This window comes from Macaca fascicularis, chromosome 19 (assembly GCF_037993035.2).
Source record: "Macaca fascicularis isolate 582-1 chromosome 19, T2T-MFA8v1.1".
Classification (NCBI taxonomy): Eukaryota; Metazoa; Chordata; class Mammalia; order Primates; family Cercopithecidae; genus Macaca; species Macaca fascicularis.
The window spans coordinates 54,180,157-54,323,986 of NC_088393.1; the positions used below are offsets into that span (position 1 = coordinate 54,180,157).

The window sequence follows — 143,830 nt, forward strand, 5'->3', positions numbered from 1 at the left end:
TTATGAACAAAGACTTGTGTACAATAATAAATTGTACACTTGTTTATAATAAATTGGCAAACTGTTTCCCAATGTGGTTGTCCCAATTTACATTCCAACCAGTAATTCTAGTGATGTGTAGCAGAATCCCATGTTAGTTTTAATACATTTTTATTTTTAATTGACAAATAATAATTGAACACATTCGTGGGGTACATAGTGATGTTTCAATACACGTAAGTACCTGGTGATCGTAACTGGCATATCCATCATCTCAAACATTTATCATTTCTTTGTGTTGGGAACATTCAGTATCCTCTTTCTACCTATTTGAAACTACATAATATAACTGTTAACTATAGTCATTCTACAGTGTTATAGAATACTAGAATTTATTCCTCCTACCTAGCTGTGTTTGTATTCTTTAAAAATCTCTCTCTATCCCTCTTTCTCCCTACCCTTCCCAGCCTCTAGTAACCACTGGTCCACTTTTCACTTTTATGAGATCAGCATTTTTCAGCTTCCACATATGAGTGAGAAGACGCAGTGTTTAACAGTTCCTGGCTCTATTCACTTAACATAATGTCCTTCAGTTCCATCTATGTTGCTGCAAATGACAAGACTGCATTCTTTCTTATGCTGAATATTATTTCACTTGTATATATAACACATTTTCTTTTACATTCATGTGTTGTTGGACACCGAGATTGATTCCATATCTTAGCTCTTGTGAATAGTGCTATAATAAACATGGGGTGCAGATGTCTTTCTTTCTTTTTTTTTTTTTTTTTGAGACGGAGTCTTGCTCTGTCACCCAGGCTGGAGTGCAGTGGCCGGATCTCAGCTCACTGCAAGCTCCGCCTCCCGGGTTCACGCCATTCTCCTGCCTCAGCCTCCCGAGTAGCTGGGACTACAGGCGCCCGCCACCTCGCCCGGCTAGTGTTTTGTATTTTTTAGTAGAGACGGGGTTTCACCGTATTAGCCAGGATGGTCTCGATCTCCTGACCTCATGATCCGCCCGTCTCGGCCTCCCAAAGTGCTGGGATTACAGGCTTGAGCCACCGCGCCCGGCCGATGTCTTTCTAATATGATTTCCTTTTTAAAAAAATAAACGCCCAGTAGCGGGATTGCTGGATCACATGCTAGTTCCATTTGTATTTTATTGAGGGACCTCCATACTATCCTTTCTAGTGGTTGTACTGGCATTCCCACCAACAGTATATAACATTCCTGCCAACAGCATATAAGAGTTCCTCCTCCACTTTTTTTTTTCGTGGGGTGGGGAGGAGACAGAGTCTCACTCTGTGGCCCAGGCTGGAGTGCAGTAGAGTGATCTCCGCTCACTGCAACCTTTGCCTCCCAGGTTCAAGCGATTCTCCTGTCTCAGTCTCCCGAGTAGCAGGCACCCATCACTATGCCTGGTTAATTTTTTTTATTTTTTATTTTTTTAATTTTTTTAGTAGAGATGTGGTTTTGCCATATGGCCGAGTCCGGTCTCAAACTCCTGACCTCAGGTGATCCACCTCCTTCGGCCTCCCAAAGTGTTGGGATTACAGGCGTGAGCCACTGCACCCGGCCAGAGTTCTCCCTTTTCTGCATTTTTGCCAGCCTTTATTATTTTCTTTTTATCTTTTTGATAATAGCCCTCTTAACTCAGGTGAGATGATGCCTCTTTGTGGTTTTTATTTACATTTCCCTGATTAGTGGTGTTGAGTATTTTTTATATTTGTTGATTATTTGTGTGTATTCTTTTGAAAAATGTCTATTCAGATTATCTGCCCATTTTAAAATCCAATTTTGTTTTTGCTATTGAGATTTTTGCGTTCTTGTCTATTCTGGATATTAATCCCCTGTTGGATGAGTAGTTTGTGAATATTTTCTCCCATTCTTCCCGTTCTGTAGGTTGTCTCTTCAATTTGCTGATGGCTTCCTTTGCTGTACAGAAGTTTTTTTTAGGTATATATAGTCAGATTTGTTTATTTTTAATTTTGTTGGTTGGGCTTTTGAGGTCTTATTCATAAAATCTTTTCTCAGACCAATGTCCTGAAGTGTTTTCCTCATATATTTTTTTCATCTAGTAGTTTTATCATTTTGGGTCCTACATTTAGATTTTTGGTCCATTCTGAGTTGATTTTTGATGTGGTGAGAGGTGGGGATGTAGTTTCTTTATTCTGTATATGGATATCCAGTATTCTCAGCACCATTTATTGAAGAGACTGTCCTTTACCTCTTGAGTGTTCTTGACATCTTTGTCAAAAATCAGTTGGCTGTAGACATGTGGATTAATTTCTGGATTTTTCTATTCTTCTCCATTGGTCTATGTGTCTGTTTTTATGCCAATATCATGCTGATTTGGTTACTACAGCTTTGTAGTATATTTTGAGGTCTGGTAGTGTGATGCCTCCAGCTTTGTTCTTGTTGTTCAGGATTGCTTTGGATATTTTGGGGCCTTTTTTGGCTTCATTCAAAGTTTAGGAATTTTTTTTCTATTTCTGTGAAGAACGTCATTGTTATTTTGGGATTGCACTGAATCTGTAGGTTGTTTTGGATAGTATGGTCATTTTACTTTTTTTTTTTTTTTTTTTTGAGACGGAGTCTCGCTCTGTCGCCCAGACTGGAGTGCAGTGGCGCGATCTCGGCTCACTGCAAGCTCCGCCTCCCGGGTTCACGCCATTCTCCTGCCTCAGCCTCCGGAGTAGCTGGGACTACAGGCACCCGCCACCACGCCCGGCTAATTTCTTTTTGTATTTTTAGTAGAGACGGGGTTTCACCGTGTTAGCCAGGATGGTCTCGATCTCCTGACCTCGTGATCCGCCCGCCTCGGCCTCCCAAAGTGCTGGGATTACAGGCTTGAGCCACCGCGCCCGGCCGGTCATTTTACTTTTTAAATGGTTTTATTTTATGCGCAAATAATGAACAGATGTTGTACCCATAAATTCTACTTCCCCAAAACAGGAGCTCTTTGAAAGAAAACCACATAATAACTTTTAAAAGGGACTGGGATTCCTCTGCTTCTAGATCATTGATAGGCTAGAAAAACAAAGTTTCTTCTACCAGGAATCTCAAGTTAGAACTGAGTATTCTCCAAAGTGGAACTTCTAGAGTGTAGTGTAATTTCAAGCAGAGATTATTCAGTTCTCATCGCCAACATTCACAACTACCTATCAGAAGGGTTAAACTAGGTCAAAACAGTCTAGCATAATTAGGCTTCATCAAACAATGTCACTATGCTCATCTAAGATGCAAAGAAACCAAAACAGGAAATACTAAAATCAAAATAATATTTGACACTGTCATACAAATTGTTAGTTACTTGTTGTATCCCCCTTCTATAACATTAATAAAGAGAATATTTTACTGCAAAAAGTATTTTATTTTATACATCACTAGCCATGAATTTTTGCCATTAGTTATTATACAAATGCTGCCTCGTGCCATTATCCAAATGACATAACCATTTTACGTCCACAATTCACTTCTATAGTTATAAGTGGAATTATCATGATTTACATAAGTACATCTATCAGTGATGATTTAACACTGAGATGCAATCTAACATCCATAATATCTGAAGTTTTGCAGATGGCAATGTAGGAAAGATATATTTTAATCAATTTTCATTTAAATGACCTTATGTAAAAAATAAATGAATAATTTAACAGTTCCAAGTCTCCAAAGGGCACGTTCAAATGTACATAAAAGAAATGGTTACAGAGATTTTTAAGAAGGATCTTCTGTGTCCACATCCTCTTGTAACTGCTGAACCATTTTCTCTTCCACCTGTTTCCCTTTGTCTGCAAGAGGGTCTCGGATAAGATGAATGTTTTGCTTGACTTCTTTGATATTCTGAACTTTCTGTAGCTCTTATTTTTCTTCAATCTGCTCATTATAAATTTAGCTTGGCGTTTCTGTTTGATCTCTTCAACTCTCTTCATTGCATCAGTAGTTTTATTCCATAGCTCTCGCTGGTATTTGATAGGCTCATTTCTACGTTTTTCAAATTCAAATGAATTATCCACTGTAAGCTCTTTACTGGCTGCTTTCCAGAATGCTTTGGTCCACCTAACTTTATGAGGATTGCGCTTCTTTTTAAAGTTTTTATGACATTTAGATTTACAAAATCTGAACACCTTGCAATCGTTGTGGATGAACATCATGCCTTGGCCAGGGTAGATGGGCCCCGAACAGAAATAACACTTCTTGATACACATGTTGAACCCGTGTGGGTCCCCAACGACCAAACGCCAAGCTTGAGAGCAATCATTTTAACAATATTAAATCTAATACATAAGTATGAGATGTCTTTGCATTTGTTTGTAACCTCTTCAGTTTCATTCATCAGTGTTTTGTAGTTTTCCTTTAGAGGTCTTTCATCTCCTTGGTTAAATTTATTCCTACGTCTTTTATTTTCATTTTCTGTAGCTATTGTAAATATGATAACCTTCTTGATTTTGTTTTTGGCTAGTTTATTGTTTATGTATAGAAATGCTACTTTTTTTTGCATTGATTTTGTATCCTGTAACTTTACTGAATTTATTAGTTCTAAGAGTTTTTGGGAGAATCTTTAGGCTTTTTAATATATAAAATCATGTCATCTGCAAACAGGGAAAATTTGACATCCTCCTTTCCTATTGAATGCCTTTTAGTTCTTTTTCTTTTCCAATTGCTCTGGCTAAGACTTCCAGTACCATGCCGAATAAGAGTGCTGAGGGTAGGCATCCTGGTCTTATTTCAGTTCTTAGAGGAAAAACTTTCAGTTTTTCCCCATTCAGTATTATGTTAGCTGTCAGTGGGTTTGTTATATACAGCCTTCATTATGTTGAGGTAATTTCCTTCTCTACTTACTTTATTGAGAATTTTTATCATGAAGCGATGCTGAATTTTATCAAATGCTTTTTCTGCATCTATTGAGATGATTATGTAGTTTTTCATCCTTCATTCTATTGATGTATCAAATTTATTGATTTGCATATATTGAACCATCTTTACATTCCTGGTTTAATCATGGTGTATGATCTTTTAGATGTATCGTTGGATTTGGTTTGGTAGTATTTTATTGAGGATTTTTGCATCTATGTTCATGAGGGATATTAGTCTGTAGATTTTTTGTGGTTTTTGTGTCTTTGTCTGGTTTTGGTACCAGGGTTATGCTGGCCTCATAAAATGAGTAAGGAATAATTCCCTCTGATTCAATTTTTAAAAATAGTTTGAGAAGAATTGCTATTAAATCATCTTTAAAAGTTCGGTAGACTTTAGCAACAAGGCCATCAAGTCCTGGATTTTTGTTGGAAGACTTTTTATTATTGATTCAATCTCATTATTTGCTGTTGTCTATTAGGTTTTGTATTTCTTCTTTCTTTTTTGTTCAGTCTTGGTAGGCTATATGTATACAGACATTTATGTATTTCTTCTAAGTTTCTGAATCCATCGGTGTATAGTAATCTCTAGTTACTATTGTTCATAGTAATCTCTAGTGATCCTTTGTATTTCTGTGGTTTCCATTGTGATGCCACCTTTTTTGTAGCCGCTTTTATTTATTTGAGTCTTCTTTCTTTTTCCTTAGTCTAAGTAATAGGTTATCAATTTTGTTTATCTATTCAAAAAACCAACTTTTTGTTTCATTGATCTTTGTTTTTTTAGTCTCGATTTTGTTTACTTCTGCTCTGATCTTTATCATTTTCCTTCTATAAATTTTGGGTTTGGTTTGTTCTTGTTTTTCTTTTCCTTGAGGTGCATTATGAAGTTGTTTAATTGAAATCTTTCTAGTTTTTTGATGTAGGCATTTATTAATGTAAACTTAGCTCTTAATACGGTTTTTGTTGTGTCCCATAGGTTTTATTTAGTATGTAGTGTTTCTATTTCTGTTTTGTTCAAGGAATTTTAAAACTTCATTCTTATTTCTTTCCTTCACCCATGGGTCATTCAGGAGCATGTTGTTCAATTGTCATGTATTTGTATAGTTTCCAACAATTATAGTTTTGGGATCTACTTCTCCCTTCAGATCTAATAATATTTGCTTTAGATAGGTGTGTGCTGTGGTGTTGGATGCATATATGTTAATACTTAGAATTATATTCTTTTGTTGAATGGATTCCTTTAGTATTATATAATATCTTTGTCTCTGTTTACAGCTTTTGACTTGAAGTCTGTTTTGTCTGATATAAGTACAGCTACTCATGTTCACTTTTGGTTTACATCTGCATGGAATGTCTTTCACTTTCCGTCTATGTGTGTCTCTATAGATGAGATGAATTTCTTGTAGGCAGTACATAGCTGGGTCTTGTTTTATAAAATTCATTCATCTAGTCTATACATTTTCAGTGAGGAATTTAGTCTATTTCTATTCAAGGTTATTTTTAATAGGTGAGAACTGTCATTTTATTGATTATTTTCTATTTTTTTGTATTTCCCTGGCTGGTCTCGAACTCCTGCACTCAAGTGATTCACTTGTCTCATCCTCCCAAAGTGCTGGGATTACAGGCATGAGCCACCAGGCGCAGTCAGCCATTTTGTTCTCAAGCTTAGAGGTTCTTTAATGCTAAATCACTGCCTCCTTTTCAGGTCTAGGTGGAGCCTTAAGCAGAGATTTGCCTCAGCTCTAATAATCTGTGGGAACACTGCCGTTCTGGCATGTGGGAGGTCCCAAAAGGGAATATCTCAGCAGTGTGGAAAGCCTGGCTAGGGGTTCATTCCCAGGGTAGCTGTAGAAGGAAGTTTCTACAGTGTGGTGCTGCTGAGCAGACGCTGATTTGGTGTCTGCTTTGGCTGAGTTACAGAGCAGAGTTTCTAAGGCTGGGGCAGTAGACCCACCTCCCACCTCTGTCCTTAGGGGTATTTCTCCCTTTAAGCACTCTTGGTGCCTCCCGTGGGTTAAGATAGAGGGCAGGGGCCGGGCGCGGTGGCTCACACCTGTAATCCCAGCACTTTGGGAGGCCGAGACGGGCGGATCACGAGGTCAGGAGATCGAGACCATCCTGGCTAACATGGTGAAACCCCGTCTCTACTAAAAAATACAAAAAACTAGCTGGGCGAGGTGGCGGGCGCCTGTAGTCCCAGCTACTCGGGAGGCTGAGGCAGGAGAATGGTGTAAACCCGGGGGGCGGAGCTTGCAGTGAGCTGAGATCCGGCCACTGCACTCCAGCCTGGGTGACAGAGCAAGACTCCGTCTCAAAAAAAAAAAAAAAAAATGGAGGACAGGTCTCCTGCCAGGGAACCCAAGATAGTGGGGAAACTGGTTGTTCACCTTGATCTTTTTTCCTAGTGTAGAAACAGTGGATTGGGGGAAAATATTCCACAAGTTTGGTGCCCTGCAGAATGGAGGGAGGGGAGTCACAAATGTGGAAGTCGGATTTTCTTACCCTCTGCTCAGAGTTCTTTTCACTTCTCTGTGGCCCTGGGAACTGTTCTGTCTTCATATTTGAGTTATCGGATATTTCTGGTGTTAATCTCTGCACTGTATATTTGGTTTTGGTTTTCTGTGGGAGTTGGGGGAGTGAAGCCAGCTTGCTTCTATGACACCATTTTGGAACGGGAAGCTACATTTCCGATTTCTTTGATTTGGAAACATACTGGGTTAAAATTAATGTGGAGTACTGACTGTGTTATCGGGCAACATTGTTTATCATTTAAAAGACCCTTGATCTGGACTACAAGGACGTGAGTAGACACATAGCCTCAGAAAGATTACATAACCTGAACTACAAAACATGGTGTAGGAATTAAGTCTTGGCTGCCATGGGTGGAGTCTTTTGTTACTGAGCATGACAGTTGTGTATGTTGGGAGCTACACTCATAAACTGATATAAGCTATTTTTGCCTGTCCTGTTTGAGGAATGGTCCATACCACCAACCAGATGGTCTTACTCCTTTCAATTGAACTGCCTATTTTGGCGGCTGGAAAGCAACACCTCGATAGTTGTAAGTATTCCCAATAAAGATGAATCTAACTCTTTCATGCTGACATGTTAGATGTCCTTCCTGTTTTTAAAATCCTGGTGCCAAGCTAAAGCTATGTTGTCTTTTGCATGTGAATGTCAATCTGAACTCAGGAAGTATGCTGCTGATCTTACATAGTGGTTGCAAGTAGGAAACAGACATACAATTGAGAAAATCAGCAAAGACACAAATTGATTATTCAAAGAGATTGATACAATTGAAAGTGAAGTTGGGAGTGTCGAGGGGCATTATAACATTTGTTCATGGGAAAGAGAAACCTGTACGTGGGAATAAACTCTGCGTCCATGGCTTGAGGGACAGTAGAGGCACGACAAGCAAAATTTTCAGATAATTATGGGACGAAGACAAATATGGGATTGTCTGATAATCATGAGATTAATTCCAAAATTTATTGACATTAAGCATATCCATCATTCCAGGGGCTCAACTGCAGGAAGTTCCTACCTATGCCAAATGATTGATTTTGCAAATTGATTTTACCAAAGTGTTAGGGTAGCATCCATCAAATAAATCAAATCCACCTCTATGTCCTCCCAACTTTCTCCATCTCAATTCCATTGTAAGCTCTTCCACAATTTTTTTTTCTATCCACTGTTTGCAATATGAATTAAGTACAACTCTCTTCTGCATCAAAATACGACGTTTTCAGAATTCGTCCTACTTTGTGCCTAGACCCATACTGAATGGCATTTTGGGTTTTCAGCTGCATATCCTCGTGCATATTTGATTAAAACCGTCATCATGTAGTGGAAAGGTTCAGGTTATCCAATGCTACATGACAAACCATCCTAGAACTTAATGGCTGAAAGCAACAACAATAACTTTATTATTACCTCTCACAGTTCTGAGGATTGACCCAGCTCAGCCAGATGGTTCTCAGTTAAGGTCTCTTATGTGATTGAAGAGAATTGGTACTGAGACTGGCATCATCTGAAGCTCGTCACTCCCATATCTGGTGACTCCACCGAGCAACGGTGCAGTTTAGCCAAGCAAAAATAATAGCCAATACATGACAGGAACCATGAGCTTCTGTCAGCCTTTAAGTGTAGCTTCCAAAGCATACAAGTGTTATACTCAGGAACAAGAAACTCCACTGTGGAAAACCAAGGCTTATTTTTTAAACTTTTTTTTCTTTTGTAGTCCAGGTTACACAGTCATCTGGGTCTAAGTGTCCAGTCACAGTCCTTTTAAGTACATACTGAGGGACTTTTTAATGGTAAACAATGTTGCCTGATAACACATTCCATATTAATTTAACCCAGGATGGTTCCAACGAATCAGTGTTGGGAGAAGATCACCTGAGGCCAACTTACGAAGCGGCCCTAAGATCTGTTGAGAACTTTTCCTCCCAGGACTTCCATGGACTTGGATTAACAAGTTTAATATAAGACCACCTGGACCTGTATTACCCAGTAGCCTTCACACCCTAACCCATTGGTCTTTTTTGTCAATTAGTTTTTGTAGGGGTTATAATAGCATTCAATTGTGGGGTCAAGGCTCACTGTAAAATGCAGCAAACATAGCAGTGTATCAATTCACAACAGTTGGTCAAAAGGCCTGCGAGGCGCTCTCTCTGGGGGAATTTTAGTCGATATTCCAGTAGCCAACACTAGACGGCAGTAGGAGACTGCTTAGAAACTGGAGAGCGGCGCCCACCTTGCAGTGCGCAGGCGTCGTCAGTAGAGCTCGCGCAGGCGCATGGGTGAGGCGGCCTTGGCCACCAAGTTTCCGTTTCAGTGGCCGCTTTGGTGTCAGTAGGCGTTGCCACTTCCGGCCGTTCTGGACACTTGTGATGCTGCAGAGTTCATGGCTGAGGTCGCTCCTTGCGTGGGACAAGAATCCTCCGCAATGGTTTGTTTTGGCTGCCCAGGAGGGGTGTCAAGTCGCCGCCTCAGAGTTCCCCGCCTCCAAAATGGAGCTCAGCGAGTCGTGCCTGCCACAGTGCACCTGGTTTTGCAGCCTAAGCGGGTCACTTTAGTGCATCCTCCTCGCGGATTGGAACCTGTTTGCACTCCCATAGCCCGAATGAGACCCAGGTCACACAGGGGCTCAGATGTTCTCCGCCGCCCCTGGCCATGATCCCCCAACCAGCCACCGGAGTTTCCAGGCCTCAGGCGCTTTGGAAACATTTATACGTCGTCGGTGAATGGCAGGTACCTATCTGCTTTGGCTACATCATTGTCTGCACCACTCCTGTCAGCTCGGTTGCAGCCTGGATTTGAATCAGAAACTTTGCATGGTGGATAAGGGTTGTAAATATCCAGATGAAATTGCCCTCATCAAAGGAAGCTCAGATGAGAGATTTCTGCCTAGAAGCCAAAAGTCTCCCCTAAAGGAAAGAGTCAGTTTCAAGTATTTGCAACCTCAGGACAGTGTCAATGTTAGATCACCACAATGCTGCCCATCAAGGAAGAACTCTATTGCTCCCTGGCTTCTTTCCTTGAGCTCTAAACACAGTAGATTCAGAAACTAAGTCAGCAAATGGGGGAAGATTCTTAACCGTGCTAGGTCGGAAATCATGAGTCAGAGGGCCTTCCCTTCCTCGAGTTCAGGCTTCCACTTGACTGCAGATCAGAACTGGAAGAGACAGTGAAAATGTAAGTTTAAATCAAGATTGTCGTTTTCACTTTTATATACGTAAGGCCATTTTAAATGAGTCACGGGCAGATATTTATTAAATAAAATCACCAGAAAAATTCATGGGATTTGACCTAACTTTTATCCTGGGGTGGGGGAAGAACTAGCACTACAGAATACATTTAAGCTGCAAGAGGTGGCTCATGCCTGTAATTCCAGCACTTTAGGAGGCCGAGATGGGAGAATCACTTGAGGCCAGGAGTTTGAGACCATTCTCATCAACATAGCGAGTCAACATAGGGAGACTCCATCTCTATTTATTTTTTAAAATAATAAAGAATAAATTTAAAAGGAAAGAGGTGTAAAAACGACAGCTACTTAGTAATTAAATTCTGTGAGTCATGGTTTGTTCGTGGGAATGATTCTATTTGAATGTTATAATAATTTTGTTTCTAATTTCAGAAAGTATTTTGGTCCTTCTGATCAAGTCTTTGTATCTTTGTAAATCACGAGATAAAGAAACACCTTTCCAAAAAAGAAGTTGAGATCTTGTGATTCAGGACTTAAGCATTCTGAGTGTCAAGGGGGTGTGGTGTCAGTGTTGAGATGTGTGGCCCTGTCCCTGTTGGTGTTCTTGGTTTGAGACTTACGTCACGAAAGAGTCAGACAGTGTTGACTAGGTAAAGGAGTTCTGTGGTGTCTATGGTTTGGTCTCTGGTAATTTTGCTGAGCCAGAAAGGGAATTCCAGCCTTGACGTCCACGGCTGACTCTCCAGGCAGGCTGCCCATTGGTGGGTGGGAGCAGTGCCTGCTGTGCTTTCAGGACTGTGTCCATCACTTCCTGTCCAGGTGGACACTCGCGCAGGCTTCCCTTGGTGGATGGGAACCTAGTCTCCCTGTGCATTTACTGCCATGCTCATCATGCACTGGGGATCATCAGCCCACCTTTTAAGCCCAGCCCACAATTGACCAGTTACCTTGTGGGTGATAGTGGAACTGTCTGTGTCGCCAAGCTTCCCACACAACTATCTGCATCTGGTTTGGACTGGCTAAACCAGGCCACACCAAAGGGCAGGGGAGCCTTAGATACAAAACGCTGAAGAGAGAGCCTTAGATACATAACACTTATTTCAGGTGTGAGGGAGCATGTGAAGGCATCCTGATTGCATCGTTAGGAAGTATTCATTATCGTTATTGCGTTTTTATATGCAACATTTAAACTACTGTCTAACTTATTTTAAAATAATTTTAGACTTACAAAGAGGTTGCAATAATAGTATGGTGAATTGGTGTTTTTCATTCAGCTTCCTCTAATGTTGCATAGCCTTAATAAAATTATTGAAACCAGAAAACTAATATTGACATGATGCTGTTAACTGATCTGCAGACCTTATTTGAGTTTCATCAGTTGTCCCACTGCTGTCCACCTTATGGTGCAATCCAGAATCCAGTGTTGCAATTCATTATTGTGTTTTCTTACTCTCCTCCATTCTGGGATAGTTCTTCCTTAAGGCTTACCTCTCTGGTAAGCCTTGGATAGTCTTGTCTGTGCATTGATGCAGCCTCGCCCTCAGCCAGGAATTTGGGGAAGACTCCACAAGGACATCTGGTGCTTACCTCTGCACAGTTCTTCTTTGATACCATACCTCAGAGACTCCACCCTCACCAGCTGCCCTGAATGTCCTCATTGCTGCAGAACTGCTGTCCTGTGCTCAGATCCCAGCTATCTGCACTGCAGTTGGGAAACTGTTCTTTGGCAAATAACTTGTTTATCTAAGGGCTCACCCTGTAAATGTCCATCCCCTCAGGAATTGCAGTCTTGTGCTACCTGTTGTCTGGTACCTAAACACAGTGACTTCATATGTTTTATTCAGTGTGCAGTTTTATAGTTGTTAATGTCAAGAGAGCTAGTCTGGTTTCAGTTAACATGATCATGGCTAGAAATGGGAGAATCCTCACTTTCATCTCGAAGTCTATTTTAGCAGAGTATACACTTCTACATTGGCTGTTTCATTCTTTCACTCTTTAATGAGGAAATTCCTTATTAGTACTATTCATGTCCTTGGTTAGCAGACCAGTCATGCTTTCAGGAGTTCAGTTTTCACACCATCTTCTCTTCGGTTCAAATTACTATTACTTTCTTTTTCTGTTTCCCCATACCTGGCTCCATGAAAATGTATTTATTATCACATTTTAGTGTGAGGAGGCCATTAAGGGGGGATATTTGTGAAAGAATATAGGCAAACTGTTACTTAGAATGTCTTCAGTTCTGTAAGGTGTTTGGCATGTAAGGTGCTTGGTCTACATATTTCTTTGAAATTAGTACACAGTCATAAAACTTTAAATAATCAGTATACAGATTGTTCTGTTAAAAGAAGCACTTGTGTTTTCCATGTTTCTGTTTCTACTTGTGAGTCATATTTCTGTTGCTGAGATAACCTATTATTATATCCTATTTTACTTATAATACGTTTTGTAAGAAAGAAAGACTGATGTCACTCATTGTAGGTGTAAAACAGGCTTACCATGAAATGAAAGCCTTTGTTCAACTTAGAGTCCTATTGTTTCTGTTTTCATACTCTTGTTGCTAATACACAGAAGAAGCAGCTACAAGAGCTGGAAGATGACTCTGTATACTTAATGTCTTTAGTTGAAAGAATTATTCAGCTAAAGAAACACAGTCATTAGCTATGGAATTTGAGAGCCTCAACAGTTTCAATGACAAATACAAAAGTATTTTTAAAAAATGAACTCAAACAGTGTGATAAATTTTTATATAAAAATAAAGTTTCAATTTATGTTTTGTTTTAATGCCTTTCTGAATTACTGGTTAGACTAAAATCTGTAAAAATGCAATGTATTAAGTGCATATACCATAATCAAAAGTTTGAAGTGTCACATTTCTTCTATAATGGGGAGAAATTAAGCACATTTGGTAAACATTTTTTATATTCAAACCTGGATTTTAAGATAAGTTAAATAATTACTTTCAATCACTGTCAAGGCTCTTGATTCACATTTTGGGGTTGTTTCTTTTCTTAACGCAAGACTAACTTTGTGTTGTTGTTTTTTAGAGATTGGGGTCTTGTTCTGTCACCTAGGCTGGCCTGCAGTGGTGTGGTGATGGCTCACTGCACCCTCAAACTCCTGGACTCAAGCGATTCTTCTGCCTCAGTCTCCTGAGTAACTGGGACTATAGGCACGCACCACCACTCCTGACTAATCAAAAAAAAAAAATATTTTTTGGGCCAGGCACGGTGGCTCATACCTGTAATCCCAACATGTAGGGAGGCTGAGACGGGTGGATCACTTGAGGTTGGGAGTTTGAGACCAGCCTGGTCAACATGGTGAAACCCTGCCTTTACCAAAAAATACAAAAATTAGCTGGGCTTGGTGATGTGTGCTGGTAGTCCCAGCTACTCGGGAGGCTAAGGTGGGAGAATCACTTGAACTTGGGCAGCTGAGGCTGCAGTGAGCTGAGATTGCACCACTGTGCTCTAGTACTCCAGCCTGGGTGACAGAGTGAGACCCTGTCTCAAAAAAAACATTTTTTTTTTTGTAGAGATGGGATCTCACTGTGTTGCCTAGGCATTTCTTGAACTCCTGGCCTCAAACTATCCTCCTGCCTCAGCCTCCCAAAGTGCCAGGATTACAGGTGTGAGCCACCATGCCTGTCTGTAATACCTAATTTTTGACCATTTCTTGAAATTGGTATTTTATCAGATAATCTAAGTTATAATGCAGTTGATCTTTTAAAAGGACATACTGTCTCTCTAAGTAGAAATGACTCCAAAATGTTTTTGGGAAGTTTGATACTTTTTTTTTTTTTTGAGACGGAGTCTCACTCTGTTGCCCAGGCTGGAGTGCAGTGGCCGGATCTCAGCTCACTGCAAGCTCCGCCTCCCGGGTTCACGCCATTCTCCTGCCTCAGCCTCCCGAGTAGCTGGGACTACAGGCGCCCGCCGCCTCGCCCGGCTAGTTTTTTGTATTTTTTAGTAGAGACGCAGTTTCACCAGGTTAGCCAGGATGGTCTCGATCTCCTGACCTCGTGATCCGCCCGTCTCGGCCTCCCAAAGTGCTGGGATTACAGGCTTGAGCCACCGCGCCCGGCCTAGTTTGATACTTTTTATGTCTAAGGTAGCCTCAACCAGAAAAGTGACAATTTAAAATTGACAAAATTATATTTTTAAAACTTCAAAATGATAAATAATTTTTAACTAATAAAGTTCGCCTCAAGCTAATAAACTTAAGTCTGTAAGGAAATTAAAATTAAATATTAGTTTAATAACAACTAAATATTTACTAGAAGCTGCCTCTCTTTATTGGTAATTTATTTTTACTTATAAAATTTTCTGAAGAGCTTTGCTTAAAGACCTTGATATTTGAAGCAGTTGGACAATTGATGAGGAAATTGCTTTTATGATTATGAAAACCTCAGGTTTATAAAATGCATCTATTAATAATTTCTGTAATGGTGATCAAAATATAAAACTTAACAAGACATTAATATCTCACTGGAAGTGTATATGGGTTTCTGAGCAATTAAAACATTCATAAGCAGAATAAAATGCATTCTCAGAAAACTAGAAATATCAGGGAACTTGCTTAACTTTGTAAAAGGCATCTACAAAAATCCTACAGCTAACATCATATTTAATGGTAAAGATGGAATGTTTTCCTCCTAAGGTCGGGAACAAGGCAAGGGAGTCTATTTTCACCACTTCTATTCATTTTTGTACGGGAAGTCCTAACTAGTGTAATGAGGCAAAAACGCATACAGATTGGAAAATAAGTGATGAACTGTCTATTCACAGACATTATTGCCGATGTAGAAAATCCCAGGGAATCTATAAAGAATTCATAGGACAAATAAATAAGGTTAGCAAGTTCACAGACTACCAAGTCAATTAATATAAAGTAATAAAATATATTTCTATAGACTATAAACAATCGTCTGTGGAACAATTCACATTTGAATTGTTCACTGTCTGTCTCTTTGAACAATTCAAATTTGAAATTAAAAGCAATTTAAAAGGGTATCAAAAATTAAATATCTATGCCTGAATCAAACAAAATGTGTGTGGTTCTGTATGCGGAAAAGTTCAAAAACTGGGACATAAAGATCTAAATCAATGGAGAGATATACTGTAGCCATGGACTGGAAGACTCATTGTTAGATGTCAGTATTCTTCACCTTGATATGTACATTCAAAGCAAACCTAACAGCCTGGGAGGATTTTTTTTGGGGGGGAGTCATATTGTAAAGCTGATTCTCAAATGTGTAAGGAAAGGCAAAAGAACTAGAACAGCCAAGACAATTTTGTAAAAGAAGAACCAAGTTTAGGGACCTGATTCTGAGGCTTTTATAAAGGTGTAGTAATCAAGATGGTATCTTATTGGTGAATGGAAGAACATACAGATCGATGGAACGTAATGGAATATCCAGAAGTAGACCCACACAAAAATGGCCAATTGAGTTTTCCTTTTTAATCAAAAGTAAGAAAATTTATTTTGCAGAGGGGTTGGTTTAAAAAAAATATTTAGATTGATTTTATTGGATAAGCAGTGTATGAATATATGTGTTCTATTCAAAATGATAGAAGTCTATAGAGCTAAAAGTGAAAGTCTCCATTACCTCACCCCAATCAGTTTTTGTTTTGTTGTAATTTTGTTTTTTTATTTTTCTTTTTTTTCTGTTTTTAAATTTTATTTTAAGTTCTTGGATACATGTGCAGGATGTGCAGGTTTGTTACATAGGTAAACATGTGCCATGGTGGTTTGCTGCACCTATCAACCCATCACCTAGTATTAAGCCCTTCATGCATTAGCTATTTATCCTGATGCTTTCCCTTCCTCTGCCCCCACTGACAGGCCCCAGTGTGTGCTATTCCCCTCTCTGTGTCCATATGTTCTAACTGTTCAGCTCCCACTTATGAGTGAGAACATGCAGTGTTTGGTTTTCTGTTCCTGTGTTAGTTTGCTGAGGATAATGGCTTCCAGCTTCATCTATGTCCCTGCAAAGGACATGATCTCATTCCTTTTTATGGCTGCATAGTATTCCATAGTGTATGTGTGCCGTGTTTTCTTTATCTAGTCTATCATTGATGGACATTTGGGCTGATTCCATGTCTTTGCTATTGTGAATAGTGCTGCAGTAAACATACGTGTGCATGTATCTTTTTAATAGAATAATTTATATTCCTTTGTGTTTATACCCAGTAATGGGAATGCTGGGTCAAATGGTACTTCTAGTTCTAGATCCTTGAGGAATTGCCACTGTTTTCCACAATTGTTGAACTAATTTACATTCCCACCAATAGTATAAAAGCATTCCTGTTTCTCCACAGCCTTGCCAGCAACCGTTGTTTCTTGACTTTTTAAATAATCACCATTTTGACTGGCATGATATGGCATCTTGTGATTTTGATTTGCATTTCTCTAATGATCAGTGATGTTGAGCTTTTTTTTCATATGTTTGTGTGTCACATAAATGTCTTCTTTTGAGAATTGTATGTTCATATCCTTTGCCTACTTTTTGATGGTTTTTTTTTTCTTGTAAATTTGTTTAAGTTCCTTGTAGATTCTGGATATTAGACCTTTGTCAGATGAATAGATTGCAAAAACATTCTCCCATTCTGTAGTTTGTCTGTTCACTCTGATGATAGTTTCTTTTGCTGTGCAGAAGGTCTTTAATTAGGTCCCATTTGTCAATTTTGCTTTTGTTGCAACTGCTTTTGGTGTTTTGGTCATGAAATCTTTTTCCATGCCTATGTCCTGAATGGTGTTGCCTAGATTTTCTTCTAGAGTTTTAATAGAAGTTTTTGGGTTTGGGGTTTTACATTTAAGTCTCTAATCCATCTTGAGTTAATTTTTGTGTAAGATGTAAGGAAGGGGTCCAGTTTCAATTTTATGCATATGGCTAGCCAGTTTTCCCAGCACCATTTATTAAATAGGGAATCCTTTCCCCATTTCTTGTTTGTGTCAGGTTTGTCAAAGATCAGATGGTTATAGATGTGTGGACTTATTTCTGAGATCTCTATTCTGTTCCATTGGTCTGTGTGTCTGTTTTGGTACCAGTACCATGTTGTAGCCTTGTAGTATAGTTTGAAATCAGGTAGAGTTTATATAATGGTTTAGTCAGGATGGCAAAACCAGGTATCCAAAGGAGAAGGTACCTAACCATGCCTAGGAAGGAAAGGAGTTGTTTTGTAGAAGGGGTTGGGGTTTGAGAGATTAGCCAGATACGATCAGCAGGGAGAGCACGTGTGTTTTCATGAAGAAAGATGCCAAGATAGGTAACGGATGAGGAAGAAATTTGGGCTTTAGAGGGTGATACACGATATCCTTTTGAGAACAGATGTTGGAGGAGCAGGAGGGTGTCCTGTTGGGAAGATTTGTAGGATGGGCTATAAAGTAGAGGGTTGTCAAAATATTGAATAAGGTAAGAAGCAGATGGATGGAAAGAAAGTAAATCATGAGAAAGGGCTTGACTGAAGTAATGGGGGCTGTCCCTGAAGCCTTGTGGCAGTACAGCCCAGGTAAGTTGCTAGGACTGATGGGTGTCAGGGTCAGTCCAAGTGAAAGTGAAGAGAGGCTGGGATGAAGGGTGTAAAGGAATAGTAAAGAAAGCATGTTTGAGATCCAGAACAGAATAATGGGTTGTGGAGGGAGGTATTGAGGATAGGAGAGTATATGGGTTTGTCACCACGGGGTGGATAGGCAAGACAATTTGGTTGATAAGATGAAGATCTTGGACCAGCCTGTAAGACTTGTCCGGTTTTTGGACAGGTAGGACAGGAGAGTTGTAAGGAGAGTTTGTAGACTTTTAAGAGGCCATGTTGTAACAGGCTGGTGGTAACAGGCTTTAACCTTTTTAAAGCCTGCTGTGGGATGGGATATTGGCATTGAGCAGGGTAAGGGTGATTAGGTTTTAATGGGATGATAAGGGGTGCATGATTGGTTGCCAAGGAGGGAGTAGAGGTATCCCGTCGATTAAGGTAGGGAGATACAAGGGGAGGATGTGATGGAGGCTTTGAACTGGGGAAAAGGGTGGCAGTGAGGTGTGGTTGTAGCCCAGGAATAGTCAGGGTAGCAGATAATTTAGTGAAAATGTCTTGACCTAATAAGGGAACTGGGCGGGTGCGGATAACTAAAAAGGAACGCATAAAAGAATGTTGTCCAAGTTGGCACCAGAGTGGGGGAGTTTTGAGGGGTCTAGCAGCCTGGCTGTCAATACCCACAACAGTTGTGGAGGTAAGGGAAACAGGCCCTTGGAAAGAAGGTAATGTGGAGTGGGTAGCCTCCATATTGATTAAGAAAGGGATGGACTTACCCTTCACTGTAAGAGTTACCCAAAGCTCTTGATGGTCCAGGAGGTTTCCACGGTGATGAGGCAGCATCAGTCTTCAACCATTAAGCTGAGAAGATCTGGGAAGGAGTCAGTCAGTCTTGGGTCAGAGTTTCAGGGGCTCTGGGAGTGGCTGCTGGGCAAGTTGGACAGTCCGATTTCCAGTGGGGTCCCACACAAATGGGACACAGCTTAGGAGGAATCCCAGGCTGCAGGCATTCCCTGGCCCAGTGGCCAGATTTCCAGCACTTGAAGCAAGATCCTGGGGGAGGAGGTCCTGGAGGAATGCCTGACCGCTGCAATTTAGGTGTTTCAAAGTTCTTGTGTGCTGGAGATGTAGCTGGGCTTTCTCTCACAGTGGAGGCAAGTAATTGCAACTCAGAAATACATTGCCACTTGGCTGCCTCTTTTTTTAATTATTGTACACCTTGAAGGCGAGGTTAATTAAGTCCTGTTGTGGGGTTTGAGGGCTGGAATCTAATTTGTGGAGCTTTTTCTAATGTCGGGAGTGGATTGGGTAATAAAATGCATATTGAGAATAAGACGGCCTTCTGGCCTAAATGCTAACTGATTTGGGAATGATCTGATAGAGAAAAAGGAGCATTAATCTTGACTGTTCCTTTAGCTCCAGCCACCTCTTTAAGAGGAAATTGTTGGGCAGGTGGGGGAGGGCTAGTTATGGTATGAAACTGTAAGCCAGACCAGGTATGAAAAGGGCAGGTGAAAGAAGGATTATAGGGCTGGGGAGCGGAGGCTGAGGAAGAATTGGGACCTGCCTCGGCCTGGCAAGGAGCAGCCTGGGGAGGAGGGGAGAGGTCAGATGAGTCTGTAGAAAAGGAGGATTCAAAGAACTCAGAACTTGAGGTGGAAACTGAAGGAACAGACAGGAGAGAAGGAAGAAAGATTTGGGATGAGTCACATTGGGAGCAGAGACTAGGGAGGGACCAATGTGTAAAAGAATGCCTGGATGTCAGGCACCTGAGACCGTTTGCCCATTTTTCAACAAAAATTATTTAGGTCTTGTAGAATGGAGAAATCAAAAATGCCATTTTCTGGCCATTTAGAGCCATTATCAAGGTTGTATTGGGGCCAAGCAATGTTGTAGAAGAATATAAAATGCTTAGGTTTTAGGTCAGGTGAGAATTGAAGAGGGTTTAAGTTCTTGAGAACACAGGCTAAAGGAGAAGAAGGAGGAATGGAGGGTGAATGTTTGCCCATAGTGAAGGAGGCAAGCCCAGAGAAAAGAGACGGTAGAGACATGGAGGAGGTGGGGTGGTACTTGCCACCAAGGTGAGGGATCAAGGCAGGCATTCCCACAGTGATCAGACACCTCTGAAATGTGGGTTAATAATCAGGCAAGCATCCCCACAGTGATTAAACACCATGGGAAGACTGTCTTCCTGAATGCGTGACCAGCGCCGGAGTTTTGAGTTTATGGATAAAAGATGTGTCCTTTGTCTCTACCAGAAAGGGAAAGGAACTAAAATTAAGGAAAGGGGAGATTGAAGGGTGGAGGGATAGCGAGAGAGATTGGAGAAGATAGTGAAAAGACGACTTACCTGATTTGAAATTGGTGAGATGTTCCTCGGGCTGGTTGGTCTGAGGACCCAAGGTGGTAGGTGGATCTCCTCATGGAGTGAGGGTGAGGACAGGGGACTGATCTCCTGAAGGGTCTTCAGCACCAAATGTCACATGCGTCCATGTGAAGAGACCACCAAACAGGCTTTGTGTGAGCAATAAAGCTTTTTAATCACCTGGTTATGGGCAGGCTGAGCCTGAAAAGAGAGTCAGCAAAGGGTGGTGGGATTATCATTAGTTCTTATAGGTTTGGAATAGGCAATGGAGTTAGGAGCAATTTTTTGTGGGCAGGGGGTGGATCTTACAAAGTACATTCTCAAGGGTGGGGAGAATATTACAAAATACCTTCTTAATGGCAGGGGAGAATATTACAAATTACCTTCCCAAGGATGAGGAGAGTGTATCATACAAAGTATGATTCATAAGGGTGGGGAATATCACAAAGTACATTATCGCAAGGGCAGGGAGGGTATATTGTCACAAAGTCAGTTGATCAGTTAGGGTGGGGCAAGAACAAATCATAATGGTGGCATATCATCAGTTAAGGCAGTAATTGGCTATTGTCACTTCTTTTGTGGATCTTCAGTTGCTTCAGGCCATCTGAATGTATACCTGCGGGTCACAGGAGATATGATGGCTTAGCTTGGGCTCACAGGCCTGACACTAATACCTGTAAGTTTCTGTTTTTCATCTGAGCTGCATAACAAAGGTCACAGGACATGCTCGAGTGATCCTAGATTGTAGCCATCTAGGCACCACAGCAAAGGACATAAGTTTGGGCAAGACTCCTTTAGCAAAAGCTAGATAACAGCCGTAGGGGCCACAGAGCAAGAGACATATATAAACCTGAGTTATGAGCCTGTCACTGTTTGATAAACTGCCTTTGTTCTTCTTCTTTACATTCACTTTTATGCCACTCAGAAGAAGGTATATAAGCAAGACCCTGTCTTTGTTCAGGGCCCAGTTTTTGGACATTAAGTCTGCTGGGTCTGAATGCACTCAATAAAGATCCTCCAATATTTCACCCTGAGGTCTCTCTGATCCTCCTGGTTTCTGCAACAACACAATCACTCACTGCCTTTTTTGGCTGGGGATGGGAGCTCCCCTTGCCCCCTGTGGCTCTCCAGGATTGGTTTTAGGATACATCAAAAACTGTAATGTTACACTTTCATATTCTCATTGCTTATTTCATATCAGTGGCTGAAATTTTCCCAAATAGTTTAGTATACAGTAAAAGTGGCAATGTAGAGTTTACTTAATGGACTTAAGTTATAATTAGGAACTACTTTTATTTACAGAGAATCCATAAAATATAACTTTTTTCCTATTTTATCCTTAGGCTATGCAAAAAGTTGTTCAACCTTTACTGTAGGTGTTTAAGCATGCAAATACAGTTTATAGTGGAGATACCTTCTGACAAGAAGTAAACACCCAGAAGTGATTTTGGTCTTCATTAGAACTCATTATTATTTGTCTATTTTCCAAGATGATATGATATACCATGTTCACTTACATTTTAAACTTCTGTTTATATATGTAATTCAAATAACAATTATTTTACTTCTACAATTAATGTTTCACTCTGTATTTAAATTTCCTGTAAGAAAGACTCCTTGATTTAATAATGAGGAGCTTTATTATTTTTTTTAAATATGGTGACATGTTTCTGTATAATTGTGTGCAATTTTTTTACCTCCAGCAACATAAATACTGAGTCATTTATTCTTTATTGCTCATACCCCAGGGTAGTTGTTGAGTTACCTTACATGATGTAAATACTGTCTTTTGCAGTACTTCATACTCTTCGTTTGTTTTGTTATAGCCAGAACATTATAAAATCCAGTTCTTAGATCAGACATATGTTGAAAGTAACTCTTTTTCCACTTGAATTGTTAAATTGTTTACTCTAGGGTGTTTACTCCTATAACTTGCAGTGCTATTCTTTGTTCCAGCACATTGGATGTCACCTCTATATCAGTTGGTCCTGTCCCAATAGTGGCAGAATGATATCAAAAAGTGAAGGTCTCAGTGTAATATGAAGTCTTCAGTTTTGTTTTGTTTTTTTTTTTTGGTTTTTTTTTTTTTGAGATGGAGTCTTGCGCTGTCGCCCAGGCTGGAGTGCAGTGGTGCAATCTCGGCTCACTGCAAGCTCCGCCTCCCAGGTTCATGCCATTCCCCTGACTCAGCCTCCTGAGTAGCTGGGACTGCAGGCACCCACCACCATGCCCAGCTAATTTTTTGTATTTTTAGTAGAGACGGGGTTTCACCGTGTTAGCCAGGATGGTCTCGATCTCCTGACCTTGTGATCCGCCTGTCTCGGCCTCCCAAAGTGTTGGGATTACAGGCGTGAGCCACCGCGCCCGGCCGAAGCCTTCAGTTTTTAAAAGTAGTATGTATATCTGTTGGATATTCTGGTGGTAGTCTCAAAAGGATGACCTGATAACCTCACAGGCATCTTTAGTTAATGGGACAACACTGAGAAGTATTCATGTGGCAATAAAAAGGAATAGAAGAGTTAAGCAATGAACCACCCACACTGCTCTGTGAGCATAATGGATGTGATCACACCCACATTGCCAAGTGTCTCTGCCAAAACATATGGAAATACATCTTTCTTCTAGCATTCATGCCTCGTTAATGGCTGTGACTCTTTCACAGTCATGGTGTCCGTGTATAAGATGCAAATGGCTATGATCAGATGAGTGACATCTTCATTGAGAAGCTCAACAGGTATTGTTATGAGCATAGATACCAATCAGGTTTACTGCCAGCCCTCTAGCTGAGACTGGTGTTAACATGTGTATCTAATCCTAGATGATCAATTGAGCCACCGACTAACACAAAAACAAGTTTTGCTATTAGAAAAATCTATTAATAGAAACCCAAACCTCACCATTATGAAGTATATCCTTGTAACAAACCTGTAAATGTACACCCCAAGTCTGTACAAATAAAAAATAAAAATAAAAAATATTACATATGATGAAGCAGTGAAACATAAAACTTTGTTACATGGAACTTTTCCTGTTGCATTCAAAACTGCTTCATTAAATAGTCCTCCAGAATAGACTCTACGACTTTCAAAGCTAGGAGAAATTGGAGTGACCAGTTTATTCCTTTTATGAAGATTTATCCCTGAGATGCTGAGCGTCTATGTGTCAGAAGCTCCCATCTAACTTTCAAAAGGCAGTTTAATTTCCAATAATACTAATTCAACAAAACTGAGAGTTTACATTAAGCAATCTAACTAATAGGCAAGTATTCTTTGTTGTGCTTCACATTTATTTTGGAGGTCCAAGATCTGCAATTATGACAAAAACCACCAACACCACCACCTGAGGGTACATTCTGTTTGGCCTTAAATAATTATAGTGGCCCCCACCCCATGTCAGCAATTGGTTTCAGAGTGAACTAGTGACCCTGTTTTTCCAATGAGAAAGGAAAAAAGCTATGGGGCTTCTAGGAAGGTCCCTCCTTCCTAAGAAAAAGACTGAGAATCTCTTTGGATCTCTGGACATTGCTGTGTTTGGATGTGATACCAAAACTGTTGCATCCGTGTGCCAGGAGCCTGGAGGTGAAACCAGTACAGTCACGACCACAAAGCCGAGATGAACACAAGCTGGGACCTTGAGGACATGGATGAGCAGCTGAATCAAGCAGCCCTGAAAGTTGTTTGACCTTAGAACTTCCAAATATATTAGAGAACAGATTTTCTGATAGCTTAAGCCTGGGGAGCAGGAGTGGGAGTAGACAGCCTGTCACTGTGATTGCTGCCAATGGCTGAAAGTGATTTGGAAGAATCATCACATTCTGGATGTAATGTAATGTTTTGGTTTGGTTTTTACAAATCTGCTATCAAATTGATGATGTGGCTCATACTTAGTGATGGTGTCAAGGAAATACAGTACATTAGAGCTGCTGCTCAGAATGGAAAGGTACATTTTAGGGAAGAGGTCAATTCCTTCAAAACACTTGTAAGTTTGTTTTAATACTAATTGAAATACAAATGGAATTTTCTTGGAAAAAAGAAAAAGTCCATTAATAAATTGAGAGAGAATTTCTTTTTGGGTGCACCCATAGGAGAAAAATCCCCATTGCATTCCATCTTTTCATCAGGGCAGCAATAAATATCGTGACTAAAACACAGCAGTCATAGAGTGTGTGAAATACATCTGAGATGAGACCCAGACTGCTGGTCAACACATCATAGAATGATTCTACAGAGGCAAAAAGCATTCCGTCCTCTCTTAGAGGGAGATGAAAAGACATTGGTAGACAAAATGAAGACCTAGCACTCACTACCACTCCTCCAGACAGAATGTGTTCTGCACTTTCCTGGTATGCCGTTTTGTTCAGACTGTTGTTGGATGTATTCAACAATTTCCAAAGCACTAACAAAAATGGGAAAGGATCAATTGTGGGGACATTTGGAAACTTCCATTTTGACTGAACAAATGGATTCCATGTAATCCAGGATTACGACAAAGAAGATAAGCATTGTGGAAGGCATAAAGAGAGAAAACCAAGATTTATCTTTAATGTCAGTTGTCACAGGAAAGATAATGACCCATGGGCACAAGAGAAGCGGGAAATAAGATGGGATAAAGCTTGAAGACTTTTGGCTCCACTGATGTCTATAGAGAGCTTTCTGGGAGCTGTATGAAAACCAACTTTACACCACAAAGCCAAGACTAGCAATAATATTCCATACTTGTTATCTGCCATGCCTAAGAAGGCAATGGTTGTGTAAAGCATGTAAGTTAGAGCCCTGGACTATCCTAATTAAATAGGATGTTCAGCCGTTTTTGCCTTGAGATCATCACTGTCAAAAAGCAGCAACAAATAGATGACAGCAATAATGAAGAAAGCAGTCCCCTGTATTGAAGTTCTGCTCTGTGTTACAAAAAGAGCTTGGTTTATGGCTGTATTTCTCAGAGATGAGGGACAAAATACACAGACAAAATATACAGACAATGGCCAGACCACATATAAAAACAGAACTCTGACTCATGCCCTACAGCTACCTGCCTAGGAAATCAACCCACTTTTCTACAATAAATAGCCCAGGAAGCCACTTGCTGTAAGTCACACTTGTAGGAAGTCAGACTATCTCTAGTAACAATCCAGGAAACTAAACAATAACTCCAGTAACAGTCAGCTCCAAATGGCCAGGACTTGATTAATAACTGACAGCTTCCCAAATTTTTGTTCCTGTTTCTAACTTAGGAGCAACCTAGGAAAGCCAAATATGTACCCTAAACCAATCACATAGGATGCCGTACATGTAGTTAGCTATCCTCAGCTTCCCCATGCCAACAGCCTCGAATCAGGGAACATGTGAAAAAAAGGATGATACCTTTTCCACTGTAAAGCTTTCCTACTGCTCGGCTGGCCTTTGAGTCTCTCCCAAAATGGAAGTGATGGTGGCTGACTTATTTGTTGTAGAATAGATGGCCTTTGCTTTCTCATCTGGTTAGTCTTTATTTTCACAGAAGTTATTGGTGAGCTCCATTTATTAAAGTCATGGGTGCTGATATGGTTTGGCTCTGTTTCCCCACCCAAATCTTACCTTGAATTACCACACGTGTTAGGGAGGGATCTGATGGGAGGTGATTGGATCATGGGGGCAGTTTCCCTCATGCTTTTCTCGTGATAATGAGTGAGTTCTCACGAGATCTGATGGTTAAAAAGTGTGGCACTTTCTCCCTCTCTCTCGCCTGTCACCATGTAAGATATGCCTTGGTTCCCCTTCATCTTCTGCCATGATTGTAAATTTCCAGAGACCTTCCCAGCCAAGCAGAACTGTGAGCCAATTAAACCTCTTTTCTTTATAAATTACCCAGCCTCAGGCAGCTCTTCATAGCACTGTGAAAACTGACTAATACAAGTGCTTTTTGAATATGCAGATTCCTGGACTCCCCACAGATTTACAGAATCAAAATCCCTGGGAGTGAGGCCCAGGAATTTGCATTTTCATCCATAGCCCTAGTGGCTCTCATGCATACTAATAGTGAGGACCAGTGTCCTAGAATATTTGGTGATTGTCTTTCTTTGGCTTTTGTATCACAACTATGTTATGTGTATGAAATACCTAACTATCTCCACTTGTGTGTTTCAAAAGGTCCTTTTGCCTACAGGAGCAGGCTAAATCTCGTGACATTCCCCACATTCAATCCTCACCCAGAATTCCTGAGCTCTGGGGAAGGTGCCATCTCCAGCCTGGTTTGCAAGCCAGAAACACAGGCTCTCTCTTACAGGGAAAATGAAAATACATTTTCAAAATGTGAATAACCCCCAAAATGTCAGGTAAGGCACATAAAACGAAAATCGGGCAGCTTCAGTAGAGAACACAAGACAAAATGAAATGCGACAAATCACTGGAAACGTTGAGGGAAGTAGCAGTTCTGGGTCAGGGGAGGCAGAAACAGCTACAACTTGGGAGCTGTGGCCAGTGTGTTCTCTGAGAGGTAGCTATGCAGACCCAAGCTGTCAATCAACCCCAGAAACCTCTGAGGGGGTGAGTCTGGTAATGCAGCCTGACTCTGGTGACTCAGCCTGAGTGGGAGCAGTTTCACTCCCCAACTCTCTGTGTAATCTAATCTTGTGTTTGCAGCCAATACCTAGCCAATACAGAAAATTAATATCTGGGAGGAGGCCAGCAGCTCTTGACATGCAAAGTTCAGATTATTTTCAAGCTTCAAGAAGGGAACCAGCAACAGGGATGAATGAATGAGTAGAGCCACTCATCAGCAAAAAGTGTTGGAATTTTTTCTAGGTCACTCCAGCTCCTCATTGCAGTGTTGCTGTAGAGAACTGATGTCCCCAGTTCTGCCCATCTCAGGTATACTCCAGGAGGCTCCCTGGCTGACAGCTTCCTTTCTCTGCCACCTGTGTGAAGGAGCTGCCACTCTCTGTTCTCAGGTCTTGGTGACTGAGGATGGGTCCATTTTTCCTTTTGTTGATGTTGTAAGTGGGACTGGTAATTCTATTTTTGGATTGTTCATTTCCCAATCTTTTAAGACATACCAAAGGATTTTCTCTGTGAGTGTGAGCTTACAGAAAAGAGCTCTCATTGTCTTTCTGGCAACAACACCAGATAATATTGATAATGCGTTGCTGGCAATATCTACCTGTGGTTTTCTGTAAAAAGTGCTATGAGTTTGAGGACATTTACATAATAGTCTGGGAAATCCTAGATTTTAGTAATTAAAAAAATACATCATGAGGCGGGGTTGGGTGTCTACTCTGGTGAGTAGAGGGCTGTGGGGCACAGAAGCGCGAAGGCCTGGCTGCAGGGCAGGTGAACTCTGCACGGGGTCTGGGGCCCGCGGAAGGGTTCGGAACCGAGTCAGCGAGCCTTGCGAGCAGGATTCGCACCGCTGAGACCCGGGGGTCCTCGGGGCGAAGCCCTGGCCTAGGCCCCGCGGAAATGCCCAGCTGCGGTGCTTGTACTTCACCTCCTCACTCGCCTCCGGGCAGGGAGGTATTTCTGGTGGTCGCATTCATATATCAGTTTTAGGAAGACTTGGGACATTTGAAACTCAGATTCTGCGAAGAGCTCCTCTTAGATCTTTTACAGAAACACCAGCATACTTTGCCTCAAAAGATGGGATAAGTAAAGATGGTTCTGGAAATGGAAATAAGAAATCAGCAAGTGAGGGAAGTAGTAAGAAATCAGGCCCTGGGAATTCTGGGAAAGGCGGAAACCAGCTGCGCTATCCTAAATGTGGCGAGTGGTGCACACATATAGAGACCTTTGTGTCATCCACCCGTTTTGTCAAGTATGAAAAATGTCATCATTTTTTTGTTGTGCTATCTGAAGCAGACTCAAAGAAAAGCATAATTAAAGAAACTGCATCAGCAGCAGAAGCTGTAAAATTGGCATTCCAACAGAAACCACCACCTCCCCCTGAGAAGATTTATAACTACCTCGACAAGTATGTTGTTGGCCAGTCATTTGCTAAGAAGGTGCTTTCAGTTGCTGTGTACAATCATTATAAGAGAATACATAATAATATCCCAGCTAATCTGAGACAGCAAGCAGAGGTTGAGAAGCAGACATCATTAACACCAAGAGAGTTAGAAGTAAGAAGACGGGAGGATGAGTACAGATTTACAAAATTACTTCAGATTGCTGGAATGAGCCCACATGGTAATGCTTTAGGAGCATCAATGCAGCAACAGGTAAATCAACAGATACCTCAGGAAAAATGAGGAGGTGAAGTATTGGATTCTTCTCATGATGACAGAAAACTTGAAAAAAGTAATATTTTGCTACTTGGACCAACTGGGTCAGGTAAAACTCTGCTGGCACAAACCCTAGCTGAATGCCTTGATGTCCGTTTTGCTGTCTGTGACTGTACAACTATGACTCAGGCTGGATACGTAGGCGAGGATATTGAATCTGTGATTGCCAAACTACTCCAAGATGCCAATTACAGTGTGGAAAAAGCACAACAAGGAATTGATAAAGTCGATAAGATTGGCAGTGTGCCAGGCGTTCATCAGTTACGAAATGTAGGTGGAGAAGGCGTTCAGCAAGGCTTATTAAAACTACTAGAAGGCACAATAGTCAATGTTCCAGAAAAGAATTCCCGAAAGCTCCATGGAGAAACAGTACAGGTTGATACAACAAACATCCTGTTTGTTGCATCTGGTGCTTTCAGTGGTTTAGACAGAATCATCAGCATGAGGAAAAATGAAAAGTATCTTGGATTTGGAACACCATCTAATCTGGGAAAGGGCAGAAGGGCTACAGCTGCTGCAGACCTTGCTAATAAAGTGGGGAATCAAATACTCACGAAGACATTGAAGAAAAAGATCGGTTATTGCGTCATGTGGAAGCCAGAGGTCTGATTGAGTTTGGCATGATTCCTGAGTTTGTGGGACAGTTGCCTGTGGTGGTTCCATTGCATAGCCTGGATGAGAAAACACTTGTACAAGTACTAACTGAGCCACGAAATGCTGTTATTTCTCAGTACCAGGCCTTATTCAGCATGGATAAGTGTGAACTGAATGTTACTGAGGATGCTTTGAAAGCTATAGCCAGATTGGCACTAGAATGAAAAACAGGTGCACAGGGCCTTTGGTCCATAATGGAAAAACTGTTACTAGAACCAATGTTTGAAGTCCCTAATTCTGATATCGTACGTGTGGAGGTTGACAAAGAAGTAGTAGAAGGAAAAAAGGAACCAGGATACATCCGGGCTCCAACGGAAGAATACTCTGAAGAGGAGTATGACTCTGGAGTTGAAGAAGAAGGCTGGCCCCGCCAAGCAGATGCTGCAAATAGCTAAACTGTCATATTGCTGTCCTGTATATACAGCTTTTCCTTCTTTTGTTTAGGATCATAACTGTCTCTACAGTCTGATATTAAAGGCATTGGATCTATCTTGGATATCATACATGGTCAGAGAAGCCTTTAGGATAAGAATCAGATCATGTATATTATTGTAACATCACATTGATTTTACAGAGGATGTTATGTGGACTTTAATGACACAGTGTTTAGAGATAAAATGTACTTTATTTTGATTCAGTTTTTTAAAAAAAACTATGCTTTAACAAAATTCTTAGGAATTCTTTTAAGCAATGCAGGTATTGCAATAACTGTAGATGTTACAATGATGTTACTCCACAAATGGGAAAATAAATTCTTAAAAATTGAATATTGAGGAAAAAAAAATACATCGCTTTGCCTCTAGCAAATAAGAACAATGTCTCTTTGCTGATTCAGCTATACTGAATCTTTCCAAAGCATTTGCTTCAGTTAAAGCAAGTTTCAATTAGTATTATTCTAATTAGAACAATTTTTAAATTTTTACAGATGAGGTTTTACTATGTTGCACAGGCTGGTCTCAAACTTCTGGCCTCAGGGAATCCTCCTACCTCAGCCTCCCGGGTTGTGGGGATTACATGTGCATGCCACCGAAATGGGCCAATTAGTATTTTTTTAATGGACAAATTATAATTGTGTGCATTTATCTGATACAGTGTGATGCTCTAATTCATGTAACGGAGTTCTGGGAAAGGCGTACCAACCCACAGTGGTACCTGTGTGGAAAGATTAAATCAAGCTAATTAACATGCCAATTACCTTGCTTATATTTTTAGTTTTAATAGAGCCAGTAAATCTTTTCACACTCGAATTTAACTTATATTAAATTATTTATATTATATAACTTACACAAATTAAATTAATTAACTTGTTTATCTTACATTAAATTAGGCAATTATAATAACTAGTAAAAATTTTATATACTGGTTTGGCATAAACTTAATTAGTTGGAGTAAAAGTAGGCAAGGATTCGATTTTAAAATGAAGCCTTAAAATCTTGAGCTTTATTTGGACTATTTTTTTCTCGTTATGTAAGGTACTTTATTATTTATTTGAAAAGTAAGTTTAAGCTTTAATTGAGCTAAGCTTATTCAGTAAGTTTTTTCAATATACCTGGAGAATAAAGGTTAATTGAGGCTGCAGTTCAGAAGTTTTCTCTCTTTTTAAATTTTTATATTTTGTAGATATGAGGTGTCGCTGTGTTGCCCAGGCTGGTCTTGAACTCTTGGCCTCAAGTGGTCATTTTACTTTTGTCTCTCAAAGTGCTAGGATTACAGGTGTGAGTCATTGCAGTAGGCCAAGAAGAATTCTCTTAAAAGTCATTTTTTAAAATCTGATTGAATTGGTAGTTTTCAATCCCTTCTTTTTTGTTGTTTTGTTGTTGTTGTTTGTTTGCTTGATTTTTTTAGAGACAGAGTTTGTGCTGTCACCCAGGCAAAAGTGCAGTGGTATAACCATAGCTCACTGCAGCCTCAAACTCCTGGGCCCAAGGGATCCTCCCACCTCAGCCTCTCCAGTAGCTGGGACTACATGCATGTGCCATCATGCCTGGCTAGTGTGTGTATATATATATATAATCGTAGAGACAAGATTCTCACTCTGTTGCTCAGGCTGGTCTCAAACTCAGGGCTCAAGTGATTCTCCATCCCTGGCCTCCCAAAGTGCTGGGATTACGGGCATGCGCCATTGTGCCCGACCCCAATCCCTTCTGTTACCAACTTTAGGTTTATGAATGTGTCCTATTCAGCTATGTGACACACACACACACCCTGTATAGTTTCCAGGTTGTTTTTGTTTTAATAGAGATGGAGTCTCATTATATTGCCCAGGCTGGCCTGGAACTTTTGGGCTCGAGTGATTCTCCCGCCTCAGCCTCCTGAGTAGCTGGGACTACAGGCATGAGCCACAGCACTTGGCTTTCCAGGTATCACATTGACACTAGGAGATCTCCTATCTTCCTTGAGTGGCATAGCCCAGGAAGTTACACCACGCTATTGTTCTCTCACATGGGCAGATTTCTGCAGTCAAGAAAATTAGATCTTCACAGGGACATAGGCAGTGCAAAAATTCTACCACTGATGGACACTGACAATTCCTGCTGCTGGCGTTGGTTCTGAGGTCCAGTTTAGCTCCTAGAACTTCATCTGTCTCCTTATGCCTGTCATTCTCCTGTTAGCAGATTCACCACCCACATCAAACTTCTAACTTTTGCTATCTCCATCCTGGAGCTTGTAATCCCAAGCAAGATTTGTTTTAAAAATGTTTGCATTTTGGGCCAGGCGCGGTGGCTTATGCCTGTAATCCCAGCACTTTGGGAGGCTGAGGCAGGTGGATCACCTGAAGTCACGAGTTCAAGACCAGACTGACTAACATGGTGAAACCCTGTCTCTACTAAAAGTACAAAAATGAGTGGGGTGTGGTGGTGGGTGTCTGTAACCCCAGCTACTTGGGAGGCTGAGGCAGGAGAATCGCTTGAACCTGTGAGGTAGAGGTTGCAGTGAGCCGAGATCACGCCACTGCACTCCAGCCTGGGTGACAAGAATGAAACTCTGTCTCAAAAAAAAAAAAATTTTTTTTCATTTCTAGTCGAGATTTAAAACATTCAGTTTGTGTGGGAGAATTGTGTTACCTTTGATTTTTTGTGGTTTCCTAATTCTGCCTTTAAACAAACACTGTATTATCTAAGAAGCAGAGGCATGTGTAAACATCTTCGTGCATAAGTATTGCATAAGACCTAAAATTAAGGCCCGACATTATATACGTCCTTGATAGTTGGGGACATTGGGAGGGCCTTACAAGTCTGAACCACAAAGTTTCCCCCTCACGCTGCTCCTGTGGATAAGGTCTCTTAGCCCAACAACCCTCCCTATCAAGGAGACCGGTTATAGTTCTTGTTTATTCCTGAATAGCTGGTTTCAGTTCCCTGCCAGACCCTGAAATCACTCAAGCAGCCCAGTCACATTCATTCTGTGAATCCATTCATTCTTTTTTTTTTTTTTTTTTTTGGAGATGGAATCTCATTCTGTCGCCAGGTTGGAGTGCACTGGCACGATCTCGGCTCACTGCAGCCTCCACCTCCCAGATTCAAGTGATTCTTCTGCCTCAGCCTCCCAAGTAGCTGGGACTACGGGCACGTGCCACCATGCCCAGCTATTTTTTTTGTATTTTTAGTAGAGACGGGGTTTCACCACATTGGCCAGGATGGCCTCCATCTCTTGACCTTGTGATCCACCCGCCTCAGCCTCCCAAAGTGCTGAGATCACAGGTGTGCGTCACCGTACCCGGACTACCATCCATTCATTTTTAAAATGAATCTTGCTTGGGACTACAGGCCCCAGAATGGAGATAACACTTCCTCCTGCAGGAACCAGGGACCACCTCACTCTTTTGACACTACAGAGCCTGCCTTCCGTAGCCCCTGCTTGTTGGGTGCTCCTAAATGCAACGTTTGTGGCCATTCTTAGCATGCAGTGTCCTCCCTCAGGCTGTGAGCATAGGTGGGGCTAATAATCTACTGTTGATTTCATCCACCCAGAATTAACGTCCTGTGTTTTGCCATCCCCACAGCCCTAGGGTGGGAATCCTTTTCTTATAAACGAGGTAAACAGGAGGCAATTAAAACAATAAAAAAATTTAAAGGAAAGTTTAGTGTTCATAAATGTGTTTAACATTAAACCACCGATAGTCTAGAAGCAGCCTTTGAAACTTCTGTAATTTGGAAGTTCTGTAATTTGGAATAGACTTTGGAGCAGCCTTTTACACTCCGGAAACAGCCTTTTAAACTTCTGTAATTTGGAAGTTCTGTAGTTTGGAAGTTCTGTAATTTGGAATAGACTTTGGAGATGAATCATAATGGCTGAATAGATGCAGGTAGGTGTCCTCCACAGAGAAAACCAGAATAGCAAGTAGATACTCACATTTCAAACAAATGGTCTAGGAGAGAATGCTGGGGTTCACCAGAGAAGAGATGGAAAGCATCAGAAGTAAGCAGAGGGTCCGAGGCAGCTTGCCCGCCTGGGATTGACCGAGCTGGAAGAGACTCCTGGATGTGGGGGGGCAATAAGAGGGACAGCCCCTGGGCTCCACACTCCCAAACGGGCTTTTATAGTCTTGGCTATGGGAGAAACACCGGACTCACTAGGGCCTCAGGCCTGACATACGAAGCTGCCTAAAGATGTTGCTCCAGAAAGGGAACCCACACGCACTCCCACAGGCATCTGAACCCTAGGCAGCCTCAGATGGGCACCATTTTGAGCCCAGACGTCAGGTATCTACGGACAGCTGCTGCCACTGTGCTGCTGCAAGAAGGCGGAAGGGAGACCAGGCACTCCCACGCACCCCTGGGAGGGTCACTGCCGCCCTGGCGAAGGCTGCAGTTGAGACTTAGACGTGAGCAGACTGCATTCCCCATAGCTTCTTGCCCATGCTGCTTGCGTGGGAGGGACCTCAGCCTCTGTGGTTGCAGGCCCAAGGTGCAGTTTTCATAGTTGAAGTTCAGGCTGTGCCCCACCCTTGGCCTCAGTTAGAGTTGACTTGGCTGCAGCTGTGGCCCGGTTTAGGAGGGACAGGGAGTCCAGGCTCTCCTATACATACTCAGGATAATACTCAACACCCTGCTGTGGGACGATGCTTTTCTAGGAGGGGTCTCTGTCTTGCCTGGTCACAAGCCCACAGCTGGCACCATTTTAAGTGTTTAACACTTGGCTGTGCCCCGCCCTCCAGGTGAGTTTGAGGTGATGTGTTCCACACCCTGCTGGGAGAGGAACAGGGTAGACCAAGCTCTCTTACCAAACAGGATAGTCCAAGCTCTCCAGGGTACACCATACACAGGACAATGACCACTGCAGTGCTACAAGTGACTGTGGGACTGGGGACAAGCCTGCCAACTGATCGTATCTTCTTATAACACCAATATGGAGGGCTTGAGTCCCAGTGAGCTGCTCCCCCACTGCTACTGCTATCTCCCATGCCACACCAGCTGTCCAGGGGCCTGAGAACCTGCCCACACACCAGGATCATCGCTCCCACTGCTAGCTTCTAAGCCAGACATCTGGAGGCCCAAGAATCAGCCCCTAGAACCCACTAACTCGAGCCAGGGTATGCGGCTCTGGGGCCTAAAAACAGTCACTCTCATCCCACTGCTGCCACTACTGGGGCCAAAGACTGGCTCAGTTGACATCCAAGTCTCCAGTTAAACTTTACTACAACCTCAACTAATAGCTGTAGCTTAAGCCACTGAGGAAATCACAGATACCACTGACCCCGAATACTGCCAAAGAAGTCATACAAAGACCACTCTACTGCAGGTCAACCGGGATAATTTCCCTAACCCCTTCATGAGACTTGTGACAGGGGTACTCAAAATACCTGTAGCGCTCAATTGCTCACCAGTGGGTGGGGTGGGGTGGGGGTGGAGCATGCTGGCAAGGGGATACAGGAGCCAGGGCAGGCGTGTTTTGGGCACTGGCAGGAGCACAACTCTGTACTCGCCCTGCGGCAGCATCTGGGGGATCCTCACAACCCATGAAACCTCAGAGGGAGTGTTGCAGTCAGCGCTCTTTTGGCTCTGCCATCCACAAATGGCTTAGGTGTTTAACAGCTCGTTGTGACAGCCCTGTGTATCCTGAGCTCCTGCTCAGTGTCCAGGAAGAATCAGGTTGCATGAACGAATTGAAGATAGTAAATGTGGGGAATTTTATTGCCAATGAAGGTGGTCTCAGTGGAAAGGGGAGCTGGAAAGGGGATGAAACAGGAAGGTATATTTCCCCCGAAGTCTGGCCGTCCCCAGCTGGGCTCCTCTCCAAAGCTATGCCATCAAGCCATCCCTCTGAAGTCAAGTTGCTTCTCTCTGAAGTTCATCTGTAGTCTCCGATGTCCAGCTGCTTCTCCTCTTCTTCCCTTCTCTGCTCTCTGCCAGTGGAGCCTCGGGATTTTATGGGTACAGGACAGGGGCAGGGGTGACGGGGCAGGCCAGGAGTGGTTTTGGAAAAGGCAACATTTGAGCAAGAAAACAGGGATGTAAAGTTCCCCCCATGGGCCGTGGTTCCAGCCTTGAGGGTGGGTCTCTTACCAGGGACCCTGCCCTTTTGTGCCTAGAATTTTCCTGCCTCCTGTTCCTATCACAGTGCCCCAAATCAAAGTGTCTTAACAACGTACATCCTCAGGAAAAAATTATCCCCTACAAAAGCAATTTTAACAAACTGGAACAAGTGACTTGGCTGCTACACCCAATGTGTAGATATCAACAGAAGGACACAGTCACCATGAAAAAGCAGGAAGATATGACACCACATGAAAGATCATAACAATTGTCCAGCAGTAGATCCCAATAACAAAGAATTCCTCAAAATGCCAGATAAAAAATTAAAAATATGGATCTTAAAGAAAATGTGATGCAATAGAAATCTGAAAACCAACACAAAAAAATCAGAAATTCAGTTTGGAATATGAATGAGAAATTTACCAAGAAGATACAGATATCATAAACTTCTATAATTTGGCTATTGCACAGCATGATGCATATAGTAAAAGAAAATGTATATTTCAAAATTATTAAGAGAGTACATTTCAAGTGTTCTTACCACAGAAAAATGTCAAATATTGAAGGTAATAGATATGTTAATTTCCTTGAGTTTAATTATTCCACCTTGAATTCATCAGTCATGCTGCATCCCATAAACACAACTATAATTTGTCAATTTAAAAAATTAAAAAAATAAACTTAAGAGGTTTATTTTTACGCTTTTTAAAATTCACATCCAATTTATAGCCCTTTTAAAATATATTTACATTTCAAGATACACATTTGATGGAACATGTACATTTGTCAGTGCTTAGAAAGTTCCAGTCCTATAGTCCCAAAAAAAGAAAAAAAAAAAAAAAAGTTAGCCAGATGTGGTGGCATGTGCCATGTGCATGTAGTGCCAGCTACTTAGGAGACTGAGGTAGGAGGATCACTTGAGCCCAGGAGGTTGAGGCTGCAGTGAGCTGAGATCATGCCACTGCACTCCAGCTTAGATGACAAAGTGAGATCCTGTCTTGAAAAAAAATAATAATAAATAAGAAGAAAAGAAAATTTCTAAGATTTTCCTCCCATCTGCTCACTCCAACACTCACAGCCTGAGCATCTTCCCAAGATGCATCTCAACAACTCACTGAGATGAGTATTATTTCCTCTCAACTGTGAAGAAAGAAAAATTGAGGAATTATGAGACAAAGACAAGGAGAAGAGAGGAAAGATTTCAGAATTAGCCAGACATAAAACAACAGTGTCTCAGGTGATGACTATCTAGGGTTGGTGTCACATGGGTAGTAAAAAGAATTCACCAAGACAGTTGTAGGTAAAGAAAGGCAGATTTCTTAAGCAAAAGTAGAAAAATATGTTGCAAGAAAGCAAAGGCAAAACAGCAAGTGGGGAGCTGACTGCAAAGAGACAAAGGCTTGCTGGGGATTTTATAGGATGGTGCTTGTGCTGGAGGGAGCTACTTACAGTACTGATAATGGCAAGGTTGCGGTGAGCTGATTTGCATTTTTCTTTTTTTAAATGAAATTTAGGCTGGGCGTGGTGGCTCAAGCCTGTAATCCCAGCACTTTGGGAGGCTGAGATGGGCGGATCACGAGGTCAGGAGATCGAGACCATCCTGGCTAACATGGTGAAACCCCATCTCTACTAAAAAATACACAACACTAGCTGGGCAAGGTGGCGGGTGCCTGTGGTCCCAGCTACTCGGGAGGCTGAGGCAGGAGAATGGTGTGAACCCGGGAGGCGGAGCTTGCAGTGAGCTGAGATCCGGCCACTGCACTCCAGCCTGGGCGACAGAGCGAGACTCTGTCTTAAAAAAAAAAAAAAAAAAATTTAACTTGGCTTTTACTGCATTTTTAAAATGTAAAAATGTAAAAACAAACACAACATAGTATTTCAATGCTGTACCTTTATGCAAATGACTTCATCTATCTTTTTAAAACTTGCTGTGATATAGCTAATGCTAAAACTGACACAGCTTCACTTTCTTCTTTTTCTCTATACTGAAAGCGGCAGAAATACACCTTTAATTTCAAGGCAATTTGGTTGAAGCCCTCAAAATAAAAAGTATACATCCACTTCCACTGCCCTGACTTTCCCCACATTGTTAATTCTGATTCTCTGTGCCATGTTAGTAGATTAGGCAGGCTATATATAATTTGTACAAAACATCTTTAGCCAGGGTAAGGCTTTAAAACTATCTTAAAAAGAAACTTGTCAAAATATTTTTGATATTTAGAACAAATACTAAATATTATAATTTTCTCCCAGCACATCTGTTTACACAGCCCAATTAGCTGGGTGACCTGTTAAAGATCGGCTTATGGAATGAATAGGTGAAGTCATTTCCTGAGCCAAAAGACACAGATAATAAATGTTAATAATAGCAGCAGACTGAAAAATTCCTTTTTGTTGTTTTCTGTAGTCAACGGTTTTAGCAAAAGAACTTTAGAAAATGACAGATTTTTTTGGTAAAGTTAATGCCTGAAAAGAGTTTAATAAAGAACATCCAAGGCCTGATCGCTATTTTTCTGAGTGTAACTTTTAGTTACTTTCCATAAGTTACGTTCAGTTACCGTCAGACATCTTACTGATGCATGGAAAAATGCCCCAGAAACCTACTATGGTTTACATACATTTTACATTACATGTATTACCTCTTAAAACCCCCAACAGAATAAAGTCTTAGCAAACACAAATTTTAATTTCTGAACACCCTTCCAGTAAGATTGTAAAGGTGGGAGGAAGGGGAGGAAGGATTTGTTTTTTGTTTTCCTAGTCTACTTGATTAAAATTTAATCTTCCAAGGGTTTGTTTAGCTCACTATCCAGGCTGCTAGTGTTATGATGAACATTATTACTTCTTTCCAGGGTCAAAAAATGACATTTGAAAGTAACGTAAATGCTATGACATGATTTTCCCAAGCATGACCTCATCTTGAAACATTAGAATATTTAAGAATTCTAAAGATTGGTATACCACCACTGCACCAGATTTTTTAATTATTCCAACAGCTACAGGAATTTTTTATAGTTTTTTAATTTTATGAAATTAAAGCTGAAGAAAATAACTGATTTAGAAACCATAATAAAAGGAGAAGTACTTAGCCAGAGATATCAGTTCTTCCTGAAAAAGGATAGGTTACCTCCTCTCATTGCAGTTTTTGTCAAGGTATCTTAACTGATTTCAGGTAGAATTAAAAATTCAACTTAAAAATAGAAACAAACAAAAGGACTACTTAAACTGACATTAACTAATAAAAATATGCTCAAATTTACTGACAGAATCATGGGCACTTCATACAATATTTAGACTCTACCAGTTGTAAGTAAAATAAGGAAAAAATTACAATTACAAAGCCAGTCTTTTCCCTTGGGGAAACCAAAATCCACTTTTGACCAATTGTTCCCTGCTTATACATATACTGTATATAATTATAAGCTTCTTCAGAGAAGCAAAGCATCTTTGTCTTCCCGACACTGGATTATTTAGCATGGTAGTTTTTTACATCAGGAAGGCAACTGCATGACTTGCATTTTTCTACCAGCTGAGGATCTGGTGATAGCTGGGTGCAAGAAGGTTGTGGTTATTTATACAGGAGGGCTATTTGTCCTGGACCATGAAGAAAGGCAGACTTATAGCTTATCTGCTTCTTCTTTTTGCTTTCCCCTGCTCCCACCAGGCTGACTCTTTTGCCCTTATTAGAACTCCACAAACAGGAGTTCCTCTTCAAGCCCTCTGTATCCCTCATCCCTCCCTCATACCTTTAGTTAAGAGCGAGGTAGGGGCCTTTACCCGATACAGCTCCGGGAGATAGGAGATGAGTGACACTGAGACTTCGTACCCAGAACCTTCAGCTTCACAAGAAACTTCTGCTGGGGGCCAAAGGACTCGGGACAGCAGAGCTCAAAGCAGGGCCAGAAGGTGCAGTTGGAGCCACAGCGACGGGTCTGCTCTAAGGACAAGATGGCATCATCGTAACAGCACTGCTCCAAAGGGTTGTAGATCTTGTTCCCACACCTGGGCACCGGCTGGCACAGCCATGGTCCTGAGTCAACAGGAGCATCTGGGGGCAGACATTGATGGTGTGCATCCAAGGAAGAACAGATACTCAATTCCCGGTCTCTCTTCCCAACGTCACCTCTTCCCTTTTCATTCTTCCCTGTCCTGTCCTTACCTGTAGTTCCTTGTGAACACTGGGAGAGGAAGACTGTTATCCCCCAAACAAGAACTAAGGGAGAAAGAAAAAAGGTTGAACATGGAGCTGAGAATGTGACAAGTACGGAAACAAACAAACAAACAAACAAAAACAGGGGTTAGGGTGGTTTAAAGGTGGAGATTATCACTTGGGGCTAAATCTGTATGGGATCCTGTCCAGGCAGGCTCTGAGCAGCACGCTCGTCACGCTTTGAGATAACTAGGAGGGAACAGGAGGCTGTAATAATGTTAGGGATAAAGGGGAATGAATTGGGTTGAGGTTTGGGAGCTGCACTGGGGATGGGATGAGACGATATTTGGATTTGGGGTCCTACTTACCCAAGATGCAGCATCGTGGCATCATGCTTCCAAAGAGGCTCTCAGAGAACTAAAGGAGAGGGATAAAAGGCTGGAACTTATGGATGCAGGCTAAATGGGCTTGTCTGTTACCCTGGTAAGTTTACTGATTGGACGGTTGCTGATCGTGCCACCTGCAGTCTCCCAAGCACACTCCTTGAAAGTAACTGAAGTCTCCCAAGCACATTCCTTAGTTTCTGTAAGGAGGAGACTGGGTGGCGTAAGGGACCAGAGAGCCGAATATTGCAGACTGACTAATTGCATTCTCTGTATACTGTTCCCAGACCTCAGGGTGAATGAACGTAGGTTGGTCCTACTCCAAGTTAGGCTTCTAAGAGTTTTCGAGCTCTGGCATTGATGAGGAGAGAGTGCCCAACTAAGCTCCAATCAGAGAGAATACTTCAGCCACTTCCCCATCTGGTTTCACATCCTTCCCTTCCTAATGCTTGTTTCTTCTAAATTCCCCAAGCATGATGTCTCTGGAAATGTCAAGGGGATCCTTTCTGAAGCCACTTTGTTTTTTGCTCTGGAGTCATTAGAGTTGTCACCTGCCCTAGCAGATGAGCCATGGCTCTGGAAACTTCAATAAGGGGGGTGGGGGTGGAGAATAGCAATGGCCCAAATCTCCTAGTGTGCTTGGTGCAAGGATTCAGAGACCTCCAGCATCTTAGTTACATGGTCAGGGAAAGTACTAAACACCTGCTTTTCATAATCATACTCTAGTAGTGGCCAATGATATGTGATGTAGTACTTAGATATGTGTAGTACTTAGGCGTGCAGAGGGAAGGGAAGGGCAGGGCAAACTGAGGCCTGCCAGGCAAGTGCCAGCTAAGGAAGGGCTTGGACAAGTTCAAATAATCCCAAAGCTGTGGAAAGGACCTCAGCCTTCATGGGTGTGTGATGATTCCATCAGAAAATGTCTAAGGATTGGCCAGACTTTCCATCCTCCACTTGCTGGCACAGCATAGGGACGAGTTCATCCAGCCTGTACGATAGCCTTTGAAATGGTTCTCCTTTTCTGAGCTTCGTTCTTAGCTTCCTGTACATGTGCTGAGGTGTGGGGTGTGGTTTGGATGCACAAGGCTGCTTTTCCCTACCCCGGAACCTAAGAAGGCCAACAATGTGAAGATTCCTAGTGAGCCCAGGCTATCAGCTTGTTTACTACCAAATGTTAAAAAGAAACGTTCGAGTTTGATTAGGTAAATTACAAAGGACAAATAATAATATCCTTAATATACAATTATCATTCTTCTTCCAGATGAAACTTCAGCTTGACTATTGGGCATTGGGAAGTTAATGTGTACTTAACTTTTCATCTTACAGAAGTGGAGAGGGGCAACTTGAAGGGATAACTTTTAATACATTTTATAATGATAATCATTTAAATAAATTATCCTTAATGTTGTATCTCATTAATACTAAGATGTCATTGAAAGACACACTGTTGTTTTACAACTCTAAGATGCAATCTCATCACTTAGAATGTTTATACTTATTAACAGAGCTTCTTGCTCTGTTGAGACGTAGACTTTTGGAAGGCAAATAGAAAAATAAAAATATGTGGGAAATAAATGTGTTAAAGATTTCTTAAAATGTCTCCACATTTGGAGACTACCTCCTGTGAATCATCTTTCAACCCCAGATTGGTTCCTGTGCTTCCTTACACAACATCGTTCTCAGTTCTACCAACAGCACTGGTCATGCAGAGTTTGGTTTTATTCTAAGCTGCTGACACCCGTGCTGCAAGTTATCATTGAACTGGTGACACTAGCCCCTTCTTTCTTTGAATTTTCTTTCATCTACTCCTAGAGATTTTGACAACTCCTTCTGCCTTTCTTTCTTTTTTTTTAAATTATACTTTATGTTCTAGGGTACATGTGTACAACGTGCAGGTTTGTTACATATGTATACATGGGCCATGTTGTTTTCCTTGTGCTAGGCAATCCTTTTGTGCCTATCTCAGAAACAAAATGTGATACTCTTCATCCCTTTGTCTTCTTGTGTCCCATAAAGCACTTGGTTATTGATTTGCAAGAAAATATGTACCTGGGTTTATTCCTAAAACAATGAGTATGTGCTTCATTAACAGTAAATTTACTTCATGGTCTTCTATTAATGTGTCATTCTGCACACATAACACACGAGCCAAATCATGGTGTTTTCTGATATTTAAAATGACAATTACACTCAACACATGAAACATAAGCAATCCACACAACTTAATTGAAGTGTCAAGAATATTAACCTGAAGACTTAGTTTGTCCCTGTACAAGCGACAGCAGCTATGTCACTCTGCTTGTCTGACAGCTATTGCAAGACCTTATTGATGATAAGTTGCATCACTAGTTCAAGGATATGGGAATGTAGACTATATATGTACATCTCTGAGTGGAGGAGAGTCATTCTAATTTGAAACTGAGTATTTATGAGGATCAGATGAAGTCACACTTGAAAAAGCTCCCAGCACAGTAGCTGGCATGTGTCAAGCTCTTAGTGTTTTCTCTTCTCAACTGTGCTTTCTTAAGAAAGCTGCAAAACAGGCTGGCACAGTGGCTCACACCTGTAATCCTGGCACTTCGGGAGGCTGAGGCAGGAGAATAGCTTAAAGCCAGAAGTCCAAGACCAGCCTGGGCAACAAAGTGAGACCCTGTCTGTGCCAGAAAACAAAAATAAAATTAGTTGGGCATGGTGGCGCATGCCTACATTCCCAGCTACTCGGAAGGCTGAGGTGGGAGGATCACTTCAGCCCAGGAGTTCGGGGCTGCAGTGAGCTGTGATGGCACCACTGTAATCCAGCCTGGGTGACTGAGTGAGATGCTGTTGAAAGGAAAGAAGAAGGAAGGAAGGAGAAGAAGAGAATAAGAAAGAAAGAGCAAAATATACACATCTTGTTCCATGAACTATTGACAATTTAGGTCATAGGCAATCATCCTTAGTCTAAATTTTCTTGAAGGAAGAAATAACTTTCTGGCACTAAGTTTCAACATAATTTAGGTACTGGATAATTTTTGCTAATTTAATGAAAATTATCAATCCTTCTCTCAGAAAATTGTTCTTAAACGGATGTATAGGTAGATAGGTAAGATGTATAGGTAGGTAGGTAGGTAGATAGATAGATAGATAGGTGATGGATGGATGGGTGCTTAGATGACAGATGTTAGATTGATAGACGACAGACAGACTGCATGCAATTTCCTTTTTTAGTCACTAATTTTACTTTTTTTAAACGTTAAAAATTTACTTTTAATTTTTTCATAAGTTATTGGGGTACAGATGGTATTTGGTTACATGAGTAAGTTCTTTAGTGGCGATTTGTGAGATTTTCGTGCACCCATCACCCGAGCAGTATACACTGCACCCTATTTGTAGGCTTTTATCCCTCACCCCTTCCCAACCTTCCCCCTAAGTTCCCAACGTCCATTGTATCATTCTTATGCCTTTGCACCCTCATAGCTTAGCTCCCACATATTGGTGAGAAGATATGATGTTTGGTTTTCCATTCCTGAGTTACTTCACTTAGAACAGTTTTCTCCAATCTCATCTACGTTGTTGCAAATGCTGTTAAATCATTACTTTTTTTTATGGCTGAGCAGTATTCCATTGTATATATATACATGCCACAGTTTCTTTTTTTTTCTGCATTAAACTTTTTAAATGGGTCTCAAAATTCTGTGATAAATTTTTGGTCAAGCTGTTTCCATTAAAAAGTACTGATTTAAAAAACTAGTGACTTAAAACTGCCACATGCAAAAAAGAAAACCAAAGTGGTCCACAAAACATTCTCCTTTCCTTTTGAAGGTTTTATGATGCATTGTTATCCCTAACCAGTCTTTTATTACTAAAGTTAAATGGCCAATTGAAACAAACAGTTCTCAGACTGTTCTTCCACCACTGATTAAGACCGGGGTGGCAGGTATTAGGGATAATATTCATTTACCCTTCTGAGCTTTCTGGGCAGACTTGGTGAGCTTGCCAGCTCCAGCAGCCTTCTTGTCCACTGCTCTGATGACACCCATGGCAACTGTCTGTCTCACATCATGAACAGCAAAGCGACCCAGAAGTGGATAGTCCTAGAAGCTCTCAACACACATGGGTTTGCCAGGAACCACATCAACGATGGCAGCATCACCAGACTTAAAGAATTTAGGGCCATCTTCCAGCTTTTTACCAGAATGGCGATCAATCTTTTCCTTCAGCTCAGCAAACTTGCATGCAGTATGAGCCATGTGGCAATCCAGTACAGGGGCATAGCCAGTGCTGATTTGGCCTGGATGGTTCAGGATAATCACCTGAGTGGTGAAGCCAGCTGCTTCTATTGGTGGGTCGTTTTTGCTGTCACCAGCAACGTTGCCAAGATGAACACCCTTGACAGACGCATTCTTGACATTGAAGCCCACATTGTCCCCAGGAAGAACTTCACTCAAAGCTTCGTGGTGCATTTCGACAGATTTTACTTCAGCTGTAACATTGACTGGGGCAAAGGTGACCACCATACCAGGTTTCAGAACACCAGTCTTCACTCAGCCAACAGGAACAGTACCGGTACCACCAATTTTGTAGACATCCTGGAGAGGCAGGTGCAAGGGCTCGTCAGTTGGATGAGCTGGTGTCAGCTGGATTCGGTGCAGAGCCTCAAGCAGCATGGTTCCACTGGCATTGCCATCCTTACAGATGACTTTCCATCCCTGGAACCAAGGCATGTTAGCACTTGGCTCCAGCATGCTGTCACCATTCCAACCAGAAATTGGCACAAATGCTACTGTGATGGGGTTGTAGCCAATTTTCTTAATATAAGTGCTGACTTCCTTAACAATTTCCTCATATTTCTTCTGGGTGTAGGGTGGCTAGGTAGAATCCATTTTGTTAACACCAACAATTAGTTGTTTCACGCCCAGTGTGTAAGCCAGAAGGACATGCTCTCGGGTCTGCCTATTCTTGGAGATACCAGCTTCAAATTCACCAACACCAACAGCAACAATCAGGACAGCACGGTCAGCCTGAGATGTCCCTGTAATCGTGTTTTTGGTAAAGTCTCTGTGTCCTGAGGCATCAATGTCTAATGACGACAATGTTGATACGAGTCTTTTCCTTTCCCATTTTGGCTTTTAGGGGTGTTCTGGTGGCAAACTCATTGCAAAAAAGTACCACAGTTTCTTTATCCACTCGTTGACTGATGGTTATTTGGGTTGGTTCCACGATTTTGCAATTGGAATTGTGCTGCTATAAACATGCATGTGTGAGTATCTTTTTCGTATAATGACTTCTTTTCCTCTGGGTAGACACCCAGTAGTGGAATTGCTGGGTCAAATGGTAGTTCTACTTTTAGTTCTTTAAGGAATCTCCACACTGTTTTCCATAGTGGCTGTACTAGTTTACATTCTCACCAGCAGTGTAGAAGTGTTCTCTGATCACTGCATCCATGCCAACATCTACTGTTTTTTGATTTTTTGATTATGGCCATTCTTGCAGGAGTAAGGTGGTATCGCATTGTGGTTTTGATTTGCATTTCCCTGATCATTAGTGATGTTGAGCATTTTTTCCTATGTTTGTTGGCCATTTGCATATCTTCTTTGGAGAATTTTCTTTTCATGTCCTTAGCCCACTTTTTGATGGGATCGTTTACTGATTTGTTTGAAATCGACAATCCCCATCAAAATACCACCATGATTCTTCACAGACTTAGAAAAAACAATTCTAAATTTCATATAGAATCCACATAGCCAAAGCAAGACTAAGCAAAAAGAACAAATCTGGAGGCATCACACTACCTGATTTCAAACTATACAATAAGGCCATAATCACCAAAACACCATAGTTCTGATATAAAAATAGGCACATAGACCAATGGAACAGAATACAGAACCCAGAAATAAACCCAAACGCTTACAGCCAACTAATCTTCAACGAAGCAAACCAAACCATAAAGTGGGGAAAGGATACTCTTTTCATCAAATGATGCCGGGATAATTGGCTAGCCACATGTGGGAGAACGAAATAGGATCCTCCTCTCACCTTATACAAAAATCAACTCAAGATGGATTAGAGACTTCCATCCTGAAACTGTACAATTCTAGAAGATAATATTGGAAAAACCCTTCTACACTTTGACTTAGGCAAGGATTTCATGACCAGGAACCCAAAAGCAAATTCAATAAAAACAAAGATAAATAGTTGGGACTTAATTAAACTAAGGAGCTTTTGCACGGCAAAAGGAACAGTCAGCAGAGTAAACAGACAACCCACAGAACGGAGAAAATCTTCACAATCTATACATCTGACAAAGACTACTATCCAGAATCTACAATGAACTTTTTAACTTTTAAGTTCAGGGGTACATTTGCGGGTTTGTTATATAGGTAAATTTGTGTCATGGTGGTTTTTTGTACAGATTTTTTCATCACCCAGGTATTAAACCTAGTACCCATTAATTATTTTTCTTGATCCTCTCCCTCTTCTCATCCTCCACTCTCTGAAAGGCCCCAGTGTGTGTTGTTCCACTCTATGTGTCCATGTTTTCTCATCATTTAGCTCCCACATATAAGTACAAACATGTGATATTTGGTTTTCAGTTCCTATGTTTGCTAAGGATAATGGCCTCCACCTCCATTTATGTTCCTGCAAAGGACATGATCATATTCTTTTTTTATGACTCCATAGTATTCCGTGATATATATGTATCACATTTTCTTTATCCAGTCTACCATTGATGGGCATTTAGGTTGACTCCGTGTCTTTGCTATCATGAATAGTGCTGCAGTGAACATACACGTGCATGTGTCTTTATGATAGAATGATTTATATTTGGCTGGGCGCGGTGGCTCAAGCCTGTAATCCCAACACTTTGGGAGGCCGAGACGGGCGGATCACGAGGTCAGGAGATCGAGCCCATCCTGGCTAACAAGGTGAAACCCCGTCTCTGCTAAAAAATACAAAAAACTAGCCGGGCGAGGTGGTGGGCGTCTGTAGTCCCAGCTACTCAGGAGGCTGAGGCAGGAGAATGGCGTAAACCCGGGAGGTGGAGCTTGCAGTGAGCTGAGATCCAGCCACAGCACTCCAGCCTGGGCGACAGAGGGAGACTCCGTCTCAAAAAAAAAAAAAAAAAAAAAAGAATGATTTCTATTCTTCTGGGTATATACCCAGTAATAGAATTACTAGGACAAATGGTCTTTCTGTTTTTAGGTCTTTGAGGAATCACCACACTGTTTTCCATATGGTTGAACTAATTTATACTCCCACTACAGTGTATAAGTGTTCCTTTGTTCCTTTTTCTCCACAACCTTGCAAGTATCTATTATTATTATGTCTTAAACTTTTTAATAATAACTATTTGGACTGGTGCAAGATGGTATCTCACTGTGGTTTTGACTTGCATTTCTCTAATGATCAGTGATACTGAGCTTTTTTGATACACTTGTTGGCTGCATGTATGTCTTCTTGAAAAGTGTCTGTTCATGTCCTTTGCCCACTTTTTAATGGGGTTGTTTGTTCTTTTTCTTGTAAACTTAAGTTCCTTATAGATGCTGTATATTAGACCTCTGTGAGATGCATAGTTGGCAAAAATTTTCTCCCATTCTGTAGGTTGTCTGTTTACTCTATTGATAGTTTCTTTTGCTGTGCAGCTTTTCAGTTTAATTAGATCGTATTTGTCAATTTTTGCTTTTGTCATGATTGCTTTTGGCATCTTGGCTATGAAATCTGTACTTGTTCCTATGTCCAGAATGGTATCGCCTAGGTTATCTTCCAGGGTTTTTTACAATTTTTGGTTTTACATTTAAGTCTTTAATCCATCTTGAGTTGATTTTTGTATATGATGTAAGGAAAGAGTCCAGTTTCAATCTTCTGTATATTATTTTTATACATATGCAATTATTTTGTATAATATGCAATCTTCTGCTGCCAGTTGTCTCAGCACCACTTCTGAATAGGGAGTCCTTTCCCCATTGCTTGTTTTTATCAGCTTTGTCTCAGATCACATAGTTGTAGGCATGCAGCCTTATTTCTGGGCTCTCTATTCTGTTGCGTTGGTCCATGTGTCTGTTTTTGTGGCAGTACCCTGCTGCCTTGGTTACTGTAGCCCTATAGTATAGTTTGAAGTCAGGTAGGATGATGCCTCCAGCCTTGTTCTTTTTGATTGGGATTGCCTTGGCTATTCGGGCTTTTTTTGGTTTCATGTGAATTTTAAAATAGTTTTTCCTAGTTATGTGAAGAATGTTATTGGTAGCTTAATAGGAATAGTGTTGAATCTATAAATTGCTTTTGATAGCAGCGGCTGACCGTCTGAAGTGGTCACTGCCATCATGCTGGCTGCAGCGGGGAGGTGCACTGCAGTGGTGGCAGGAGTGACTGCAGGAGCAACAGTGGTGGTGGTGGTGGAACCCCTGTGCATCCCCTGTGCCCTGTGTTCCCGAGGCAGCTGACTGCGCCACTCTCACCCTTGCACGGCCTAACAGGACCCACTCTCAGGCCTGGCGCCTCCACTGCAGCCACAACCTTGCTCCTCGCCGCGTCCCAGGAACCCACAAGCACCAGGCAGAAGGCACAGCCAGGACTCCTGGGGCCTGCCCTGAGAGCATCGAATTTGTGCAGGGTTGGTCAGGGCCGCTGTGCTGCCAGCACCTTGCCTGCCATCACTGCAGGGAAAATGTAGAGAAGAGGTGGGCAGTCCCCCGAGCCAGCCCCTGGGAGCCCTGTGGAGCCCACTGCCCTGGGCACCACCACAATGGGGCCGGGCTGAGTCACCCTCCAGCAGGGGAGCAGCCTGGTTGGGCACAGAGGGGCAGGCAGAGAGGAGCCCTGAGGTGGAGCTGCGTACAGGGTGGTACCACACTTCACAGAGCCAGCTGAAACCAGGAGGAGGCAGGTGCCCCACCCTTCTGGATGTGGCTACAGCTGCCCAAGTCAGGGCTGCAGTTTCCCAAGTCGCGGCTGCAGACCGGGGCCTCCCTGTGTTCTTGGGGGCTGGGAGCAGGCAGGAGCCCCACCCTCCCAAGCACAGGGAGGACCTAGGCATCTCGGCACTTTGGGGGGCCGGGAAGGCCCCTCTTTCCATCTGCTGAGGAGTGTTTCGTTCCCATTATGTGGTCGATTTTTCAATGTGTGCCATATGGTGGTGAGAAGAATGTATATTCTGTTGCTTTTGTGTGGAGAGTTCTGTAGAAGTCTGTCAGGCTCATTTGATCCAGTGCTGAGTTCAGGTCCTGAATATCTTTGTTAATTTTCTGACCCGATGATCTGTCTAATACTGTCAGTGAGGTATTGAAGTTTCCCACTATTCTTGTATGGATGTCTAAATCTCTTTGAAGGTCTCTAAGAGCTTGCTCTAGGAATCTGGGTGCTCTTGTGTTGGGTGCATATGTATTTAGGATAGTTAGGCCTTCTTGTTGAATTGAACCCTTTACTATTACGTAATACCCTTCTTTGTCTTTTTTTTTTTTTTCTTTTAATCTTCATTGGTTTAAAGTCTGTCTGAAATTAGGATGGCAACTCCTGCGTTTTTTCTGTTTTCCATGTGCTTGGTAGATTTTCCTCCATCCCTTTATTTTGAGCCTATGGGTGTCATTGCATGTGAGATGGACTGCAAGAGTGGGCCACTCCATACCTCTTTAACTCCTTACTTCCTCAGGAGCTGCTCAGGGCCAGGATCAAGTCCTCATGCTCAGCAACCCTGTGCAGGGCTTTCAGCTTCCTCCCCTTCCAGCTGAGGGCCTGCCTCCCTCACTCCACTCTCAGTGCCTTCCTTTCAAAGATCTGCTTGGTGTATGCTGGGCTTCTTGATGGTCAGTCTCTAGGTGGGAGAAGCTCTTCCTGGCTGCATCTGGTTGGCTGTCTCAGCTCCTCTCGCCAGTCAGAACCAATTTTTTTAAAAAACTAAATCATTCAAATTGAATTCTGAGATTTTAAGTCTGAGTTTAAGAAAGAACCTCTATGCACTTGTAAGAAATATATGTTACATATGAGGTTCCAGAAATGTTAAAAATTAATATGTAGAAAAGATACGTCATGCAAACACTAGCAAAAGAAAATTACTGTAGTATAAGTGAATAGCAAGGTAGGCTTTAATACAAAAGATAAAGCTAGAGATAAAGCAGGACAAGGAATAATGACACAGGGGTCAATCCAAAAGCAATGTATAATAATTATGAATCTGAATATTCCTAATTACTTAGCTTCAAAAAAGTAACTAAAATAAAAGTGGAAATAAGCAACTTCACAACTATGGTGAAAGACGTTAATACACTTTTTGGGATAGCTTATATAATAAGGAGAACAAAAAATCAGAATGGGCTAAAAATTTGAACAACGCAACTAACACACATAACCAAACATATGTGTATATGTCTATATGTATTTATATGTGTGTATATATTTATGTGTGTATGCATATATATGTATATATAGTATAAGACACACACACTATATATATATATATGTATGTATACACACACACACACACAAATATATATATATATATTTTGGGATGGAATTTCATTCTTGTTGCCCAGGCTGGAGTGCAGTGGCATGATCTCAGCTCACTGTAACCTCCACCACCTGGGTTTAAATGATTCTCCTGCCTCAGCCTCCTGAGTAGCTGGGACTACAGGTGTGCACCACTATGCTGGGTCAATTTTTGTATTTTTAGGAGAGACTTGGTTTCACCATGTTGGCCAGGCTGGTCTTGAACTGACCTTAGGTGATCCACCCACCTCAGCCTCCCAAAGTGCTGGAATTACAAGCATGAGCCCCCATGCCCAGCCTATATATATATATCTCAAAATGGTAGAACGTACATGATTTTCAAGTCTATGTAGAAGATTTACGCTAAATTGGTCATATGTTGGCTCATAAGGAAAATCTCAGCTTCCAGAGGATGAACATTATTAAAAATAGGTTTTTGAGCTGGGCACAGTGGCACCTGCCTGTAATGCCAGAAACTTAGGAGGCTAAGGTGGGAGGATCACTTGAGCCAAAGAGTTCAAGTCTAACCTAAACAACATAGTGAGACCTCGTCTCTAAAGAAAATGTTCTCTGGGACTCCCAGTTTCTAGTCAAGCATGTAAGAGGCTTGGAACTCCTCACCACCATCTTAACAGAAAGTAAATACTGAACAAAGTAAAAAATTAACAACTCTTAGATAAGTGGGATCACAGAGCAAACTACTGCCCTAAGATTTGTTGACACAGGCAGGTGGATACAGAGAATCAAAACTACTGCAGTAGAAACCCATCAGCAGAAACGTCTGTGGGAACCAGTACCAGGATAGGAAAACACGAAGTCTAATGAATGAAATCCTGGAGGCTCAGTGTGGACCAATCTGAGAATTAAAAACTCCAGGGCGCCCAGTCTAAGGGGAGCCTCTGCACTTTTCTAAGAGTTTTACCTCCAGGAACCCTATGAGGTTCTCACAGCGAATATGGGAGAAAAACCTCCTTCATGCTCCGGCATGAAGGGGGAAGGGGAAAGTAACCATTGCAAAACACACCAGAGTGTTCTGTTCTTGTTAACAAGCTCTGCCATTAAGAGAAACCATTTTACCAGAGCCTAAATTATTAGGGTTTTATCAGAGCCTAAATGACCTGGAGGAAGAGAGTATCATTATTATACAGGACAGTAAACATCTATTGTTTGCGCTAAAGGGAAACCTTACCTCTGTCTTCCAAGGAGGTTCACTACACAAACATCCTTGAAAAGAGTATGGAACAAAAGGACAGTCAATGCCTCACTGCCAGGCCAGCAAAATTGCAAGCGATCCATGGAGAATTGTCTCTGACACCAACAAACCCATATTTTTGAAAAGTAAATAAACACATGAGCAAGGTGATACTAGTGGGCAGGAAAACGCTACCTTGCTGCCGTGGTGACTGTGATAGTACCAGGTGTCTGGGAAGACACGCCAGGATCACAGAGTGGGGCCTGGTTTTAGAAGAATGCAAATCTGGTCATGAGTTTCACTGCTCAAAATTATTGAACGACTCCCCACCATGTCTAGGATGAAACCCAGGCTCCCCAGCTCATCCCATAAGGCTCTTCACTACCTGGGCCCGCCTTTCCCTCCAGCACCTTCTCCACCTACACCCACAGTGGTCCTCCGTCATCCAGCTGAACAGCCACTCCTAGAAACACCCAAAACTGGCTTCAGCAACATGACTCACCTACCAGCACCTGCTTGAAGCCCTGCTCCCAATAACTTAGTTACCTTCAGTGTTTCTCCTTCTCCCCACCTTCCCACCCTGCTTCCAACTTCCCTCACTGATAGAGAATAAAGGACTCACTCTATGCATCCCATAGGACTCATGCTTACCTCTCTCATTATCTTGTTCTGCCATTGGTCACTCTCCTGGGTATTTGCCCAACCCGAATTCTCCCTAAATTATCAAAGATACACATGCAAAGAACAAAACTTCTAGTACGTGGTTTTTAAAAAGTACAAATAAAGTATCCTTCTCCTTTTACCTCACCCCTCACTTGCTCATTGCTGTTAGCAGATTCTGGCTTCAGTATCTTTGAAGTTTCCTATCATACTCTCATAATTCTCTCTCGTGACTTTAGGGACCCAGGTTCACCATTACCAGTTGTGGAATTTTAACATTTACTTAACCTCTCCGAGCTGCAGTTTCTTCTTTAAGCACAATGAAATAATGACTTATAAGCATCCAATAACATAAATGTGTGTGTAAAGATCATGTAAACTGGGGACCCCACACACACCCCTTATCATGCCAAGTGACTCCACCTTGGGAAGTATGTTGGACAGAAAATTTTCAGAATGTAGAAATTTGCATTCTATTATTTTAATTGTCAAAAATAATAATGTTCCTAGCCCAGTTCATACCACCAGGTAATTTCCTCAAACATTACAAAAATACTCTTAAAAAGCTTTTTAGCAGTCTATCCAGGGTTTCTACATGAAATATAGCATCAAGGGCCAGGCACGGTGGCTCAAGCCTGTAATCCCAGCGCTTTGGGAGGCTGAGATGGGCGGATCACGAGGTCAGGGGATGGAGACCATCCTGGCTAACACGGTGAAACCCCGTCTCTACTAAAAAATACAAAAAAAAAACTAGCCGGGCGAGGTGGCGGGCGCCTGTAGTCACAGCTACTCGGGAGGCTGAGGCAGGAGAATGGCATAAACTCGGGAGGCGGAGCTTGCAGTGAGCTGAGATCCGGCCACTGCACTCCAGCCTGGGCGACAGAGCAAGACTCCATCTCAAAAAAAAAAAAAAAATAAAAAGAAAAGAAATATAGCATCAAAAAGAGTTACTTCTTTGTTAACATTTACTTACTGGTGAGTATGGGTATCTGAAGTAAGAAATATCTGCGTAATATCTGAGTCGACTTATCTATTCCTTCTGCAATGAAAAAACAATGCACTGTGATGTAATATAAATATACAAATATGTTATCTATCTATGTTTAAATTATTATATGAAAGAGACTATTTAAATTGGACTTAAGTAGGTAGCACCGCTTGTTAGATATTATTAACAAGCGGTTGCTGTTAGATATTATTACTGGGACCCATGCTGGGTGAAACCCTCCGGAAAATGGTAGGGAAGATTAGAGATACTGCTCTGTATGTACAAACAAGCCCAGAGAGCTGCTGATATTGGCTAATTGCACTCTGCATCCTCTTGCCTGGACTTCTGTCAATTTAAAAGCTTCCACTGGCTTCTACATGCACATTATAACAGCTTTTGATACAGATAATCTCATTTAGCTTATCACTGTCAAGTCTTCACAGCAAATATTATTATAGCTTAAGTTTATATAATGAAGAACACCTCTACACTACAAAATCCGAAGAATTTTCGTTTAACTCCTATAAATGCACTGGCTTTGTGAGGTTGCTGGGTGGAAATGCAGGGGTTGACTGTTACATGTTACTGCAGTTGATGTTTGAACAACACAGGCTTGAACTATGCAGGTCCATTTGTATTTTTTTCCACCTCTGCCACCCCTGAGACAGCAAGACCAATCCTTCCTCTTCCTCATCACCCTCTTCGGTGTGAAGGCAAGGATGAAGACCTTTATGATGATCCGCTTCCACTTAATGCATAGTAAATATATTTTCTCTTTCTCAAGATTCTTAATAACATTTTCTTTTCTCTATTTTACTTTATTGTAAGAATGTAGTGTATAATACATAGAATATACGACCTATGTATTAATCTGTTTATGTTATCAGTAAGGCTGCCCATCAACAGTAGGCTATTTGTAGTTACGTTTTTTTGTTTCTTTTTTCTTTTAGACAGAGTCTCACTCTGTCACCTAGGATGGAGTGCAGTGGTGCAATCATAGCTCACTCCAGCCTTGAATTCCTGGGCTCAAGCAATCCTCCTGCTTCAGCCTCCCAAAGTGCTGGGACTACAGGTGTGAGCCACCAGGCCCAGCCAGTAGTTACATTTTTGGGGAGTCAAAAATTATATGCAGATTTTCAGCTGCACAGGGGTGTCAGGACCCCTAACCCACACACTGTTCAAGAGCCAACTGTATTATCAGATGGTATCGTTGGCAATAACAATAGCTCACATTTATAAACCCCTTCCCATTTGCCAAGCACTGTAGGTAATGTCTCTGCTCAGACCCCTCCAGTGGCTTCCCTGTGGCTCAGAGAAAATCAAGACTGCGCACGGTGGCCTACTGAGTTGTACAAACAGGCCCTTGGTCTACTCTGACCCATCACCTGCCACTCACATTCCCTCCCTCAGACCCACCACATAGCCTCTGTTATTTGTTGAATGCCCCATGCTGGCCACCCCAACTTGGGCTAGAACCCTAGGGGATTCCTTGAGTAACCTGTGGGCCCACCCCTCACCTCTGTCAGGTCTCTGCTCAGAAGATACCTCATCACAGAGGCCTTCCCTGACCACCCTCACTTAGCATTGTCTACAGCAGGTGTTGGCAGACTTTTTATGTAAAGAGTCAGGCTTTGCAAAACATAAGTTTCTTCTGCAGCTACTCACTTCTGCCGTTGTAGTGCAGAAGCGTGAAGACAATACATGAATGAATGAATGAGTGAATGTGGCTGTGTTCCAGTAAAACCTTATTTATAGATACAGAAATGCTAAGTTCATTTAATATCATATATTTTAAATGTGTCTTGAAATGTTACTCCTCTTTTGATCTTTTTGACCATTGATACAATATAATTATTCTTAGTTTCTGGCAGTTGACCCTCAAGTCATGACATGCTGATACCTGTCCGTGTAATTCTCTATCTCCTAAACTCCTTTGTTATTTTTCCATGGCATACATCGCTGGTTGATATCATATCATCTCATATCATATCGTATCATATCATATCTACTTACTCGATGTTTATTTTCTGTGTCTTCTGAACAAAATTAAACCCCTTATTTTGCTCACTGCTATATTCTTTGCAACTAGAACAACACTTGCATAAAATATGTATTCAAAATTATTTCTGAATAAATAAGTCAATACAAAGGTTAGTTTCCACACCCTGATTTTAATTATTTTATTTAAACACATACAGTAAGTTGACTCTTTTCTTTTTTTTTTTTTTTGAGACGGAGTCTCGCTCTGTCGCCCAGGCTGGAGTGCAGTGGCCAGATCTCAGCTCACTGCAAGCTCCGCCTCCTGAGTTTACGCCATTCTCCTGCCTCAGCCTCCAGAGTAGCTGGGACTACAGGCGCCCGCCACCTCGCCCGGCTAGTTTTTTGTGTTTTTTAGTAGAGACGGGGTTTCACCGTGTTAGTCAGGATGGTCTCGATCTCCTGACCTCGTGATCCGCCCGTCTTGGCCTCCCAAAGTGCTGGGATTACAGGCTTGAGCCACCGCGCCCGGCCAAGTTGACTCTTTTCTGTGCACAGCTTTTTAACACAGGTATAGATTCATGTAATCACAATCATTATCAGGTTACAGAACAGTTCCATCACCCCAAATCCGACCCCAACCCTGGCATTCACTCTTCCGATAGTTTTGCCTTTCCTGAGTGTCACAGGAAAAGCTAAGTGGATTCTTACCTATGTAATTGTTGAGACCATCTTCTTGTATCTGACACGGTGCCTTTGAGATCTCACCAAGTCATGGTGTATGTAAATAGTTCCTTGCCTTTATATTGCTCAAAAGTTTCCATTGTATGTGTGTACCACGGTTTGTCTCCCATTTCCCCGTTGATAGATATTTGAGTTGTTTCCATTTTTTTGCTATTACAAGTAAAATACTATGAATGCTTGTGCTTTTTTGGTGGGAACATACGTTTTCATTTCTCTGGGATAAATACCCAGGAGTGTGAGTGATGGTTTGTATGGTAAATGTATAATTTTATAAAAACAGCCAAAATGTTTTTCGGAGTGATACATATATATACCATTTTCATTTCTATCAGTAAAATAGGAGAAATTCAGTGTCTTTACTTGCTTGTTAGCACTCGGTATTGCCGGTATTCTCTCTCTCTTTCATATATGTTTGTGTGTAATTTCATAATATCTAAATATGCATACTCCAGTACTTGTTCACCTGCATCCCAGTGGCCCTCCCTCATCCAGTCCAACACAGTCAATCCTTGCAACACCCCAAACAGGCTTCCACACATGACTTACCTACCAGTGAGTGACCCACTCACCAGCTTGAAGCCCTCCTTCCAGTAACTCTTAGTTCCTTTCAGCGTTTCTTCTTCTCCCCACCTTCCCATCTTGCTTCCAGCTTCCCTCACTGACAGAGAATTAAGGATGCACTAGAATTGGTAAAATTTAAATATATATATTAAATAAATAAATCATATGAATACATATTTATATGTATTTATTATATTTATTATATAAAAATATATACGTATTTATTTATTTATTTATTTAATATATATATTTAAATTTTACCAATTCTAGTAGATGGGAGGTAGTATCTCAGTGTGGTTTTAATTTGTAGTTCCAGTATGGCTAATATGTATAAGTAAATAAATATATAAATACGTATTTATATGTAATTATTATATATAAATATATATGTATTTATTTAATATATTATATACATTTAAATTTTACCAATTCTAGTAGATGGGAGGCAGTATCTCACTGTGGTTTTAATTTGTAATTCTAGTATGGCTAATATGTATTTATATGAAGGGGTGACCTGCCCCTCCACACCTGTGGGCGTTTCTCGTTAGGTGGAACGAGAGACTTGAGAAAATAAATGAAACACAGAGACAAAGTACAGAGAAAGAAAAAGTGGGCCCAGGGGACCAGTGCTTAGCATACAGAGGACCCGTGCTGCACCAGTCTCTGAGTTCCCTCAGTATTTATTGATCATTATCTTGACCATCTCGGAAAAGGAGAAGTGGCAGAATAATAGGATCATAGTAGGGAGAAGGTCAGCAGTAAGACATATGAATAAAGATCTCTGTGACATGAATAAGTTTAAGGAAAAGTGCTGTGCCTTGATATGCATATGCAAACATCTCCATAAACCTTTTTAGTGCATAAAGAGCAGTATTGCCACTAGCACATCCCACCTTCAGCCCTAAGGCAGTTTTCTCCTTTCTCAGTAAATAGAACATAATATCGAGTTTTACACTGAGATGTTCCATTGCCCAGGGACCAGCAGGAGACAGATGCTTTTCTCTATCTCAACTGCCAAGAGGCCTTCTTTCCTCTTATACTAGTCGTCCTCAGCACAGACCCTTCACGGGTGTCAGGCTGGGGGATGATTAGGTCTTTCCCTTCCCATGAAGCCATATTTCAGACTATCACATAGGGAGAAACCTTGGACAATACCTAGCTTACCTAGGCAGAGGTCCCTGGGACCTTCCGCAGTGTATGTGTCCCTGGGTACTTGAGATTAAGAGAATGGTGATGACTTTTCACAAGCGTACTGCCTTCAGGCACTTGTTTAACAAAGCACACCCTGCACAGCCTCAAATCCGTTAAACCTTGAGTCACCACAGCACATGTCTCTTGCAAGGACAGGATTGGGGGTAGGGTCACAGATTAACAGCATCTCAAATATAGAATAAAATGGAGTCTCTTATGTCTACTTCTTTCTGTATAGACACAGTAACAGTCTGATCTCTCTTTCTTTTCCCCACAAGTGGGGTGTTAAAATCTCCCATTATTATTGTGTGGGAGTCTAAGTCTCTCTGTAAGTCTCTAAGGATTTGCTTTATGAATCTGGGTGCTCCTCTATTGGATGCATATATATTTAGGATAGTTAGCTTTTCTTGATGAATTGATCCCTTTACTGTTATGTAGTGGCCTTCTTTGTCTCTTTTGATCTTTGTTGGTTTAAAGTCTGTTTTATCAGAGACTAGGATTGCAACCCCTGCTTTTTTTTTGCTTTCCATTTGCTTGGTAGATCTTCCTCCATCCCTTTATTTTGAGCCTATGTGTGTCTCTGCACGTGAGATGGGTCTCCTGAATACAGCAAACTGATGGGTCTTGACTCTTTATCCAATTTGCCAGCCTGTGTCTTTTAATTGAACCATTTAGCCCATTTACATTTAAGGTTAATATTGTTATGTGTGAACTTGATCCTGTCATTATGATGTTAGCTGGTTATTTTGCTCGTTAGTTGATGCAGTTTCTTCCTAGCATCGATGGTACATTTACATTTTGGCATGTTTTTGCAATGGCTGGTACCGGTTGTTCCTTTCCATGTTTAGTGCTTCCTTTAGGAGCTCTTGTAGGGCAGGCCTGGTGGTGACAAAATCTCTCAGCGTTTGCTTGTCTGTAAAGGATTTTATTTCTCCTTCACTTATGAAACTTAGTTTGGCTGGATATGAAATTCTGGGTTGAAAATTCTTTTCTTTAAGAATGTTGAATATTGGCCCCCACTCTCTTCTGGCTTGTAGAGTTTCTGCTGAGAGATCTGCTGTTAGTCTGATGGCTTCCCTTTGTGGGTAACCCAACCTTTCTCTCTGGCTGCCCTTAACATTTTTGCCTTCATTTCAACTTGGTGAATCTGACAATTATGTGTCTTGGAGTTGCTCTTCTCGAGGAGTATCTTTGTGGTGTTTTCTGTATTTCCTGAATTTGAATGTCGGTCTGCCTTGCTAGGTTGGGGAAGTTCTCCTGGATAATATCCTGCAGAGTGTTTTCCAACTTGGTTCCATTCTCCCCGTCACTTTCAGGTACACCAATCAGATGTAGATTTGGTCTTTTCACATAATCCCATATTTTTGGAGGCTTTGTTCATTTCCTTTTACTCTTTTTTCTCTAAACTTCTCTTCTCACTTCATTTCATTCATTTGATCTTCAATCTCTGATACTCTTTCTTCCAGTTGATTGAGTTGGTTACTGAAGCTTGTGCATTTGTCACGTAGTTCTCGTGTCATGGTTTTCATCTCTATCAGGTCGTTTATGGACTTCTCTGCATTGGTTATTCTAGTTATCCATTTGTCAAATCTTTTTTCAAGGTTTTTAGTTTCTTTGTGCTGGGTTTGTAGTTCCTCCTTTAGCTCTGAGAAGTTTGATCGACTGAAGCCTTCTTCTCTCAACTCATCAAAGTCATTCTCCGTCCAGCTTTGTTCCGTTGCTGGTGAGGAGCTGCATTCCTTTGGAGGGGGAGAGGCGCTCTGATGTTTTGAATTTTGAGCTTTTCTGCACTGCTTTTTCCCCATCTTTGTGGTTTTATCTACCTTTGGTCTTTGATGATGGTGACGTACAGATGGGGTTTTGGTGTGGATGTCCTTTCTATTTGTTTTCCTTCTAACAGTCAGGACCCTCAGCTGCAGGTCTGTTGGAGTTTGCTTGAGGTCTACTCCAGTTAGGCTCTCCAGTTAGGCTACTCGGGGGTCAGGGACCCACTTGAGGAGGCAGTCTGTCTGTTCTCAGATCTCAACCTCCATGCTGGAAGAATCACTACCCTCTTCAAAGCTGTCAGACAAGGACATTTACACCTGCGGGGGTTTCTGCTGCATTTTGTTTAGCTATGCCCTGTCCCCAGAGGTGGAGTCTATAGAGGGAGGCAGGCCTCCTTGAGCTGCGGTGGGCTCCACCCAGTTTGAGCTTCCAGGCTGCTTTGTTTAGCACCCCTCCCCCAGCCTCGCTGACACCTTGCAGTTAGATCTCAGATTGCTGTGCTAGCAATGAGGGAGGCTCTGTGGGTGTGGGACCCTCTGAGCCAGGCACAGGATATAATCTCCTGGTGTACCATTTGCTAAGACCCTTGGAAAAGCGCAGTATTAGGGTGGGAGTGACCTGATTTTCCAGGTGTTGTGTGTCACTGTTTCCCTTGGCTAGGAAAAGGAATTCCCTTCCACGTTGCACTTTCCGGGTGAGGCGGTGCCTCACCCTGCTTTAACTCTCACTCGTTGGGCTGCACCCACTGTCCTGCACTGACTGTCTGACACACCCCAGTGAGATGAACCCAGTACCTCAGTTGGAAATGCAGAAATCACCTGTCTTCTGTGTCGCTCACGCTGGGAGCTGAAGGCTGGAGCTGTTCCTATTCGGCCATCTTGGCACCAACACTGGCCTTTCTCTTTCAAGCAGTCATGAATTCCTTGGCAGTTGTGAATACCTTGGTTGCTGGCTGAGAGTTATAATGAGCTGTTCACACTAATTAACTTGGTAAACAGGAATGTAGCTCTCATAGGTCTGTTTTCTGTGTAGCTATTTTGTGTAGATGGGGAGGATATGTATTTACAGGTGGAACTTCTGTGTGTGGGCAAGGAGAAGGCATATTGGTAGACAGACAGACACATTCATGCAAACAACTGCAGAATTAGGAGAGGAGAGCTAGTTTATTGCAGGAATCAATCCTGAAGAGCTGGACATCCAATTAAAAGGGAGAGAGGGGGAAGAGACTCTTCTACTAACAGTGCACTTTTATAAAGCCCTAACACCTCTCCTGATCTCTGTCTCACCCTCCCACCCATCTCACTGTGGTATGGGAAGGAAGTCAATGGAAAACACAGGAGCACATTATAATAATAGCCCACATGGTATCCCATCACACAAATAAGAGTGATGGCGACAATAAAATAACGGTAAGAAACACAGAAGGAGCGTTTCCTTGGACAAAGCACTCCAGAAACAACAACAAAAAGGTGCTGCCTTTCCGTCTATTCGATGAATCCCAGATGTCTGTTCTATCTCTGTTCCTTTTTTGTTCTCCCTGGCAGAGTTTTTACAGCCCCTGCTCTTTTTCTAGATTATGCTGCATCTTCACAGTTTCCCCTCAATGACTCTGAAGAATTATAGACAGTGCTGTCTACAGTTATAATAATGGATATGGTGATCCATTTCCAAGACAAAGTACTTCAAACAGGCTGAGGCCCACAAACTATGGAAGGACAGAATATACTAGGCCCGTGCTTTAATAGCTGGTGCATGCTTGTCGGGGCCCCCTTAGTTACCCTCGCCTGAACCAGAGTTTAGCCTAGAATGAAAGTTTACTAGCCAGGAAAATAGCTCACTTTATCTATTCTTATCAGCTTGCCTGACTACCTAGGTCATAAGTCAAATACTTGAAAAGCCCCTGAGCTGACTTTGATTGCAATGCATTATAGGCTGCAACAAAATGCAGCGAGACAATCCTAAAGAAAACACCTAAAAGCCTCAACCCAGCAACCAATAGGTGACGTCTGGGAAGATTGTGACCCCATCATACTCAGCCTATGAGGAACTGGGGGAGAGACTTGTGCACTAGGGGATAAATTGCTTATTGTAACTGTACAAGGTGTGCCTGCCTACCAGACACTCAATTTTGCAAGACCGTCGTTAAAAGTCTTGCTTCCACTGTTTTCTGTGCCTCTGAGTCCATTCTTTGGGCTTGGACGGGTGAGTTTGTTTCTCACAGTGCAGGTCTGGAGGTGGACTGAGATGGGGATAGAGGGACCGCTTTGAAACTTCAGGGTGGATGAATATGGGGAGCTTAGAGGCAGCTGGTGTTTGGTGAGTAGTATGCTGTCAGATAAGTAAGAGCCAAGGAATCTCTTCCAAGTGGCTTTGCGTGGGCAGAGTTCAAAGAATGACACTGACTCACAGCTTTGAAAGGTTCTAGGGAAGACTTTATCCTGAGGTTTCGAGAGGTCTGAGAAGGTAGCAGCCACTTGGAACAGATCCAGGAACATCTTACTAAGCTGTTGATGCATTTTTTTCCTTATGCTTTCTGCGACTTCATACCCCACCCTTTCCAAGAGGACACTGCTTCCTCCCACCTCCCTAAATATGGGTAAGTTCACAGCCTACATAAGTCCTTGTGTAAAGTCACTGACCCATTTCCACTGCTGCTGTCCCATCAGCTGCTCTGAAGCTCCATGGTACCCAGAATCTTCGGTAAGGCAACGCTAGCCGCAGGTGGAGCTAATGCCTACTGTTATCTCTAATGTACCTCTGAGCCTCATACTTAATTCTCTTTTCCCTATTTAATTCTTGGTTTCCCACCTCATAATCACTCGTGTCCTCTCTGACTGCATTGCAATCTCTGTCCCCGCCTATAAATTCCAGAAGCTTAACCCTTCCCAGAGCCCTCCCTGCATTTCCTCACCTGCCAAGCCCAGTCCCCAGAACCTGCACACAGAGTCAGTCCCAAATTCCACTGTCAGTTGTTACAGCGACCAAAGAAACTCAGAGACAGCATCTTGTGCTCCATGATCATGATCTGGTGATCCCAGAATCACTGTCATTCTCCTTCTGCTCTCAGCCGATCTTTATTTTTGAACTCCTGGGCTCAGACTCAGAAGGGACTGCAGGTGAGAATGGGTGTGGTGAGTGGAGAGAGAAGAGAGGAGGGAGGATTATAGCACTGTGGATAGGGTTGGGAGCTCTCAGAGGCCCCCTGCCAGCTCATCAGCTCTGACTCTTCCAGATAATGAACTGTGGTTGTGCCAGTTGACACTCAGGAGTGGAGACCAGATCTGCAATCTCTTGGGACTGTGATGAGGGGATCATCCTGCCCTCGAACCACACCCAGCTCTGTAGCCCAGGCACTGCTGCCTGGAGTTCCTGGGCTTTCAGCGCCAGGAAATCATGAGGTTCAGTGTCCCAGGCAGGAGGATCGACAACACCAGGAGTGTGCTCAAGTAAGGGCAGCCCAGGCAGTGGACTGTTTTGTTGTTTGTATTCCATCAAGATGAGCAATGCCTGCTGTGTTCATTAACTTCTTATTGGGCAACCATCACTCTCTCTCTCTCTCTTTCCTCTCTCTTCTCTCTCTCTCTCTTTCTCTCTCTCTCTTTCTGTCTCTCTGTCTCTCTCTCTCTCCCCCTCTCTCCCTCTCTCCCTCCTCCCCCTCTCCCTCTCTCCCTCTGTCTTCCATCCCCCTCTGCTCTCGTCCCCTCTCCCCTCCCTGTCTTTTCCCTCCTCTCCTTCTTTCTCTTACTTTCTCTCTCAAGTTGAAGGAAGAGTAGCTCAATCATCTTCCAGAATTGCTTTTTACCCCCAGTCACCTGGCCCCACAGCCCCCAACCACCGCATGCCCACTTAGCTATTCCTTCCCTTCCCCTCTACCCTCACCCCTGGCAACCACCAGTCTGCTTTCTGTCTCTTTGGATTTACCTATCTGGGACATTTCTTAAAAATGGAATCACACCATATGTGACCTTTTGTGTCACTTTTTTTTTTTTTTTTTACTTAATGTTTTCAAGGCATATCCCCGTTTTAGAATTTATTAGTAGTCATTTAGAATTTATTAGTAGTCATTCCTTTTTATAACGAAATAATATTCAGTTGTATCCACATATCAGCATTCATTTATCCATTCATCTGTTGATGGACACTTGGGCTGTTTCCACCATTTGGCTATTGTGAATAGTGCTGTTACGAACATACGTATACATGTATTTGCTTGAGAACCTGTTTTCAGTTATCTTGGGGTGTAGCCTTAGGAGTGGAATGGCTAGGCCACAGGTAATTCTGTTTAACTTTTGGAAGAATTGGCAAACTGTTTTCCACAGAGGTTGCATCAATTACACTCCCACCAGCAGCGTATGAGGGCTCACATTTCTCCGCAGATTCTCCAGCCTTTGTTATTTTCTATTTTTCTGTTTATTACAGTTATCTGGGTGGGTGTGTATGATATCCTGTGTAGTTTTAATTTGCATTTCCTTAGTAAATAACAACCCTGAGCGTCTTTTCCATGTCCTTATTGGCCATTTGTATTCCTTTTTGAGAAAAGGTTTATTCAGATTTTTCCATGTTTAAATTGGGTTATTTATTTTATTATTATTTAGTTGTAAGAGTTTTAAAAGATATTCTGGATACTCATCCCTTATCATATATATAATTTGCAAATACTTTCCTCATTATGTGGATTGTCTTCAATTCCTTGATGCTATTGCTTGTAGTGCATAGGTTTTTAATTTTTGATGAAGTCTATTCTTTCTTTTGTCTCTTGTGCTTTTGGTGTAATATCTAAGAAAATGTTACCTGACTCGAGGTCATTAAGACTTACTTCTACGTTTTCTGCTAGGAATCTTTTTAAGAAGTTGATGAAGAATAATTGTGTATATTTATGGGGTAAAATATGATGATTTAATATATGTTTACCTTGTTAAATGATTAAATCAAGTTAATTACCATATCTACCACCTCATATACTTTTTTGTCACTGGAATGTTTAAAATATACTCTTCAGCAGTTTTGAAATATACAACACACCATTTGTTTTTTTAAGAGGCAGGGTCTTATTCTGATGCCCAATCTGGAGTGCAGTGGTGTGATCACAGCTCACTGCACCCTCCACCTCTGAGGCTCGAATGATCCTCCCACCTCAGCTCCCACGTAGCTGAGACCACAGGCATGCACCACCACACCATGCTAATTTTGTTTTTCATGGAGACGATGTCTCACTGTGTTGTTCAGGCTGGTCTCCAACTTGTGGGCTTAAGCAACCCTGCTCCTTGGCCTCCCAAAGTGCTGGGATTGCAGGTGTGAGGCATCACGTCCACCCTACAATACACTATTATTAATTATAGTCACCGTGCTCTGCAGTAGATCTCTAAAACCTATTTTTCCTGTCTAACTGTAACTTTATATCCTTTGCATATCTCCCTGTTCCCATCTGCCCACACCCATCCTCTGGTAACTGCCATCCTCTCTACTTCTATGAGTTCAACTCTTTTAGATTCTACATACAAGTGAGATGGTGTGGTATTTGTCTTTCTGTGGCTTGCTTATTTTACATTTCTGCTAAGAGTTGTATATGTTTTGCTCTTGTCTTTAGGTCTATGATACATTTTGAATTAATCCCTGTATGTGCTGTGAGGAAGAGATTCTCTCTCTGCCCACTCTTTTGTGTATGAATATACAGTTTTCCCAGCACCATTTGTTGAAAAATCATTTGTTCCCTTACTTCATCATCCTAGCACTTTCGTTGAAATTTGATTTCAACAAATCTAAGGGTTTATTTTCTGACTGTTAGTTTGATTCATTGATCTCTATGTCTATCCTGTATGTCAGCTCCTACGCTGTCACTGTAGCTTTGTGGTAAGCTTTGAAATCATGAGGTATCAGTTCTACAATTTTGTTCTTTTTCAAGATCGTTTTAGCTATTCTGGGTCCCTTACGTTTCAATATGAATTTTAGGATCAACTGATTAATTTCTTCAAAGAAGGCTGGGTGCTGTGGCTCACGCCTGTAATCCCAGCACTTTTGGGAGGCCAAGGCAGGTGGATCGCTTGAGCTCAGGAGTTAGACACCAGCCTGGGCCATATGGTGAGACTCCGTCTCTACCAAAAAATACAAAAAATTAGCAGGCGTGGTGGTGTGCATCTGTAGTCCCAGCTACTTGGGAGGCTGAGGTGGGAGGATCACTTAAGCCTGGGAGGTGGAGGTTGCAGTGAGTCATGATCGTGCCACTGCACTCCATCCTGGGTGACAGAGTGATACTTCATCTCACAAAAGTTCTTTGATATGGATTGCATTGATTCTATAGGTCAATTTGGGAGTTTTCGCATCTGAACAATATTAAGTCTTCCAATTTGTGAACATGGATGTATTTCCATTTATTTATATATTCTTAATTCTTTTCAACAATGTTTTGTTATTTTAGTGCACAAATCTTGCACCTCTTCTGTTCAATTTATTCATAAGTATTTTATTCTCTTTGGTACTATTGTATGTGGAATTATTTTCTTAATTTCATATTTAGATGGTTTTTTACTAGTCTATACAATTGCTTTTTATATGTTGATCTCTTGTATCTTACAACCCTGTTGAATTTTTCTATTAGTCTTTAGGTCTTAGTAGCTTCCTTAGGGTTTTTTTTTATTTTTTTCTTTTTTGAAACAGAATCTCACTCTATCACACAGGCTGGCGTGCAGCGGCATGATCATAGCTCAATGCAGCTTTGTACTCCTGGGCTCAAGTGATCCTCCTGCCTCAGCTTCCTGAGCAGTTAGAATTATAGGCATGTGCCACTATCCCTGGCTACTTTTTTATGCTTTTATTTTTATAAAGACGGGATCTCGCTATGTTGACCAAGCTGGTTTCAAACTTCTGACCTCAAGTGATCCTCCCCACTTGGTCTCCCAAAATGCTGGGATTACAGGAGTGAGCCACTGTGCCTGGTCCTTAGGATTTTTAACATACAAAATCATGTCATTTGCAAATAGAAATCATTTTACTTTATCTTTCTCAGTCTAAATTCATTTTCTCTTCTTGCCTAACTTTCCTGGCTTGAACCGCCAGTGCTATGTTGGATAGAGTGGTAAGAGTGGATATACTTGTCTTGTCCCTGATATCAGGGGGAGAGTATTCAATCTTTCACAATTAAGTATGATGTTAGCTATGAATTTATTGTAGATGCTCTTTAACAGGTTGAGGAAACTCTTCTATTCCTAGTTTGTTCTTTGTATTTTATCATGAAAGAGTGTAGATTTTGTCAAATGCTCTTCCAGTATCATTTGAGAGAATTACGTGTCTTCCCCCTATAGTCTAGTAAGATGGTGTATTATATTAATTGATTTTCATACGTTGAGCCAACTTTGCATCCCTGGGATAAATCCACTTGGTCATGGTGTATCATTCTTTCTATATGCTGCTGGATTTGGGTTGCTACATTTTGTTGAGGATTTTTGAACTTATATTCATAAGAGATGTTGGTCTGTAGTTTTTTTTCCTTGTGATGTCTTTGTCTGATTTTGGTATCAGGGTAATACAGGCCTCAGAACAGATTGGAAAGTTGTGCTTGCTTTTTTTGAAAAGTTTGTGAATGACTGGTATTAAGTCTTCTTTAATTGTTTTGTAAAATTCACCATCTGGGCCTGGATGGGCATTTCTCGTGTGTGGATATTCCTCATTCTCTGCATCCTTGCCAGCATCTGTTATTTCTTGTCTTTTTAATAAAAGCCATTTTAACTGAGATGAGGTATTTTATTGTGGTTTTGATTTGCATTTCCCTAATGTAAGTAATGTTGAACATTTTTTCATATACTTTTTTCATATACTTGAGTGTTTGTATGTCTTCTTTTGAGAAATAGGTATTCAGATCTTCGGCCCATTTTAAAATCAGATTCTTTATTTTTCCCAGCAATACAATTATGTACATATTGTTTTATGCCATTACTTTTAAGACCAGTTAAGAGAAGGATAAGAAATAAGCAATTATACTGTTTTTATAAGGAGTTACAAATTATATAATTGCTTATATAATTACATAATTCTGGTTTATTAGTGCTCTCCAGAGGTTGCAGCCTTGGGCGTGAGTGCTGGATCGCTAACTACTCCAGATAATTATGGTTTTAGCTGGGTTCTTTTTTTTTGGGTAGCTCTTGCCTTTTTATTACAAATTTTATATATATATGTGTGTGTGTGTGTATATATATATATATATATTTTTTTTTTTACTTTAAGTTCTGGGATACATGTGCTGAATGTGCAGGTTTGTTACATGTGCCACGGTGGTTTGCTGCACCTATCAATCCGTCATCTAGGTTTTAAGCCCTCTTGCATTAGGTATTTGTCCTACTGTACTCCCTCCCCTTTCCCCCTAGCTCCTGACAGGCCCCGGGGTGTGATGTTCCCCTCCCTGTGTCCATGTGTTCTCACTGTTCAACTCCCACTTATGAATAAGAACATGTGGTTTGGTTTTCTGTTCCTGTGTTAGTTTGCTGAGGATGATGGTTTCCAGCTTCATCCAGGTTCCTGCAAAGGACACCAACTCATTCTTTCTGACTGTTCTTTCCCTGATGTTTCTGTGAAGCTTCTGGCTCATCTGCCTTTGTTGGTATCACTTGCATCTGTTAGACCCTCTAATTGTTAATTGATCGCTCTATTCTTTTTAATAAGCCTACAGCACAATGCATAAATCATTCTATAGGCTGCTTAATGTCTAGCCCTTTTGCCAAGACAGAGTGTTGCCAGGGTTTGCGGCTGTCTCTGACCCCAGGAGGGCCCTTCTTAGTTATCTCTTTTTCTGATTTTCTCTGTTAAGCTTCTGCCTGGTGTTTTTGTTTCTTGTTACTACATCACAGAATTACCACCCTCTTCTTGTTTTTTTAGCACCAAAATTTCCAATGTTTTTGTACAATGTCCTTAGGCATGTACTTCTCCACACTCTATTTCAAGAAAAGCCAGTTTTAGGGAGACTTGTGGAGCTCCCTGTTCTGATGGCCTCCCTGTGCCCCCCGGCAGAACCGCTGAGCCACTGGACTGGAGCTGGTGTCAGGGACAGCAGCCAGCTTCTCCTGCCGCGATGTCTTTGCTCTAACAGCTGGAACACTGGAAGCGGGTGGTAGCTGCCAGTCTTCTCGGTTTGCTCTTTCCTGCGTGGAACCTCTGCACCATGAGTGAACCCAGGCAGGATCAATGAAGCCCAGTGTGCTTCACCTGCTAAACTTGGCGTGGAACTTCCATGCGAGGAGAAGGAGCTGGATGGGAGAAGGAGCTCCGGCCCTGTAAGCCACAATTTCTAACTAATGTAGAACATCTGCAACATGGAGGCAGCAGGATAAAAGATGCTGGTGCGGCCGGCGCGGTGGCTCATGCCTGTAATCCCAGCACTTTGGGAGGTGGAGGCCGGTGGATCACGAGGTCAGGAGATCGAGACCATCCTGGCTAACACGGTGAAACCCCGTCTCTACTAAAAAAATACAAAAAACTAGCCGGGCGAGGTGGCGGGCGCCTGTAGTCCCAGCTACTCGGGAGGCTGAGGCAGGAGAAAGGTGTGAACCCGGGAGGTGGAGCTTGCAGTGAGCTGAGATTGCGCCACTGCACTCCAGCCTGGGCGACAGAGCGAGACTCCATCTCAAAAATAAATAAATAAATAAATAAATAAATAAATAAATAAATAGATGCTGGTGCGCTTCCCTTTCTGGACTGAAACTGTAACCCTAGGCTGGGAGCTGGGGAGAGGTGGAGTCCCATTTTCTTGTCCGTGACTACCCAGCATGGAGCTTCAATTACACAGAGTTGGCTGGGGGATGTGGGGAATAGGGGTGATTTGTGGCTTAAATGCCCTCAGACTCTTGCTGCTCTATACAGATTGAGTAGAATTTCTTTTTTTTTTTCTTGAGATGGAGTCTCGCTTTGTCGCCCAGGCTGGAGTGCAGTGGCCGGATCTCAGCTCACTGCAAGCTCCGCCTCCCGGGTTTACGCCATTCTCCTGCCTCAGCCTCCCGAGTAGCTGGGACTACAGGCGCCCGCCACCTCGCCCGGCTAGTTTTTTGTATTTTTTGGTAGAGACGGGGTTTCACCATGTTAGCCAGGATGGTCTCGATCTCCTGACCTCGTGATCCGCCCGTCTCGGCCTCCCAAAGTGCTGGGATTACAGGCTTGAGCCACCGCGCCCGGCCTAGCTGTTCCATCTTTAAGGGACTTACCATGTGGCTACTATGGTGGGAAACACAGGATTGGATGGCAGCTGGCTGCCCTCTCTGGGGAGGCTGACATGTGGAAGGACATTCTCCACTGTATCTGGGGCATGCATATAATGGTCTAGCATGTGGATGCCTGCACTGCACCTACACCAGCTGGAAATCAGCAGGTGGACTAGCTAACCCACATTCATCTCCTAGAGGAAGTTCTGTTTCTAACTTCCAAAAAGGTGTTGGAAACAGAAGATGTGGTCCACTGGCTACCAAAAAAAAAAAAAAGGACATTGAGAACAAGGTACCCTTTGGGCCTAAGGATGAGTACTTGCTTGTGGGGAGACCGGACCTGGCTTTTCCTTAGCAGTTGAGAGATGTCAGACCTGCTGGTTGGTTGACCCTGTCGTTGCTGCTGGTGTGTGCTACCTGATCAGAGATGGTGAGCAGTAACCAATTTATACCTGAGGTTGTGCTGCTGGTGTGTGCTGCCTGATCAGAGATGGTGAGCGTTAACCCATTTGTGTCTGAGGTTGCAGTTTTTTAAATTTGAAAAATCGGACTTTGGTGATGACCTTGAGTCGCAATAGGATATAAATAATTCCCTCATGCTTAGCATTCCAATAATGGAACACTAGGCATAAGTGGGGTTAATGCTTTCTTGAATAATTTGTGTTACAAGAGTCTCCAAAAGTTCCAGTTTCACCCTCCCCCAATACCTATTTCTCCCTATCTTTACCTGTTGCAGATCAGTCCTTGGTCCAGCCCCCAGAAAGGCAGGTAACCCCAGGGCATCTTGTGCATGTCAGGGTTAGTGGGGGACCCAGTGTGTGTACTGTAGACACCCATTTCTTTGTTTTGTGGTGGAGCAGTTCATCATGAATCCTGCCGTTTGCACATGATCAGCTAAGTGAAAGGCCCATCCCCAGCCACCGTGATGCTCATTCCTGTGACCCACCCCCCACTCTCCTCTATATTGCCTTTGTAGTAATTTATGTGTGGACCAACTCCCATGCGGGGTAATTTTGGACTATCAACATAAAGCAGCACAGCCTTGATAATGGGTGATCAGAAGCTCAGTGTGTTCCTCTCTCTATACTGAGGCTTACAATAGACTCCTGGGTCTTCATGAACCCATAGTGTTCCCCATGGGTTCTGTGTTCCATGACCAATGGTTTTCAGATGCTCAGTGTTCTTCCTGGTTATTGGGAACCCACACCCAGCTGGCCCCTATGGCCATCTGACAGCACTTCAGATGTATGGCTGGTGGGAGGTGCCTGACTCCTTGTTTGTCCTCTGATGCCCATGTATTTCTTACCCTTGCCTGACAGTTCCTCTGCCTCCCAGCATATGGCCAGAGGCACGCCTTTAGCACCTCGGACAGAGCCCCCATTCATCCTGGGGCGGGTGGCCAGCTTTTTGTGGGAGCATGGTGGGCAACTGAGAAGTCTTCCACAGTGGGATAGAGAGTCCTGGGATGTAGGGACCAGCCCTACAGGGTCTGTGGGTTTTTCTCCCCGTGTGTGGAGATTAGCGATCATAGGAATAAAGACATAAGACAGATAAAAGAAAAAACAGCTGGGCCCGGGGGACCACTACCACCAAGACGCGGTGACCGGTAGTGGCCCCAAATGCCGGGCTGCACTGTTGTTTATTGGATACAAGACAAGGGGGCAGGGTAAGGAGTGTGAGCCATCTCCAATGATAGGTAAGGTCACGTGGGTCACATGTCCACTGGACAGGGGGCCCTTCCCTGTTTGGTAGCCGAGGCAGGGGGAGAGAGAGAGGAGACAGCTTATGCCATTATTTTTGCATTTCAGAGACTTTCAGTACTTTCACTAATTCTGCTACTGCTATCTAGAAGGCAGAGCCAGGTGTACAGGATGGAACATGAAAGTGCACCAGGAGTGTGACCGCTGAAGCACAGCATCCCACAAGGAGACAGTCCTCCAGATAAATCTTCACAAGAGGTGGTGGAGCAGAGTCTTCTGTAACTCCCCCAGGGAAAGGGAGACTCCCTTTCCCAGTCTGCTAAGTAGGGGGTGCTTTTCCTAGGCACTGACGCTACCGCTAGACCAAGGTCCACTAGGTAACGGGCATCTTCCCAGGTGCTGGCATTACCACTAGACTAAGGAGCCCTCTAGTGGCCCTGTCCAGGCATAACAGAAGGCTCACACTCGTCTTCTGGTCACTTCTCAGCATGTCCCTTCAGCTCCTGTCTCTGTATGGCCTGGTTTCTCCTAAGTTATAATTGTAGAGCGAAGATTATTATAACATTGGAATAAAGAGTAATTGCTACAAACTAATGATTAATAATGTTCATATGTAATCATATCTATGATCTATATCTAGTATAACTGTTCTTATTTTATATGTGTTCTTTATTATACTGGAACAGCTCATGCCCTCGGTCTCTTGCCTCGGCACCTGGGTGGCTTGCCTTCCACACTGGGAAATGTCTCAGTAACACGTCCTGAGTTGACAGGGTAGGATCTGAGTAATAAATTTGTGAATGAGCCCTTGGGGGCTGAAATCAGGAACTCTGCAGGGACCCCAAAGCCCAGAACCCAAAGTTAAACAGTGTTATGTGTCAGTTTGCTGGTGCTGCAGAATCAAAGACTCTACATTCAGTGCAATGGAACAACCACGTCATGATTGCTCCTGAGTCCATAGGTCATCTCATGAGTCTGGTGATCTGGGCCAGGCTCAGTTGACCTCAATAGGGGGATCACTCACACGTCTGTGCTCAGCAGGTAGATAGACTGGACCCTTGAGCATGGGGAGACCGCGCCTGGCCTGAGATCACCTTCTAGCCCTTCCTCAAGCTCCAGTCAGGACACAGAGACCCCCTTGGACCCACTCCTGCCACAGGCTGGGGTCCCAAAGATGGCTCGTGGTCTCCTCAGGAGCCCTCCTCTTCCTTTTCCCACAGCCGTCTTGGCCTCTCTCTGCATCCTCAGCCTTCTCTGATCACATGGAGTCCCCAGGTGAGCCCAGGAAGGACTGGGAAGCTGAGGGAGGGGCGTGGCTCCCAGGAGATCCCAGGCGGGCACCCTCCTGCCCTTCCACCTGGACCTCACCAGCTCTGTCCCCTCCAGTGGCCCCCATGGGTGCTTATCTGATGCTGTGCCAGCCACAGGCAAGATGTGGGGACACGTTCTATGACCCCCTGCAGCACTGTTACTATGACAATGCCGTCTTGCCCTTGGACGGGACCCAGAGGTGTGGAAACTGCACCTTCAGAGTCTGCTTCGAGAAGTGCTGCCCCTGGTCCCTCAGTCCCCAGGCGGCCCTCATGGTGAAGATGAAAGGCCAGAAGTGCTCCTTGACCCTGACCTCAGATGACAGGTTTTGTCACAGGTGAGGTCCTGTCTCCTCCATGAGATTGTGGGTGCAGGGGGCTGCATGCCTGTTCTGCCCTGAGTAGAGCCCCCGTTCTCTGTGTCTGTCCTGCCTCTAGTCAATCCACCTCCCCCTTTCCCTACAGCTGTGTTTCTTCCTCCCTTCGTTTTTATTTTCCTCTCACAACCTCACTCTCTCAACACTGCTGGCCTCTCCTCCTGACTCTCCTGGCCTCCTTTCTGCACTGTTCAGTCTCTCCCCCATCTCTGGCCTGCTCAGAGTCTCTCTCTTCAGTGTCACCTCAGACTGGAGGGCAGTGGCTCAATCACAGCTCACTGCAGCCTCAACCTCCCAGACTCAAGCGATCCTCACACCTCAGCCTCCAGAGTAGCTGGGACCACAGGTGAGCACCACTGTGCCCAGCTAATTTTTGTATTTTTTGTACAGACAGGGTTTCACCATGTTGTTCAGGCTGGTTCTTAAACTCTTGGGCTCAAACAATCCTCTCTCCTCATCTTCCCAAAGTCCTGGGATTAAAGGTGTGAGTCACTGTGCCCAGCCAGGACAGGAGCCCTAGACTGACCCTGGCTGCCCTCCCCGCATCACAGATGGGGTTTTGCCATGTTGCCCAGGCTGGTCTTGAACTCCTGAGCTTAAGTGACCTGCCTGCATTGGCCTCCCAAAGTACTGGGATTACAAGTGTGAGCCACCACACCCGACACCTTCCCTTCCCTTCCCTTCCCTTCCCTTCCCTTCCCTTCCCTTCCCTTCCTTTCTCTTCCCTTCCCTTCTCTTCGCTTCTCCTTCCTTCCTTTCTTCTTTCTTTTTTCTTTCTTTCCCTCTTTCCTTCCTTTTTTTTCAGGGTCTCACTCTGCTGCCCAGGCTGGATGGCAGTGGTCAGTCTGATCATGGCTAATTGCAGCCTGGAACTCTTGAGCTCAAGCGATCCTCCTGCCACAGCCTCCCAAGTAGTTGGGAACACAGGTGCATGCCACCATGCCAAGCAGTTAAATTTTTTTTTGTTGTAAAGACTGGATTTTACCATGTTGTCCAGGCTGGTCTGGAACTCCTGACCTCAAGCAATTATTCCTCCTTGGCCTCCCTAAGTGCTGGGATTACAGGTATGAGCCACCATAGCCTGCCACTTCTTCATTCTTGTTGACTTTGTGTCACTGGAAAAAAAAATAAATTCTACCCAGTATGTAGCTTACCACAGTCTATGGCTTACCACAGTCATGCAGTTTCACTACAAGGCAGTTTCATATATAGAAATGAAACCATGGGTGTTTCTGGATGGGCTGTCCTCAACATTTGTGCTGGAATAAACTCTCTTTAAATTAGATTCTGACCATTTTGATCACCAGGTTGACACCATCCAGTCTTTGGTCACCAAAGCCCCTTTGCAGGGAGAGAGAGATCAGCCCCTTCAATTCTGATAACTATGCTTGGAGAAAGTGAGTGACACAGCTTCCTCAGCCAGCAAAGAGAGATGTCCAGGCTGGAGAGCTTCCGTCCCTCCTCTAGACATGTGCGATGCCACCCCATTCCCGCCTGTCCCCTGGGAGGGACTCCTTGAAGCCAGATGGAACTAACACCACAAAGATGCCCCGTGGAAGAGTCGTCGTATTTATTCCGGGACAAAAGGGCAAGTGAAGAGAGAGCCTTTGAGAGCGGGAAATGTCAAGGCCCCTGGGGTTTCACATTCCAGGAGCCCAGCTCTGCCAGCCCCACCGAGGAACCCTGGGAATGTCAGATTTTGGGTCTCATCGAGGGATATCTGTGACCAAGGCCTGCCTCCCCTTTCCAGAGGGGCTGGGCCAGCGGAGGCGGGGTGGGGCGGCAGTTGGAGGCATGTGGACTGGAGTGGACTGGAGTTCAGGAAACCCGGGCTCTGGTCCAGCCTGTGTCTGTGACCAGCAGTTGGTCCTCGGACCGTGTCCTGCTTGGATGGATTAGAAAGTGGGATGGGAGAATTAAATGTCTGTCTGAGGTCAGAATCTTGCACTTACTCGCCAGAAAAACAGAACCTCCTTTCACTATGGGCAGAGTTCAAGTTCCAAACCCTGAGGATCAGTTCCACCAAGACAGAGCTGGGCTCCAGTGCCAAAGACAGACCTGTCCCCAGACAGTGGATAGGATAGGGCGGGGGACTCCGTGGGGCTGGTGGAGGGATTGGACAGCGCTGTGTGCAAAGGCTTTTTTGACACCTGGAGAAGGAGCAGGGACAGGAGCTCTGGACTGGCCCTGACCGCCCTCCCTGCTTCCCAGCCTCTGAGAGCCCCCTGTGCTGTCATGATCTCCCTCCACTGTCTCACCCCGGGCCTGACTCAGCCACCTGAGAGACCAGGCTCAGGCCAAGGAGGGTTGGCTGGACTCCTCTCTCCTCGGGACCCAACCCTAATCCTGACCCAAGAAACCTGCTTTCTCCCACCAGTGTCTAGGGCTCTACCTGCCTTGAGCCATCCCAGGAAATGCCTGGAACCATGGTTTGAGAGATGAACCTCATTATTGGAAGATGTGTTGGGGCATCTAAGTCAGTAGCACTTGGGCAAGAAGGAAGCCAGGCCATGCCTGCACCCTTCTTCATTCCTTAAAAAAATTTTTTTTTTAATTGAGACAGAGTCTTGTTCTGTTGCCAGACTGGAGTGCAGTGGCGTGATCCCAGCTCACTGCAACCTCCGACTCCCAGGTTCAAACGATTCTCCTGCCTCAGCCTCCTGAGTAGCTAGGCCTACAGGCATGTGCCACCATGCCCAGCTAATTTTTGTATTTTTAGTAAAGACAGGGTTTCACCATGTTGGCTAGGATGATCTCGATCTCCTGAACTCGTGATCTGCCCACCTTGGCCTCCCAAAATGCTAGGATTACAGGCATAAGCCACCGCGCCTGCTCTAAATTTTTTTAATTTTTATTTTTTATTTTTTGAGACAAGATCTCGCTCTGTCACCCAGGCTGCAGTGCAGTGGTATGATCTCAGCTCACTGAAACCTCCACTTCTCGGGCTCAGGAGATTCTCCTGCTTCAGCCCCTGAGTAGCTGGGTCTACAGGCCCATGGCAGTACGCTCGGCTAATTCTAATTTTTATATTTTTTGTAGATACGGAGTTTTGTCATGTTACCCAGCCTGGTCTTGAACTCCTGAGCTTAGGTGACCCACGTGCATTGGCCTGTCAAAGTGCTGGGATTACAGGTGTGAGCCACCACACCCAGCCCATTTCTTTTCTTTTCTTTTTTTCAGGGTCTCACTCTGTTGCCCAAACTGGAGTGCAGTGGTCTGATCATGGCTAATTTCAGCCTGGAACTCTTGAGCTCAAGCAATCCTCCTGCTACAACCTCCCAAGTAGTTGGGACCACAGGTGTGTGCCACCATGCCCAGCTTTTAAAAAAAAAATTTTGTAAAGACTGGATTTTGCCATGTTGCCCAGGTTGGTCTTGAACTCTTGGCCTCAAGCAATTCTTCCTCCTCGGCCTAAGTGCTGGGATTACAGGCATGAGCCACCATGCCCTGGCCACGTCTTCATTCTTGTTGGCTTTGCTTCCCTGGAAAAATATAAATTCTGCCTCAATATGTGACTCACCACAGTCACGAAGGAAGATTTCACAAGGCAGTTCATAAAAATCTGTGCAGTGCACACTAACCCATTTTTGTGTCCGTTTTATGAATTAAAAAAAAATTGTCTATGACGTACTCAAGGAGTTATACCACCCAATAATACGTTGCCACCCTTAGTATGGAGGACAGTAATCTTTCCCGAGCTGCAAACGGGCAAGCCAGGAGAGCAGGGAGCAATGGAGAAAGAGAACACGCTGTCTCCTCTCCACAGGGGAGGAGGGGACTGCAGGCCCCTCATGACTGCACCATTACCCAGCTGCAGGCTCAACCCTCCTCTCCAACCTCCTCACAAGAGAGATGCAGGGATGTTCTACAACCATAAATCTGATCACTTCCATCCCCTGCTTAGGCCTGGGCCATGCTCAGTGCCCTCAGGATAGACTCTGGAGTTTTCCAGGGGCCCATAAATGCCCCAGCCTTGCTGCCCACTCCAGTCTCCTCTTCCTGCCTTGCATTCTGGCCTCTCTGGATTCAGCCTCACCGAAACAGGCACAGTTCCCATTCATTCTTGAAACAGTAGCTCAGACGTCTTCTCCAAGAAGACATCGCTGGCCTCTCAGGCTGGGTCGGGCAACCACTGTGGGCTCCCAAACCTTTCCACTTCCCCAACCCAGCCCTGACTCTCTGAGTCATCAAGGCCTGAGGACAATCTGTGTTCCCAGTGATGGCACATGGCCCGCTATTATGTCTCTGCTGCATCCTCAGCAGCACGTCAAGCAGGGCTGGGCCCACAGATGGCCCTCGATGACTGTTTATTTTTATTATTATTTTTTTTTGAGACGGAGTCTCGCTCTGTCGCCCAGGCTGGAGTGTAGTGGCCGGATCTCAGCTCACTGCAAGCTCCGCCTCCCGGGTTCGGGCCATTCTCCTGTCTCAGCCTCCTGAGTAGCTGGGACTACAGGCGCCCGCCACCTCGCCCGGCTAGTTTTTTGTATTTTTTTAGTAGAGACGGGGTTTCACTGTGTTAGCCAGGATGGTCTCGATCTCCTGACCTAGTGATCCACCCGTCTCGGCCTCCCAAAGTGCTGGGATTACAGGCTTGAGCCACCGCGCCCGGCCTATGATGACTGTTTATTATTAATACCAGGTGGTTAAATATGTCACCTCTTGTTCATCCAGAAGACAATAGAGCCACAGGGCCTGGTGAGCTCCATTTTACCTGGAAGGCACCTGAGGCTCACAGAGGCCAAGTCTCTCCTCCTGTTGCACCCAGCGATTATCTGAGACCCAAGCCTCTCTGGTTGCAGAGCTGGACTCTCAGCCAGCCCCATGCTGGGGTGGGGGGTGGGGAGCTTGGAGGTGGGGAGCTGGGTGCCTTGGCTGTTTGCTATATAGGGTGATCATCCCCTATGGTGCAGAGAGTGTGGTCAGGTGTGGGAGAGGCCAAAGGGACCCTGGTAGCACTTGTGCATGGTACAAAGCCTGGGAACCACACATGTCCCCCTGGCAAGGAACAAAGGGGTTTGTTAAAGGCCATTAGACAATCCTGGAATCTCTGAGCAGGGTTTGGGGTGGAAGGAGAACCTTGTGTGTGACACCAGTGCAAACTTCCACATCCACCCCCGGGGCTGGGCTGATGATGATGCCTCAGCTTCTACCTGGGAGACACCAGAGCTGGCACCATGGGCAACTCGGGAGCCAACCATGGAGATTTTCCTGAATCCTCAACTCCTGGTGGGTCTGGACACCACGTGGCTCCCCCATCACAGGATCACAGGATGGTCTCAACACCTCACCTGCTGGACTGGGCCCTCACACTGATGCACATCTAGAAGAGGACCAGGTCGTGGAATAGCCCCAGGCCTGTGCCTGGGCTCAAGACTCACAGGGTCAGATATAAAGCTGTGTAGACATGTGAGTGTGGGAGGTAAGGACCCAAAAGCGTCCTGCAATTTCCTGTTTTCTTTCTTTCTTTTTTTTTTTTTTTGAGACAGGGTTTCACCCCTGTTGCCCAGGCTGGAGTGCAGTGGTGCGATCTCAGCTCACTGCAATCTCCATCTCCCTGGTTCAAGTGATTCTTATGCCTCAGCCTCCTAAGTAGATGGGATTAAAGGCATGTGCCACTACACCCAGCTTATTTTTGTATTCGTAGAGACAGGGTTTCACCATGTTGGCCTGGCTGGTCTTGAACTCTTGAGCTCATGCCATCCATCCACCTTGGCCTTCTAAAGTGCTAGGATTACATATGTGAGCCACCCCACCTGGCCTCTGATTGAAATTTTTTATTGAAATTCGGGCCGGGCACGGTGGCCCATCCCTGTAAATCCAGCACTTTGGGAGCCCAACACAGGTGGATCACAAGGTCAGGAGTTCAAAACCAGCCTGGCCAAGATGGTGAAACCCCATCTCTACTAAAAGTACAAACATTAGCTGGGCATGGTGGTGGGTGCCTGTAATCCCAGCTACTCGGGAGGCTGAGGCAAAGAATTGCTTGAACCCAGGAGGCCGGGGTTGCAGTGAGTCGAGATCGCGCCACTGCACTCCAGCCTGGGTAACAAGAGCGAGGCTCCATCTCCAAAAAAAAAAAAGAAAGAAAAAGAAAAGAAAGAAATTCAAATGTGGGGTTACTATGGTATTTAGTACATCTATATTGTGTATGCTGGATAGTTTTCATAAACACATTGTGATAGATTTCCCGTGTTATGGCTCATTTCTAGGGTCCCAGCATAGAGGCACCTCATGGAGCCCTGCCAGATGTCACGCGAGTCCATGTGAAGAGAGTACACCAACAGGCTTTGTGTGAGCAACAAGGCTGTTTATTTCACTTGGGTGCAAGTGGGCTGAGTCCGAAAAGAGAGTCAGTAAAGGGAGAAAGGGGTGGGGCAGTTTTATAGGCTTTGGGTACGTACTGGAAAATTACAGTTAAAGATGGTTATCTCTTGTGGGCAGGGGTGAGGGTCACAAGGTGCATGGTGGGGAGATCATGAGACTCATTGTCCAGGGGAGGAATGTCACAAGGTTGGTTGATTAGTTGGGGTGGGGCAGGAACAAATCACAATGATGGAATGTAATGTTTTGTAGTTCTTCAGCTGCCTCAGGCCATCTGGATGTATATGTGCAGGCTTGGGCTCAGAGGCCTGGCATTCCCGTCTTCTTATATTAATAAGAAAAACAAAACAAAATAGTGGTAAAGTGTTGGGGCAGCGAAAATTTTTGGGGGTGGTATGGAGAGATAATAGGCGATGTTTCTCAGGGCTGCTTTGGGCGGAGTTAGGGGCGGTGTGGGAACCTTGAGTTGGAAAGATTAAACTGAAGAAAGATTTTGGAGTGAGGGGTGATATTGTGGGGTTGTTAGATGGAGAATTTGTCATATAGAATGATTGGTGATGGCCTGGATGTGGTTTTGTATGAATTGAGAAACTAAACGGAAGACACAAGGTCTGAATAAGAAAAGGAGAAAAACAGGTTTTAAAGGACTAAGAATTGAGAGGACCCAGGACATCCAATTAGAGAGTGTCCAAGGGGAGTTCAGTGTAATTATTTGCTTGGTTGGCGAGTTTTTGGGCTCTATCCTTGAGTTTTTTTGTGTTGTCATATACCAGGCCAGATTGATTTAGGTAAAAACAACACTCTTCATTTAAAAATATAGAGTCAGCAACGGCAGCAAAAGCCAAAATTGACAAATGGGATCTAATTAAACGAAAGCTTCTGCACAGCAAAAGAAACTACCATCAGAGTGAACAGGCAACCTACAGAATGGGAGAACATTTTTGCAATCTACTCATCTGACAAAGGGCTAACATCCAGAACCTACAAAGAACTCAAACAAATTTACAAGAAAAAAACAAACAACCCCATCAAAAAGTGGGCAAAGGATATGAACAGACATTTCTCAAAAGAAGACATTCATACAGCCAACAGACACATGAAAAAATGCTCATCATCACTGGCCATCAGAGAAATGCAAATCAAAACCACAATGAGATACCATCTCACACCAGTTAGAATGGCAATCATTAAAAAGTCAGGAAACAACAGGTGCTGGAGAGGATGTGGAGAAATAGGAACACTTTTACACTGTTGGTGGGATTGTAAACTAGTTCAACCATTATGGAAAACAGTATGGCGATTCCTTAAGGATCTAGAACTAGATGTACCATATGACCCAGCCATCCCATTACTGGGTATATACCCAAAGGATTATAAATCATGTTGCTATAAAGACACATGCACACGTATGTTTATTGCGGCACTATTCACAATAGCAAAGACTTGGAATCAACCCAAATGTCCATCAGTGACAGACTGGATTAAGAAAATGTGGCACATATACACCATGGAATACTATGCAGCCATAAAAAAGGATGAGTTTGTGTCCTTTGTAGGGACGTGGATGCAGCTGGAAACCATCATTCTTAGCAAACTATCACAAGAACAGAAAACCAAACACCACATGTTCTCACTCATAGGTGGGAATTGAACAATGAGATCACTTGGACTCGGGAAGGGGAACATCACACACCGGGGCCTATCATGGGGAGGGGGGAGGGGGGAGGGATTGCACTGGGAGTTATACCTGATGTAAATGACGAGTTGTTGGGTGCTGACGAGTTGATGGGTGCAGCACACCAACATGGCACAAGTATACATATGTAACAAACCTGCACGTTATGCACATGTACCCTAGAACTTAAAGTATAATAATAATAAAAAATAAATAAATAAATAAAAAATATATATATACACACAGTCTTTTTTTTTTTTTTTTAAGCAGTGAGTAAGTCAAGCCCTTTGCGTTTTTGGAGGAAAGAGAAATGCAAAACCAGCAGTTGTTTGTTAAAAAAGGATTAGAAACGACTAGGAGAGAGTGAGTGAGATTGATAGTGTGATGGAGATAGCTGGGGAGAGGTAGAGGGAGGCACAAGAACAGGAATGAGAATAAGAGTGAGTATAAAAGCAAAGACTAGGACTTTATCGGGGGAAAGTATTGGAAGGTGCCCTGTCAGCAAAGATTATCTATCCACTCCAAGAGGGAGTCAAGATTGGTGGATTGGGGATAATACTAGGAGATATCCGCTGTGATGGTTTGGAGGGTAAGTGTAAACCGGCAGTGTAAACAGGGGCACAGCATTTATGAGTAGTTGAGAATGGTGAATAGGAGTATGACTAGACAGAAGATAGCAGGAATGACAAGTTTTGAGGGCACAGTCCAAGTAGTGGGGGTGACTGCATAAAGCCCTGTTGTAAAGCATAGGGTAAGGAAGAAGAGACCTTAATAAAAATGAAAAGATATATTAGGCTTATAAGGATTACTATTATCCTTTAGGAATGCGGGTGAGTTTAAGGGAAGTAGGGGTGAGTACTTGCTACTTCCAGGAGGAAGAGGAAAGATTAGACTGGCTGTCTGACAGGCACAGCTTTATTCTGGAATGGTGAACCCAATGGGGAAGGTCCTGCAGATGGACAGCAGTTGGGGTGCTATAGATGACTAGATAGTCCTGCCCATCGAGGTTGTAGAGTTTGAGGCATCAGATTCTTAACAAGAACTGATCATACAGCTAGGGTGTCTTCATATGGCTGGGAATCTGGAGTAGGCAAGAGAAGATTAGCAGCCTGGCGAATTTCATGTCTAGCCTGCTGGAGGACTGGAAGATAGCTGCCTAGAGAGCTGGTGTCTGGGATAAGGTTGGGGCCGAGCAAGAAAGTGCGTCCGTATAAAAGTTCAAATGGACTGTACCTTACAGCATCTCAAGGACAGGCTCTAATTCTGAGAAGGGCAAGAGGTAAAATTACTGTCCAGTCCTTTTTAAGTTAGAGGCTGAACTTGGTGAGGTGTGTCTTTAAAAGACCATTAGTCTGTTCTACCTTTCCTGAAGATTGAGGACGGTAAGGGGTATGAAGGTTCCACTGAATATCAAGAGCCTGAGAAACTACTTGGGTGATTTGACTAATAAAGGCTGGTCTGTTATCAGACCATATAGAGGGGGGAAGGCCAAACCGAGGAATTATGTCTGACAGAAGGGAAGAAATTACCATGGTGGCTGTCTCAGACCCTGTGGGAAAGGCCTCTAGCCATCCAGTGAAAGTGTCTACCCAGACCAAGAGGTATTTTAGTTTCCTGACTCGGGGCATGTAAGTAAAGTCAATTTGTCAGTCCTGGGCAGGGGAACATCCCCAAGCTTGATGTGTGGTGAAGGGAAGGGGCCTGAACAATCCCTGAGGAGTAGTAGAATAGCAGATGGAACACTGAGAAGTGATTTCTTTGGGATAGATTTCCACGATAGAAAGGAAATGAGAGGTTCTAAGAGGCAGGCTAGCAGCTTATAACCTACATGGAAGAGGTTATGAAATGACGACAGAATAGAATGGGCCTGTGAGGCTGGAAGGAGATATTTTCCTTGATCCAAGAACCATTTGCCTTGAGTGGGGAGGGATTGATAGGTGGAAACTTCAGTGGAAGAGTAAGTAGGAGTGACTGATGAGAAGGAAGAAAACTGGCCATGAGGGACAGAAGTAGGAATACTGGCTGCTTCTTTAGCTGTCTTATCAGAGTGGTGGCAGCTGCCACATGCAGACATAAGGGCCAGCCTAAAACAGTAAGGTCAAGTTGTTTGAACAAAAAGGCTATGGGGCACAGTCCTGGTCCTTGTGTAAGAATTCTGACTGCACAGTCCTAAACTTTGGCTGTGTGTAATGAAAAAGGTTGGGATGAGTCAGGGAGAGCTAGTGTGGGAGCAGTCTCTAGAGCTGTTTTCAAGGAACAGAAAGAGGAGTGGGGAAAGGATTTAGGATCTATGGGGTCAGCTAGGTTTCCCTTTGTGAGTTTATATAATGGTTTTGTTAGGATGGCAAAACCAGGTATCCAAAGGCTGAAGTATCCAACCATGCCCAGGAAGGAAAGGAGTTGTTGCTTTGTAGAAGCAGTTGGGGTTTGAGAGGTCAGCCAGACATGATCTGCAGGGAGAGCACACGTGTTTTCATGAAGAATTATGCTGAGGTAGGTAATGGATGGAGAAGACATTTGAGCTTTGGAGGGGCATACCTGATATCCCTTGGAGAATAAATGTTGAAAGAACAGGAGGGTATCTTGTTGAGAAGATTCAAAGGAGGGGCTACAAAGTAGAAGGTCATCAATATATTGAATAAGGTGAGAAGAAGAGGGGTGGAAAGAAAGTAAATCATGAGAAAGAGCTTGGCTGCAGTAATGAGGGCTGTCCCTGAAGCCTTGTGGCAGTACAGCCCAGGTAAGCTGCTGGGACTGATGGGTGCCAGGGTCAGTTCAGGTAAAAGCAAAGAGAGGCTGGGACAAGGGGTGCAGGGGAATCATGAAAAAAGCATCTTTAAGATCAAGAATGGAATAGTGAGTTGTGGAGGAAGGTATTGAGGACAAAAGAATGTACGGGTTGGGCAATACAGGATGTATAGGCAAAGCAATTTGGTTGATAAGGCACAGATACTGAACTAACCTGTAAGACTTGTCCAGTTTGGGGACAGGTAAAATGGGGGAATTGTAAGGAGAGTTTATAGGCTTTAGAAGCTCATGCTGTAGCAGGCAAGTGATAACAGGCTTTAGTCCCCTTAAAGCCTGTTGTGGGATGGGATACCGGAGTTGAGTGGGGTAAGGGTGATTAGATTTTAATGGGATAGTAATGGGCATGTGATTGGTTTCCAGGGAGGGAGCAGAGGTGTCCCATACTTGTGGGTTAAGGTGGGAGGATACAAGAGGAAGACATGAAGGAGGCTTTAGGTTGGGAAGAAGGGCAGCAATGAAATGTGGCTGTAGTCCAGGAATAGTCAGGGTAGTGGATAACTTTGTTAAAATGTAAAGGAAAAGGAACATTAACCTTGACTATGCCTTCAGCTCCAGCCACATCTCTAAGAGGAAATTGTTGGGCAGGTTGGGGAGGGCTAGTCGTGGAACGAAACTGTAAGCCAGACCAGATGTGAGGAGGTGATAGAAGGATTATAGGGTGGGAGAGCGGAAGCTGAGGAAGAATTGGGACCTGGCTCAGCCTGGTGAGGAGTAGTCTGGGGATGAGGGGAGAGGTCACATGGGTTCATAGAATAGGAGGATTTAACAGACTCAGAGCTTGGGGTGGAGACTGAAGGAACAGATGGGAGAGAAAGAAGAAAGATTTGGCATGAGTTGCATTGAGCAGAGACTAGGGAGGAACTGACGTGTAAAAGAATGCCTGGATGTCAGGCACCTCAGACCATTTGCCATTTTTCAACAAAATTATCTAGATCTTGTAGGATGGAGAAATCGAAAGTGGCATTTTCTGGCCATTTAGAACCATTGTTGAGTTTGTATTGATGCCAAGTGCTGTTGCAGAAGAAAAGATACTTAGGTTTTAGGTCAGGCAAGAGTTGAAGAGGTTTTAAGTTTTTTAGAACACAGACTAAGGGAGAAGAAGAAGGAATGGAGGGTGGAAGGTTGCCCATAGTAAAAAGGTAAGTTTAGAGAAAAGAGAGGGTAGAGACACAGGGTGGGTGGTGGTGCTTGCCACCCAGGGGAGGTGGTACTTGCCACCAAGGTGAAGGATCAAGGCAGGCATCCCTGCAGTGATCAGACACCTCTGGAATGTGGGTGAATAATCAGGCAGGCATCCCCGCAGTGATTAGACACCAAGGGAAGACCATCTTCCCAAGTCCGTGACCAGTGCTGGAGTTTTGAGTTCATGGATAAAACGTGTCTCCTCTGTCTCTACCAGAAAGGGAAAGGAACCAAAATTAAGGAAGGGAGAGATTGAAGGGTGAAGGGATAGCAGGGATAGCAAGAGAGGCTGGAGAAGAGAATAAAAAGAGGCCACTTACCCAATTTAAAATTGGTGAGATGTTCACTGGGCTGGGCCGAGGACCCAAGGTCATGGGTGGATCTCACGGAGAGAGGGTGAGGACAGTGTACCGGTCTCCTGAAGAAGTCCTCCTGTCCTGTCCTGGGTCTTCAGCACCAAATGTCATGTGAGTCCATGTGAAGAGAGTCCACCAACATGCTTTGTGTGAGCAATAAGGCTATTTATTTCACTTGGGTGCAACTGGACTGAATCCGAAAAGAGTCAGCAAAGAGAGAAAGGGGTGGGGCAGGTTTACAGGATTTGGGTAGGTAGTGGAAAATTACAGTTAAAGGTGGTTATCTCTTGTGGGCAGGGGTGGGGGTCATAAGGTGCAGGGTGGGGAGATGAGACTCATTGTCCAGGGGAGGAATGTCACAAGGTTGATTGATTAGTTGGGGTGGGGCAGGAACAAATCACAATGATGGAATGTAATGTTTTGTAGTTCTTCAGCTGCCTCAGGCCTCATCTGGATGTATACGTGCAGGTCACAGGGGTTGTGATAGCTTAGCTTGGACTCAGAAGCCTGACACCAGAGAGTTGGCCAACACCCCAGTACAGTTGGCCAGCTGCGCTAGAACTGCTTTTTTCTCCTTGAGTTTCAGTGGTTTCTTCTTCTTGAAGTTTTTGCTGTTGCTGCTGCAGAGCATTTAAACAGGAAGGGATCCAGTCCAGCCATCCAGGGACTTGCCCCCAAGTCCTTGTTGTGGGTAGCAGGGACTGGCTTCCAAGCTTGAAGTGTGCAGATGGAACACAGAGCACTTCACCCATCCAGGCAGATATCAGAGGATGGGTCCTCAGGCACTGGTGAGGCCCAACCCTCTCCCTCAGTGATATCTGCATTCCTAGCATTCTGGGTTTTTGTTTGTTTGTTTGTTTGTTTGTTTGTTTTTTGAGACAGAGTCTCACTCTGTCGCCCAAGCTGGAGCACAATGGTGCAATCTCGACTCACTGTAACCTCTGCCTCCCAGGTTCAAGCAATTCTCCTATCTCAGCCTCCCAAGTAGCTGGGATTACAGGCACCTGCCACCATGCCCAGCTAATTTTTGTAATTTTAGTAAAGACAGGGTTTCACTTTATTGGTCAGGCTGGTCTCGAACTCCTGACCTCAGGTGATCCACCCGCCTTGGCCTCCCAAAGTGCTAGGATTACAGGCATGAGCCACCGAGCCTGGCCCTAACATTATTTTTGAACATCTGAAATTCTACCAAATTCCTGCCTGTCACCTGAGAGAGGCTCTCTGAGGCCAGGTGGAAATCATACCCAGATGCCACCAGAATAATGATTGAGCTCTTTCTGTGCTTGTTCCAGAGGGGAAGCCCATGAAAGGAGGAAAACTCAGTGCTCTCCTGTGTGCCATGTTCCAGAAGCTCAGGTCTCCCACCAGCACCTGGGGTTGTGGAAAAGTCTTCCCTGAGTCTTCCCAGGGTGCCTGGGATCAGGGCCTGCTTGCCTTTCTGGAGGAACTGGGCCCAGGACTGACAGGCATTGCTGGGCTGGGACAGGGGTACCTGGGTCCAGTCTAGATGGTGTCTGTGACCTGCAGGGGCCCCTCATGCCAGGGTGTTCTTTACATAGGGGGAACTAGGGTGAGAAAATACGACCAATAGGTGTTGGAGTTTACTCTTATTTCCCAGGAAGCCGTGAGAATCTTGTGACCCTGGAAAGAGACAGGGTTCCTAATAACTAGGGACATGTCAGTGAGTGATGCAGCCCTGCTCCCTGTCCTCAAACAGCTCTAGGTCCACTGTCCGTAGACAGTGACAACCCATAGTGGGCAGCTCTGGAATGCAGAATGCACAGGCGGCTGCTTTGGGAATTTTGATATAGAGTTTTAGTGGCTCCTGCTGCTTGCTGGGAAAAATCCCCCACCAGGGAATTGTAATGGACTTCAGGAGAAATGACACAATTTCTGTTGTGTTGTTTTGTTTTGTTGTTGTTGTTTTTGAGACAGTCTCACTCCATCGCCCAGGCTGGAGTGCAGTGGCATGATCTTGGCTCACTGCAACCTCCGCCTCCCAGGTTCAAGCACTTCTCCTGCCTCAGTCTCCCAAGGAGCTGGGATTACAGGTGCCCACCACCACGCTCAGCTAATTTTTTTTTTTTTTTTTTGTATCTTTAATATAGACGGGGTTTTGCTATGTTGGTCAGGCTGTTCTTAAGCTCCTGAACTCAGGTGATCCACCCGCCTTGGCCTCCCAAAGTGCTGGGATTACAGGCGTGAGCCACCATGCCCAGCATGAAATAAATTTTATAACCTAAATAGGACCCAGTGATATAGGAGTTAAGAATAAATTATTTTAGGCAGATAGTGAGGGTAAGAAAGTCCTTGGTAAGGTTTTGCTTTTAATGAAAAGCACCCTCCAAATCATATTCTTTTCTAAAGAGCAGCCATTAAAATCGAGTCGCAGACATAGAAGGCAGGCTAGAAGCTTCCACAGATGAATGCCAGCAGTTGTGCCAATAGGAAAAGGCTACCTGGGACTAGGCATTTTCAAAATGGTAGCTCCATCTTCCCTTTTCCTTTCCAACCGCATGCACAGTAGAAAGCAGACAACATGGCATCCACCAAGTAGAAAGTCCATTTGCATAATAAGATTAGGGTGGGGTGACCCAGCTTCCTTGAGCACTATGTAAATGTCAGCTGGTCCAACCAATCTGTGGGCCCTATGGAAATCAGACACCGCCTCCTCAAACCTGTCTATAAAATCCAGTGCACTCTGCTGTGGGCTGAAAGTCCCATTCAGGTGCCGAGAGAGAGAGAGAGAGAGAGAGAGAGAGAGAGAGAGAGAGAGAGAGATGCACTTTTTCTGTCTGTGTACTCAGTTTTCTTGGTATTAGACAATGAACCTTGCATATTTACCCCAGATGATGACGCCACTTTGCCAGTGTCAGCACTCCCCAGGAAGGATTCAGGCTTGGTCCAGTGTGAAGCAAGTAGGCAGTTAAGCAGGTGGCTTTGGCTAGCTTTTGAGCATGGGGTTATGGTGAGGGTTGCTGTATGTGGGCTGGGGCTTGAGTAGTTTGAACGTCCTTCTGCTGCCAAGACAGAAAGCGCATGGTATGCCCAGATGTGCACTGGATATGACTGAGGAAGGGCTGGGAAGCTGACAATATCCAAAAATCGAATGTTCTTGTCGTACAGGGAGATGAACAGGGCTACTGGAAAATAGCTTATCTGACCTTTGAGAAAATGTAGAGAAGAGTCCAACCCAGGGCTGTTTGACCCCTAAGTCTCAGGATTGCTGGAAGAGGGACTCTTGCATCCACAGAGCCCTGGCCCTGCCCCGCTGCCCTCCCTCCGACCCAACTTCTGACACCCTCTGCCCCGTCATCATCTCCCACTGCTACTTTCTCTCCCCAGCCTGTGTGTCATTTCTCCTGAAGTCCATTACAATTCCCTGGCGGGGGATTTTTCCCAGCAAGCAGCAGGAGCCACTAAAACCCCATCTAGGTGAGAAAATGTGACCAACAGGTATTGGAGTTTACTCTTATTTTCCAGGAAGCCATGAGAATCTTGTGAGCCTGGAAAGAGACAGGGTTCCCAATAACTAGGGACATGTCAGTGCGTGATGCAGCCCTGCTCCCTGTCCTCAAACAGCTCTAGGTCCACTGTCCCTAGACAGTGACAACCCAGAGTGGGCAGCTCTGGGATGTGGAATGCACAGGCAGCTGCTTCGAGAATTTTGATATAGTGATAAATTGAATCACAACCTGAGTGTCACAGTCCCCATGTTGGAGACCACTGCTCTACACGGCAGCTGCAGGAGAGGGGAGGTCAGAAGACAGAGTGAGAAATGGGGTCGGGGATGTGAGTGCTTATCTCATCCACCCATGGGAGCAAGTGGGCCTGCAGGACTCTGGAAATTGCATGAGAATTTCTGCTCTATAAGTCTCCTGCTTGGTCTCCTACTCCCATCTCAATCCTCTGACCCACCCTCCTCTCAGCAGAAGGACACACATATTTTCCTGAATCACAATCTGATCACTTCTGTCCCCTGCTTAGGACATGTCTGTAGCTCGAGTGCACTGAGAAGAACAGTTCTCACCAAGGCTCATAAGGGGAGATGGACAGGGGAAGCTATGGGAATGGTGGGAACTTCCATGGCCTCCCTGGACACCCCATCCTCTCAGCACCTCCACATGTTCAGCAACTGGGAAGTTCAACTCTAGTTTTTCAAGAGTTTTTATAAAGTTTGGTCTTTATCGCCTCGCCATTGCCACTTTTCTTGGAAGTTGGTGGGTAATACTGAAAGTTTCCACCCTCTAATCCTCAAATCTTTTCGTCTTTCTGGTGACTGGCATGACACTGAGGCTATCAGGGGGCCCTTCCCTAAATCACATTTTTTTTTTTTTTGAGAGGGAGTCTCACTCTGTCACCCAGGCTGAAGTGCAGTGGCATCATCTCAGCTCACTGCAACCTCCGCCTCCCAGGTTCAAGCAATTATCCTGCTTCAGCCTCCCAAGTCGCTGGGACTACAGGCGCGCACCACCACACCCAGCTAATTTTTGTATTTTTAGTAGAGATGGGGTTTCATCATGTTGGCCAGGCTGTTCTCAAACTCCTGACCTCAGATGATCCACGCACCTCGGCCTCCCAAAGTGTTGGGATTACAGGTGTGAGCCACCACACCTGGCCCCTAAATCACATTTTTAGCATGAACTCAGCTGGTGTGATCTGAAAGAGGCTCATCTGGAAGAACAAAAGACATTCCTATCACTCAGGAAATTCCAAGGTTAGCTTCATGGTAGGAACAAGAGTCAAAGAACAAACACTTTCATATTATAACACGCCGAGTAAGCCGTGAGTTCATCAGATTGGACTCTCCTTGCTCTGCCAAATTGGCAGCATTTGTGAGTTACCAGTCCCAAGGGAGGACTCCCACTGCAGGGAGGATGGCAAAGGTCACCACTGCACTAACCACCCAGAATAGGGATCTGAACACTTCAGCCACTGCAACTTGGGCTGCACTCTGACTACACTGAGTGTGGTGAACAGAACACCCACAACCACAGCCAGTTCGACAAAGCAGGTTAATTACTTACAGACAGGCAGCGAGGGACAGCAGAAGCCTAGGCTTCATGACTGTTCATCTCTCTGTACCACAAGAACATTCGATTTTTGGATATTGTCAGCTTTCCAGCCCTTCCTCAGTCACATCCAGTGCACATCTGAGTACACCATGTGCTTTCTGTCTTGGCAGCAAAAGGACGTTCAAACTGGTCTCCCGAGGCTCACAAGCACTGCCCAGGGCAGATGGAGTCTCCCATGCCTGCCCCACTTGCACCACAGCTGAGGACTCAGCAGTGAGCTTTGGGTTTTATATGTGGTGGACACGCCCTGGGCTACTGTGGCAGGACACCCCCTCTAGGAGGGATGGGAATGAGACCAGGGCTGTCCTGGGCAGTTTCTCTTTAGCTCAAGGTGTTGCATTCTCTCGGAGGAATAGAAACCAAGCTTGGGCACTTTCAGGCAGTTCTTCCTTACTCAGGATGGTGTATTCTTACATAATTTGGCTCTGTCTTCCCACATAAATCTCATCTCACATTGTAATTCCATGTGTCAAGGGAAGGACATGGTAGGTGACTGGATCATGGGGGCAGTTTTTCCCATGCTGTTCTCGTGATAGCGGGGGAGTTCTCACGAGATCTGGTGGTTTAAAAGTGTGTAGAAGTTCCTGGCTCACTCGCTTTCTCTCCTGCCACCATGGAAGATGTGCCTTGCTTTCCCTTCACCCTCAAACATGACTGTACATTTCCTGAGGCCACCTTGGCATGCAGAACTATGAGTCAATTAAACCTCTTTCCTTTATAAATTACCCAGTCTCAGGCAGTGTTTTTAGCAGTGTGAAAATGGACTAACACACATTTCTAGTGCATTCTACAGTGATTCTGGGAACTGTGGGCAAGAAGAGAGGCGGGAAAGCCAGAGCTCTCCAATGCTTGTCTTCTGGTGCCCTCCTCCAGGAAGCCATTCCTGGTGCCCTGGGTGCTACTTCCAGCCTTGCTCACCCTGGGTCATCACTGCTTTTGGAGGGGTCTGTGTCCCCCCCAGACTATAAGACCCAGAAAAGCAGGGCCTGGAGCTAAGTCACAATCGTGTCGCCAGCATCCATTGACACAGAGTAAGTCAAGTGCATAGCGTGTGTTAAATGAACGAATGAAAAAAGTGAAAGCATGATGAAAGCCCTGTGTTCAGGGTGTGTCTCACTCAACCTGTCTGTCCTGTCCTGGTGACTTGGTGAGAATTGTTGCCTGAAGGTCTTTAAACCTCTCTCCCTTCCAGGGCTTCCACATGGAGCTGCTTCTCAGCTGTGCCCTACAGGGTCAGATGCACTGGGGAAGAACTAAGGCTCTTCTCCACAGCCCACCTTCTGTCCCGTTAGCCCTCCCAACACAGGACACACCACATCCAGGGCTGCAGGAGCCCAGGCTGCCAACAGCATCAGCATCCTGCTAGAAGAGGGTAGGGATGGCCGGGACTCAGAAGAGCCTTCTAGATTCCTAAGTTTAATAATCCTTTCACTACAACTACTAGGAAAAATAGGTGTGACATCATTACGTGGGTTACACACAGTCACACACAAAAAAAGAAAGCGAAAGCAAAAATTGGCAAGAATATGTCAGCTTCCCTCAGGGGAGTGGCTCCTTCAACTTCGATCCCAAATGACTTCTTTCAGAGGAAACTTCCTCCCCTCTCCTCAGAACAAGCACATTCACACAGGAAGGAGATTAAATTCCTGCAAAGAAGAAGAGGGAAAACCTTCCACTGGTCCTTTGGTCTTTTTTTTTTTTTTTAATGTTAGGAACTTAATTTTAATTTTGAAATACATAATTTGAAATTTTTTTTTTTTTAAATTTATTTGGACTTAACTGTCTTGGGGCCATGATGTGTCTGAGTCTGGTAATGACTGTGGACTTTTTTGCTCAGAATATCACAGATGATTGCCAAACATCGTGAAATACCACTGAATTGCACACTTGAAAACACACACATACACATGAAAAGTTAAGTAAATACATATACTTAATTGTGGGGCCTCAGGAGGAGAGCAGAAAGAAATGTCCAGACATCCGGTGGTAAATATTCTGCTCTGGTTCAGCTAAAAATAAAGCCCTTCATCAATCTGGTCACTGGAAGGACTTGTTCCCCTTCTTGTTGATGATCAGAAACCTTAGTAGGAACTGATTCTCAAGTGTCTACCTTAACAGAAAAGCCACAAAGAACCATGGTAAGAGGGTGGCAGATAACATCCACAGTGCTGTCAGGAGGTGACAGGTGACTGACCTCAGCCTTGGTGTTCAAGAAGATTCCAGAGGGTGGGTGACATTTAAGGGAAAAATGAAAAATGAAGAGGGATTGGGGAATTGGAGACAGACGCCGGAGAGATGCTGTGGTTCTTCCAAGGAGCTGTGCTAAGTCCTTGTGGTCTTCTAGAACATTATAGAATGTTCTACACTGTAGAATGTTGTGAAATCCCAACATTGTGTTTGGAGAAAATTACTCATACAGACTCCTCCTTGTCAACCAGCAGCGGAGGGGCCTCCGGCCTGGGGAAACCCGGCCTTCCTTCTACATACCTGACATACTTGTACACCTAAAATTCCACCTCATTCCTGCCTGTTTCCTTGCAGGGCTTCCCTGAGGGCAGATGGAAAGGCCACCCCAAAGCTGCCAGGAGGGAGATTCCTTCTATTTTTTCCTGGAGTGAAAAGCAAGCTGTGGGGGAGCTGCTGACAGCAGGAAATGCCAACATCCTCTGGGGTTTCACATTCCAGAAGCCAAGATCTGCCAGCCCTGCCCATTCTCTCACCGCACTTCCTGGATCCAAGCAAGACACGGGCTGAGGTCCTGTTGCTGGTCAGTGACACAGGCCGGACAAGAACCCAGGTGTCCTGACCTCTCACTCATGGGCTTCCCAACTCCCCAGGCCTGGTCTCTCTGGGAAGGGCAGGCAGGCCCTATTCATAGACACTCCTGAATGATACCCAGGTTCTCGGGCCAGGCTGGCAGATCTTGGCTCCTGGAATGTGAAACGTCCAAGGACTTGGCAATTCCTGCTGTCAGCAGCTTCCCTACTTCTACTGCACAATAATATAATATGATAGAATGATAGAATGATATTCTGCCATTACGTGGAATACACACAGTTCCAATAAGAGTGTCATAAACAATCTAGCACAGCATTCTGGTTAGTGCACGCTGTCCCATTTCTTAATCCATTTTGTTCAATTAAAATACAACATTGTTTACGCCCAACTGATGGTTTTCCATGTTATCAGCACGTCCTAATCTGTGTCCTGGAAAACACCACTCTACCCCACAGCAGCAAGGCATGGAGACCAATGTAGCAGCCAGGGAGATGGTGCTGGAAGCAGGGTCCGCTCTGCCCCAGGGGAAGGCGGGTGCTTAGCACTCTGGTATTTATCATGAGGTCATTTCTGCTGCCGCCTCTTCCCTTGTCTCCTGCCTCCAGAGCTCCAGAGAGAAGCCCCTGTCCATGCTCCACAGAAAGACAGATATAGGATATTCCACACACACAAATCTGACCGCATACATCCCCTGCTGGGACTAACCCTGGGGAGAGTGGCTTGTCCATGCCAGGTGTGGCCTGTGAACTCACAAACTGAGGAAATCCTGCAGAAGCTGAGAGCGGCCCACAGAACTGACTCAAAACAGTTCCTTCCCCTCTGTTTTCTCATCGTGACCCCAAGATGGCTCTTCTGGGGGGAAATCACACACTCCACCCTCTGAAAAAGCACGTTAAGGAAAAATGTCCTTGAAAATCTCTGGAGGGCTGTGGAATTTCTCCACCAGAACTTCACAGTGACAATGACACTAAACACAAGCACCACAATAACCAAAATCAGGAGTTTTATTCTCCTACCTTCTCTCTCTTTCTCTCTCTCTGTCATGAACTTCATGAAGACACTGACTTTGCGTTTTCTACTCAGCACTGCATCACCAGTGTCTGACACAAAGAGCGTGGGACATGTGGGCTTCCAAGTTCTCCTGTCCTGGGTAAATGACCATTAATGAGACAGAGAAGGAGTTGAAGAGCCCCCAGAGGAATGTGAGTCCCAGAGGTCCCGCCAGATCTACTCCCACCTTCCAAACCTGTGAAAGTCAGGTGCCTGAGTCACACAGGCTCACAGTCTCTCGCACCCAAATACCATGAGCTGCAGGTGAGTGAGCAGTTACTGCGTCCTGGGCCATGGGCTTGGGTTTGGAGGTCGGGACCTGATGGGAGGATGTCAGGGGTTAGCAATGTACCAAGGAAAGCGGAGAGAGCCATAGCTCAGTAGGATCCTGTGGAATCACTGTGTGGCTGTGTGAGTGGGGGAGGGCGATAACCCCAGAAGCAGGCTGCACCTTCCTGTTTGCCAAAGAAGGGGCACGTAGGGCAGAGAAGGTGAAGGGTGCACCACTTCTCCCCTGGTTCTCAAAGTGTCTGAGATCAAATCTTCTATCCCACATACACTGCCTGGCTCCTCTACTGCCCAACGACCCAGCCTGTCTCTGCAGGAGGGCCAGACATGCCGTGACATCACCAGCTCCTCTAGGAAAATGGGATACAAGGAGTGGCTAAGATCGGCTGATCACCATTCACGCAGCTGCAGCCGCCCCAGAGCAATTGCTATACGAAGCCGCGTTCTGGATAAGGAGGACAGGACCCCATTCCCGCCTGAGCCCATCTCCCATCTCAGCCACCACCAGGGCTCGCTCCACATCCCAAACTCCCTGTTCCCTCATCCCTGTTCCCATGCCCAGCCAAATTTCTGCAATTCCCCATCCACAGCACCTGGGTCAGCCCCATTCACAGCCCTGTCTCAGTTTCTGAACTGCCTAAAGCCATATCGAGCCCTGGTTCCACCCAGTCTTCTAAATGTCAGTGCCAGCCGTATCTGTGGCTGTCCACTCACCCCGTCTTCCCCTTCCTTCTCCCACAGCGGTCTGGTCGTGTGCTGGGAGATGAGTTCTCAGGCAAAGGCAGAAAACATATGAACATCAGAAGACAGGCATGGAGTGAGGTTCCTCCCACCATCCAAGAGTTTCCATTATTGGTTTCCTTTTAAGCTATTCACCGGGTAACAAATTTACTTGTCATCCTATATCGCCAAAGTCATTGTACAAAACATCTTTCACAGGCTTTTTCACACAGGCCAGGAATGGACACTCAGACCATGTGTAGACTCAGCTGAGTCAAATGTCATCCTCTGCCTCCTGCTTTATTCTTAAGCTGGGAAGTTTCTCTTCATTCATTCACTTCTTTATAGATTCTCCCTTGAGGTCTTGTGAATCCTTAATTTTTCATGACTAAATACTTCCTGTTCTTTGATAACACATAGTGTCTGATTTTCTGGGAAACTTTCTATTTGGCAAATATGGGACCAGGGATGTCAACATGAGTTCTCCATGGAAAGGCTGATCTCACTGATTTAGAATTTGTAGTGGTTCTTGTGATAAGATACCTGAAGAAAATATTGCTCTTATGTGACATTAAAGAAGAAAAATGTGACACTTAAGGTAAGTAAAAAGAAGGTGTGCGGTTCTCTATTCCCTGGGCATTCGTATGTAGGAACTGGATGCTAGAAAATCTTTGGTTTCACTTTCAGCTCTTGGCTCAGAGGAGGCCAAGGTGCACCTTTCTTTGGTCATCCCAAATCTGGGTTCATCCAACACCAGCCGCCACCACTAAGCCCCCAGTGAGATCAAAGTTCTATACCTCAGGTGCACTGGGGGTGAAATCGGTGCCACTTCTGTTCTGGCCCCCAAGATTAGCCCCTTGGTCTGTCTCCAAAAAAGGTTGGTGATGACATTGACAAGGCAATGGGTGACTGGAAGGGCCTAAGGATTACAGTAAAACTGAACATTCAAAACAGGCCCAGATTGAGGTACTGCCTTCTGCTTCTGCCCTAATCATCAAAGCCCCCCAAGGAACCACCAAGAGACAGAAAGAAACGGAAAAACGTTAAACACAGTAGGAATATCACTTTTGATGAGATCGTTGACATTGCTCGACAGATCCAGCACCGATCTTTAGCCAGAGAACTCTCTGGAACCATTAAAGAGATCGGGGGAATGCCCAGTCTGTGGACTGTGATGTTGATGGCCGCCACCCTTATGACATCATAGATGACACCAACAGTGGTGCTGTGGAATGCCCAGCTAGTTAAGAAGCACAAAGGAAAATATTTCAATAAAGGATCATTTGACAACTGGAAAAAAAAAAAAAAAAAAGAAAATCTTTGGCTTTATCTTGAGGGAAAGGCAAAAGACGCTACCAGCCACTTCCCCAACACTACCTCATCACATCACTGTTGTAAAACCTAAAGAACTGGTCTTTGAGGGATTTTTCAGATTTAGCACTTCAGCAGACCCAGGGCTGTCACCTGGTCCTGAGACTCCCTGAGTATTGCTCCTGCCTGCTGTGCTTGTTCCACCCACTCGGCTTGACTGCACTCCGACCACACTACCACGCCAGATCCCACACCTGCCACAGGCAAGCCAGGCATGGTGTGTGAGCAAGCAAGAGTAGGGTCTGGCCACTGTGCACAGCCAAGCACTCTGGCTGCTCGGTGGAGTGGGCAGTTCCAGGAGCTGGCATAAATGCCATCTCCATGCAAGGCTGTGGCTGGACCAGATGTACCGCATACAGCTTCTGCTGCAGGCACCTGCATCTGGACAAGGGGAACATGGCAGTGCCTGGAAGCTTGGAGACACCAAGAACCACAGAGCCTCAAAGAGGATGTCACAGCTCTGACTTGACAAACCCCTCGGTCTCTGGTCCTCAAAAGGCTGCAGCTTTTCTCTGCTTCTTGTTACTTTTAATGTGCAGTGTGGGAGGTCATGTTTCAGCCCTGTTTGTGTTACGGTTCTTTTAGGGGCTGGCACCTAAGTTCTTGTTGCAGGTAGCAGGGCCAGCCTGCGTGTGTGAAGTGTGCAGGTGGAACACAGTGCACTCCACCCACCCAGGCGGATATCAGAGGATGGGCCCTCAGGCACCGGTGAGGCCCAACCCTCTCCCTCAGTGACATCTGCATTCCTAACGTTCTTTTGGAACATCTGACATTCCACCAAATTCCTGCCTGTCATCTGGGAGAGACTCCGTGAGGCCAGGTGGAAATCACACCCAGGTGTCACCTGGATAATGATTCCATCTCTTTTGCACTTATTCCAGAGGCAAAGCCCACGACAGCAGGAAACCCCAGTGCTCTCCTGTGTGCCGCGTTCCGGAAGCTCAGTCCCCCAGCAGCACTTGGGATTGTGGGAAAGTCTTTCCTGAGGCCAGCCTGGGGCATCTGGGATCAGGGGCTGCTTGCCTCTCTGGAGGGGTTCAGCTCAGGACTAAGGGGGATTCTGGGCTGGAATAGGGGTGCCTGAGTCCCGTCCAGATGGTATCTATGACCTGCAGGGGGCCCTTATGCCAGAGTCTTTCTTTCATAGAGAAAACTAGGGTGACAAAATGTAACCAATGAGAGTTGGAGTTTACTCTTATTTCCCAGGAAGCCATGAGAGTCCTGTGACCCTGGAAAGAGATGGGGTCCCCAATAACTAAGGACATGGCAGTGAGTGATGCAGCTCGGCTTCCTGTCCTCAAAGAGTTTCAGGCCCACTGTCCCTGGACAGTGACAACCCAGAGTGGGCAGCTCTCGGATGGGGGATGCACAGGCTGCTTCTTTGGGAATTTTGATATGGGGTTTTAGCGGACCCTGCTGCTTGCTGGGAAAATTCCCCACCTTGGAACTGTAATGGATTTCGGGAGAAATGACACACAGTTGCTCATGGATGTAAAATAAATTTTATAACCAAAATAGGACCCAGTGTCAGCACTCCCGAAGAAGAAGGATTCAGGCTTGGTCCAGTGTGAAGCAAGTGTGCACTTACCTAGGTGGCTTTGCCTATTTTTGTGCATGGGCCCATGGTGAGGGTTGCTGCATGTGGGTTGGGTTTTAAGTGGTTTGAATGTCCTGCTGCTGCTGAGACAGGGAGCACATGCTGTGCCCAGATGTGCAGTGGATGTGACTAAGGACTGAAAAGCTGTCAATCTCCAAAATTGAATGTTCTTGCCATACAGGGAGATGAAAGGGCTGCTAGAAAAGAGCTTATCTGACCCTTTGAGAAAATGAAAAGATCCCAACCCAGGTATGTGTGACTGCAAAGTCTCAGGATTGCTGAGACAGGAGCTCTTGCATCCACAGAGCCCTGGGCTGGTCCAGTTGCCCTCCTGCCCACCCAGCCTCTGACTCCCCGGCTCTGTCATCATCTCCCTCTGCTGATTTCTCTTCCCAGCCTGACTTAACTGCCCTGAGAGACCAGGACCAAGGCCAAGGACGGCCGGCTGGGCTCCTCCCTCCCCAGAGACGCCAACCCAACCCCACCCTGAGGAATGTGCTTCTCCTTGGCACTGGCTAGTCTCCAGGCCTAAATTCAACCCTCTTTGTAGCAGGCCAGATGCCAAGCCCAATCTCAGCCTGCCCAGGAAGGACCTAGGACTGAGGCTGTGAGCTCTCAACTTGTTTTTCTGGAGCAACATACTAGGGCAGCTAGTCAGTGATTTTAGGAAAGACGAGGTGAGCCTGTGCCCAGAGGATTTTTCCTTCCGGTGTTTAGTAACTGTTTGGCTGTGACTCACTAGGAAAAACTCACATCACATTCTATATGACTGACACACAGCCCAAAAGAAAGTTGAATTAAACACCGATGAATAAGATACTGTAGTGTGCACATTCCTCTATTCTTTATTGATGCTAGTTTAATGTCTAAGATACCCATGGTGACAAATAAATTGGTTCACAACCTGAAAAAGTGTCACAGTCCCCATGTTGGAGATCACTGCTCTACACGGCAGCTGCAGGAGAGGGGAGGCCTGAAGGCAGAGTGAGAAATGGGGTCGGGGATGTGAGTGCTTATCTCATCCACCCATGAGAGCGAGTGGGCCTGCAGGACTCTGGAAATTGCATGAGTATTTCTGCTCCATCTGCCTCCTGCCTGGTCTCTTGCTCCCATCTCAATCCTCCCAACAAGCCTCCTCCCAACAGAAGGACACACGGATTTTCCTGAATCACAATCTGATTACTTCTCTCCCCTGCTTAGGGACTGCCTGTAGCTTAGGAGCACTGAGAAGAAAGACTAGATCTCGCCGAGGCTCATAAGGGGAGATGGACAGGAGAAGTGATGGGGATGGTGGGAGCTTCCATGGCCTCCCTGGACTCTGGGTCCTCTCCACATCTCCATGTGTTCAGCAGCTAGGAAGTTCAATTCTTCTTGTTCAGGAGTTTTTAGGCCAGGTGCAGTGGCTCACGCCTGTAATCCCAGAACTTTGGGAGGCTGAGGTGGGCGGATCACCTGAGGTCAAGCGTTCAAGACCACGCTGGCCATAATGGGGAAACCTTGTCTCTACCAAAAAATACAGAAATTAGCCGGGCATGGTGGCGGGCACCTGTAATCCCCGCTACTCGGGAGGCTGAGGCAGGAAGAATTGCTTGAACCTGGATGGTGGATGTTGGAGTGAGCCAAGATCATGCCACTGCACTCCAGACTGGGTGACAGAGCAAAACTCTGTCTCAAAAAAAAAAAAAAAAAAGAGTTTTTATACTTTGGTGTGTATTGCCTCCCCATCATCACCTTTCTTGGAGGTTAATGGGTGACACTGAAGGTTCCTTCCCTCTAATCCTCAAATATTTTGGTCTTTCTTCTGGTTACTGCCCTGATGCTGAGGCTACCTGGGGGCCCTACCCTAAGGCATATTTTTAGCCTGAGCTCCTGCTGTGTGATCTGAAAGAGGCTCATTGGGAAGAACAAAAGACACTCCTATCACTTAGGAAGTTCCAAGTTTAGCGTTGTAATAGGAAGCCAAAGAACAAACATTTTCATATTACAGCCCACCTGGTAAGCCATGGGTTCATCAGATTGGATCCCCCTTGCTCTGCCAAAGTTGCAGCACTCATGAGTTACCAATCCCAAGGGAGGACTCCCACTGCAGGGAGGATGGCAAAGGCCACCACTGCGCTAACCACCCGGAATACAGGTCTGAACACTTCAGCCACTGCATCTTGGGCTGTACTCTGACTACACTGAGAGTGGTGAACAGAACACCCACAACCACAGCCAGTTTGACAAAGCAAGTTAATTACTTACAGACAGGCAGCAAGGGACAGTGGAAGCGTAGGATTCATGACTCACTGGTCCCCCAAGGCTCAGGAGCACTGCCCAGGGCAGACAGAGTCTCCCGTGCTTGCCCCACTTGCACCACAGCTGAGGACTCAGCAGTGAGCTCTGGGTTTTATGTGTGGTGGACACGCCCTGGGCAAGTGTTACCGGACACCCCCTCTAGAAGGGATGGGAATGAGGCCAGGGCTGTCCTGGGCAGTTTCTCTTTAGTTCAAGTTGTTGCATTCTCTGGGAAGAATAGAAACAAAGCCCAGGCACTTTCAGGCAATGATTCCTTTCTTAGGATGGTGCATTCTGATATAGTTTGGCTCTGTGTCCCCAAACAACTCCTCTCAAGTTGCAATTCCCATGTGTCAGGGAAGGGATCTGGTGGGAGGTGATTGGATCATGGGGGCAATTTCCCTATTGTTGTTCTCGTGATAGTGGTCGAGTTCTTATGAGATCTGATGGTTTAAAAGTGTGCAGCAGTTCCCTGCTCCCTCTCTTTCTCTCCTGCCCCCATGGCGTTCCCTTCACCTTCTGCCATGATTGTACATTTCCTGAGACCTCCTTAGTCATGAAAAACTGTGAGTCAATTAAACCTCTTTCCTTTATAAATTTTCCAGTTTCAAGTCATTCTTTTTTTTGAGATGGAGTCTTGCTCTGTCGCCTAGGCTGGGGTGCAGTGGCACGATCTCGGCTCACTGCAAGCTCCGCCTCCCGGGTTCATGCCATTCTCCTGCCTCAGCCTCCCGAGTAGCTGGGACTACAGGCGTCTGCCATCACGCCCGGCTACATTTTTTGTGTTTTTTTTTAGTAGAGACGGGGTTTCACTGTGTTAGCCAGGATGGTCTCGATCTCCTGACCTCGTGATCTGCCCGTCTCGGCCTCCCAAAGTGCTGGGATTACAGGCATGAGCCACCATGCCCAGCCCAGGTCATTCTTTATAGCACCATGGAAACGAACTAATATGCATTTCTAGTGCATTCTACAGTGATTCTGGGAACTCTGGGCAAGAAGAAAGGTGGGAAAGCCAGAGTCATCCAATGCTTGTCTTCTGGTGCCCTCCAGGAAGCCATTTCTGGTACCCTGGGCGCTGCTCCCAGCCTTACTCACCCTGGGTCATCACTGGAGAGGTGTCTCTGTCCTCCCTGGACTATGATAACCAGGAGGGCAGGACCTGGAACTAAGTCACAATTGTGGCCATAGCATCGACTGGCACACAGTAAGTGTACAGGGTGTATTAAATGAATGAATGAAAAAAGTGAATTGATGATGAAAGTCCTATGTTCAAGGTGTGTCTCACTCAACCCGTCTGTCCTGTCATGGTGACTTGGTGAGACTTGCTGCCTGCAGGTCTTCAAACCTCCCTCTCTTCCAGACAGCCCCAGGGCTTCCCTGTGCCGCTGCTTCTCAGCTGTGCCCTACGGAGTCAGATGCATGGAGGAATGTCTAAGGCTGGATTCCACAGCCCACCTTTTCCCCGCTTAGCCCTCCCAACACAGGACACAGCCACATGCAGGGCTACAGGAGCCCAGGCTGCCAACAGCATCAGCCACCTGCTAGGAGAGGCTAAGGACGGGTGAGACTCAGAGCCTTCCAGCTTACTACGTTTATAAATCCCTGGCTGAAACTATTAGGGAAAACAGTTGTGACATCATCACGTGGGTTACACACAGTCACAAAGAAAAGGGAAAGCAAAAATTGACAAGAGTGTGTCAGCCTCCCTAAGGGGAATATCTCCAGATTTGGATCCCAAATGACTTTTTTCAGAGGAACCCTCCTTCCTTCTCCTCAGAACAAGCACATTCATTCACACAGGAAGGAGATTAAATTCCTGTGGAGCAGAGGAGGAAAAACCTTTTCACAGGGGAGATTCTGTGGTTTTAACTGTCCTGGGGCCATAATGTATTTGAGAGTCTGGAAATAATTATACAGTTTTTGCCCACATTATCACAGATAATTGCAAAATATTGTGAAATGCCACTAAATTGCACACTTGAAAACACGCACACATACACACATGAAAAGTTAAGGAAAGGCCGGGCGCGGTGGCTCAAGCCTGTAATCCCAGCACTTTGGGAGGCCGAGATGGGCGGATCACAAGGTCAGGAGATCGAGACCATCCTGGCTAACCCGGTGAAACCCCGTCTCTACTAAAAAATACAAAAAACTAGCCGGGCGAGGTGGCGGGCGCCTGTAGTCCCAGCTACTGGGGAGGCTGAGGCAGGAGAATGGCGTAAACCCAGGAGGCGGAGCTTGCAGTGAGCTGAGATCCGGCCACTGCACTCCAGCCTGGGCGACAGAGCGAGACTCCGTCTCAAAAAAAAAAAAAAAGAGAAGTTAAAGAAAAATATGTATTTTACTGGTGGAGAGTGTTGGGCGAGAAGAAAAAGAACAGTCCAGACGTCTGGTGCTGAATAGTCTGCTCTGGTTCAAATAACAATAAAGCCCTCAGTCAATTTGGTCACTGAAAAGACTTGATCACTTCCTGTTGACGATCAGAAACCACAGCAGAGACCTGACTTTTGCGTGTCTGCCTTAACAGAAAAGCCACAAAGAACCATGATAAGGGCATGGCAGATGACAATCACGGTGCTATCAGGAGGTAACAGGTGACTGATCTCAGCCTTGATGTTCAAGAAGATTTCAGGGGGTGGGTGACATTTAAGTGAAAGATGAAGAATGAAGAGGGATGGAATATTGGGTGCAGAAGCAGGGGTGACGCTGTGGCTCTCCCAAGGAGCTGTGTTAAGCCAAGGGCAGTGAGAGCCAGGGAAGGGGTGCAGGATGTGGGTGTGGACACTTGGGATCCAGCTTACATCTTCAGGACCTTCTGGTCTGCAGAGGCTGGAAGCTTCATGCTTTCCTTCCGAGAAGACCTTGAAGCTGGGGTTCTGGATGCATTTGAATCTCTGGACAGCACAGCCATAGTGTCTCTCGGTGTAGCCACAGGAACATCTCATGTCCGGGTGATGGCCCTGAATTGCTGAGACACTATTCTAGCCACAGAACCGGCATCCAGATCTTGAGTCTCCGCTCGGTAAATTGTTCTAGCTTCATTCCTGGCAGCAAATCCTGGGGCCTCTCCTCCAGCCCCTCCTATGACATAGAGGCTCTTAATTCACTGGTCTGCATCATGTGAAGGATCCTGCCAGAGCAGGGATCAGGCTTTGGTCAACAGAAACCCCCTTGCAGGGAGCTTCTGAAATCCCAACATCGTGTTTGGAGAAAATGACTCACACGGACTCTTCCTTGTCAACCAGCAGCAGAGGGGCCTCCGGCCTGGGGAAACCCAGCGTTCCTTCTACATACCTGACATACTTGCACACCTGAAATTCCACCTCATTCCTGCCTGTTTCCTTGCAGGGCTTCCCTGAGGGCAGATGGAAAGGCCACTCCAAAGCTGCCAGGAGGGAGATTCCTTCTATTTTTTCTTGGAGTAAAAGGGCAAGCAGTGGGGGAGCTGCTGACAGTAGGAAATGCCAACATCCTCTGGGGTTTCACATTCCAGAAGCCAAGATCTGCCAGCCCTGCCCGGGAGCCCTGGGAACATCAGACCTGGGTGTCCTCTAAGAGTGTCTGTGAACAGACACTTCCCAGAGGGGCCAGGCCTGGGGAGCTTGGCAGCTATTGGGTGGGAGGTCAGGAGACCCGGGTTTCCTGGCCCAGCCTGTGTCACTGACAACCACCAGCAGAACCTCAGCCGGTGTCTTGCTTGGATCCAGGAAGTGGGTGAGAGAGTGACAGCGAAGGTCATTTGAGGTCAGGGTTTACATTGACTGTCCAGACACCTGGGATCTTCTCTAGACACTTGAGAACAGGCTTCTACCGGGAAATCCTGGTCCCGCCTCACACAGCTGGCCCCCAGGCAGAAGACAGACCCATGGCCAGACATGGATGCCCCAGACTGGGCATCTGAGGGGGATTCTGAGGGACTGGTGGCGGGATCGGACATGGCTGTGTGCACAGCCTCTTCTCACATCTTAGGAAGGGGCAGGGACAGGGTTTGAACCCAGGGCTGACTGACTCTAAAGCCTCATCATGTCTAGTCAGGGGCTCTTAGTGTCCAGGGAGCCCCGGATGGACGCCCACTGGCCTCACACTGTCCCAGCCTCTGAGGCCCCCATGCTCTGCTAAAATCTCCCTCCACCTTAGAGACGTTGGGCTGACTCAGCTGCTCTGAGAGACCAGGCTCAGGCCAGGAAGAGCAGCTGGCCTCCTCCCTCCTCAGAGATGCCCACCCTGCCCCTGCCCCGGGGAAGGTGGTCTACTCTCTCACTCTGGCTCATATGCAGGCAGCCTTGCCTCTTCTTGGTAGAGACAGTAAGACCTAGTGCAGGGCTCCACTGCAGCCTCCTAGAAAATGCCTGGAACCAAGGACCTGAAAACCGTACCCCTTTATGGACAACATCAAAGGGGAGACATGTCAGTGACTCTTAGAGAAGAAGGAGATGATCCTGGAGGCTTCTGTGCTCCCAAGTGTCTTAACCATTTGGCTGTGACTCCCTGCAGAAACTAGATATCTAGTTCTAGATATATGCTATGCTATCATGTAATAATATCATGACAGAACAATAGAATAATATTCTATCATTACTTGGAATACACACAGTCCCAATAAGAGAGTCCTAAACAGGCTGGGCACAGTGGCACACACCTGTAATCACAGCACTTTGGGAGGCTGAGGTGAGCAGATCACTTGCGTTCAGAAATTCAAGACCAGCCTGGCCAATACGGTAAAACCCCATCTCTATGGAGAATACAAAAATTAGCCGGGCATGGTGGCGGGCATCTGTAACCCCAGCTACTCAGAAGCTGAGGCAGGAGAATCGCTTGAACCTGGGAGGCAGAGGTTGCAGTGAGCCAAGATCGTGCAACTGCACTCCAGCCTGGGTGACAGAACCAGACTCCATCTCAAAAATAAATAAATAAATAAACTTTTTTTTTTTTTTTTTTTTTTTTTTTTTAAGAAAAGAGTGCCATAAACAGTTGAGCACAGCATTCCGGTAAATGCACACTGCCCCATTTTCTAACCCTTTTTTTAAAAATTAAAAATGACATTGTTTATGCCCAGCTGCACTGGTTTTCCACACTACTAGCACATACTAATCTGTGTGCTGGAAAACACTGCTGTACCCACAGCGGCAAGGAATGGAGGCCAATGGAGCGGACAGGGAGATGGTGCTGGAAGCGGGGTCTGCTCTGCCCTGGGTGAAGGTGGTGCTGAGCACTCTGGTCTTTATTGAGGTCATTTCTGCTGCAGCCTCTTCCCTTGTCTCCTGTCTCCAGAGAGAACCCCCTGTCCATGCTGCCCAGGAACACAGATGCAGGATCTTCCACGCACACAAACCTGATGACATCCATGCCTTGCTGGGACCCAGCCATGGTGCCTAGAGGGTGACAGGTCACCTTGCCTGGCCGGGAGGAGAATGGCTTGTTCATGCCAGGTGTGGCCTGTGAGCTTGAGCTGAGGAACTCCTGCAGAACCTCAGAGGGGCTCACAGAACTGACCCAAAACAGCTCCTTCCCCTCTGTCCTCACATCCTGACCCAAGATGGCTCTTCTCAGGGAAAATCACAACCCATCCCTCTGAAAAAGCACACTAAGGAAAAAGGCCTTTGAGAATCTCAGGAGAGCTGTGGAATTTCTCCACCAGAACTTCAGAGTGCTAATGACACTGAACACAGGAACCAAAACAACCAAAATCAGGAGTTTTATTCTCCTACCTTCTCTCTCTCTCTCTCTCCTCTCACTGTCATGAACTTCATGAAGACACTGACTTTGCGTTTTCTACTCAGCACTGCATCACCAGTGTCTGACACAAAGCCTGGGGCATGTGGGCTTCCAAGTGGACCTGTCCTGGATAAATGACCATTAATGAGACAGAGAAGGAGGTGAAGAGCCCCCAGAGGAGTGTGAGTCCCGGGGGTCCAGCCAGCTCCACTCCCACTTTCCAAACCTGTGAAAGTCAGGTGCCTGAGTTTCACAGTCTCTCCCACCCGAGTGCCATGAACTCCAGGTGACTGAGCAGTTACTGGATTCTTTTTTTTTTTTTTTTTTTTTTTTGAGATGGAGTCTCGCTCTGTAGCCCAGGCTGGAGTGCAGTGGCCGGATCTCAGCTCACTGCAAGCTCCGCCTCCCGGGTTCACGCCATTCTCCGGCCTCAGCCTCCCGAGTAGCTGGGACTACAGGCGCCCGCCACCTCGCCCGGCTATTTTTTTGTATTTCTTAGTAGAGACGGGGTTTCACCGTGTTAGCCAGGATGGTCTCGATCTCCTGACCTCGTGATCCGCCCATCTCGGCCTCCCAAAGTGCTGGGATTACAGGCTTGAGCCACCGCGCCCGGCCAGTTACTGGATTCTTGACCATGCATTTCGGTTGTGAGGTCAGGACCTAATGGGCCCCCTTGGAAAGATGTCATGGGTTAGCAATGTCCCAAGGAAATTGGGGAAAGTCATAGCTCAGTAGGATCCAGTGGAATTGCTGTGCGGACGTGTAAGTGTGGGAGAGTGTTAATGCCAGGAGCATCCTGCACCTTCCTATTTGCAGGAGGGCTCAGTGTAGGGAATGACACTGGGGCACGTAGCACAGGGAAGATGAAGGGCACACCGCTTCTCTCCTGAGAACAAAGGTGAGATCAAAGCTACAATGACACGTACCCTGCCTGGCACCTCTCCTGCCCAAAGACCCAGCCTGTCTCTGCAGGACTTGCAGGAGGGCAGGACATGCTATGACATCACCAGCTCCACTAGAAATATGGGATAAAAGGAGTGGCTGAGATCTGCTGATCACCTGCTCACTCCACTGCAGCCACCCCAGATCCATGGCTTCCCGAGGCTGCGTCCTGGGTAAGGAGGACAGGACCCCATTCCTACCCGAGCCCATCTCCTATCTCAGCCACCATCAGGGCTCGCTTCCCACCCCAAACTACACCTCATCCCTGCTGCCATGCCCAGCCAAATCTCCAGGCGTGAATTGCTCACAGCAATTTCCCATCCACAGTTCCCAGATTAGCCCCATCCACAGCCCTCTTTCAGTTCCTGAACTGCTCAAAGCCATACCGAGCCCTGGTTCCACCCAATCTTCTTCTAAATGTCGGTGCCAGTCATATCTGTGGCTGTCCACTCACCCCATCTTCCCTTTCCCTTTCCCTTTCCCACAGCTGTCTTTGCCATTTTCTTCATCTCCAGGATCCTCTGCTCACACGGAGCCCCAGGTGAGCCCAGGAGGGCTTGGGAAGCTGGGGGAGGGGTACACCTTCCAGGGGACCCCAGGCTGGGACCCACCTGCCACCACCACCTGGATCTCACCAGCTCTGTCTCCTCCAGTGGCCCCCATGACTCCCTACCTGATGCTGTGCCAGCCGCACATGAGATGTGGAGACAAGTTCTACGACCCCCTGCAGCACTGTTGCTATGATGATGCCGTCGTGCCCTTGGCCAGGACCCAGAGGTGTGGAAACTGCACCTTCAGAGTCTGCTTCGAGCAGTGCTGCCCTTGGACCTTCATGGTGAAGCTGATAAACCAGAACTGCAACTCAGTCCCGACCTCGGATGACAGGCTTTGTCGCAGGTGAGTCCTGTCCCCTCCATGGGGTTGTGGGTGTAGGGGAGCTGCATGCCTGTTCTTCCCTGGGTGGAGCCCCCATTCTCCTTGTCTCCCTGTCTCTGCCCTCTGCCTCTATTCAATCCACCTCTCCCTTTCCCTACGCCTGTGTCTCTTCCTCCATCTGTTTTTATTTCCCTCTCAGAATCTCACTGTTTCTACCCCGCTGTGCTCTCCTCCTGGCTCTCCTGTCCTCCTTTCTGCCCATGTTCAGTCTTGCCCCCATCTCCGGCCATCTCTGTCCTGCTCAGTGTCTCTCTGTCACTCTCTCCATTGTCAGCTGATGGAACATCAGGGGAATGATGACTCCTGGATTCTCCTTCCTGGATGGGCCTGGAGAAAGAGGCTGGTGTTACCTGAGATCTGGGATGCTGAGTGGCTGTTCTGGGGCAGGAGAAACACACACTCAGCTGCCCACCTCATTCTGTGACCTGTCTGAGGTCCACCCTGCGGCTGCCCTGAGGAGGCCCACAGGTCCCCTTCTAGGATTCTGGACAGCGTGAGATGCATGTGCTGATGGGGGCCCAGGGACTCTGACACCTCATGACGACCCCTATGGCTAACATCAACCAGGCACCACCCCAAGGCTGGCTGGGGAACCCTTCACCCTTCTGTGAGATTTTCCATTCCCTTAAGTTCTCTTCTATCCAGGAGCAAAGCACAGGACCATAATAAATTTATGTACATTGTAAATTAATGCTGTAGAATTCATGAATTAGAGAGTTTGGACGGTTGAAAGGGGTCACAAAGGGTGATGTGGGGCCCCTTCTCTCTGTCACCCTGTGGCATCTTGGCCTTTCCCTTTGTTCTGCTCATGCACACACTTATTTTTTCTTTCTCCATTTATTTTTTAAATTTATTATTTTGTTATTCGTGCTTGGTGACTAGGGCCCTGGCCACCCCTGGGACAGGGGTCACCCTACTACACTAGCCTCCACCACCCCATGGCTCCCTGAACCCAGTCCCAGGATCGGGAGCCGCCCAGGTTGGGTGGGGAGGAGGTGGGGATCGAGGGAGGGCTTCGGAGAGGCACTCCCTGTCCCACACGAGTTCTGGGACAGAACAGGATCTGGCTGTTTATTCTCGATGTCCATTAGGGAGATGCAGACAGACTGGGAAAGAACAGAGGTTCTTTCTGCAACCAGTTATGGGGAGAAGGTCGGAGTAGCTTACCAGACCAACTCAGAGTTACAAGCTTCTTTTTCTTTTTTCTTTTCTTTTTTTTTTTCTTTTTTTTTTTTTTTTGAGACAGAGTCTCGCTCTGTCGCCCAGGCTGGAGTACAGTGGCGGGATCTCAGCTCACTGCAAGCTCCGCCTCCCAGGTTCACGCCATTCTCCTGCCTCAGCCTCCCGAGTAGCTGGGACTACAGGCACCCGCCACCTCGCCCGGCTAGTTTTTTGTATTTTTTAGTAGAGATGGGGTTTCACCGTGTTAGCCAGGATGGTCCCGATCTCCTGACCTCGTGATCCACCCGTCTCGGCCTCCCAAAGTGCTGGGATTACAGGCTTGAGCCACCGCGCCCGGCCACAAGCTTCTTTTTCTAGTGCTTATATACATTCTAAGCTCCATGCCTATGTGCGGAGTGCACCTGCAAGACAGTGTATTTCATTCTATCAATATCTAAACTTTTAAGTAGTGACTAGGGTCTGGAAAGCTTTCTCCAGAGTCTTGGAAAGTTTCTTAATCTTGAATGGACCCTAGTATAAGGAATATGTGAAAGAATGCTATTATTATTTGATCAGACTTTAGCATCTGAGAAAACCCAGCTGGGGTTTTAATGGGCTTGTTTTCTCATTCCTGCCCTAGTCCCCAGGCACTAGTTTTTCCAGTTCTATAATGTTTAATGTGTTAATGCATTCATAAAATTAAAGTTTAGTGGAAACTGACTCTTCTGGTCGCTAACAGAAACCTGACCTGCCACACACCTATCCCAGGCATGCGTCCCTTGGGATCCTGGAAAACTCACTGGGCAGGTCCAGGGCCCAGAGATGCCACACTTAGTCTGACTTTGGGCCAAAGCCGGAGCCTCAGCAGGGTGGGGCAGGATGCAGAGGGTGTGGGCCATGGAGGAGCCCCCGGGGTTGGAAGGAGGAAGCAAAGGCCAGCCAAGGCACCTGAAGCACATTCTTCAGGCCCCGTGCCAGGGACAAACCCTCGTGCCCAGTGCTGATGTGGAATAGATCGCAGGGAGGGGGCCACGCTGCTGTTTACCCGACCCAGAAGCAACTTCCTTAGGGAGGGTTCAGCCCTAGGGTCTCCATCAACCTGGAGTCCCTGAAATCAAAGAAGCCACCACCTTTCTGGGTCCTGTTTCCCAGGGCCAGGGGGTCTGCATAGCGCCCAGACCTGCGTCCATGGGCTTCAGTCACCTGAGGCCACCCCAGGCTCCCAGACTGCCCCATGGCTTCCCGGGCAGATTCTGACTCAAAGGGTTCCATCATCGCCCCACAGGCGGCAGCATCGCCTCAGTGGCCCCAGACGGGCCCAGTGGCCCGGTGTCTGCACCTGCGGGAACTCTGGACCCAGCACATAAGGATGGCAGCAATCTGGCATCACAGGGCAAATGCCCTGTCTCACAGGCCTAACCCTAGCTCAGGGCTTATCAGTGGGCGCACACCCACTGCTGGGTGAGCTCTGCCTCCCCATACTAGGATTCTGCAGGGCGTAAGGGCTGTGCTGACGCCTAGAGAGCGACAGACCCACACCACCTACAGGGCGGCTGCTTCCTCATCCTCCACAGTGAGCGTCCTAAACCTTCACCCTGTCCACATGTGACTCTCCCTGCCTCCATTCTCCCCACCCATGAAATTATCTCATCTGGATATTTTAGTGGAAAACTAAAAAGTTTTAAGTGACTGCAGGAGAACAGGACAGAGGCGGGTCTCCCAGCTCAGACCCCGCCCTGGACGCCCCCACGGAAGCCGCACAGCATGATGTAGGTGCCCAAGGCACCTTGTGTGCGCGGAGAGGCCTCGTTCAGCCCCGCCCCTCTTAAACCCGGTATCCTCAGGTGTCTGGGTCCTGCCCCATACGGGCCCTCTAGACCACTGGTCCAGATCCCCCACCTTCTCACAACACGAGGTATTGACATCAAAGCATCACCTCATCTGGTACATGAATCTGAAACACAGACCACACCTTACACCAACGTGGTGAATCCCTCCTTGGACCTCAGTCCAACAAGCCCAGAGTCGAAGCTCTGGGTTTCCGCCCAAATGTCGCGCATGCGCACAGAAGACACCTGGCGTCTCCTCTAAGGGACAGGAATCTCAGGCTTCCCAGAATCACTAGGTCTGATTTAAATAGCATCAAATAAATTGGAAAAGAAAGAAAGTGCTATAAAGTTCGGCTAAGGTGATGAATTTTTCAGAGGTTGTATCGGTCCTGTCTCGTGAAGGGAGTGAAGGAGTTTTCTTTGAACATCCATGAGGATGAAGAACAGTCACTGAGGTGACGGTACCAAGTCACCAATCACCTCCCAGGGATCCTCTCATCCGATCCTCACAGCAGCGCTGCATGGTCGGACCTCATCACCCACATTCCACTAAGAGGAAGCTGAAGCCCGGGGCCTTCATCCACTCATGTCCTCCAGATCCCTGGCACCCATCCTGGGCCGCACCCCATCATGCAGACCTTGGACCTTCGACCTGGGGAGGGTCCCTGTCTCCTCCATGAGCCGTCCTGGGCCTGAAGAGGTATCCAATAAACAAGAAAGCAGAACAGAAAGAGCTGTGATGGAGTGGATCTTATGTACTAAGAATAAAATTATTTTGAGAAATTTCTGGGTCATGTATTTACCCACAGAAAAACAGAAGCTAACACACACACACACACACACACACACACACACACAGGCTGTCACGTGTCCTCAGCACAAAGTGCCTTGAGCAAGACCATTGCTGACCCCACACTTAGCCTGACTGTGATCTTGCTGTGATCAGCACATCCCATCAGTGTGGCAACAGGTGTGGCCAGCATGGAAACCAGGTCTCTTCTTCAGATTTGCTCTGTTTCTGAATAGCCACCATCAGAACAGGCACCCCTCCTAGAAGTCACTTGATTAAAAATTTCCTTTTGGATATTTAGGTTGACGTTCTATCAATCAGCTAAAGTGTAAATGTGTATTTAATATAAAAGTGTAACTTACAGCTCTAGTGATTATGGTGAATTTTACTAACTATAGCTATTAAAATATTCCAATAGATAAAAATAGTGCTAAAATGTACAGTTATCACAGGAGTAATTACTTTAAGATAAATTTTATAATTTTTGGTCTAATAAATCTTCATAAAATATACATGATCATGAAGCACACCAATAGAATTAATCCTAATATTTATAGCAATACTTGGTGTGCTATCTCTCATAAAAAATATCATTGATAGTAAAAAAAAAAAAAAAAAAAAAAAAAAATCGGCCAGGCGCGGTGGCTCACGCCTGTAATCCCAACACTTTGGGAGGCCGAGGCGGGCGGATCCCAAGACCATTCTGGCTAACACTGCGAAACCCCGTCTCTACCAAAAATATAAAAAAATTAGCTGGGCGTGGTGTAAGGCACCTGTAGTCCCAGCTACTTGAGAGGCTGAGGCAGGAGAATGGTGTGAACCCGGGAGGCGGCGGAACTTGCAGTGAGCCGAGATCAGCCACTGCACTCCAGCCTGGGTGACAGAGCGAGACTCTGTCTCAAAAAAAATTAATAATAATAACAAAGAAATGATGAAATTTAAAAATTCTATTTAATTTTGAGTTGTTTAATTTTCATTTAGGGCATGACTATCTGAAGTAATAAATTTGGGGGGGCATTAATATGAGATGACTTATGTCTCCCCCTAAATTCATGTGTTGAAGTCCTAATCCCAGTATCTCAGAATATAACTGTATTTGGAGACAAGGCCTTTGAAAAGGTGATTACGGTAAAATGACGTCATATGAGTGGGACACAATCCAAGCTGACTGGCGTCCTTATAAGAGGAGATTAGGCCGGGTGCCGTGGCTCACGCCTGTAATCCCAGCACTTTGGGAGGCCAAGGCGGGCGGATCACGAGGTCAGGAGATCGAGACCATCCTGGCTAACACGGTGAAAGCCCGTCTCTACTAAAAACACAAAAAAATTAGCTGGGCGTGGTGGCGGGCGCCTGTAGTCCCAGGTGCTCGGGAGGCTGAGGCAGGAGAATGGCGTGAACCCGGGAGGCGGAGCTTGCAGTGAGTGGAGACAGCGCCACTGCACTCCAGCTTGGGCAACAGAGCGAGACTCCGTCTCAAAAAAAAAGAAAAGGGAGAAGATTAGGGCACACACACATGCCGAGGCCATGTGAGGACACAGGGAGAAGCTGGCCATGGACAAGCCAAAAGATAGACCCGAAGAAGAAACCATCCGGCCAACACCTTGATCTCTCATACTTCTGGCTTCCAGAACTGTGAGGAAATGAATGTCTCCTGTTCAAGCCACACCTCTGGCACCCCTGGTTATGGCAGTCCTGGGGGATTAACACAGGCATAAGGAAAATGAAGGATGTAAGAGTCAGAGAAAGGAAGAAAATCAAATGTACTTTCTCCTCATACAATTTTCAAAATTATGGGTTAGGAAAACACTTTTTGGGAAATTATTCTAAACTGGGTGTTTGGCGTTTTGTTCTAAACTGGGTGTTTAGTGACTAGGTACTTTCTTTTCTTTCATAACACATGGTATCTGATTTTCTGGGAAACTTACTATTTGACAAACGTGTGATCAGGAATCTCTACCTGAATTCTCCACGGAAAGACTGATCTCATGGATCTAGAATTTGTGGTGGTTCTTGTGATCAGATACCTGAAGGAAATATTGCTCTTATGTGACATTAAATAAGAAAAATGTGACACTTAATGGCAAGTAAAAAGATGGCGTGTGGTTCTATACTCATCGGGCATTTGTATGCAGGAACTGGATGCTAGAAATCTTTGGCTTCATCTTGAGGAAAAGGCAAAACTTTGAGAATGTCTGTGGAGGGGCCAGAGGACATGAAATGGCTTTAAGTGTTTCCATCACACAGACATCATGTCAGGGATAAAACCTATCATTGTCATGCTGACAAGCACTAAAAACAGGAGTATGTCATAGCCCTGTTCAGATTCTCATCCCAAAATCATCTTAGATTCACATCCCAGCTCTGCCAGACACTAACGGGGATAATGGGTGGCCCGTCTCCATTAATTCCCTCGTACTTCTTCAGAATTCATGCCACTTCCTTTCCATGTGCTTCCACTTCCCTACTTGTACGGGAAGGATCCAAATAGTCTTGGGCTCATGACATTTTAGAAAAGTTCAAATGGATACATGTATACACAGTGCTGAGAATAGGGCCAGGGCCAAGGACTGCTCAGAGGTGCCCGGTGTTATCACCTTACCTGGAGCTCAGCCCTGAGGGATTTAACCCTCTGCCTCTCCACACCTCCTGCCTCTCCTCACCTCACCCCAGTCTCAGTGCCTCTCTCTGTCCCACGACGTGATCACTGCTCTCTGCCTCAGGGCCTTTGCTTTTGCTGTTTCTCTTGCCTGAAATTCTCTCCATGGGCCAGGCCACAGATGGTTCTGAAGGTCTCAGCATCAATGTTGCCTTCTCCAAGGGACCTTCTAGGACACATCGCTCTCCTACCACCAACTGCAGGTTTCTACCTCTGTAATTTTTCCCAGTACTTTACACAAACATGGATTGATTGTGACAGACCTGTTTCCCGCTCTGTATTGTGAGAACTGTGAGGTGAGGAACTCAGCATGAGTAACTCGTAGCTGAGAAGTGATGCCTCAGTTTTCTCATCTGTAAATAGAACAAACAATGGCATGGGACTCCCGGGGCTTTGTAAAGTCAACGCTGATGATGTATTAAAGCTCGTTGTCGCGGTGTCTGGCAAATGGCACACTCTGGAGATGTGGTGTTGGTTCTTAACGGTATTAATGTTTATCATGTGAACCCAGCACTGGTGACGTTTCTCTCCCCAGGGCGGGGGACTCCTCTTAGGTTCACACTCAAAGCAGCCTCACTCCACCCGGCGCTGTGCACCACGCCCACCAGGAGGATGTATGCCCCAGTGTCCCTGCATGGGGAGGGGACGGGCCTCAGGCTCATGGCTGAAGCCACTTCCGTCCTTAAGGAGGGCAACTTGCTCCCTGTCCCACATTCTGGTGGGTTTGCTGCGAGTACCTGGAGCCCTGTGATTGTGACGGGATTTTTATGCAGTGATTCCTGGAGAACCTGGGTGTTAATGTGGAAAATTGCATATATGGGGCCAATGGATATGACATGCTGCCTCTGGATGCCAGAGAAGGGCCCCATAGCCTCACTGTTTTCCCCTCCCCAAACTCCAAGCTCCTATAACTGCTGTAAATACAACATACAACTTGGAAAACTGCTTTCTGCTTTACCTCCCGATAGTGATAAGGGCCCAAGGAGATGAAATTTCTCTAAGAGGGCACAGAGGGTGAGCCTGGGAATTGTGCCTGCTCGATATCGGCATAGGGATAATGGGTGGCCCATCTCCATAAATCCTGTCATACTTCTTCAGAACCATAACAAGAGGACCAGGCCGGGCGCAGTGGCTCACGCCTGTAATCCCAGCACTTTGGGAGGCCGAGGCGGGCAGATCACAAGGTCAGGAGATTGAGACCATCCTGGCTAACATGGTGAAACCCCGTCTCTACCAAAAACACAAAAAATTAGCCGGGCATTGTGGCAGGCACCTGTAGTGCCAGCTACTCGGCAGGAGAATGGAGTGAACCCAGGAGGCGGAAGTTGCAGTAAGTCGAGATCGCACCACTGCACTCCAGCCTGGGCGACAGATAGAGACTCCATCTGGAAAAAAAAAAAAGAAGAGGACCAGTCACCCTACTCAGGGCAGATCCAAGCTGGCTGTTAAACAAGAGAGAGAAAGAGGAGCTATATTGATCAAAGGAATTAAAATTTTATAGTACCCTTTCCTTGCTACATTTTTTTTTTTTTTTTTTTTGAGATGGAGTCTTGCTTTGTTACCAAGGCTGGAGTGCAATGGCATGATCTCGGCTCACTGCAGCCTCCATCTCCCAGGTTCAAGCTATTTTCCTGTGCCAGCCTCCCAAGTAGCTGGGATTACAGGCGCCCACTACCACGCCCAGCTAACTTTTGTATTTTTAATAGAGATGGGGTTTACCATGTTGGTCAAGCTGGTCTCGAACTCCTGACCTCAGGTGATCCACCTACCTCGGCCTCCCAAAGTGCTGGGGTTACCGGTGTGAGCCACTGCGCCCGACCCATATAGTATTTTTAAACTAAAACTCCAAGCAGGTATCAGATACGAAATCCAACTGCAAGATTGTTGTAATTGGCTATGACATGGACTTGTTGCTTACATTGTTTTAAAGTCATCATTTATACAGTTATTTAAAAACCATACGCTCTATTGGGCAGAAAACTAAAAATACATTTGTGAGAATTATACTTCATAGCAAATACCTAGGTAGTTATGCTGAATTATTGTGTCACTGAGAATCTTAACCCTACTCTTGGACATCTTGAGATAACGGGTGACGATCACTTTTTTGGAGACATTTTTGATATTTTGGTCAAGTGCTGAAGGGATTCTACTCCAAAATCTAGGGTTAGAATTCAAACTTCCAACACTCCCATACCCAGGTAACACAATTACGAATATTCAGAAATCAATACCTCTTAGATCATCAACGTTTCAGAGCTATGCCTGATAAATGACATTTGAAAAGCAATAATATAGAAATAATCAGCTGTATTTATACTGCTGAAGCCACTTCATCTTCAGGCTTTATATTTACAGTGTTGTCCAGGAGGAATTAAAAAAAAAGTTACATTAATTATTTGTCAAGCTCTATTCCAGATGTCTACTTAAGACTTGCAGTTTATGCAGAGGTGAACCATTATCCTCTAAAATCAGATTGAGTCTGAGTCACTCCATGTCCTGGATCTGAGTCAACGCCAGACCCCTCTTCCCAGGCTCATCCAGGATGCAGGTAGTGGCCATCATCGGGTCGTTCGATCTTCCATCAGTTGGCACTAAAGAAAGAAACACAGATAATCCAGAGATGAGGGAAAGACAGAAAGATCGTCAGAAAAAAATAGAAAAGAGAGACAGTCAAAGAGTGAGAGCCCAAGATAAATAAACATAAGAAGAAATAAAAAAATAGAAAAGAGAGACAGTCAAAGAGTGAGAGCCCAAGATAAATAAACATAAGAAAAAATTAAAAAAGAAAAGAGAGAGAGAAGAGAAGACAGAGGATAGGAGAGAGAGGGGAAGCAGAAGGAGAGAGGTAGACACGGAGAGCAAGGCAGGGGCACCATCTTGGGTAGAACAGGCATCCAGCCCTCCCCATTCCCCTGCATTCCTAATCTCGTAGAGAAGACAGGATGGCACCTCTGACAAACCATGCCATCCAAGGGCCAAGGGGCACTTCTGGCCCTTCGCCTTCACCATTAGGGACTCCAGAGGGCTAAGAGACCAGAAGCAGCACTGCTTGAAGCAGAATCTGAAGGTGCAGTTTCCACCCTTGTGGGTCCTGCTCAAGGGCACGACAGCATTGTCATAGCAACAGTGCTACAGGGGGTCATAGAACTTGTCCCCACATCTTGTGTGTGGCTGACACAGCAACAGGTGAGCACCTGTGAGCGCCACTGGAGAAGACAGAGCTGATGTGGTACAGGCATCTGTCAGTGGACACCCCTAATAACCACCTTGTGTAGGTCCATTTTTTTCTTATCTGCATGTAAATTGAGAAGTCACATGTTTGTGTCACACACTGAAGCAGGAAAATCAATATGAACTTGCAGCCTGTAGCTCATGGGCAGAATCGTTTTCAGGGACATGTGAGGTGCTGTCAGATAGGCCATAGAGGCTGGGTAGGTGACGACCTTCCTGGATGCCCAGCACAGCTCAGCCTCTGCTTCCAGAGAGAGACAAAAACAAAAATAAAAATTCCTGAGGCTCATAAGTTTACCTGCACCACCTCTGGAGCCCAGGGTGCAGGATGTGTGTAGGGGACCCTCTGTCATCACCTTCAGGAAATCAAACACTCTCCATCGATACAGACACTTTGTTCAATGTTATAATCACAACTAACAACGGTAATAAAAATACTAAATGAATAACAACCATAATAAAAAATAGTGACTGTTGTTGACCTTGATGGTCTGAGCTCACTGTATAGAATAAGAATACTGAACAGGTCCAGTTTTGACAATGCTTTGCGGGTAAAATGGGCTCCTGCAGAAGAAATTAAGGATCAGGCCTCCTCACACCCATCTCTTAGAATTAGAGATGTCCAGCGTTGGCCCTGATGGTGCCGTGTGATTGCTAAAATCTTCCATCACCAAATAAACCCCTCACCTACATCCAGGTGCCTGCACTTGGCAACTGTCAGATTTTCTAAGGGAGCAGGAGTGAGGGCCTGATGAGACCTGGAATCTTCGCCTCCCCCTCATTGCTCCGATCCCAGGCACCCCTAGTGTATCCTGTCTAGCCTGGGAAGGAGGCACAGTCAGCTCTGGGGAAGGATGGCAGACACAGGGAAATTGAGCTGAGCTGGCAGAGAGAGAGGAACAGCCTCACAGAGAAGAAGGGAACGGAAAGAGAAAGGGATAGAAGGAAGAAATTCCAGCAATCAATGACATTGAAAGAAAGAGGGGCGCAAATAATCTTGAACTTCCCAACTAGATATCATGCATTTTGTGGGTGACTATGAGACATAAGCACAATTATACATGGATCTGGATGCAACGAAAAGCCAATGACAATATGCAGTACTTTGATTTTGGGGAATAACATTATAAACATGAAAAGTTAGCAGGGCACGGTGGCTTATGCCTGTAGTCCTAGCATTTTGGGAGGCCAAAGTGGGTGGATCACTTGAGGTCAGGAGTTGGAGACCAGCCTGGCCAACATGGTGAAACCCTGCCTCTACTAAAAATACAAAAATTAGCTAGGCATGGTAGCACGTGTCTGTAATCCCAGCTACTTGGGAGACTGAGGCAGGAATCACTTGAACCTGGGAGGCGGAGGTTGCAGTGAGCCGAGATCATGCCATTGTGCTCTAGCCTAGGGACAAGAGCAAAACTCCATCTCAGGGGGAGAAAAAAAAAAAAAAAAGTCAGAGGAGAGACACAGCTCTGGGGCACTGGATGAGAACTGGTGAATCTAAAATGTTATCAAATTTATAAAAATTAATATGTTTTGTTGTGGCTGTGATTAGTACACAGTTTTCAAGTTTGAAGTTGTTGGGCAGATCGGGAATTCCTCAGTGTTGACAGCTGCTTTGTGTCCCTTTTTGCACACAAAAAGGGACAGACCTTCTTAAAAGGCCACATTGCAGAAGGTCACTCACTTGTCTGTTTCTAGTCCCTGGCAGTTTTTAGTAACGTGTTCTCAAGAAGGAAACTTAGCCGGGAGTCACGATATGGTCAGATTTCAAATATTTTTTCTGCTCAATTATTCCAATAGTAATAATATCAATAGTAGTGAGAGTAGTGATAGTAGGGTGATGCGATTATCTGAAAATAGTGGGAATAGTTGCACAACATTGTGAAAGCACTCACTGCCTCTGAATTGTACATTTTTAGAAACTTAATTTTACGTTATATGAATTTTACCTCAATTAAAAAAATACCATTCTGGACATAAGGCAGTACCAGCTTTGCCCTAACTCCTCTTCGCACAGCACTACCCCCTTACTGCCCTCTGCATTATTCACAGGGTTCTAACCCAACTCCCTTCAGAGCTCTACTGAGATGTCACCTTCTTAGGGCAGTCTCACATACCATTCTCTCTAAAATAGCATCAGCCATCAACCTATGCCTTCATAATATGTTTCTTCATTATAGAACTATCGCCACTGAAACTATCCCTATTTCTTTCATTTTTGGTGGTTTCTTTTTTGAGCCAGAAGCTCACTCCATCCCTGAGGCTGGAGTACAATGGTACAATCATGGCTCGCTGCAGCCTCCAATTCTTGGGCTTGGGTGATCCTCCTGCCTCGGCCTCCTGAGTACCTAGGCACATGCCACCACACCTAGCTAACCTTTTCACTTTTTGTAGAGATGGGAGTCTCACTCTGTTTCCCAGGCTGGTGTCAAACCCCTGGCCTCAAGCAATCCTCCCATCTTGGCCTCCCCAAGTCCTGAGATTACAGGTACCAGCCACCATGCCTGGCTTTTTTTCTTTCTAATTTTTGAAATGACCAATAGCATTTGAGATTATGGAATTAACATCTTGGTTCAGTGCTGGGTTCTCAGATGCCAAACAGCAATAGGCACACCACACCTTCTCAGCAAATAGCTATTGACTTAATTAACCAAACTAATTAAAGGAGGAAAGTCATATGATTGTATACGTATATAATTATGAATAAAGAATTTGATGAAATACCTTCAGCAGAAATTTCTAATATGAAAGTAGACTAAGTAAAATGGGATTTTTAAAACCTTTATAAATTGGAAGATGTTTATTATAAACCAACAGAAACCATCATATTTTTCTCCTTAATATCCACATAAGAGAGATATGTCTTCTTCAATCTCTATTATTGGGTATTACTTTGGTGTTGCTAACTATAGCAATACAATAACATATAGAAATGAGTTAGAGCTGGGCACAGTGGCTCACACCTGTAATCCCAGCACTTTGAAAGACTGAAGCGGGCAGATCACCTGAGGTCAGGAGTTCAAGATCAGCCTGGCCAACATGGCGAAACCCCATCTCTACTAAAAATGCAACTGGGCATGGTGGTGGATCCCTGTAATCTCAGCTACTCAGGAGGCTGAGACAGGAGAATCGCTTGAACCTGGGAGGCGGAGGTTGCAGTGAGCTGAGATTGCGCCATTGCACTCCAGCCTGTGTTACAAGAGTGAAACTCCATCTCAAAAAAAAAAAAAAAAGAAAGGAGCTAGGAACACTGGAAGAAAATATATTATTATTTTTAGACAATATGTTTGTATATCCAGAAAACCCAAAAGATTTGCCTTAAAAGAAGATAAATGGAGTAGGAGTATTTAATATTATGACTGAATATAAATTAAATATACGTAAATTGGCCGGGCGCGGTGGCTCAAGCCTGTAATCCCAGCACTTTGGGAGGCCGAGACGGGCGGATCACGAGGTCAGGAGATCGAGACCATCCTGGCTAACACGGTGAAACCCCGTCTCTACTAAAATACAAAACAAAATTAGCTGGGCGAGGTGGCGGGCGCCTGTAGTCCCAGCTACTCGGGAGGCTGAGGCAGGAGAATGGCGTGAACCCGGGAGGCGGGGCTTGCAGTGAGCTGAGATCCGGCCACTGCAGTCCAGCCTGGGCAACAGAGCGAGACACCGTCTCAAAAAAAAAAAAAAAATATATATATATATATACGTAAATCAACAGATAGTGTTATACGAGCAATAACCAGGGAAAATGAAATGCAAAAAAAGTAGAGTATTGCAAAAGGCTATGTTACACAGGAATTAATTGTATGAAGAAATATGTAAGGTTTGTGGTAAAGAAACCATGAAGTGATACTTAAGAACATAAAACTAGACCTAATTTTTAAAAGTATGTAAACCTGGGCCAGGCACGGTGGCACCCAGGCTGGAGTGCAATGGTGGCATCTTGGCCCACTGAAACCTCCAACTCCAGGCTGAAGCGATTCTTGGGCCTCAGCCCCCAGAGAGCTGGGATTACAGGCTCACAACATCATGCCCTGCTAATTTTTGTAGTTTTTGTAGAGATGGGGTTTCACTATGTCGCCCAGGCTGGTTTCAAACTCCTGAGCTCAGCTGATCTGCCTGCCTCAGCCTCCCAAAGTTCTGGTATTACGGGCGTGAGCTGCTGCACCTGGCCACTTCTTTTTTTTTTTTTTTTTGGAGACAGAGTCTTGCTCTGTCACCCAGGCTGGAATGCAGTGGCACGATCTCCCCTCACTGCGAGCTCCGCCTCCCGGGTTCACACCATTCTCCTGCCTCAGCCTCCCAAGTAGCTGGGACTACAGGTGCCCGCCACCACGCCCGGCTAATTTTTTGTATTTTTTAGTAGAAACGGGGTTTCACCGTGTTAGCCAGGATGGTCTCGATCTCCTGATCTCATGATCCGCCTGCCTCGGCCTCCTAAAGTGCTGGGATTACAGGCGTGAGCCATTGCGCCCGGCCACCTGGCCACTTCTTCATTCTCGTTGGCTTTGCGTGGCCAGAAAAAAAATAAATTCTGCGTCCTTATGTGGCCTATTGAATCTAAAATTACTTGTTGACTAGTTTCATCCCTTTTCTTCTGATGTGTAATGTCACCTTTCTCATATATCAGTTTTCCATTATTAGCTTTATCTGTTGATGGACTCCTGACAGGCAGGAGTGAGCAGCTCTGCCACACCGGCTGGAGACCCTGCCCTCGGTGCTCAGCTGCCACTGCTTCATGACAATGATGCCAAAGAGTGAGGTTCTGAGAGCGAAATCAAAACAGATGGAGGAAGAGAAACAAGTGGAGGGAAGAGGAGAGGTGGATTGAATAGAGGCAAAAAAAAAAAAAAAAAAAAAGTAAATAAACCTCTGGGACAGGAAGTATTAAACATTTCGATCATTCTTCCCAAAGCCAAGCAATATTTACAAAAAATTTTCATCTCAATGGGCATTTCTGAATTTTGCTATTTATCAAAAGGAAGCTTTAGAAAATTACTTTGGAGATCTTAAAGCTAACTGCACAAACATTGTCAAGTAAAATTTGATAGAGCGCAATAGGGAGAGAAGATTTTTTTTTTTTTTTGCCTATTATTAAAATTTAAAACAACTCCATTATAAATGAAGATGACACCACCTAGAGGTGGGAGGACAGAGACAGGGAGACACGGAGAATGGGGACTCCACTCAGGGCAGAGCAGTCATGCAGTCCCCCATTCCCCTGCACCTGCAATCCCGTGGAGAGGACTGGATCTCACCTACGACAAAGCCTGTCACCCGAGGTCGGGGCTCAGGAGCACTTCTGGCCTTTCATCTTCACCATGAGGGACACCTCGGAGCTGAGGGACTGGGGGCAGCACTGCACGAAGCAGACTCTGAAGGTGCAGTTTCCACACGTCTGGGTCCTGCCCAAGGGCACGACAGCACTGTCATAGCAGCAGTGCTGCAAGGGGTCGTAGAGCTTGTCCCCACATCCCACGTGCCCCTGGCAGAGCATAGACAAGCACTCATGGGGGCCACTGGAGGAGACACAGCTGGTGAGGTCCAGATGGTGCTGGCAGGTGGGTCCCAGCCGGGGATCCCCTGGGAGCCACACTCATCCCCCAGTTTTCCAGTCCCTCCTGGACTCCCCTGTGACTCCGTGTGAGCCGAGGAGCCTGAGGATGCAGAGAGAGGCCAAGACAGCTGTGGGAGAGGGAAGGGGAGAAGGGGTGATCGGGAAGCCACGGGCCATCCTTGGAAACCCAGCCTGGAGAAGGCTGGCTCCGAGGGAGTCTCTGCCCTGACTGAGGCTCAGGAAAGGGCTAGAAGCTGACCTTGCCCTGCCTTCCTGCAGAGACACGCTGGGCCCTGGGGTGACAGAGGTCCCAGACAGGGTATGTGTCATGGTGGATCTGATGCCAGGTCCTTGGAGAGCCAAGAGGGGACTGATGCCCTCTCCACCCTCAGTCTCTCTGTGGTCAAGGGGTGCAGGCAGGACTCTCGGAAGAAATGGTTCAGGTAATGTGGTTGTTTCCTGGATTTGGAGGAGTTCAGAGCTGGAGGCTCAGCTGGGGTCAGGGAGGGAAGGGGCTGCGCTGAGACTGGTGCTGTGCTATGGGTGTGACTGGCACCAACATTTAGAAAAAGATGGGACTGGGATGGGAACCTGCGCTAGGCAAGACTTTGGGCAGTAGTTAGGGACCGAAACAGGGCTGTGGAAGGGGCTGACCTGGGGACTGTGGATGGGAAATTGCTGTGATGGAGCCATGTCTAGGGAGGAGGCCGGGCATGGGAATGGGGATGAGGTGTAGTTTGGGGTGGGGAGTGAGCCCGGTGGTGGCTGAGATGGGAAATGGGAGTGAGCCCGGTGGTGGCTGAGATGGGAAATGGGCTCAGGTGGGAAAGGGATCCTGTCCTCCTTACCCAGGACCTGGCCTCAGGAGCCATGGCTCCGGGGTGGCTGCAGTGGAGTGCAGTGGAGTGAGTGGGTGACCAGCAGATCTCAGCGACTCCTTGGCTCCTATGCTCCTGGAGGAGCTGGTCATGTCGTGGGATGCCCTGCCTTCCTGCAGAGACACGCTGGGCCCTGGGGCGAGAGAGGTCCCAGACAGGATATCCTCCCATGGTGGATTTGATGCCAGGTCCTTTGAGAGCCAGGAGAGGACAGATGCTCCCTCCACTCTCTGCCCCTGTCTTTTCCAGAATGGAGGCTTCTTTGGCAAATAGGAAATTGCAGGACTCTCCTGGGGGCTTCCTCGCCCTCCCACACTCACACATCCACAGTCTTACAGCTGACCCTGGGAGGCTAGAGCTGAGACATGCACCAAAGGTTGCTCCATGGCCTGGTCCCCTTCTAGACGTGAATCTGTGCAAGGGCCCAGGCCGGCAGAAGAAGCGCGAGGCCATCCTGTGACGGGGGAACTACGGGGTGTCCAGACCCAGCGGGAGCCGAGGATTCAGGAAAATCTCCCCAGTGGGCTCCAGAGGTGCCCACGGTGTGAGCTTTGGTGTCTCCCAGGTAGGGGCCAAAGCGTCTTCACCTGCCCAGCCCTGGGGATGGAAGTGGAGTAGACGGCACTCCTGTCTGGGCAACCGAGTGAGACCGTGTCTCTAAAGAAGTACATACACTTGGCCGGGCGCGGTGGCTCAAGCCTGTAATCCCAGCACTTTGGGATCACGAGGTCAGGAGATCGAGACTATTTGGCTAACATGGTGAAACCCCGTCTCTACTAAAAAATACAAAAAACTAGCCGGGCGAGGTGGCGGGCGCCTGTAGTCCCAGCTACTCGGGAGGCTGAGGCAGGAGAATGGCGTAAACCCAGGAGGCGGAGCTTGCAGTGAGCCGAGATCCGGCCACTGCACTCCAGCCTGGGCAACCGAGTGAGACTCCGTTTCAAAAAAAAAAGAAGTACATACACTTATTTAGACTCCTCTGTCTTTGTCATATATATACCTATATGTCATATATATGACATATGACACATATGACATTTCATATATATTTTTTTTACATATAAATATATATATAGCCAAAGACTATAGACAAAGAAGGAGACGTTTTTATCAGGATTACAACATTTTTTCATACAAGGCTGGCACACGGTTACAGCAATTTGCTTCTAGGCAATGTTTCTTTTTGAGAAGGGCACATTGAACATCTTTTACAAAGGGTGTAATAGTCATGATTTTTCTCTTATTTGGTCTAAGCAAAGCAGGACAACAAAGGGGAACTTAATGGATAACAAGGGTCATTAATTAAGAAGGCACCACTGGGTGGACGCTGTGGCATCTGTAGCTCCAACACCGTGGGAGGCCGAGGCAAGAGGATCGCTTGAGCTCAGGAGTTCAAGATCAGCCTGGGCAACGCGGCAAAACTCCACCTCTACCAAAACATACAAAAATGAACTGGGCACAGTGGCACACACCTGTAGTCCCAGCTACTCAGGAGGCTGAGGTAAGAGAATGACTTGAACCCGGGAGGCAGAGTCGAGCTGAGATCGCACCACTACCTGCCAGCTTCGGTGACAAAGCCAGACCCTGTCTAAGAAAAAGGAAAAAAACCCCAAAAAACAGAAGACAGTGATTTTTGCCCCAAAGTGATTTAATTCTCCCTAGTCATTATACAGAACAAGAAAAATAAGAAGGTGAATTAGGCTGGGCGCAGTGGCTCATGCCTGTAATCCCAACACTTTGGGAGGCTGAGGCAGGTGGATCACTTGAGGCCAGGAGTTCAAGACCAGCCTGGCCAACATGGGGAAACCCCATCTCTACTAAAAATACAAACATTAGCCAGGTGTGATCCCAGCTACTCAATATCTGAGTAGCTACTGAAGCTTGAATTGCTTGAACCCGAGAGGTGGAGGTTGCCGTCAGCTGAGATCACGCCACTGCACTCTAACCTGAGCGACAGAACGAGACTCTGTCTCAAAAACAAACAATGAAAAAAAAAAAGAAAAGAAAAGAAAAAGAAAGTGAGTTAACCTGTAATGTGAGAAACGGAAGTTGTAATTGTATGTGACTCAGATCCCAGTCATATCACTTAAAGTGCTGTTGTGGTTCCAGTGGCTTTTAAATAATATTTATTTCCACATTGGTCAGACCACATCCCTACCCTGGTTAACCCCACTTCATGAAGCAGAGCGTTTGCAGGAGGAGGATGGGAGGAGGAGAGAAGGAACCCAAAACCCTCACGTGGCTGCTCTGCTCAGCAAACAGGAAACACCATCAACTTATTTTGATACAAATCCCTATGACCCCTTTTTATTCAAGAATTCTGTCACCTTTGGGCCGAGCGCAGCGGCTCAAGCCTGTAATCCCAGCACTTTGGGAGGCCAAGACGGGCGGATCACGAGGTCAGGAGATCGAGACCATCCTGGCTAACACGGTGAAACCCCGTCTCTACTAAAAAATACAAAAAACTAGCCGGGCGAGATGGCAGGCGCCTGTAGTCCCAGCTACTCAGGAGGCTGAGGCAGGAGAATGGCGTGAACCCGGGAGGTGGAGCTTGCAGTGAGCTGAGATCTGGCCACTGCACCCCAGCCTGGGCGACAGAGCAAGACTCCGTCTCAAAAAAAAAAAAAAAGAATTCTGTCACCTTTGGCTGTTTTTCTGAGGTTTCTCCATAGCACCTTATCCTGAAATTTTCTTTTTTTTTTAAATTTTTTTTTTTTTCTTTGGGCGAGAGAGAGTGTCACTCTCGCCCAGGCTGGAGTGCAGTGGCATGATCTCAGCTCACTGCAACCCCTGCCTCCCAGGATCCTCGTGCCTTGCCGTCCCAAGTACCTGAGTTTACAAGCATGCACCACCATACCAAGCCAATTTTTGTATTTTTAGTAGAGATGGGGTTTCACCACGTTATCCAGGCTGGTCTGGAGCTCCTGACCTCGAGTGATCCTCCCCACCTCATCCTCTCAAAGCGATTACAGGTGTGAGCCACCATGCCCAGCCCTGCTCCTGGAATTTTCTTATAGAATCAGAGCAGACACCATTCCTAGAGGTAGAAAATTATATCTGCAATTGGCTGTTCTGGAAGCCAGAAACAAAGGACCGGCCAGGAACCCATCTCCCCTGACAATTGTGGAGGAGGAAGTTGAGGGCTTTCAGGATCCACGATGCCAGGCAGGAGGGAGCAGCTCTGCCACACACGATGCTCAGCTGTCACTGCCCCGTGCTATCAAGTCGTCACATCCTTAATGGTTTAATGCCCAACCCCAGAGCTGCTTGCTCTACCCGCACTGGTTGATTATTCTGGAAAAATAAAACTCTATAATATTTTGATCTAGGGAGCCCAAGGACCATCTTACCAGCTCTCTCGAATTACAATGCAATCCTCATCCTAACTCCACTAGATTGCCCTGGTTAATGGGGTAATTCTGTAAGAAAACACAGCATCAATATTGCAGTGTCTTTTACAGAAGCGCTGAGAGTAATGCTATTGCTTTAGTTGGGGTCCTCATAGAACATGTGATACCTCATAGAATTTTCTAGGGCTTTCCAGTACCTCAATTGATATAATTCAGATCCGGCCGGGTGCGGTGGCTCACGTCTGTAATCCTAGCACTTTGGGAGGCCGAGGAGGGTGGATCACCTGAGGTCAGGAGTTCAAGACCAGCCTGGCCAATGCAGTGAAGCCCCATCTCTACTGAAAACACAAAATTTAGCCAGGCATGGTGGGGCACACCTGTAATCCCAGCTACTTGGGAGGCTGAGGCAGGAGAATTGCTTGAACCCAGGAGGTGGATGTTGCAGTGAGCCAAGATGGCGCCACTGCATTCCAGCCTGGGCAACAGAGACAGAGTGAGACTCCATCTCTCTATATATCTATATAGATATCTCAGATCCTCTAGTGCAAAGTCACATATCTGTATGGAAGCTCCAATAAATTGGAATGCAGAGGTTAAGGGTTAATCAGTCAGCTACACCTACTAGGAACTTTCTCTGTTACCAGAGGTGGTGCCCATCAGGGACGGGTCCCATGGCCAGTTCTCACATATAATCTAACCCTGTATGGGATTTTAGAAGGTGGGAACAGAACCTGGCACGGTGGCTCACGCCTGTAATCCCAGCACTTTGGGAGGCCCATTCGGGTGGATCACTTGAAGTCAAGAGTTTGAGGCCAGCCTGGCCAACATGGTGAAACCCTGTCTCTACTAAAATTACAAAAGTTCGGCTGGGTGCAGTGGCTCACGCCTGTAATCCCAGCACTTTGGGAGGCCGAGGCGGTGGATCACCTGAGGTTGGGAGTTGGAGACCAGCCTGACCAACATGGAGAAACCCCATCTCCACTAAAAATACAAAATTAGCCGGGCGCATGCTGCAATCTCAGCTATTCAGGAGGCTGAGGCAGGAGAATCACTTGAACCTGGGAGGCGGAGGTTGTGGTGAGCTGAGATCGCGTCATTGCACTCCAGCCTGGGCAACAAAGAGTGAAACTCCATCTCAAAAAAAAAAAATAAAAATAAAAATATTAGCTGGGTGTGGTGGCACCCGTCTATAGTCCCAGCTACTTTGGAGACTGAGGCAGGAGAATCACTTGAAACTGGGAGGTGGAGGCTGCAGTGAGCCAAGATCGCGCCACTGTACTCCATCCTGGGCTACAGAGCGAGACTCCATCTCAAAACAAAAAAAAAAAAAAGGAAAAGAAAAAGAAATCAGGCTCTAAAATAGGTAGCCAATGTGACCTTTATATGTAAGTATATTATCAGAGTCATCCTAATTTCTGCCACGAGAGGGCGTGTCAGGCTTAGTTAGGGCTTGGCTGCCACAGCGGCTCCCAAATGGTGGTCTCAGAATTCCTTTATTTTATTATTATGATTACTATTATTAGTATTATTTTGAGGCAGGTTCTCGCTCTGTTGCCCAAACTGGAGTGCAGTGGTGCAGTCATGGCTCACTGCAGCCTCAAACTCCTGGACTCAAATGATCCTCCCACCTCAGCCTCCTGAGCAGCTGGACTATGCTGCATAGGCCACCACGCCGGCTAATTTTTTCATCCTTTATAGAGATGGGGGTCTCACTATGTTGCCCAGGCTGGTCCTGAACCCGTGGTCTCAGGCAGTCTTCCAACTTCAGCGTCCCAAAGTGCCGGGGTTACAGGTGTGAGCCACCACCCTCAGCCACGTTTGGATTTCTTCAGTGACACACCTGCCAGGCACAGTGGCTCACACCTGTAATCCCAGCACTTTGGGACACTAAAGTGGGAAGAGCGCTTGAGCTCAGGAGTTGGAGACCAGCCTGGGTAACGGAGCAAGACCCTGTGTCTACAAAAAAATTTTAAAATTAGCTGGACATCATGGCGTGCACCTGTAGTCCCAGCTACTGAGGAGGCTGAGGTAAGAGGATCACTTGAGCCCAGGAGGTTGAGGCTGCAATGAGCCACGATCGCATTGCGCCACTGCACTCCAGCCTGGGTGAGAGAGTGAGACCCTGTCAAAACAAAACAAAACAAAACAAACAAACAAAAAAAGTACCGCATGTCTATGGCACATACAATGTAACACCCCAGCTGGGTTCAGGATAGTTCCTGGAATCAAACACATCAACATTCATGCAATGAAATGAGGGCTATTTACAGAAAAGTGGAATAAATACAGAAGAGTGCCAAAATAGCCTTGTGATAGTTCGGGTCAAGTTTTGCCACCAAATAAGTTACACAACAATCTCTCCCTTTTCAGAGTTATTTGGACCTTGGAATTGTGTATGGGGAGGGGAAGGTTTGTTTTGTTTTGTTGAGAGGGAGTCTCACCCTGTCACCCAGGCTGGAGTGCAGTGGCGTGATCTCGGCTCACTGCGACCTCCACCCCCCAGGCTCAAGCGATTCTCTTGCCTCAGCCTCCTGAGTAGCTGGGACTGCAGGCATGTGCCACCACCTCCGGCTAAATGTCATATTATTAGCAGAGACAGGGTTTCACCATGTTGGCCAGGCTGGTCTCAAACTCCCGACTTCAGGTGATCCACCCGCCTCGGCCTCCCACAGTGCTGGGATTACAGGCATGAGCCACCGTGCCTGGCCAGAATTGTGGTTGATGAAGGGTGAGCCTCTCATTTCTCATAGATGAGAGGTGTCCTGCCAGGTCAAAGCTTGAATGCAATTCTACTCGCAGACATACAGAGTCAGATATCCCTTCTTTTGACGAGTTAAAAGTTTGTATTTAAGGTGAATAAGACAATATTCAGTCAAAAGTCTGTTTTTCTTTAGAGTCAACATTTTGAAATAAGAACTAAATAAGAGCATTCCTCTGTCTATGTAGACTACAGCAGAAGCCAAAGTTGAGTGATCAGCATAGATCATCTGAGATTCAAATCCCATGAGAGGGGTAGACGTGGGCCATACAATTCTCTGAAGTGGAGAACTTTCCCAATACCAGCTTCTGCCCGAAAGAGGGTGCTGTCTTCCTTTGATCCATGTGTAGTTGCTTTCCCAGAAAAGTCAAGAGTGTATTAAAATGCTACAGGCCGGGCACAGTGGCTCACGCCTGTAAACCAGGCACTTTTGGAGGCCGAGGCAGGCGGATCACTTGGGGTCAGGAGTTCAAGACCAGACTGGCCAACATGGTGAAACCCCATCTCTCCTTAAAAAAAAAAAAAAAAAGAAAAAAGAAATTAGCCGGGTGTGGTGGTGGGTACCTGTAATCCCAGCTACTGAGGAGGCTGAGGCAGAAGAATCACTGGAACCCAGGAGGCAGAGGTTGCAGTGAGCCGATATCGCACCACTGCACTCCAGCCTGGGAAACAGAGCAAGACTCCATCTCTAAATAAAATAAAATAAAATAAAATAAAATAAAATAAAATAAAATAAAAGGCTGCAGCCAGGTACAGTAGCTCACACCTCGTAATCCCAGCATTTGGAAGTCTGAGGCAGGAGGATGGCTGAAACCTAGTAGCTTTGTTTATTTTCTTTAAGACAGCAGAAAAGGTTATTTGTTTATTTTTATTTATTTATTTATTTGAGTACTACAGGTGCAGACTACAGAAACGCACCACCACGCCTGGCTTTTTGTATTTTTAGTAGAGATGGGGTTGGCTCCTGACCTTGTGATCTGCCCGCCTCGGCCTCCCAGAGTGCTGGGATTATAGGCATGGGCCACCACGCCTAGCCTATTTTATTTATTTATTTATTTTGAGACAGAGCCTCGCTCTGTCACCAGGCTGGAGTAAAGTGACATGATCTCAGCTCACTGCAACCTCCACCTCCCAGGTTCAAGCAATTCTCTGGCCTCAGTCGCTCGAGTAGCTGGGGCTACAGGTATGCACCACCATGCCTGGCTAATTTTTTTTTTCTTCTTCTCATGCTTGTTTCCTATCAGCTAATTTTTGTATTTTTTGAAGAGACAGGGTTTTGCCATGTTGCCCAGTCTGGTCTCCAACTCCTGGGCCCAAGCCATCCACCTGTTTCAGCCTCTCGAAGTGCTGGGATGACAGGTGTAAGCCATCAGGCCCAGCCAGAGCCTAGAAGTTTAAGTCTAGCCTTGGCAACATAGTGAGACCACATCTCTACAAAAAAAAAAAAAAAAAAAAAAAATTTAAATTAGTTTGGCATGATGGCCTGCGTCTGTGGCCCCAGCTACTCAGGAGGCTGAAGCAGGTGGATTGCTCGAGCCCAGGAAGTTGAAGCTGCAGTGAGCCATGATCACACCACTGCACTCCAGTCTGAGCAATGGAGTGATAAACCATCTCAAAAAAAAAAAAAATTGGTGCAAGATTCTTGCTGTTTCTATGTAAGATGGCCTGCCATGATTGTTAACAGATTCTTCCTGTACCAGAGGACTTGAACAGGATACGGGAAACCCCTCCTTGCCAGAGCTATGCAGTGCGTCGCACGATGCCTGGAGTCCCTGGCTTCAGCCACTAATGACGGGAAGCTCCATAAGTTTGCACATGCCTCCCAGCTTCTGAGCGCTACTCATTGAGCACTGAGAAAGGTGCCTGCAGGAGAGGTGGGGGTGCAGAGCCCTGGGAGGGGCCCTTTGGCCACCCAGAGTCTGGAGAGAGTTTCTCCTCCTGGGAGATGCTGAGGCCACCAGCAGGGGACTAGGACCACAGTCTCCGTCACACCAGTGTCCAGGGCAGTCACCTGCATCAGCATCAAGTAGACATCAGCAACTGCACAGGGAACCATGATATATACGAGACCTTCGCATACATGCATGTGATGACTGTAAACATGAGTTCAGCATTCACGGTTTTTTTGTTTGTTTGGTTGGTTGGTTGGTTTTTGAGACGGAGTCTTGCTCTTGTCACCCAGGCTAGAGTGCAGTGGCGCAATCTCGGCTCACCGCAGGCTCCGCCTCCCGAGTTCAAGTGATTCTCCTGCCTCAGCCTCCTGAGTAGCTGGGATTACAGGCGCACACCACCACGCCCAGCTAATTTTTGTATATTTAGTAGAGACGGGGTTTCACCATGTTGGCCAGGCTGGTCTCGAACTCCTGACCTCATGATCCGCCCACCGCGACCTCCCAAAGTGCTGGGATTACAGGTGTGAGCCCACACCCGGCCCAGCACTCATGTTTTATTAATGGCAGTTGCTCTTCTTTAACGACTCCCAGTGTGTACAGGAGTCAGTATCCGTCACTATTGGCACCAAGATGCGTCCACGTGCTGTCATCGGCAACCGTGCTACTATCAAGGCACGCCTAAGGCTAAGACACAGATCTTAACACGATGGCATGTACTGACATGTGTAGTTGTCAGAATTCACATGGGTGGATACTGATTTGTGTGTTGATGGCAGCTAGTGACATGACACCTGCCTGCGTGCCATTGACACGTGCATAGGCATATATAGATGTGGGCATACACACCTTCGCTGGGTGTGAAAGCACCCGTCTGAGCCCCAACCATCCACCCTCCAGGCTGGAGCCCCTCAACGGGCTGAGGCAGTTCTGATTAAGTTGTGTACCTGTAGCTGGCAGAGAACAGATGCATCGTAAATGCTTGAATGAGGCCACGCTTGGTGACTCACGCCTGTAATCCCAGCACTTTGGGAGGCTGAGGCGGGCGGATCACCTGAGGTCAGGAGTTGGAGACCAGCCTGCCCAACATAGTGAAATCCCATCTCTACTAAAAATCCAAAAATTAGCTGGTCATGATGATGGGCACCTGTAATCCCAGCTACTTGGGAGGCTGAGGCAGGAGAATTGCTTGAAGCCGGGAGGCAGAGGTTGCAGTGAGCTGAGATAGGGCCACTGCACTCCAGCCTGGGCAACAAGAGCGAAACTTCATCTCTAAATAAATAAATAAATGCTAGAATGAGGCTGTGTTCAGTGTCTCACACCTGTAATCCCAGCACTTTGGGAGGCCAGGGTGGGAAGATTACTTAAGTCTGGAGTTTGAGGCCAGCCTGGGCAACATAGTGAGATCTCTTCTCTATCTAATAAAAAAAAAAAAAATTAGGCCGGGCGCGGTGGCTCACGCCTGTAATCCCAGCACTTTGGGAGGCTGAGGCAGGCGGATCACAAGGTCAGGAGATAGAGACAACAGTGAAACCCTGTCTCTACTAAAAATACAAAAAATTAGCCAGGCGCGGTGGCGGGCGCCTGTAGTCCCAGCTACTCAGGAGGCTGAGGCAGGAGAATGGCGTGAACCTGGGAGGCGGAGCTTGCAGTAAGCCGAGATCGCGCCACTGCACTCCAGCCTGGGGCACAGAGCGAGACTCCGTCTCAAAAAAAAAAATAAAATTAAATACTTGAATGAACGAATAAATGGCAGCAAATACTTTGAACAGACCAGGGCCAGGCACTGTGATAAGCACTCACATGCCTGATCTCATTAATCCCTACCACAGTCTGTATAGGTAAGAACTAACGATCCCACTATACAGATGGGAAAACCTGAGTCATAAGGACAGGATGTAGCTTTCCCAAAGCCATACGATGTGTAAGTGACAGAGCCTGGATTTGACCCAGGTCTCTCAAACTCAAAAACTAATGTTCTTAATCACCACCCCGTCCTCGTTATGATGGGACAACCCTCTCTTCCAATTCCTGGGACACACCACCAAACTCCTTCCAGTGCAGGCATTCAGCAAGCTACGAGAAGGTAAGGCAGACTTTCATCATCAAAACAGAGGAGAAAAGAGAGAGAAACTTTAAACCCAACGAAGCTCAGAAGTTCTGTATCAGGGTTGGGTGAGGTGACTCACGCCAGTCATTCCAACACTTTAGAGAACCAAAGTAGGAGGACTGCTTGGGGCCAGGATTTCAAGACCATCCTGGGCAAGATACCGAGACCTCGTCTCTACAAAATAAAAATTTAAAAATTAGCCAGGTCCAGTGGCATGCACCTGTAGTCCTAGCTATGTGGGAGGCTGAGGTGGGAGAATCACCTGAGCCTGGGCAGGGAAGGCTGCAGTGAGCCATGATCACACCACTGCACTCCAGCCTGGGCAACAGAGTGAGATGCTGTTTCAACATAATAATAATTATTATTATTATAAAGAGCTACCTGAAAAAATAAAAATAAAAAATTCAGTTCCACAATCACACTCACCACATTATAGGTGCTCAGTAGCCACATGGACAATTTAGATACAGGTCATTTCCATCATCATAAAAAGTTCTACGGGACAGCACAGTCTAGCATGGGTGTCCAACCCTTTAAATGCAAGGACTCTTTTGCTTATCTTTTGTTTATTTGTTTGTTTTTTGAGACAGGGTCTTACTCTGTGGCCCAGGCTGGAGTGCAGCGGTATGATCTTGTCTCACTGCAACCTCCGCCTCCTGGGTTCAAGAGTCTCTACTGCTTCAGCCTCCTGAGTAGCTGTGACTATAGGCATGCGCCACCACGCCCGGCTAATTTTTGCATTTTTAGAGAAAGGGTTTCTCCATCTTGGTCAGGCTGGTCTCAAACTCTTGGTCTCAAGTGATACGCCCACCTCCTTTTTTGCTTATCTGTGATAGTAGAGATCACGAAAATTAGACACAGACCTTTTTTTTCTTTTGAGACAGAGTCTTGCTCTGTCGCCAGGCTGAAGTGCAGTGCCGTGATCTCGGCTCAATACAACCTCCACCTCCCGGGTTCAAGCAATTCCCTGCCTCAACCTCCTAAGTAGCTGGGACTACAGGTGCGTGCCACCATGCCTGGCTAATTTTTTGTATTTTAGTAGAGACAGAGTTTCACCATGTTGGCCAAGATGGTCTCCATCTCCTGACCTCAGGTGATCTGCCTGCCTCAGCCTCCCAAAGTCCTGGGATTACAGGCATGAGCCACTCTGCCCAGCCATGGACCTTGGACCTTTTTTTTTTTTTTTTTTTTTTTTTTTTTAAAGCTATCACCTATCGTTAGTGTTAGTGTATTTTATGTGAGATCCAAGACAATTCTTCTGATTCCAGTGTGGCTCAGGGAAGCCAAAAGTTTGGACACCCGGGATAGTCTACTCCAGTCTATATATGATTGATTCTTCTTTATGGCATTGTTTAACATATTCCTCTGTTCCCTGCCTTTCCTGTACACCAGTAGTTACACGTGGGAGCCAAATAAATTCAGGTTCAATTATTTTGGTGAAAATACTTCCTAGGTCTGTGTCCTTCCACCAGGAGACACATCAGGTCTCGTCTTTATTGCGTGAGACTCACATCCTATTGGCCACAGGAAGTCACATGACCAAGCCTGACATCAGTGGGTCAAGGAATGTATTTGACATACTCAAGAGGACCTGTAAAGTCACATGGTACAGTCATGGATGTATAATTCTATAACAAGGAGGAAGTGGAGATTTGGAAACAATAATTCAAGCTACCACGAGGGCGTGTTTGTTTGTTTGTTTGTTTTAATCAAATGCACTTTTCAGAAATGCCTTGGCCAAGCGTAGTGGCTCACGCTTATAATCCCAGCACTTTGGTGGGGCTAAGGCAGGCGGATCACCTGACGACAGGAGTTCAAGACCAGCCTGACCAACATGGAGAAACTCCATCTCTACTAAAACTACAAAATTAGCCGGGCATGGTGGGACATGCCTGTAATCCCAGCTACTCGGGAGGTTGAGGCAGGAGAATCGCTTGAATCCAGGAGGCAGAGGTTGCAGTGAGCCGAGATCACACCACTGCACTCCAACCTGGGTAACAAGAGTGAAACTCCGTCTCAAAAAAAAAAAAAAAATGAAATGACGTATGCCTGTAATCCTAGCACTTTGGGAGGCTGAGGTGGGAGGATCGCTTGAGCCCAGGAGGTCCAGACCAGCCTGGGCAACATGGCAAGACCCTGTCTCTACAAATAATTTTTTTTTTTTTTTTTTTTTTTGAGACGGAGTCTCACTCTGTCCCCCTTGCTGGAGTGCAGTGGCCGGATCTCAGCTCACTGCAAGCTCCGCCTCCCGGGTTCAGGCCATTCTCCTGCCTCAGCCTCCCGAGTAGCTGGGACTACAGGCGCCCGCCACCTCGCCCGGCTAGCTTTTTGGATTTTTTAGTAGAGACGGGGTTTCACTGTGTTAGCCAGGATGGTCTCGATCTCCTGACCTCGTGATCCACCCGTCTCGGCCTCCCAAAGTGCTGGGATTACAGGCTTGAGCCACCACGCCCGGCCAACAAATAATTTTAAAAATTATCTGAGTGTGGTAGTCTGTGCCTGTGGTCCCAGCTACTCAGGAAGCTTAGGCAGGACGATCACTTGAGCCCAGGTCAAGGCTGCAGTGAGCTGTGTTCATGCTACTGTACTCCAGCCTGGGCAACAGAGCAAGATCCTCTCTCAAAAGAAGGAAATAGGCTAGGTGCGGTGGCTCACACCTGTAATCCCAGCACTTTGGGAGGCCGAGGTAGGCAGATCTCCTGAGGTCAGGAGTTCGAGACCATCCTGACTAACATGGTAAAACCCTGTCTCTACTAAAAATACAGAAATTAGCCGGACATGGTGGCACATGCCTGTAATCCCAGCTACTCGGGAGGCTGAGGGATGAGAATCACTTGAACCCGGGAGGCAGAGGTTGTAGTGATCTGAGTGACTTCACTTGTAGTGAACAGAGATCGTGCCATTGCACTCTAGACTGGGCAACAGAGTGAGACACCATCTCAAAAAAAAAAAAAAGGGGAAACAAAGGAAGGAAGGAGGAAGGAAAAGAAAGGAAGGGAAGGGGAAGGAAGAGAGACAGAGAGAGAAGGAGGAAGGAAGAAACGAAGGAAGGAAGAAAGGAAGGAAGGGAGGGAGGGAGGGAGGGAGGGAGGGAACTCTATGAGTCACAGAGCGGTTAAGTAATTTGTTCAAGGTTATGCAGCTGGTAAATGATGGGATTAGAATGCAGGCAGCCTGGCTCCAGAGCCCAGGATCCCAACTACTACAATATAGGAAAACATTGGAGCCCACTTAATGGGGCTGCTGTGACATTCCAATGTGAACAGGAATGCAAAGGACTTAGGACAGCGCTTGGCACCGGACTTGTGCATCATGCTTGGAACTGGTGCTGTTTATTTCCATCACCTGATTCCGGGTTGGCCTTGGCTTGAGTTTGGAGGGATTTTCTGCCCCTGGCAGTGTTCCAGGGGTAGCAGCTGGACTTTTTAAATCCAAGGACCTTATTAGGAGTCAGAGTTGGGCAAGGGGAGACTGGAGATAAAATCCAATCACAAGAGGTAGCTATGAATAGGTCAGAAGCAATTCTCCCCAGCCTTGAGCAGTAGGGAGGATGAGTCAACAGTAGTGAACTCACCCTTCCTCCTTGTTATAGAGTTATACATCCATGACTGTACCATGTGACTTTACAGGTCCTCTTGAGTATGTCAAATACATTCCCTGACCCACTGAGGTCAGGGTTGGTCATGTGACTTCCTGTGGCCAATAGGATGTGAGTCACACACAATAAAGACAACCAGACCTGATTGTAAGTAGAATATCCATGAAGATGTGCAGGAGACCGTGGCCAGCGACATTGGCTTATCAGAATTGGGTTCGTGCACAGTTCTGAGTTTTTGTTGCTGAATCTTCTTTCCCCGTCAATAAGGCAAGCATGTATTCCCTAGTATCCCAAGGCCTATGACTTCCACCTCCAGGCTTCTGCTCATAAGTGGAGCTCACCTGGGCCCTGTGGCTGGAACATCTACTTATGACCTTTCCATGTGGCTGCTTGGTTTTCCTCAAATCATGGCAGCTAGGTCCCAGGGGATACAGGACCTAGCTAGATATGGTGCTTCATAGCTAGATACGGTGCTATGAAGAGTGTGGCAGATGACATTTCCTGGAAATTGTCATAGTAATATTTTGAGTCTCACATGCTCTCCCTTGTGGTAGCTTGCCCCTCCCATCAAAAGGCAGAGTATTTTCCTCTTCTTGAAGGTGGGCAGAACTTTGTGATTGCCTTGACAGAGGGGAAAAAAAGGGTGGGCCGGGGGGGCAGAAGTGACACTGCATGCCTGCGTGACTTCCAAGGCTAAGTCATAAAAGCAGACACAGCTTCTGCTTGTCCTTTCCCTTCCCTTCCCTTCTCTCTCTTGTCCTCCCCCTCCCTACCCACTCCCCACCACTGACCTCTGGGACCTAGCTGCCATGATGTGAGGAAGCCCAAGCAGCCACATGGAAAGGTCACAAGTAGATGTTCCAGTCACAGGGCCCAGATGAGGTCCCAGCTGATAGGCAGCATCAACTTCCAGACAGGTGAGTGAGAAAGCTTCAGATCATTCCAGTCCACAGTCTTTTAAGCCACCCCAAGGGGTTTCAGGTGCAGCAAAGATGAGCCATTCCTGCTGAGCCCTGCCCAGACTGCAGATCCATGAGCAAAGCAAATCTTTTCATTGGAGTGGTTCGTAAACTAGGGAACTTCCAGCTCTTTCCTAGTTGAAGACTTTTCCCTTCATTAAAACCTAACTCAGGCCTGGCACAGTGGCTCATGCCTGTAATCCCAGCACTTTGGGAGGCCAAGGCAGTTGGATCACTTGAGGTCAGGAGTTAGAGACCAGCCTGGCCAACATGGTAAAACCCCGTCTCTATGATAAATACAAAAAAAATTAGCCAGGTGTGATGACGCACACCTGCATTCCCAGCTACTCTAGAGTCTGAGACAGGAGGATCGCTTGAACCAGGGAGGTGGAAGTTTCAGTGGGCCAAGACTGCACCACAGCACTCCAGCCTGGGCAACAGAGTGAGACTCTGTCAGAAAAAAACAAACAAACAAACAAACAAAAAACACCTAACTCAGATGTTGCTTTCTTGCTTAAAAGCCTCCCATGTTCCCATCTCCTTCAGAGTAAAAGCCAAAGTCTACACTTAATCTAAAAGATCCTTCCTACATGATCTGCCCATACCATGGTTTCCTGTCAATATTGACTCTCTGACCTCTTATCCCACTATACCCATCCACCCCTCTGCTCCAGCCACACTGGCCTCCTTGTTGATTCTTAAACTTACCAAGCAAGTCCCACCTCAGTGCCTTTGCACTTGCTGTTCTCCGAGCTCAGAAGGCTCTTCCTCCAGAACTCTATATAGCTCCCACCTCATGTTCAGGTCTTTGCTCAAATGTCACCCTCTCAATAAGTCCTTCCATGACCACACTATTTAAAATTACAACTCCCCTTCCCTCCCCAAAAAATAAATCACTTCCCATCCTTATTCCCTGGTTTCCATTTCTGCAGAGCACTTAGCATAATCTAATGAATTGCATATTTCACTTATGTTTCTTGTGTATACTCTGTCTGCCCAACTAGAGTGTAAGTTCCATGAGGGCAGGTGAGGGAACTCTGTCTTGGTCACTGCTGTATCCCCAGTGTCTACAACAGTGTCAGGCATATGTTCACCACTCTGTGAATACTTGTCGGTATAAATGGAAGGAATGAATGGATTAATGGGTGCATATATTGTTGGAAGAATAGATCCAAGGGAAAGGAAAGAGGAGGGTGACAGGAAAAGAGCCCAACTCACCTTAAAAACATGAAGGCTTCCATTTGCCAAAGGCAGAAGACACTTAAAAAAAAAATCTTATCTCCACAACCAAATAATCAACCAACTAATCGATCACTCTTCAAACCGTGTCCCTCTTGCCTCCTAAACATTTCTTGTTTCTTCCAACATTTCATTATGAGCAATTTCAAGCATGCAGAAAAGTTGAAGAATTTTACAATGAACTCCCTTATCCCAATCACCTAGACCCCACTCTTAACATTTTACTGTATTTGCTCAATCATATTTCTATACATTTATCCATCCCTCCATCCTTCCATCCACCCATTACTCCATCCATCCATTCATTACTCCATCCATTCATCCCTCCATCCATCCATTACACCATCCATCCATTACACCATCCATTCACCCACCCACCCACCCATCCACCCATCCTTCCATCCATTACACCATCCATCCATCCATCCATTACACCATCCATCCATCCATCTATTACTCCAGCTTAGTTTTTTTGTTTGCTTGTTTGTTTTTTAGACGGAGTCTCACTCTGTCACCGGGCTGGAGTGCAGTGGCGCGATCTAGGCTCACTGCAACCTCTGCCTCCCGGGATCAAGCAATTCTCCTGCCTCAGCCTCCCAAGTATCTGGGATTACAGGCACAGGCCACCGCGCCTGGCTAATTTTTGTATTTTTAGTAGAGACAGGGTTTCACCATGTTGGCCAGGATGGTCTTGATCTCCTGACCTCGTGATCTGCCCGCCTTGGACTCCCAAAGTGCTGGGATTACAGGCGTGAGCCACGGTGCCTGGCCCACTCCAGCTTAGTTTTGATGCAGTTCAATGAAAGTTGCAGACACCAGTACCCTGTCTCATAAGTCCTTCAGAGTGTCTATCAGTATTTGTTTACCATTCTTTATTTTCTATTTTGAAGTAAAGTTTATATACAAGATGAGCATATCTGAAGTGTGCCATTCACTAAGTTTTGACAAATTTATATACCGGTGTAACCCAAATTTCTGTCAAGATAAAGAAGGACTCCCCTGATGTTTTTCCCACTTGTACATTAGCCTTACTTGTTCTGGAACTTCATTTAAACGAAATTGCATAATACATTCTTTTCTGTGTCTAGCTTCTTTCACTCATCATAAGGTTTTCCAGGGTCATCCGTGATGTATGTGTATCAATAGTTCATTATTTTTTTTTTCTTGCTGATAGTATTCACTGCATGGGCATACCACAATTTGCTTATCCATTCTACTAATGATGAACCTCAATATCTCTTCAGCCTATCCCCTTTCCTTCATCTCCATGGCCCCTTCCCTGGCCCAGGCATCTCTTATTTACACCCAGGTCACCACCCCAGCCCAGCCTCCTTCTTGTTCTCTGATCTCTAATATCACTCCCTCTCATTCACCTTCCAGAGGAATTTGTTTTGTTTTGTTTTGTTTTTTAATACAGGGTTTCTGTCACCCAGGCTGGAGCATATGGCAGGATCATAGCTCACTGCAGCCTCAACTTCCTGGGTTCAATCAATCCTCCTTCCTCAGCCTCCTGAGTAGCTAAGACTACAGGTGCATGCCACCATGCCCAGTTAACTTTTAAATTTTTTTCAGAGATGGGCTCTCACTATGTTGCTCAGGCTTGTCTCAAACTCCTGGCCTCAAGCAATCCTCCTGCCTTGGCCTCCCAAACCTGGAATTACAGGTGTGAACTACCACATCCAGCTCCCAGAGGAATCCTTAGTGTTGTGTTCTGTCCTGCTCAAAACTCTGCCATGGCTCCCCAATGCTCCCTGGAGAATGCCCGAGATTCTCTAACGGCTTTCAGACTTGGTGTGATCTCATTCCCATGCACCCCTCCACCAACACTTCCCATCTCCTCTCTTTATACTCCAGGCTGCAACCACAGTCTACCTGTCAGTTCCCTCAATGTACCAAGCTCTCTTTTGCCTCCACACTGTTATATTCTCTTCCCTTTGCCTACAGTACTTTCCCCCAGCCCTTTCATTCATGTATTTATTTATTTTAGAGATGAGGTCTCACTCTGTTGCCCAGACTAGAGTGCAGTGGTACAATCATAGCTCACTGCAGCCTCCAGCTCCTGGGCTTGAGCAATCCTCCCGTCTCAGCCTCCCAAGTAACTGGGACTATAGGCGCACATCACCATGCCTGGCAAAGTTAAAAAAAAAAATTAAGAGATGGAGGCTAGGTGCAGTGGCTCATGCCTCTAATCCCAGAGGCATGAGATGGGAGGCTTTGGGAGGCTGAGACGGGCAAATCACCTGAGGTCTGGATTTTGAGACCAGTCTGGCCAACATAGTGAAACCCTGTCTCTACTAAAAAGACAAAAATTAGCCGGGTGTGGTGGCAGGTGCCTGTAATCCCAGCTACTCAGGAGGCTGAGGCAAGAGAATTGCTTGAACCTGGGAGGCAGAGGTTGCAGTGAGCCAAGATCACGCCAGTGAACACCAGCCTAGGGGACAAGATTGACACTCAGTCTCAAAAAATAAATAAACACATACATAAATAAAATAAAAATTAAGAGATGGGATCTTGCTATGTTGCCCAGGCTGGTCTCAAACTCTTAGCCTCAAACAATCCTCCCCGCTTAGCCTCCTGAGTCATTGGGATTACAGGTGAGAGCCACTGCACTCGGCTGTACCCAACCCTCTCTCTTCTTGCCTCACTGTTATTCCTCCTCAAGTCTGCATCCAAACGTCCCTTCCACAATAAACCTTTCTGACAACCCTGACAGGAGGGTGAGGCGCTGCAACCAAGCTCCCACAGTTCCTGGCAGCTCAGACCACTCTACATTTTAATATTAAAAGGTCTTAAATTCCCCCTTAACTTCAGTTCCAGGTACAAAACTTGTCTCTTCAGACAAACAAGAACACATCCTTTAGCAAAAATTGGAAACCATTTCAACAGACACATTTCCCTTATTGCCTTAGCTGCTGGGAACCTCCGAGTGAAGTTTAACGCTATCCTACATCATAGAGAGACACCTGTTGCATCTCTATATATAAAGTGTTAGTTCTATTTTAATGTTTGTTGAACTAGTGCCAGCTTTTCTTGGGCACTGTAAATCCCTCCGATTGGCTCTCTGCTACGACTCCCTCATGCCAAAATCAATGAGTTCTTCTCTTCCACTCAACCTATCATCCAACGACTGCCCCCTCCAAACTCTTCCAACACACTCACTGGAACTCTTGATGCCTTGTTAACAATCACGCCCCTTCCTCGGTTTGTCCCTTGAACACTTCTTCTACTCCGTGTCTTTACCTAAACCCTGACAAGCTCTAAGAGCATTGGTTCCTCTGCAG

The 143,830-nt window shown here is 45.4% G+C and overlaps 2 protein-coding genes and 4 pseudogenes across 11 annotated transcripts; 2 read left to right on the top strand and 4 right to left on the bottom strand.

Annotated features, from left to right (window-relative positions):
* Positions 1-3,699: 3,699 nt before the first annotated feature.
* On the bottom strand, positions 3,700-4,190 carry LOC102138365 (probable ribosome biogenesis protein RLP24 pseudogene; annotated as a pseudogene).
* Positions 4,191-9,616: 5,426 nt separating this feature from the next.
* On the top strand, positions 9,617-109,235 carry IGFL1 (IGF like family member 1). Of its 3 annotated transcripts, XM_074023944.1 has the most exons (6): positions 9,617-10,532; positions 76,634-76,751; positions 79,666-79,747; positions 108,099-108,152; positions 108,265-108,508; positions 108,822-109,235. In XM_074023944.1, the coding sequence occupies exons 5-6, from the start codon at positions 108,273-108,275 to the stop codon at positions 108,823-108,825; spliced, it is 240 nt and encodes a 79-aa protein (XP_073880045.1). In that variant the 5' UTR covers positions 9,617-10,532; positions 76,634-76,751; positions 79,666-79,747; positions 108,099-108,152; positions 108,265-108,272; the 3' UTR covers positions 108,826-109,235. The 3 variants fall into 3 exon arrangements, with proteins under 3 accessions (XP_073880045.1, XP_005589699.2, XP_005589698.2); XM_005589642.5 differs by lacking the exons at positions 9,617-10,532; positions 76,634-76,751; positions 79,666-79,747 and adding an exon at positions 107,727-107,784; XM_005589641.5 differs by lacking the exons at positions 9,617-10,532; positions 76,634-76,751; positions 79,666-79,747 and having other exon boundaries at positions 107,727-108,152.
* LOC102133807 (proton-coupled zinc antiporter SLC30A5 pseudogene) lies at positions 23,831-26,059 on the bottom strand (annotated as a pseudogene).
* Positions 26,737-29,827, top strand: LOC102138729 (ATP-dependent clpX-like chaperone, mitochondrial pseudogene; annotated as a pseudogene).
* IGFL3 (IGF like family member 3) lies at positions 35,445-40,394 on the bottom strand. Of its 8 annotated transcripts, none has more exons than XM_015441795.3 (4): positions 40,333-40,394; positions 39,974-40,027; positions 39,592-39,862; positions 35,445-36,179 (listed from the first exon to the last, which is right to left on the bottom strand). In XM_015441795.3, the coding sequence occupies exons 1-4, from the start codon at positions 40,355-40,357 to the stop codon at positions 36,074-36,076; spliced, it is 456 nt and encodes a 151-aa protein (XP_015297281.2). In that variant the 5' UTR covers positions 40,358-40,394; the 3' UTR covers positions 35,445-36,073. The 8 variants fall into 8 exon arrangements, with proteins under 8 accessions (XP_015297281.2, XP_045234694.2, XP_065390714.1 ...); XM_045378759.3 differs by having other exon boundaries at positions 35,445-36,807; XM_065534642.2 differs by having other exon boundaries at positions 35,876-36,811; positions 39,561-39,862.
* LOC102136040 (putative elongation factor 1-alpha-like 3) lies at positions 43,996-45,399 on the bottom strand (annotated as a pseudogene).
* Positions 109,236-143,830: the final 34,595 nt, after the last annotated feature.

What these genes read in the sequence shown, in the direction of transcription:
- IGFL3 (XM_015441795.3), bottom strand. Translation starts at nt 40,357, where the DNA reads ATGATGCCACGATGCTGCATCTTGG. An exon ending in GCCACGATGCTGCATCTTGG is followed by an intron (nt 40,028 to 40,332) that starts GTAAGTAGGACC and finishes TTTCTCCCTTAG; the next exon opens with TTCTTGTTTGGGGGATAACA. An exon ending in GTGTTCACAAGGAACTACAG is followed by an intron (nt 39,863 to 39,973) that starts GTAAGGACAGGA and finishes GTCTGCCCCCAG; the next exon opens with ATGCTCCTGTTGACTCAGGA.
- IGFL1 (XM_005589641.5), top strand. Translation starts at nt 108,029, where the DNA reads ATGTCGGTGCCAGTCATATCTGTGGCTGTCCACTCACCCCATCTTCCC. An exon ending in CTGCTCACACGGAGCCCCAG is followed by an intron (nt 108,153 to 108,264) that starts GTGAGCCCAGGA and finishes TGTCTCCTCCAG; the next exon opens with TGGCCCCCATGACTCCCTAC.